Source organism: Castor canadensis, chromosome 7 (assembly GCF_047511655.1).
Source record: "Castor canadensis chromosome 7, mCasCan1.hap1v2, whole genome shotgun sequence".
Lineage (NCBI taxonomy): Eukaryota > Metazoa > Chordata > Mammalia > Rodentia > Castoridae > Castor > Castor canadensis.
Genome location: NC_133392.1, coordinates 35,298,337 through 35,424,069, shown reverse-complemented (window position 1 = coordinate 35,424,069; position 125,733 = coordinate 35,298,337). Strand labels below are relative to the sequence as shown.

The 125,733-nt window shown below is 35.3% G+C and overlaps 1 long non-coding RNA gene and 1 pseudogene across 1 annotated transcript; one reads left to right on the top strand and one right to left on the bottom strand.

The window, feature by feature from the left end:
- Window positions 1-22,527: 22,527 nt before the first annotated feature.
- LOC141424619 (uncharacterized) lies at window positions 22,528-122,963 on the bottom strand. The gene is made up of 3 exons (XR_012449493.1): window positions 122,781-122,963; window positions 119,300-119,429; window positions 22,528-22,648 (listed from the first exon to the last, which is right to left on the bottom strand). It is a non-coding gene; the product is annotated as an uncharacterized lncRNA (long non-coding RNA).
- On the top strand, window positions 71,869-105,094 carry LOC141424654 (cytochrome P450 2C18-like; annotated as a pseudogene).
- Window positions 122,964-125,733: the final 2,770 nt, after the last annotated feature.

Sequence of the window (125,733 nt, the reverse complement as noted above, 5' to 3'; positions counted from 1 at the left end):
ACCATCCCTCAAAAGAAGAACAGTAATTCAATAGATGACTTAGTGGAAAATGAGAGAAATGAATACCTAGTTGAAAACCACAGTGGAATGATCATAAGTATGTCCAGTGAACATAATGAGGACCTTAAGTAGGCACCAAAAGAGGATTTCAAAAGGGAACTCAAAGAGCAAGGTAGAGAGGAGCTTAATCCTTAACTCAACTAGCAAAAACGCTTTGTCTTCCTTATTATACTTATGTCTTTTCTTCAACAAATCAGTGACAAGGGCAGAATAGGACCTGCCTGGAACTGAGGGGAGGAGTGGGGTAAGGTGAGGGAGGGGACCAGGGTGGAGAAATGATCCAAATAATGTGTGCACCTATGAATAAATACACACAAAAAAGAGAACTTTAATGAGAACATACACAGTGGAATATTATCTAGTCATTAAGCATGAAATTCTGTCATTTTCAACAACATGGGTGGATCTAGAGGATATTATGTGAAGTGGAATATGTCAGACACAGAAAGGCAAGCACAGCATGAACTTATTCATAAGTAGATTATAAAAATGTTGTTCTTACAAAAGTCAAGAGTGATTTTCAGAGACTGGAAAGAGGTCAGGGTAGGGAGAGATCGGTCAGTAGATACGATAACCTTTTATTGTTTGATAGAAGGAATAAGTTCTCAAGTCTATACCACACCAGCATAATCATAATAAATAGTAAAACATTGTATATGTGAATATAGTTGGAAGAGAGGATTATGAATACATTCACTGTGAGAAAAATTGAGTATCTACATACAAATGAATGAAACTAGACATGTATCTCTTACCAGTTAGAAATGCCAACACAGAATGGATTGTCAACATAAATGTAGGACCAAAGCCTATTAAACTACTGACAGAAAAAACAGAAGAATTGGTGATTGCGTTGCATGCTTGAAATCCCAGCATCTGTGAGGCAGGGACTGAAGGATCATGAGCTAAAGGCCAACTGAGGCTTCATACAGAGCCCTCATCTCAGAAAGAAAAACAAAGGAAAAAGCTAAATAAGTGGAAGATGCCTCAGATTTTTTTGTTGGATGACCTCAAACGCACAGAAACCCAAACTAAAATTGACAAATGGGAACACATGAAACTTAAAACCTTCTGCACAGCAAAGGAAACACTTTACAAAATGAGTAGACAACGTACTAATGAAAGAAAATATTTGCAAAGCATACACGACTAGGGGTTTATATCTAGATTATATAACTAACTAAAAACTTGATAGCAATAAGCGAAAGGACTCTATTGAAAAACGAGTTAAGTATCTGAACAGACATTCATCAAAACAAGACTAATGGCTAACACATATATAAAATTGCTCAATATAATTAATGATCAGGAAATGCCGATGAAAACACCATGATGTATCATGTCACCCTAAATGGAATTGTTATTATCAAAATGCTAAAAAATAACAAATGATGATGAAATTATTAAGAAAGAGTAATCTTTTTTTTTTTTTTTGCAACTGACATCCATTTGCATTGTCACCCATGGTGCTAAAAGGTGCTGGCAATTTCTTTTTATTTTATTTTATGTTTTTTGTTGTTCATTTATTCACATGTGTATACATTCTTTGGCTCATTTCTCCCTCCTACTACTGCCCCGACCCTCGCCCCTGTCCCCTCTCCCTTCCAAGCAGAATCTATTCTGCACTTTCCTCCAGTTCCATAGAGTAGAAATAAGCAATAATAAGAAAGACATAGTGTTTTTGCTAGTTGATATAAGGACAGCTATACAGAGAGATTCCTAGCATTGCTTTCATTTAGAAATGTGTTACAACCCAGGTTGATTTATCTCTAACTGATCTTTACACTGGTTGCTGATCCCCTTCTCATGTTGACCTCTGTCACTTTAAGGTTTCTGTATTGATTCCTCTGGAGTGGGGGCATCAAACACTTTCATGTTTTGGGTTTTCAATCTAACCCCGTACCTCCCATATATGTTCTCCCCTTGTCTTGTAACCCAAGTCCTACAACATTACTGTATTTGCCATAGATCTAAAGACCATACATGAGAGAGAACATACAATTTTTGGTCTTCTGAGTCTGGCTAAGCTCGCTTAGAAAGATGTTCTCCAGTTCTATCCGTTTACTTGCAAATGATAAGATTTCATTTTTCTTCATGGCTGAGTAAAATTCCATTGTGTATAAATACCATATTTTCTTGATCCATTCATCAGTAGTGGGGCATTGTGATTGTTTCCATAACTTGGCTCTTGTGAATAGTGCTGCAATAAACATAGGTGTGCAGGTACCTTTAGAGTAACCTGTGTCACATTCCTTTGGGTATATCCCCAGGGATGGGATTGCTGGATCATATGGCAGATTTATGTTTAGATATTTTTAAAGCCTCCAAATTTTTTTCCAGAGTGGTTGCACCAGCTTGCATTTCCACCAGCAATGTACTGGGGTTCCTTTTCCCCCACATTCTCGCTAACACATGTTGGTGGTGGTGTTTTTGATGATGGCTATTCTAACAGGGTGAGGTGGAATCTTAGTGTGGTTTTGATTTGCATTTTCTTCACAGCTAGAGATGGTGAGTAATTTATCATGTGTTTTTTTGCCATTTGAATTTCTTCTTTTGAGAAAGTTCTATGTAGTTCAATTGCCCATTTCTTAATTGGTTCATTGATTTTGGGAGAATTTATTTTCTTAAGTTCTCTGTGTATTCTGGTTATCAGTCCTTTGTCTGATGTATAACTAGCAAATATTTTCTCCCCCTCTGTGGGTGGTCTCTTTAGTTTAGAGAGCACTTCTTTTGATAAACAGAAGCTGTTTAGTTTTATGAGGTCCCATTTATCTATCTTCTCCTTCTTCGACGCCCATGATTCTCAAGTTTGGTCTTTCGATGGAGTTGGTGAGTTCTTGCATTTTCTTTTCACAGGTCTTGAGTTGTTTAATTAATAGTTCTTCGGTTTTTCCTTTAATTACCATTTCACCTTCAAGTTGTGAGATTCTGTCTTCTGTTTGTTCTATTCTGCTGGATTGGCCTTCCGTTTTGTTTTGCAGTTCTGTTTCGTTCTTTTTTCTGAGGTTTTCCATATCCTGGGTGGTTTCCTCTTTAATGTTGTCTATTTTTGTCCTGAGTTCATTTATCTGTTTATTCATCGTGTTCTCTCTTTCACTTTGGTGTTTATACAGTGCTTCTATGGTTTCCTTTATTTCTTCTTTTGCTTTTTCAAATTCTCTATTTTTATTGTCTTGGAATTTCTTGCGTGTCTCCTGTACATTTTGGTTGACCCTATCCAGTATCATCTCTATAAAATTCTCATTGAGTACCTGTAGTATGTCTTCTTTTAAATTATTCTTGTGGGCTACATTGGGTCCTTTGGCATAGTTTATCTTCATTTTGTTGGAGTCTGGATCTGAGTATCTGTTTTCTTCATTCCCCTCTGGTTCCTGTAATAATTTTTTGCTGTGGGGAAACTGGTTTCCCTGTTTTTTCTGTCTTCCTGTCATTATTTTTGGTGTTGTTACTGTCCCTGTACTGTGTGTAATTAAGTATTTTCTAGCTTGTAATAATAACAATGGTAATATTTAGAATGGAAGGGTGAGTGGAGATGGAAAGCAAGAAGTTAAAGAAAAGGGAAAAACAAATAAACAGACAAGAAGGAGAAAACAGAACATGGAATCAGACAAGAAAGTTTCAAAGGTATAAACAGGGAGCATTAGTGTACTAATCGACAGTAAGCTAAACAGGCATTAGAGAGACAGAGAGAGGATTAAAAATAAAAAATAAAAAAATAAAGATAAGAATAAAAATAAAAAAATAAGTAAATGAAAGAAATATATATATATATAAATAAATAAAATAAAATGAAAAATAGAAAATTAAAAAAAAAAACAAAAAACCAAAAAACCCCCAAGTTCAAATGCAATGAAGTTTCAGTCTTAATAATTTGGGTGTCCATCTCAGTCTCCAATCCTAGAGATGGTGCTTCAGATGTTGTTCTGTAGTTGTCTCATCAAAGGGGACGCATAAAGTAGAACAAAACCACACACACACACACACACACACACACACACACACACACACCCAAAACCCCACCAAGTGTTCCAAGTTCAAATGCAATACAGTTTCAGTAAGTTTTTCAGCATGCAGGTATAATTCGGTTGTTCTCTCATCAAAGGTAGGGAGAAAAAGAGAAAGAAAAAAAAGAGTCTGGAGACAGTTCTGAGAGTGTTATCTGTGACTGTGGCTTTCCTGCCCACTACTGTCAGCCTGCTGTTGCTGGAGGCGTTATTTATGCAGATCTGTGGGGTGAGCTTAGCACTCACCTGGCCCTGCAGGCTTTGTTTACTCAGAGTTCTCCTGTGTGTGAGCCTCTGCTACAAGCTTTCCCCTTTCCAAGCAAACTTGGGAAGGTGACACTACACCCTCATTCTCAGGCCTCCGTGTTTACTTACAGTTCATGTGGGAAGTGGGTCTTCCCCCCTCTCCTGTGGAGTTTTCCTCCCACTGCACTTTTACAAGCTTTCCTCTCCTGATTACTGGGCAGTGCTCCTGCTCCTGCCAGCCACCATGTTTGTTTACAGTTCATGTGGGAAGTGGGTCTTCCCCCTCTCCTGTGGAGTTTTCCTCCCTCTGCCACTCTCACAAGCTTTCCCATTCCTGGTTGTTGGGCGTGTGCCTCTGCTCCCACCAGAGCCTCTCTAGCCCGCCCAGCTTGTTTATTTACAGTCCCAGGAAGGATTCCCTTCCCCCAATCTTTGGCGCTCAGTTCACCCCACCCTCTTTCCCTCATGTCTTTATTGTTCTTATTGCTTATTAGTCAGTTTCTCTTTTTTCCCTGGGTGGAGGTCTGTCTGTCCAGGGGGCTATGCTGCTCTGGCCCAGGCTTGTCTGTGGGAGTACCGTGGTACCGCCAAGGTCACCTTGTCTGCATCTTCCCAAGCTGTCTGGGTGTGGGCAACTGACGGCCTGGGGGCCCTCATTGTTTCTCCATTTAACGTGAAGTGGAGATTCTCTGCGCTAGCTGGTGGTGTGGAGGGGTCAAAGTTTTGCCTCTTCTTGGTGATTTAGCCTTCAAAGTGTGTCTCCAGCGTCTCTCCAAGATTTCACTATAGGAGGCTCGCTTTCTGCTTCCTCCCTCGAACCGCCATCTTGGAATCCCAGCATTGCTCTTTTTTGCTGAGTATTGCCTTGGCTATTCGTGCTCTCTTGTGTTTCCAAATGAACTTCAGGATAGATGTTTCAATCTCTGTGATGAAAGTCATTGGGTTTTGTTGGGAATTGTATTAAACATATAGATTGCTTTTGGTAATATACCCATTTTTACCATGTTGATTCTTCCAATCCATGAGCATAGGAGATCTTTCCTTCTTCTGTAGTCGTCCTCGATCTCTGAGAAAGCGTAATCTTATAATTGTTGGTAGGAGTATAAATTAGTATAGGCATTGTATAAAACAGTATGGAAGTTCCTCAAAAAATTAAAAATGCAACTTATGTTCTACTCATCTTACAGCTGGCTATATCTCATATGGAAATGAAATCCCTATGTTGAAATACAACAGTAGGCCTTGTCAATTGCAATACTGTCCATGATAGTAAGAATGTGGAGTCAACCTGACTCTTCATCAAAGGACAAATGTGTACAGAAATTATGTCATATATTCACAATGCAAAACTCTTTAGCTATAAAAGTAACAAATTCTGTCATTTTAATAACATGTATGGGCCTAGAAGACATTAAGTGGTATAGGTCAGTCAAAGAAAGGCAAGCACAGGATGACCTGTGCTTTCTTTCATAAGTGAAATATAAAAGTGGGAAAGGGGTACAGGGAAAATCTGGTTCATGAATACAATATTATGATTAGACAGAACTAAGTTCTGGTATTCTATATGATTCAGCAGTTTGAACATAATTAACAGTAATGCATTATATACATGAAAACAGTTACATGGACGAGATTGGGTGCATTCATGGTAGTATGGCCTTAGATGATGAAAGCCGTTAGAAGGGAGGATTTTGAATGTGTTTGTCATGGGCAAATAATAAAACTTTATAGTGATAAATTGGATAATTACCCTGAGATGATAACTACCCAATGTTTAAGTAAAACAAAACTTCACATTGTACCTCATAAATATGTGCACATTTTATCTGTCAATCAAAAACTAGAAACATAGATTAGGTTCTTTTAGTAAAGTGGTATAAAGAGTGGCATTTTGATTTTTTTATATTTATATTCTTATCTAATGTGTATCTAGTTTTGTCTGTGGAATCTGGACATGAAGTGTCCAGATTCATATTGAGTCATATTGATATGGTGAGGCCACTACAAAAAATATCCTTAAGGATTTCATAAGGTGATTTCTAAGATCTATCCCAAATCAATTGTTTTTTTTTCCCTAAATTGAAGAGTAAAAGGGCCATCTGAGATGTACTCTAAAAAGGTCACTAAGGTAGAGAGAGGACACAAGATTCTTGGAAAGTGGGATTGTTCACTCTGTGTGTGTGTTTGTGTTTGTGTATGTGTGCTCACATGTGCTTATAAATAATTACCATTATATAAATTATGTAACTATTTTAAAATTTATTCTTCTTACATGATCTGAAAATCTCTGAGGTGGTGTATGCTACTGGTAATTGCATTTTGGGGGGAAGAAGTAGTCTTTGAATTTTGGTTTCCCAATGTTGTAAAGACTACAAAGGTTCTAAATTTTCTGGACTCTCGTTTTTATTTATCCTTTGGAAAATCATTGTATCAGTAACTGTTAAGTTTTAAGGACTTGTTTATGATTTAAATGATGGTGTGTGGATATGTTGTAGTGTCTGGCAATCTCTGCAGACTCTGGTCAGAAGACACTTAGATTCTTGCATTCCATCTGGAAACCATTCATGCATGATATTTAGATGGGGTGAGGGAGAAAAGGAATTTTTTTATGGGTGAGGTAAAGAACTGCAAGCACGGCAGTGAGAGGGAAGAGGTCAAGCAGGAGGGAGCAAGAGAAGTTGCTGCTGGAAAATATCTGGGCCATTTGTGTGCATTGGGCTAGGGTTATGGATAGATTGACTTACTCTGTGCATGCACTTAAGCTAGGTCTTAGGTATTGTATTATATGCACAGTGTGTGATCAAATTTTATGCCAGTAGGAAAGGTCATATTGTATCTGAGTCCCAATAAGTTTTACTTTATGTAGATTGTCTCGGATACATAATAATTAGTATTTGTGTAATATCTTTGAATTTAAATTACTTCCAATATAGATTTCTCTAGTCCTAAAATCAGTGTTGGAGTCTTTACCTTGTCTTAGGAAACTGGGAAAATCCCTTCAGTCACAAGTCTCATTTTTCTTATACATTATGGATAAGAACATACCTTCCCATCCGATGAGACAAATGTGAGATACAAATAATAAAATATTCAGAAAAGTACTATAAAAATTTCATAGACTCTAATAAAAAGGAGCTATTTTTGAATCAAGAAAAACAATTATTTTTTAGGGGGTTTAGACTCAAAATTTCATGCTTGCACAGAAGACATTCCACCACTTGAATTAAGCCTCTTGTCCACTTTTCTTTGGTTATTTTGAAGATGGGGTTTTCATAAGCTAGGTGCCTGAACTGTCCTTGAATTGTGATAGTCCCAATTTCAACCTCCCAGTTAGCTAGGATTATAGCCATGGACCACCAGTGCCATCTAATTTGTCAATAGGAAAATCTTATGCATTTCATTTAGAAATCTAACCAGGACTCAAGAGAAGACAGTTTTAATGTTGGGAAAACCTGATATCCACACAGAGAAGAATGACACCAGACCATTTATAACTTACTAGTTACAAATGTCAACTCATAATGGATTGGCTATTAAATGGAGGAATGAAACTGTGAAAATACTTAAAGAAAACAAAGCTGAGTTAAGGGTGGTGTTGCAGGTCTAAAATCCCACCACTTGGGAGGCAGAGACATGAGAATCATGAGCTCAAAGCTAACATGGGCTTTAGAGTGATATTCCCAGTTTCAAATGAATGAATAAGTAAATAAATAAAATAGGCAAATGGTTCTGAACCTTGGCTTCAGCATATGATCCACTCATCTTACTTTTGGATTTATCCTCAAAGGAAATGAAATTACTGTGTTGAAAAGCCAATCAATGGTTGAATATATAAAGAAAACATGTCATACATATAATATATGCATATATAATGGATAATGGATAATGGATATATAATGGATAGGGAAATCCAAGATGGCAAATAGCTGAGGGAAGCAGAAACCCTGAGTTGCATGATTTCAGAAAAATATTTCACATTCCTGATAGCTAGACATGGCTAATTCTGATTTACTTTTTTTAGCCAACTAAATCATTGTCAAAACATAGGGTCCACATAAAGTTCCACAGTTGACCCTTAAAACTGCTTTTTATTGCACATAACAGCCTGGGAAGTCCTAGCACATACAGGGACCACCCCAGCTGCCAGTCTGCCTTGAAGAAAGCCACCAGTGGTTTTTCCCTTTTTTTTTCTTGGAAAAAAGTAGAGGACTGTGAAACAAAATGAACGATTCTGTGATGTACCGGACACCTTTCACCTTGACACAGCCTACCAGCATCTAACTCTGCCAGAACGAATCTGCAGTCCACATAGGTGAGTCAGAGATCAACCACCCTTGAGGGGACCACAAAGTCCAAAAGAGTTGGTGGGCACAAATCTGAACACCATAGACAAAGAACATAACTCAACTCTGCCTGACAGGGGTGGGGTAAACCTCTGAGTTGACCTCTTAGAGCAGGGGCAGGGTGAAACTCGAACCTGGCCTTCCAGAATGGGGGTGGGATGAAATGCAGAGCCAAACCCCCACAGCAGGGATGAGGAGGAGCATTGAGTTTTACTCCTGGAATTGGGTGTGAGGTAGTGCTAAGTTGCCCTACCTTCTTGGTGGAAGGGCTGACCTGCCAGAGCCAAAACATCAGTGGAGAGACACAGCTAACACCTGGGGAAGTCAGAAACATATTTGACCACCTTGGAGAATCTAGCAGTGAGTTGAATAGCCAGCAATTACGACTGCTCACAAACTAGCCTCCTGGTGGTAGCACATGGGAGATCCCTACTGCACAAGATGGCCCACCAAAACAAGGAAAATCTGAGCTCAAACACTCTGAGCCGACTCCCTGAAAGTTGTCAACAAGGAGTGGTAACATTCATCACCAAACACCCCAACATACCAAACTTGAGAAGAGACAGAGACACTGAGAATGCCCCTGTCAAAAGCACCAGCAACTGAATTTGAAGTCAAAGGAGTAAGTCCAGAGCTTTCAGCAAACTGATTCTCCCCAGTTTTTATTTAGTATTTTTAATTTTATCACTAAAATTTTTCTTATCTTTATTCTTACTCTCTTCATTTTTTCTCCTTTGTTTGTACTCCAATCCAGTGTTACCTCTCCTTCTTCCTTTCTGTCCAAGTATCAATCTGCTTAACCCTACTTGCCCCACATTTCTTTCTCTTCTCCAACTATTTTTTCAGCCTTTTCTGCCATTCTCTAGTCTTTTCTCCACCCTGTTTGCTTCCCCTTACGTTTCACTCCACTACCTTACTTCATCCACTCTCACCACTCTCTGAATGGTCTACTATACCAACATTACACATTATACACATTCATCCTAGCTCTCTACAATCCCTAACAAAAACACCCTCCTCCACAACAATCACCCTCCCTCACAACAACCAAATTACACTTTAACACACAGTAGGGCCCCATTCCCCTATAGCCATCATCTTCCCATCCCCCCTAATGTATTTCCCTCTTTCTGCCCCCTCCTGTACCACCAACTTTTCAATTGCCAAAGTATCTCTCTCTTTCCAAACAACCATTATACCCCCAATACTCACTGTTTATAGATATTATCACCAAGGGGTTCACTGTATATTATGTAAAAAACTGGTCTGGTTTTCAATCTGTGAATTTATTACTGCTAAATTATATCTCCGGGTCAGGAACAGAAGTAGCACCAAAACCTAGCTAAGGAATAAGACAGTCAAAGCATAGTAATTAAGTCACATGAAAAATAACAGGTGAATAAAACCACCAAGTAGCCAACCAGTAACACAGGAGCATGGCAAAAAATAGAAACATGGGAAGAGGGGAATACCATCCCTCAAAAGAAGAACAGTAATTCAATAGATGACTTAGTGGAAAATGAGAGAAATGAATACCTAGTTGAAAACCACAGTGGAATGATCATAAGTATGTCCAGTGAACATAATGAGGACCTTAAGTAGGCACCAAAAGAGGATTTCAAAAGGGAACTCAAAGAGCAAGGTAGAGAGGAGCTTAATCCTTAACTCAACTAGCAAAAACGCTTTGTCTTCCTTATTATACTTATGTCTTTTCTTCAACAAATCAGTGACAAGGGCAGAATGGGACCTGCCTGGAACTGAGGGGAGGAGTGGGGTAAGGTGAGGGAGGGGACCAGGGTGGAGAAATGATCCAAATAATGTATGCACATATGAATAAATGCACAAAAAAAGAGAACTTTAATGAGAACATACACAGTGGAATATTGTCTAGCCATTAAGCATGAAATTCTGTCATTTTCAACAACATGGGTGGATCTAGAGGATATTATATGGAGTGGAATAAGTCACAAACAGAAAGGCAAGCACAGCATGAACTTATTCATAAGTAGAATATAAAAATTTTGTTCTTACAAAAGTTGAGAGTGATTTTCAGAGACTGGAAAGAGGTCAGGGTAGGGAGAGATCAGTCAGTAGATACGATAACCTTTTATTGTTTGATATAAGGAATAAGTTCTCAAGTCTATACCACACCAGCATAATCATAATAAATAGTAAAACATTGTATATGTGAATATAGTTGGAAGAGAGGATTATGAATACATTCACTGTGAGAAAAATTGAGTATCTACATACAAATGAATGAAACTAGACATGTATCTCTTACCAGTTAGAAATGCCAACACAGAATGGATTGTCAACATAAATGTAGGACCAAAGCCTATGAAACTACTGACAGAAAAAACAGAAGAATTGATGATTGCTTTGCATGCTTGAAATCCCAGCATCTGTGAGGCAGGGACTGAAGGATCATGAGCTAAAGGCCAACTGAGGCTTCATACAGAGCCCTCGTCTCAGAAAGAAAAACAAAGGAAAAAGCTAAATGAGTGGAAGATGCCTCAGATTTTTTTGTTGGATGACCTCAAATGCACAGAAACCCAAACTAAAATTGACAAATGGGAACACATGAAACTTAAAACCTTCTGCACAGCAAAGGAAAGACTTAACAAAATGAGTAGACAATGTACTAATGAAAGAAAATATTTGCAAGGCATACACGACTAGGGGTTTATATCCAGATTATATAACTAACTAAAAACTTGATAGCAATAAGCAAAAGGACTCTATTGAATAACGAGTTAAGTATCTGACCAGACATTCATCAAAACAAGACTAATGGCTACCACATATATAAAATTGCTCAATATAATTAATGATCAGGAAATGCCGATGAAAACACCATGATGTATCATGTCACCCTAGCTGGAATTGTTATTATCAAAATGCTAAAAAATAACAAATGCTGATGAAATTATTGAGAAAGAGTAATCTTTTTTTTTTTTTTGCAAACTGACATCCATTTGAATTGTCAGCCATGGTGCTAAAAGGTGCTGGCAATTTCTTTTTATTTTACTTTGTTTTGTATTGTTCATTTATTCACATGTGTATACATTCGTGGCTCATTTCTCCCTCCTACTACTGCCCCCACCCTCACCCCTGTGCCCCCTCCCTTCCAAGCAGAATCTATTCTGCACTTTCCTCCAGTTCCATAGAGTAGAAATAAGCAATAATAAGAAAGACATGGCACTTTTGTTAGTTGAGATAAGGACAGCTATACAGAGAGATTCCTAGCATTGCTTTCATTTAGAAATGTGTTAAAACCCAGGTTGATTCATCTCTAACTGATCTTTACACTGGTTCCTGATCCCCTTCTCATGTTGACCTCTGTCACTTTAAGGTTTCTGTATTGATTCCTCTGGAGTGGGGGCATCAAACACTTTCATGTTTTGGGTTTTCTATCTAACCCCGTACCTCCCATATATGTTCTCCCCTTGTCTTGTAACCCAAGTCCTACAAATTATTGTATTTGCCCTAGGGAGAACATATGATTTTTAGTCTTCTGAGTCTGGCTAACCTCGCTCAGAAAGATGTTCTCCAGTTCCATCCGTTTACTTGCAAATGATAAGATTTCATTTTTCTTCATGGCTGAGTAAAATTCCATTGTGTATAAATACCATATTTTCTTGATCCATTCATCAGTAGTGGGGCATCGTGATTGTTTGCATAACTTGGCTGTTGTGAATAGTGCTGCAATAAACATAGGTGTGCAGGTACCTTTAGAGTAACCTGCGTCACATTCCTTTGGGTATATCCCCAGGGGTGGGATTGCTGGATCATATGGCAGATTTATGTTTAGATATTTTAAAGTCTCCAAATTTTTTTCCAGAGGGGTTGCACCAGCTTGCATTTCCACCAGCAATGTACTGGGGTTCCTTTTCCCCCACATCCTCGCTAACACATGTTGTTGGTGGTGTTTTTGATGATGGCTATTCTAACAGGGGTGAAGTGGAATCTTAGTGTGGTTTTGATTTGCATTTTCTTCATGGCTAGAGATGGTGAGTAATTTATCATTTGTTTTTTTGCCATTTGAATTTCTTCTTTTGAGAAAGTTCTATGTAGTTCAATTGCCCATTTCTTTATTGGTTCATTGATTTTGGGAGAATTTATTTTCTTAAGTTCTCTGTGTATTCTGGTTATCAGTCCTTTGTCTGATGTATAGCTAGCAACTATTTTCTACCACTCTGTGGGTGGTCTCTTTAGTTTAGAGACCATTTCTTTTGTTGTGCAGAAGCTGTTTAATTTTATGAAGTCCCATTTGTCCCTCCTTTCCCTTAGTTGCTGGGCTGCTGGGGTCTATTGAGGAAGTCCTTGCCTATGCCTATTAGTTCCAGAGTCTTTCCTGCTCCTTCCTGTACTAACTTGAGAGTTTCTGGTCTAATATTAATGTCCTTGATCCATTTTGAGTTGATACTAGTGTAGGGTGATAGACACAGATCTAGTTTTTGTTTCTTGTAGTTGGATAACCACTTTTCCCAGCAGCATTTGTTGAAGAGGCTGTCTTTTCTCCATCATATATTTTTGGCCCCTCTGTCAAAAATAAGGTGGGTATAGTTGTGTGGATTTATATCTGGTTCCTCTATTCTGTTCCACTGGTCTTCTTGTCTGTTTTTGTGCCAGTACCATGCTGTTTTTATTGCTATTGCTTTGTAATATAGTTAGAATTCGGGTATTGTGATACCTCCAGCATTGCTCTTTTTTGCTGAGTATTGCCTTGGCTATTAGCGCTCTGTTGTGTTTCCAAATGAACTTCAGGATAGATTTTTCAATCTCTGTGATGAAAGTCATTGGATTTTGATGGGAATTGTATTAAAATATAGATTACTTTTGGTAATATACCCATTTTTACCATGTTGATTCCTCCAATCCATGAGCATGGGAGATCTTTCCATCTTCTGTAGTCGTCCTCGATCTCTGAGAAAGAGTAATCTTATAATTGTTGGTAGGAGTATAAATTAGTATAGGCATTATATAAAACAGTATGGAAGTTCCTCAAAAAAGTAAAAATGCAACTTATGTTCTACTCATCTTACAGCTGGCTATATCTCATATGGAAATGAAATCCCTATGTTGAAATACAGCAGTAGACCATGTCCATTGCAATACTGTCCATGATAGTAAGAATGTGGAGTCAACCTGACTCTTCATCAAAGGACAAATGTGTACAGAAATTATGTCATATATTTACAATGCAAAACTCATTAGCTATAAAAGTAACAAATTCTGTCATTTTAATAACATGTATGGGCCTAGAAGACATTAAGTGGTATAGGTCAGTCAAAGAAAGGCAAGCACAGGATGACCTGTGCTTTCTTTCATAAGTGAAATATAAAAGTGGGAAAGGGGTACAGGGAAAATCTGGTTCATGAATACAATATTATGATTAGACAGAACTAAGTTCTGGTATTCTATATGATTCAGCAGTTTGAACATAATTAACAGTAATGCATTATATACATGAAAACAGTTACATGGACGAGATTGGGTGCATTCATGGTAGTATGGCCTTAGATGATGAAAGCCGTTAGAAGGGAGGGTTTTGAATGTGTTTGTCATGGGCAAATAATAAAACTTTATAGTGATAAATTGGATAATTACCCTGAGATGATAACTACCCAATGTTTAAGTAAAACAAAACTTCACATTGTACCTCATAAATATGTGCACATTTTATCTGTCAATCAAAAACTAGAAACATAGATTAGGTTCTTTTAGTAAAGTGGTATAAAGAGTGGCATTTTGATTTTTTTATATTTATATTCTTATCTAATGTGTATCTAGTTTTGTCTGTGGAATCCGGACATGAAGTGTCCAGATTCATATTGAGTCATATTGATATGGTGAGGCCACTACCACTGTAATCTCACATAAATAGCAACTGTTTGTTAGTCTTATTTCTCACAGTTGTAGAACCTTGGAAGGAAGTTGTTGATTCTCAAACCTTCCCGGCCAAGCTCCTCTGAGACTGATCCTGCCTGCTGCTGGATGGAACAGTGCATAGTAGTGTAGAACACTGAGCAACATTGGGAATACTGTGTGGGGCTCCACAAGTGCATGGTCCCTTCTGGGGTCTTCTCCTTTAGGTTGCAGCTATATAGGCACTTATTGCTTATGTTCTTAAATTATAATGGGCGATACGTTTCCTTTTCTCTCAGGTTCAAATTCCAGTTCTACAATTTACCAACTGGACAGAGAGTTATTTGTTTTCAGTGTAAATCTACCAAAAATATTGCTATTAAAAGTGTTTTTTGAAGAGTAAACCAGCTGTATGGTTTACTGGGGCAGAATAGCCACTAAGATATTTCTTTGTTTATTCTTGTGTAATTGATTATAGCCTTTGGTGTACTGATGTAACTATGTTATGAAATTAAGCTACTGAAATATTTCAAAAGCTTATTGAGATTCATGTTTTAGTGTTTTTGTTAGCAGCATAGAAAATTCTAGAATTATTGCAGGTAACAAAACTTTGCAATTTTTCATGATTGTTATTGAACTTAATTGTTGATACCCATAATTCACTTTACTCTTCATATTTACGTGAACTATCATGGGTCTTGGGATGTATACTCGGGAAGTTTTCCTTTTAATTGTCCATCCAGTCTTTGTAGGAAATGAGGCAGTGAAGTTGAGCCTATCTGGTAGTAAACAGGGCTCCTGTTTTTATATTTCCCCAAGCTGAATTGGTCACCTTTCCTTTGCTGCAATTTTCTTTTCCCCCAGTACTAGGCAAAGTATTTATGTGATTATACCTTACACTCTAGGCTTAAAAAGTTCTATATCATAATTCTTTGTATGTATATGTGATATCAAACTCAGAAATAATATCTACACTTTTACTATGAGAGGAAGGCATGATACATTCAGAATTCTGACATCATTTGTCATAGCATTTGTGCTTTGTTGAATACATGTAGAAATTTTATTCCTTTTGCTTATGAAAATTATTTAAAAACTACTATCACACAGTTAAAAATTATTTGAACACACAAGGTTTTACTTGTCTTTTCTGGGGTGCCTCTTCTGTGTGGAGACCATTTTCTTTGTTGTGAAGAAGTTTTTACCTTTGTGTAGTCCCATTTGCCAGTTGTTTCTCTTTCTTGCTGATCCAGTGGAGTTTTAGAGTTTTATTCAGGAAGTCATTGCTTATGCATATATAGTCATGTGTATTCCCTATCCTTTACTATAGTAGTTTCAAAGTTTCACGCATTTTATTAAGCTCCTTTACTCATTGTGAGTTGATATTTTTAAAGGGTGAAAGACAGAGATCTAGTTTCACACGTCTTCATGGAAATATCCAGATATGCCAGCATCATTAGTTGAAGAGGCTATCTTTTCTCCTTTGTATTTTTTGGACTTCTTTTTCAAACATCAGGGAGCTGTACATGCATGGATTTCTGTCTAGGTCCTCTATTCTGTTCCATTTGTCTTGGTACATGGTTTTGTGCCAGTACCATGCTGTTTTTATTGCTATAGCCCTTTAAAATGGTTTGAAGGCAGGTATTGTGATACCTCCAGCTTGATCTTTTTCTTGAGTATTACCTCATTTATTTGAAGTGTTTTGCACTTCCATATGAACTTTAGGGTTGCTCCTTCAATCACAGTAAGGAATGTCATTGGAATTTTTATGGGAATTGCATTGAACATATGGTTTGCTTTTGGTAATATGGCCATTTTCGTGATATTAATCCTCCTGATCCATGAGCATGGGAAAATTTCCATACTCTGATGCCTTCTTGAATTTTTTCTTTAGTAATTTTTAGTTTTTGTTGTTAAAAGTTTAGCACTTCCTTTGTTAAATTTATTTTTACAGATTTTCTTGAGATTGCAATAAAGGAGATCATTTTCCTGAATCTTTATCCATCTATCCACTGCTTATATAATGGAAAGCTAGTGATGTTTTATAATGGTTTTGTATCTGTTCCTTGCTGAAAATGTTTATGATATCTATGAGTTTATTGGTAGATTTTATAGGGTATTTTAGGTGTATGATTATATCATCTGCATATAGGGCTAATTTTACTTCTTCCCTCTTTTGAATTCCTTCCACCTGTCTTATTGTTCTGTCTCAGAATTCCAAAATTATTTTGAATATGACTAGAGAGAGTGGGGACCCTTTTCTAATTCTTGACTTGACAGGAAATGGTTTCAGTTTTTCCCCATTTACTATAAAGTTGACTATAGGTTTGTCACATATACACTTTAATAATGTTGCAGTAAGTTACTTCTATTCCTAGTTTCATCAGAGCTTTAATCAAGAAAGGATGTAGAATTTTGTCAAATGCTTTTACTGTATGAATTGAGATGATCATGTGATTTTTGTCTTGCTTCTGTTTAAGTGCTGTATTACATTATTGAATTGCGTATTTTGAAGCATCCCTGCAACCGTGGAATGACACCTACTAGATCATGGTGCATGATCTTTTTGATAGGTTGTTAAAATCAATGTGCTAGTTTTTAATTGGGAATATTTGAGTCTGTGAACATATATTGGCCTAAAGATATTAATCTAAATATTTTTGTTGTTTTTGTGTCCTTGTTTGGTTTGGTGATGAGTTTAACACTGGCTTCAGAAAATGAGTTTGGTAGTGTTCCTTTTACTTTTCTTGGAAAAGTTTGAAGAGTGAGATATTAGGTCTTCTTTAAAGGTCTGGAAGAATTCAGCAATGAATCCATCAGGTCCTGAACTTTTCTTTTTTTGGGAGACTATTGTTTCTTCAGTTATGTTACCTGCTATAGATCTGTTTAGGTGGATTATTTTCACTTGCTTCAATTTTGCTGGCTATATGCATCTAGAAATTTATTCATTTGTTAAGATTTTCCAATTCATTTAAGTATAGGTTTTGAAGCATTTCTTAATGATCATCTGGATTTTATTGCAATTCATTGTGATAGCCTCTTTTTCCCCTCTAGTTTTATGAATTTGTGTCTTTTTCCTCTTCCTTTTATTTAGATTCAGTAAAACTTTATCAATCTTATGCTTTTTTTTCAAAGAATCAACTTTTTAAAATTTTGTCGACAGTATAAGTTTTGTCTAAATTTAATTTTTTGGATCATTATTATTAATATTTCTCTCCTTCTGCTGCTTTTCCTTTTAGCTTGTTCTTATTTTTCTAGGAGTTTGAGATGCAACATTAGGACATTCATTTGAGACCTCTCAGTAATTTTAATGTAGGAAGTCATAGTTATAAATTTTCCTCTTATCACTGTCTGTTATGTATTCATAGGTTCTCATAGGTTGCATATTCATTTTCATGAGTTTCCAAGAACATTTTGACATCCTCCTTTATTTCTTCAATGACTCACTGGTCTCGTATCATATTATTCAGTGTCCATGTGATTGAACATTTTTTTCTGTTTCTTTTATTATTGAATTCTATCTTTATTCTGTTGGGTTCAGGCATTATGCAGGGGGGCTTGGTGTCTTAAAGTATGATATATTTTGAAGAAAGTCACATGAGCTACTGCAAAGTAGGTATATTGTGCTGCTCCCGGATGAAATACTCTGTAGATTTCTGTTAAGTCAATCTGGTTGATGGTGTCTTTTAATTCTGAAGTTTATTTTTGGTGGTGCAGTTGTTTTGTCTGGATGACCAAACTATTGGTGACAGTGGAATATTGAAGTCTCCCACTATCGCTGTTTTGCACTCTATCTATGCTTTTAAATACAGTAGTGTTTTTTCTATTAAGTTGGGTGAGCCAACATTGGGCAATATAGGTTAACAATTGTTATTTCCTCTTGAGGTATTGTTCCTTTTATTAGTAGGAAGTTCCCTTCTTTGTTTCTCCTGACTAATTTAGATTTGAAGTCTACTTTACCACCCCATATAAGTATATAAGGACTATTTGTTTGGAAAATCTTTTTGTACTCTTTTGCCATAAGCCAATGTTTGATTTTGTTGGTGAGATACACTTTTGTAAACAAGAAATTGTTTGAGTTACTATTCAGTTCAGCTTGCCAATCTGTGTTTTGGCAGGGAAGTTGAAGTCATTAAAATTTAGTGTTAATATTGACAGGTATGTGAAAATTCATGCCATTTTTTTCCTTTGAGTGTGTGTGTGTGAATTTTTTGGCTACTATACAGTAGTTTATCTGCTCATCTTCTGAGATTTCATTATTCCCATGCTTTCATGACTATGTCTAACTTTATCTTCTGTTTGCAAGATTCCTTTGAGTGTCTTCTTGAGTGCTGGCTGTGTAGTAATATACAGTTTGATTTTCTGTTTATTTCAAATTTTTACTTCTCCTTCCATTAGGAATGATAGTTTTGCTGGGTAGAGTAAACTATGTTTGAAATTATTTTCTTTCAATGTTTGAAATTCCTCATTCCATGCCCTTCTTTCTTTTTAAGATGTTTGTTTTGAAGTCTGCCATTATTCTGATGTGTTTAGCATTACAAGTGTACTGATATTTCTTGCTTGCTGTTTTCAATATTCTTGCATTTTCCTCTGTCCTTAATGTCTTGACTATAATATGTTGTGTAGCACTTCTATTTTTGTCATGTCTTTTGGTGTCCAAGATGGCTTCTCTATCTAGATAGTCATTGCTTTCTTGAAATTTGGGAATTTTTCTGCTGCTATTTTACAGAATATATTTCTTTTCCTTTGGATTCCACCTCTTCTCCTTCTTCAGTATGTTACACTTTTCTTTGTTTTTGTCATTTTTCATTTATTTTTCTGTATTCCTATCAAACTATTTTTTATTTTTTAATTTTTGTTATTGTTTTACTTGGTTACAATGTGACATTTGTAAAAGTTCTTATAATATATTATAGTTGAATTCACCCCCTCCATAATTCTCCTTTATATCCTCTCCCCCAATTGTTGAAATAGTTTCAAAAGGTCACATTTTCAATTGACATATATGTGTACATATTTCCACTATACTCAACATAATACACACTTTCCTTCTGTTCTCCCAACTCCTACTCTTACCAACAACCTAGACAGGATGCATTTTGCCTTCCTATTCTCCATTTGTGTAAACAAAATGACATTTTTAAAGATAGTTAAACAGGGAGGTTTATTGTGACATTGCCATGTACATATGGTCTTTTAATGAAGTCACAGAGTTCTTGCATATCGTTTTCAAATTTCTGCATTCTTTTCTGTATGAATTCACATGTTTTTTCTATTTTATTAACTTGTCCTGAAGTCCTGAAGTTCTGTCTTCCACTTGTACTACTCTGGTGGAGTGGTTTTCAACTGCATTTTTTTCATTGACTTAAGGAGATTTTATTTCCAGAGCTTCCATCTGGACTTTTTATATTTAGATTTTCCATATCCTTACCTAATTCCCCTTTCACATCTTGTATTATCTTTATTACACACTCCCTGTTGATAGGAAGTAGGCTCTTGATTGAGGTGTGGGATCTCCAGGTGTTTGAGGTAACTGCTGTGGGTCAGTTGTGTGTTCTCCCAACGTAGCTAGCATGTTAGAAAGCACTCTGTTGTACTAACTTGTTAACAGTGCCTATACTTTTCTCCAATCTGAGAGTTCAATGACTGTTTGTTTTGGGTTGGAGGCTCAGACACTGTGCTTTAGGTTAGCCTGCTAACTCCCAGCTCTTGTGATTGATAAGTGGAGAGGTTGGCCTCCATAGCAATCATGTGCCCAGTACCCAGTGGAAATGTCTGCAAGTGTTCCCGCTGAGCTGGTGTGGGTACATTCTCTTAGATCTTTTAACATACTGGTTTTTGTCTGGTTGAAGGCTATAGATTCAGCTCATTTGGTTACAAGGTTTCTCCAATGAGTTTGAATGTGTTATTTTCCACAAACTGAATGGTTTACTTCCTGCCTCTCTAAGGAAAGGGACTTGCTAGGCTAGACAGCAGGGCTTTGTCCTTCACCTGCCAGGCATGTCGTCAGGAATCTTTTGCTTGGCTGGTATGTGTAGCACAGTCAGCTTCCCACAATCTGAGATGGCCAGAGCAATAACACTCAGGACTGAAAGCAACTAGCTTACCTGAATAGTTTGTGCGTTCATCTCTGTGGTGTGATTGGGTGTATGTGAGTGGTGGATGACTGTCTTTTATTTCTGTGGTTTTAACTACTGACATATTCTAGGCACTTAGCCCTGCATGTATATGTTGGAACATCTGGGGTTTATAGGGTGTTCACAAGTGAGGTCCAGTTGGTGTTTACTATGAAAACATGTTAGTCAATGCCTGTGATTTATTTGCTGCTGGGACAGAGACAACAAGCACAACACTGAGATATGCTCTCCTGCTCCTGAGGAAGCATCCAGATGTCACAGGTATGACCACTAATCATGAGCAAAGCGAACTTCAGGAACATATTGGGAAAATGCCACTATTTTCCTACCTATGATTTGCTTGCAGAAGCGTCACTCTTTGACATTCTGTGCCAGAAACTGTAGTCTGGAGGCAGTGGAAAAGGAATAAAAGGGTGAAACTTAACTCAGCAGCAAGGATTATATTATAATGTAATCATAACAGGATGGAATTTTGTGAAAGAAGAAAAGTGAGTTATTTCCCTATAAGTGTGGTAACAACATGAGGTTGAAAAGGGAGACTTTTCAGATGATCAGGATTAAACAAATAATCATAGTAATTTTCAGAAAAATATGCCATGCTATGTAAGAAGGACCATGATTCAGAATAACACCAAAGTTGGCAAGAGTAGTGAATATCTTGCAAAGGTGCATTTCCAATCTTGAACAGTTTTCAAAAATTTTATGCCCCCTTTCCCCATTTTATATGCAAATCTCTGAAATCAAGTTAGCAGAAGTCATGGGCTCCAGGAGATATCTCCTTTGGGGAGTGTAAGAGTGTCAGGGAGGCTTCTGGACAGCAGGCTTGGAATACTTCAGAATGGTACAGGTTTATGATGTACATGTGAAGGGAGAACCAAGAACACAAGGGAAGCAATCAAGAACATGATGTTTCCAAATACATAGGCATTTATTACTGGGAGTTTCAAACATCTGCCTGAGCATTTGGAAAAAGTTCTAATGTTAGGAATGAAGAATTATGAATTGATTCCGAGAAATAGGGTAAGTCCAGAAATGTAACAACAATGAAACATAAACACAAGATTTTTACCAGACAATAATATTAAGAAGATAGACTGATATAAATAATGGATCAATCAATATTGCTACAATAAAATTTTACCACAATATTGTCTATAAATGTAGTGAAATGAAGCATGTATGTGTTTCTGTTCATGTGTACATCTTTCTATGTGTGCATTTATGTACTATGTACTAGAAGATAGATAAAAATTTTCTTCTCTCTATATCAAAAAATCACTATAATTTGTCCAAAAATAGGAACAGAGAGTTATCTAGATACATAAATACAAATATCAAAGGTTGTGAATGAACTATTCAGTGGACATCTTTGGGATGTGAGAATATGATGGGAACAACGTTGCAAATTGCTCACAAAAACATACACATATACATACATATATTTATATTTATAAATATTCTATAATTTATTTTTAAATCTCATGCATTGTTTTGATATTCATTTAAGATTTTGTTCCAATATTTAGCCTTCAATTACTCTATTTTATTGACTTAATTATTTTGTTTATTGTGAATATTTAGTTTTATTTATAGGTATGATGTATTCTAATTTATAATTATGTGCTAATAATATATCATAATGCCTAGTTTATAAGAGAGTGATATGTACATATTTTATGTTGATTCTCCTCAGATATCCAAATATACTTCTAGTCATGTAATTTATAAATGTATTTTATTGTTAGTATAACTCCATCATATTTCACGTAGCACTGAATTGCTGTGACAAACGTGCCACTTTTCTCATTTTCCATCATTTCTTTTTCTTGTCTTAGCAGCTAAAGTCCAGAGATTTGACTTGTGATTGGTAGATTCAACTGGATCCTTGCATGCAGGTCAGGAGCCACATGCCCTGTATAGATGTTGTGTTGCATGACATCCAAAGACACATTGATCTTGTCGGCGGTAGTCTTCCCCATTCTGTGACCTGTGACATGAAATTAAGAAATTACATCATTCACGAGTTAACTTTCTTCCTTCTATGCTACACCTTAGTGGCTTCCTAGTCTCCCAATTCACACTATGGTTTCAACCATCTACCAATCTAAGCACAAGAATCTTACATATGTCTGTGTAATGGGCATTGTGCCATTTTCAGTTTAGAGCTATAAACTTTATAACAGGCTTGGTATCTGACAATTTAGTTCTTCCAAATTTGTACATCCTCTTTAATATTATTCTGCCTAATTATAGATGCTTACATTTCTAAATAAATACTAAAATTTTAGCTAGCCAATTTCCCAAAAGACAATTCCAGAGTATCTTTTGAAGTCAGAGTAAATCTCTAGATAATATTGGAAAATAACTGATATTTTGACACGTTGATTCTTGATTTCATGGATGTGTTTTTGATCTGTATGACTTGGACTGTCTTTTATTTTGTCAAAAATATTTTGTTTTCATTGTAATGGTTTATATGTTTTTAGTTTTTTCCTAGTTGTGTTAGTCACTTTCATCAGTATAACAAAATACCTGAGACAATTTAATTAATGTTGGAAAGATTTCTTATAGCTCATTTTATGAGGTTCCAATCCTTGGTTACTTGGCTCTGTTGCTTCTGGACCTTCACAGCATGAAGTAGAACATCATGACAGGGAGAGTGTGGTGGAGCAAGGTACTTTACCTCATAGTTTGATGGAAGAGAGGCAGATGACAGGTCTTACAGAACATATAACCTTCAAACCCTTGTGCTCCTTGATCTGCTTCCTCTCACTAGGCCCTTCCTCCTGGTTTCCACCACTTCCCATAATGCCATTAAATTATGATTCAGTCAATGGTTTAGTATACTGGTAAAGTCAGAACCCTCATGACTCAATTATTCCTCCAATGCCCCACCTTTGAACATTGAATTGAGAACAAACCATCATCACATAACCTTCTGGGAACATTTCATATTCAAACCACAAGACTGAATAATGAATATATTATAATTCATGAAATTTATGAAATGTTAATAATATATAACTTTACAATGCCTTTGCTATTATTTATTCTTGAAATAAGAAAAAATTTCATTTATCATGCTGATGAACTTCTGCCTAGTGACTTCAGTGAATTACAAGTCATTGATAATAAATCATCGGTGGATTCACTTGGAATTGCAAGGTGTATTATTCTGCTTTCTGGATTAATATTTTATTTCTCAATTTGTAGTTCTTATGTTCTTAATTTCTCATTCTTGTATAATTGTACTCCCTAGGATTTCCACAGCAATATTGAACAGAAATGGTGATAGAGGCATCCTTGTTTCATTTCTGATCTGCAGGAAGGAATGATGGTTTAATATTTCACTGTTGAAAATGATTATTTAATTAGATTTTGGCAGCTATTCTATATCAAGTTAGGGAAGTTTGCTCTGCTTTCTTATTTTTATTTGTATTATGGGTATGGGTGTGCATACAATTTTATCAAATTTAATCTCTGTATCTGTGAGTATGATTTAGATATATTGCTGAGTATTCTTCATTTAGTATACTTGTCAAAAGAATATAAACACATTTGGATTTGTCCTACACATAGGTCTTGTCTTCTCATTTAAATTCATAAGAGACTTAGTCAATATATTTTTCTCCTTCATAATTGTCATGTTATATTCTAGATATCAAAAGATACTGGCCACATAAAATTATCTGTGAAATATTGTCTGATGAGTATCTGTTTGTATTGTCTTCTCACACTCTCTCATCTTCTTTGTGTGGCCAGCTAGTTGTAACTTTGAGATACCAAATAATATTTGGTAAAGTACCAAATATTATATTCTGGATTTCCTTTTCATGCTAATGTTTCGGTATAGATTTTATCTTCAGCTAAAATTCATTTTAATGTGAATTGCTTAAGTTTTACTGCCTTTCCATCCTGATTATAATTTTTCTGTCAAGTTGTATTAAGTGAATATAATTTAAGTTATTTTCTTTCAACTGTACTATCTAGCTTGTAAATGTAGAAAATTTAATTTGGTAAATCTATCTACACTTCCTTGTGGCAGGTCAGTTAAGACACCAGAATGAAGTTGAATATCAGAATACTTGCCTGTTGCAGTGCTTTAAGCAGCACCACGATAAGTGAATGCAGAAGGTACTTTTGGACCTTCAAACACAGCAGTTGATTTAGAGAATGGGTGATCATAAGGATTAAGTGATAGGGAGTTTTATTGATGCAGCTGTCCACAGCCGCACTCTACAGGAAATCCTTTCCTTTCCTGTCATTTCTCCCTTTATCTTGTCAGTAATCCTTTTTCTGGGACCACCTTTAGTGTCCAGTACTATCATTAATACCATGTCCTGTGAAAATGGAGACAAAGAATGAGGTGATGGATGCACTAACCAGAAGAAACAGAGGAGACTAGCTTCTAAGAGTCCTATCACAGTAGACTCTTTTTATATTTTACTAATGTGGTAAAATGCACACCTGTTTCCTGTCTGCATTTTTTCTTAATTATTCATTTATTCACATGTGCATACATTGTTTGGGTCATTTCTCCCCCCTTACTCCTCCCACCTCCCCGTCTCACTTCCAGGCAGAACTTGTTCTGCCTTTATCTCTAATTTTGTTGAAGAAAAGACATAAGCATAATAAGCAAGACAAAGCATTTTTGCTATTTGAGTTAAGGATAGCTATACAGAAATATTCCAAGCATTGCTTTTGTGTACACATGTGTTACAACCCATGTTGATTCATCTCTTACTGATCTTTACACTGGTTCCTGAACCCCTTTCTCATGTTAACCTCTGTTGCTTTAAGGTTTCTGTATTAGTCCCTTGGCAGTGGGGACATCAAATGCTTTCTTGTTTTGGGTTTTCTACCTATTCCTGTATCTCCTCTATGCACTCTCCCCTTGTCATGTGATCCAAGTCCAACCACATTGCTGCATTTGCCCTATATCTAAAGTCCACAAACGAGGGAGAACATATGATTTTTGGTCTTCTGAACCTGGCTAACCTCACTCAGAATGATGTTCTCCAGTTCCATCAATTTACCTGCAGATGATAAGATTTCATTCTTCTTCATGGCTAAGTAAAATTCCATTGCATACAAGTACCACTTTTTCATGATCTATTTATCAGTAGTGGGACATCTTGGTTGTTTCCATAACTTGGCTATTGTGAATAGTGCTGCAATAAACATGGGTGTGCAGGTGTATGGAGTGTCCTGTGTCGCTTTCATTTGGGTATGTCCCCAGGAGTGAGATTGCTGGATCATATGGCAGGTCTATGTTTAGATTTGTAAGAAGGCTCCAAATTTTTTACAAGAGTGGTTGCCCCAGCTTGCACTCCCATCAGCAGTGTACCAGGGTTCCTTTTTTCCAACATCCTCGCCAACACATGTTGTTGTTGGTGTTTTGGATGATGGCTATTCTAACAGGGGTGAGGTGGAATCTTAGTGTGGTTTTGATTTGCATTTCCTTTATGGCTAGAGATGATAAGCATTTTTCATGTGGTTTTTGGCCATTTGAATTTCTTGTTTTGAGAAAGTTCTGTTTAGTTGAGTTGCCTATTTCTTAATTGGTTCATTGATTTAGGAGAGTTTAGTTTCTTAAGTTCCCTATAGATTCTGCTTATCAGTCCCTTGTCTGATGTATAGCTGGCAAATATTTTCTCCCACTCTGTGGGTGGTCTCTTCAGTGTAGAGACCATTTCTTTTGTTGTGCAGAAGATTTTTAATTTTATGAAGTCCCATTTGTCCATCCTTTCTTTAGTTGCTGGGCTGCTGGGGTTCTGTTGAGGAAGTCTTTGCCTATACCTAATAGTTCCAGAGTGTTTCCTGCTCTACTCTGTAGTAACTTCAGAGTTTCAGGTCTGATATTTAGGTCCTTGGTCCATTTTGAGTTGATATTAGTACAGTGTGATAGAAATGGATCTAGTTTCAGTTTCTTGCAGACGGTTAACACTTCCCAGCAATACTTGTTGAAGAGAGTGTCTTTTCTCCATCATATATTTTTGGCACCATTGTCAAAAATGAGGTGGGTATAGTTCTGTGGATTCATATCCGAGTCCTCTATTTTGTTCCACTGGTCTTCATGTCTGTTTTTGTGCCAGTACCATGCTATTTTTATTGCTATTGCTTTGTAATATAGTTTGAAGTCAGGTATTGTGATACCTCCAGCATTGCTCTTTTTGCTGAGTATTGCCTTGGCTATTCGCATTCTCTTGTGTTTCCAAATGAACTTTAGTGTAGATTTTTCAATCTCTGTGATGAATGTCATTGGGATTTTGATGGAAATTGCATTAAACATGTAGATTGTTTTTGATAGTATAGTCATTTTTGCTATGTTGATTCTACCAAGTTATGAGCACGGAGATCTTTCCATCTTCTGTAGTCTTCCTTGATCTCTTTCTTCAGGAGTTTGCAATTCTCCTTGTAGAGGTTATTCACATCCTTTGTTAAATTTACTCGTAGGTATTTGATTTTTTTTGAGGCTATTGTGAATTGAATTGTTTCCATGTATTCCTTCTCAGTTTGTTCATTATTGGTGTATAGAAAAGTTAATGAATTTTGTAAGTTGATTTTCTGTCCTGCCACCTTGCTGTAGCTGTTTATGGTATCTAAGAGTATTTGGGTAGAATTTTTTGGGTCTTTAAGGTATAGGATCACATCATCTGCAAATAAGGATATTTGGGCAGTTTCTTTACCTATTTGTATTCCTTTTATTTCTTCTTCTTGCCTAATTGCTCTGGCTAAAAGTTCCAGTACTACATTGAATGGGAGTGGAGATAATGGGCACCCTTGTCTCCTTCCTGATTTTAGGGGGAATGGTTTCAGTTTTTCACCATTAAGTATGATGTTGGCTGTAGGTCTGTCATATATAGCCCTTACAATGTTGAAGTACATTCCTTCTATTCCTAGTTTTCTTAAAGCTTTTATCATGAAGTGGTGTTGGATCTTGTCAAAGGCATTTTCTCCATCTATTGAGATGATCAAGTGGTTACATCAAAAGGAAATAACAATTATCAACCTATATGCACCCAATGTCAATGCACTCAATGTCATCAAACATAATCTGAAAGACCTGAACACATATATAAACTCCAACACAGAGGTAGTGGGAGACCTTAATACCCCACCCCATAACTAATAGATAGATTATCGAAACAAAAAATCAATAAAGAAATCCTAGAACTAAATCACACCATAGATCAAATGGACTTAGCTGATGTCTGCAGAATAGTTCATCCAACTTCTGCACAATATACATTCTTCTCAGCAGCCCATGGAACCTTATCCAAAATTGATCATACATTAGGGCACAAAGCAAGCTTCAACCAATATAAGAAAACAGAAATAATCCTATGCATTCTATTTGATCACAATGCATTAAAACTAGAAATCAACAACAAAAACATCAGTAAAAACCATGCAAACAATTAGAAGCTGAACAACACATTGCTCAATGATCAATTGGTCATTGATGAAATAAAAGAGGAAATTAAAAGTTTCCTGGTAGGTAATGAAAATGAAAACATGACCTATCGGAACCTATGGGACACAGCAAAGGCAGTCCTAAGAGGAAAGTTTATAGCCATGAGTGCGTATATTAAAAGGACAGAAAGATCTCAAATCAATGACCTAATACTACAGCTCAAACTCCTAGAAAAACAGAACAAGCAAATCCCAAAACAAGCAGAAGGAAAGAAAAAATTGAAATAAGGGCTGAAATCAATGAAATAGAAACAAAAAAACCCATACAAAGAATAATTGAAACAAAAAGCTGACTCTTTGAAAAAATATAAAAGATTGACAGATCCCTGGCAAAACTGACTAAAATGAGGAGAGAAAAAACCCAAATGAGTAAAATCATAAATGCAAAAGGAGAGATAACAACAAACCATGGAAATCCAGGAAATCATCAGAGTACTTTGAGAGCCTATACTCTAATAAATTTGAAAATTTTGAAGATTTTTAGAAACTTACAACCACCCAAAACTGAACCAAGAGGATATTAATCACCTGAATACATCTATAACACAAAATGAAATTGAAGCAGCAATCAAGAGTCTTCCAAAAAAGAAAAATTCAGGACCGGATGGATTCACTACTGAATTCTATCAGACATTTAAAGAAGAACTAATAGCAACTCTCCTTAAACTGTTGTTCCATGAAATAGAAAGGGAAGGAACAGTACCTGACTCTTGTTATGAAGCCAATATTACTCTCATCCCCAAACCATACAAAGACACCTCCAAAAAGGAGAACTATAGGCCAATTTTCTTAATGAATATCAATGCAAAAATTCTTAATAAAATAATGACAAACCAAATACAACAACACATCAGAAAGATCATACACTATGACCAAGTTGGCTTCATCCCTGGGAGCAGGGATTGTTCAACATACAAAAAAACCCACTTGATCTTGTCTGCATTTTAAATGAATCATGTCACTGACTTCAGCTTCCTTGGTTATTGAAGAACAACCTGCTCTTGCTCATACTGAAGATTCTTTATGTGATGGGTGTCTATCACTTGCTGGTTTTCAACTCTCTCTGTGTGTATTTATTTTTAGCCCTTTTATTAAATATGGTTTGGTATGAATCTACTTGGCTGTATCCTTTTCATAGTTTATTGAACTTCCTACATGTATAGATTCATGATTTTCCTTAAATTTGAAAATTTTCAGACAATATTTCTTCAAATATTTTCTGTCTCTTTCTTCTTTCTCTAACCCTCTGAGACATCTATAAAGGTATGTTGATAGGTGTCTGTAGACTTTTCTGGCTCTATGCATTTTTGTATCTGAATATATTCTGTAGGCCTCTTAGGTTGTATTCATTCTACTTTTCTTTCTACTCTTCAGGTTATAAATTTTATGTTCTTTCTTTGTTTTGGCTGTTTACTTCCTCCTCTTATTTAAGTCTAATATGAATTTTTTTATCAATTGTATTTTAGCTCCCAAATATTTTTCCCTTTTAAGAATTATTTTCTAAAATTGATCATCTTGACTTTTTCATAATTTGTTCTTTTTTATTTCTTGGTTACATGGTTTCCTGCAGCTCTCTAAGGATGCCGAAGACACATGTCATATGGTTATATCTAGGAAATTTGATATCTTGATTTCCTCAGTAGTGATTTCTATTATTTGCTTTTAAAGCTATTAAGGATCATAATACTGGTTTCTTTTTTATACGTGCAATTAATTTTCTTGTTGAGACTTGGATATTTATTATACCTTAATCTTTTAACTTAAGAAATAAGATTAGTTTTATTGTTCTAGCAATTACCACTGTTATTTGATGAAGGCTGTAGTAATCCACTTATCTGTTGACTTTCCAAAATAATTTTTGCAGATGTATTTCTTGTCATTTGTGATCAATTACATTTCTGTTCTGTTCTGTTTGTACTAGTTCATTGAAATTATTCATATTTTCTTTTTTTTTCCTTCTGGCAGTACTCAGGGCCTCACACTTGTTAGGCAGGCAATCTACCACTTCAGCCACTATGCCAGCCCTATATCGTGTTAGATTTTTTTCCAATAGGTTTTCAGAACTATTGGCCTAGGATGGCTCCTGATAACAATCTTCCTGATCTCTGCCTCCTGAGCAACTAGGATTACAGATGTGAACCACAATTGCCTGGCTAGATATTTTCTAATAATTCTGGACTCAATAAGAAAACAACAGATAAGCAGTAAGCCTTTTTTTATTAAATCTTTTGTTTTATGCCATTGTGGAAGTACTATATTCCATCAAGATGAAAGAATGGACAACATCTTTGGCATCTGGTAAATAATCAAATGCCACAACTTTGATCTATGAAAGACAAGGTTCTGATTGCCCTTGTGGGTCCAGAAAACTGTCCAGCAACACAGTATGCTATCCAGCAACACAGAATACTGTTCCCAAACATTTTACCATTTTGGCCTCTATGTGAGAGGACTAATGTACTGAAATTTATGAGATACTTTCTACTTTAAGCAGTTACCAGGATGCTTCAAGGGTTTGCCCAAACTTCAGTGTCCTAAAATAATTTTTTCAAACTTTCACCAATTATTTATAGTCTTCATTGTATAGGTTATTCACTGCTTTTGATGAATATATTCCTAGATATTTTATTTTTTGAAGCTATTGTAAATGGCATTCTTTTTCTAAATTCTTTGTCTGTTCATTGTGATATATAGGAAAGCTATTGATTTTGTATATTGATTTTGTATCCTGTTTCTTTGCTGAAAGTGTTTTTGGTGTCTCAGAGTGTTTGGTGGAGTTTTTAAGGACTGCTCAGTATAAGATTTTATCATCTGCATATAGGGATAATATTACTTCTTCTTTTCCTGTTTAAGTTTTTTTTTCCTCCACCTGTCTTATTGCTCTGTCTAGGAATTCCAAAACTATTTTGAATATGAATGGTAAGTTGGACACCCTTGTCTCATTACTGCATTTCTAGGAAATGTTCTACCTTTTCCTAATTTAGTATGATGTTGGCTGTAGGTTTGTCACATGGCCTTATTAGGTTGAAATATGTTTCTTTTATTCCTAGTTGCATCAGCACTTTTATCAAGGAAGTTGTGGAAAAAAAGTAAGGATATTGAATTTTTTCAAAGGCTTTTTCTGCCTCTGTTGAGATGATCACATGATTTTTGTACTTAGTACTGTTTATGTGCTATATCCTACTTATTTATTTGCATATGTTGAACAAATTCTGCATCCTGGAATGAAACTGACTAGGTCATGGGGTATGATCATTTTAATATTTTGTTGTACTCGGTTTGCTAGTATTTTATTGAGAATACTTGCATCTCTGTTAATTAGAAAAATTGGTATAGAATTCTCTTTTTTTGTCGTATCCTTCTTGGATTTTGAGATCAGTGCAATACTGGCTTTACAGAATGGATTTTGTCATTTTCCTATCCTTTCTGTATCATGGAAAAGTTTGAGGGGTATTCATATTAGTTATGTAAAGTCTGGTAGAATTCAGCAGTGTATCCATCAGGTCTAGAGGGTTTTTTTTGGGGGGTAGGACTCTTTATTGCTGCTTCAATTTCCTTGCAGGTTATGAATCGATTTAGGTGGATTATATTATCTTGGTTCAATTTTGTTTTGTCAAAAGCATCTAGAAATTTATCCTTTCCTCCTAGGTTTTCCAATTTATTTGAATATGGATTTTCAAAGTGTTCCCTTATGACACTCTGAACTTCATTGCTATTTGCTTGTGATAGTCTCTTTTTCATCACCAATTTTTGTTAATTTGGGTCTTTTCCTTTCCTTCTACTCTTATTTACCTTTTTTATTTTGTGGTACTGCGGTTCCACAGGGCCTATTCCTTGAGCCACTTCACCAGCCCCCTTTTTATGTGATGGGTCTTTTGAGATAGGATTGCACCAACTATTTTCCTAGACTGGCTTCAAGCTAGGATCCTCCTGATCTCTGCCTCCTGAGTATCTAGGATTACAGGCATGAGCCATAGGTGCTCAGCCTTTTTGTTTGTTTGTTTTGTCTTTTTGAAGTAACAACTTTTTCTTTGGTTCATTCTTTGTATAGTTTTTCTGATTTGTATTTCATTGATTTCAGTCCTTATTATTTCTCCTCTTCTGATCTTGTGTTAGCTTTTTCTCTTTTTTTCTAGGAGCTAGAGACGCAGCTTTAGGTCATTTATTAGAGATTTCTCTATTTTTTAATGTAGGAACTTATAGGTATAAACTTTCTCCTTAGGACTGTCTTTGCCATATGCAATAGGTTCTGGTAGGTTGGTTTTTTAGTTCATTTTCATAAGATTTCAGAAACTTTTTGATATTCTTTCTTATTCATTTGATGACTCATTTATCATCCAACAATATATAAGTCTCCATATTTTCTGCAGTTTATATTGTTCCTGAGTTCTAGTTTTACTTAACTGTGGTCAGACAGGACACAGGGGACTATTACAATTTTATTAATAATTTTTAAAATTTGCCCTGTGCAATAAAATGTCCATTTTGAGAAAGTTCTGTCAGCTGCTATGAGCAACATGTATTGTGCTGCTGCTATATGAAATACTCTGTAGATGTCTGTTAAGTCCTTTTGTTCTGTTGTTGCATTTAATTTGGAAGTATCTTTGTTAAGTTTTTTCTTTTGAGGGCTTATCTATTGAAGACAGTGGGAAATCAAAATCTCCCATGATAATTGTGTAGAATATATCTGTGCTTATCATTGCAGGAGTAGTGTTTGTATAAAAAAGTTGGGTTTGATGGCATTAGATGCACATAAGTTAACAACTGTTCTATCCTTTTAATGTTCCTTTTACTACTATAAAGTGACCTTCGTGTCTCTTTTGACCAATTTGGGCTTGAAATATCTCTTAGCAGATATAAGTATAGCTACTTCTGTCTGGTTTTTTTAAAGTTTTATCAAATGTTTATTTGCATTTACCATTACCTTAAAATTAATAATGCAATATTCCAAAAATCATTGAATTTCTTTAATTAGGTGAATTATAATCTCAAAAAACTGTTTAAATTGACAGGCAAAAGAAAATAAGGAAATATGAGACTGTGTCAATGTTGGAAAACAGAATACAAGGAGTACAAATGTCCTTTGGTAGGTAGAAAACTTTCACAATTTCTTTTCTTTATTTTAATTTTCCTTTATTTATTTATTTTTTTATTGTTGTGTTGGGTGGAAGGACATTGAAGAATTTATAAAGGTTCTTATAATGTATAAAAAATATCACACTTGAATTCACCCCCTCCACTGCTGGCTTTCATCTTCCCTCCCCAATTTTGGAACCATTTCAACAGATAACATTTTTGCCTTTACATACATTTGTATACATTATTGTCATCACATTCATCCTCCCACCATTTTCTTCTTCCTTCCTCCAGTGCCAACCCATCCCCCACCCCTACTCGTGTTCTGCCCTCCTGTCCTCTGATTTTGTAGAGGAAATACATAAAAGATAATAAGAAAAACGTGGCATTTTGGCTAGTTTGTGTATAGATAGCTATACAGGGAGATTCCTTGTGTTGTTTCCATGCATATTGTATTACAACCAAAATTGTTTCAAATCTACCAGTCCTCTTCATTAGTCCTTAGTCCTCTTGCCATAGTGGCCTTCGCCAGTTTAAGATTACTCTATTTATTCCTATACAGTGAATGAAATGACATTCAAGATTTTAGTCACTTTCCTTTGCCCTATTCATCCCGTGTGCTGTCTCCTCTTAGTGTGTGACCTGTGCCCAACAATATTACTGTATTTGTTTTAGGTCTACAATGTGCACATGAGGGAGAACATGCAACTTTTGGCCTTCTCAGACTAACTTCACTTAAAATTATGTCCTCCAGCTCTATCCATTTACCTGCGAATGACAAAATTTCATTCTTCTTTTTTGTCTGGGTAAAATTCCATTGTATATAAATACCACATTTTCTTAATCCTTTCATCCATAGTGGGGCATCTTGTGTATTTGCATAGCTTAGCTATTGTGAATAGTGCTAAAATAAACATGGGTGTGCATGTGCCTTTGTAGTTACCTGACTCACATTCCTTCAGGTATATCTATAAGAGTAGTATTGCTGGATCTTATGACAGGTCTATTTTTAATATTTTAAGGAGCATCTATATTGTTTTCCATAGTGGTTCTACTGATTTACAGTCCCACCAGCAGTGTATGAGGGTTCATTTTTCCCTGCATCATCGCCAACATTTGTAGTTGCTGGTGTTCTTGATGATACCTATTCTAACAGGAGTGGGGTGCAATCTTAGTGTGGTTTCGATTGCATTTCCTTTATGGCCAGGAATGGTGAGCATTTTTTCATGCATTATTTTAGCTATTTGGACTTCTTTGAAAAAGTTCTGTTTGGTTCAGTTGCCCATTTCTTTTTTGGGTCACTGATTTTGGTTTTTTGAGCTCCCTATATACTGTTTATCAGTCCTTGTCTGATGTACAGTTAGCAAACATTTTCTCCCATTCTGTGGGAGACCTCTTCAATTTAGAGGCCATTTCTTTTGTTGTACAGAAACTTTTAATTTCATCTTGTCCCATTGTCAATCCCTTCTCATGGTTGATGAGCCACTTGGGTTCTGCTGAGGAAGTCCTTGCCTATGCCTATTGCTTCCATTGTATTCCCCACTCTTTCCTCTACTAGCTTCAGTATTCCAGGTCTGATATTAAGGTCTTTTATTCACTTTGAGTTGTTAGTAGAAGAGGGTGATAAGCATGGATCTAGTTTCAATTTTCTTCAGGCAGATATCCAGTTTTCGTAGCAACATTTGTTGAAGTGGCTTTCTTTTCTCCATCAGATATTTTTGGAAGATGCATGGATTCATATCTGGGTCCTGTCTTCTTTTCTACTGGTCTTCATATCTGTTTTTGTGCCAGTACTATGCTGTTTTTATTACTATGGCTCTGTAGTATAGTTTGAAGTCAGGTATTGTGATAACTTCAGCATTGCTCCTTTTGCTCAGTATTGCCTTGGCTATTTGCAGTTTTTTGTGTTTCCAAATGAACTTTAGAGTAGAGTTTTCAAACTCTAAGATGAATGTGATTGGGGTTTTCATGGGAATTGCATTGAACACGTAGATTGCTTTGAGTAGTATAGCCATTTTTACTATGTTGATTCTGCCAATCCATGAGCATGAAAGATCTTTCCACCTTCTGCAGTCTTCTTTGATCTGTTTCTTGAGTGGTTTATAGTTCTCCTTGTAGAGGTCATTCACATCCTTAGTTGAGTTTATTCCTAGGCATTTGATTTTTGTTAAGGCTACTAAAAATGGAATTGGTTTTCTATATTCTTTCTCAATCTGCTCCTTGTTGGTGTGTAGAAAGTCTACTGACTTTTGTAAGTTAATTTTGTTAATTTTGTATTCTGCTTCTTTGCTGAAGCAGCATATGGTGTCTAGGAGTTTTTGGGTCTTTAAGGCATAAGATCATGATATCTTTGAATAAGGGTAGTTTGACTAAATCTTGTCTGTTTGTATTCCTTTTTTCTTCTTCTTTTTGCCTTATTGTTCTGGCTAGGACTTCTAGGACTATGTTGAATAAAAGTGGGGAGTGTGGGCATCCTTATCTCATTACTGACTTTAAGAGAAATGGATTCAGTTTTTCCCCATTAAGTATGACATTGGCTATAGGTTTGTCATATATAGCCTTTATAATGTTGAAGTGCATTCCTTCTATTCCTTTTTTCATCAGGGCTTTTATCATGAAATGGTGTTGCATCTTATTGATGGTTTTTCCTGTCTATGCAGATGATCTAGTGGTTTTTTCTTTGCTTCTGTTAATGTGTTGCATTACATTTAAAGATTTGCATATCTTGCACCTTCCCTGCATCCCTTGGAAGAAGCTGACTTGGTTATGGTGTATGATCTTTCCTCAAGGTTGTTGGATTCAGTTTGCTATTATTTTGTTGAGGATTTTTACATCAATGTTCATTAAGGAGATTGGCCCTTAGTTCTCCTTTTTGATGTGTCCTTGTCCAGTTTGGGGATTATGGCTTCACGAAATGAGTTAGGCAGTGTTCCTTCCCCTTCTGTTTTGTAGAAAAATTTGTGAGGTGTTGATATTAGTAAAGGTCTGATGGAATTCATCAGAGAGTCTGTCAGGTCCGGAACTTTTCTTTTGTTGGGAGACTATTGCTGCTTCAATTTTCTTGTGTTATAGATCATTTTAGGTGATTAATATGCTCGTGGCTCAGTTTTGGATGGTCATATACATAGAAATTTGTCCATTTCTTCTAGATTTTCCAATTTATTGGAATATAGGTTCTCAAAGTAGTCACTCATAATTCCCTGGATTTCTGTGGTATTTGTTGTTATCTCCACTTTTTCCTTTCTGATTTTACTAATTTTGGTGTTCTCCTTCCTCATTTTAGTCAGATTTGCCAGGAGTTTTTCTATACATTTACTTGCAAAGTGATCTTCACCCTTCTCATCGGAAAGCAATGTTTGTTTTTGTCAGAGAGATGTATTTCTTTTTTTTTCTTTCTTTCTTTTTTGGCAGTGCTTATGTTTGAAGTTAGGAACTCATGCTTTGAGCCAATCTGTCAGCCCAAGATGCATTCCTTGTAGGCAAAGAGTTCAAGTCTGGCTTTTCAATCCAGATTGCCAATCTATGGCTTTTGATAGGGGAGTTTAGACCATTAACATTCAGTGTTAACATTGAGAAGTATGTTTTATTCCATGCCATTTTTGTTGCTTGTGTGTGCGTGTGTGTGTGTGATTGATTTTTTTCCCTCTTCTCCACAGTTGCTTATGTGTGTACCTCATGAGATTTGTTTATTCCTGTACTTTCTTGACTATGTTTATCTTCATCTTCTGTGTAATATTCTTTTGAGCATCTTCAGGAGTGCTCATTTAGTCGTCCTCAATTGCTTAAGTTTCTTTTCATAATGGAGGCTTTTTGTTTCTCCCTCAATTGTGAATAGTAGATTTGTTATTATTCACAACGGAATATATATTTCAAATTTTTTTTCAATTCTTGAAATACTTCATCCCACGCACTCCTTGCTTTTAAGGTTTGTCTACAAAAATCTGATGTTATTCTGAGGTGTTCAGCTTTACAGGTGATTTGACAAATCTCCCTTAATATTTTCAATATTCTTTGGCTGTCCTCTGTGCATAATTACTTTTAAAATAATTTTAATATTTTAAAATTATTGTTGTACTGGATGTAAATTGTGACATTTACCCAAGATTTACAATATGCCACCTCCATCATTCTCCTACATAACCCATACTCCCATTTACATAAATATTTACACAGTATTTGCACCATGTTAATCCTCTTACACCCTTGCTATGAAACCTCCCCCCTCCCACTGGTACCAACTGACCAGACAGGACCTGCTCTGTTCTCCTTTTCTCTGTTTGTTAAAAAAAACATGACATTTTTGTTTGATTAAGACAGCTATGCAGGGAGTTTCATGTGACCTATTCATATATATATATATATCTCTCTATATATCACATTCCTTCCTCCACTGTGTTTTCTCCTTTCTACCAATTATTCTTTCCTATACATGCATGTACACAGTGTGCAAATTCAATGCTCCAATGCACTTTCTCCACTTCATCCTCCCTCCCAATGTTTTTAACACCCTCCCCCAGGAAAGACCTATTCAAAAATGTCTTCTTTTTTGAAGGTAGCAACACAGGGAGTTTCCTTGTGACATTTCCATATATCCATATGTTATATATATATTATGTTATATATAATATAACCAGATTATTAGATCTGAATTAATTTTCTCTTTCTACATTAGTACATTTTTTATGCTTTCTTTAGTAGGTTTAAAAATTCTATATTCATTCTTGTATAGAAAGTACATCAACCATATTCATCTTTTTTACCTTCCTTCTTTTACACTTCCCCTCTTGTGTGACCTGTTTTTCGTAATATTGTTGTATTTGTATTAGGTCTATATTCCACATATGAGAGAACACATGCAGCTTTGGGCCTTTTGAATCTGGCCAGCTTCACTTAAGATGTTTTCCAGTTTCATCTATTTCCCTGCAAAGGACAAAATTTCATTCTTTTTGTGGCTGAATGAAATTCCATTGTATATAAATACCACATTTTCTTCATCCATTCAATTGTGGGGCATCTTAGCTGTTTCCACAGCTTAGCTACTGTGAATAATACTACAATAAACATTAGTGTGTAGGTGTCTTTGTTGTAACCTGACTAACAATCCTCTAATTATATCCTTAGGAATGGTATTGCTGGATCATATGGCTATAATATTTTTGTGTATTGAGGAGCCTCTTATTCCATAGTGGATGTACTAATTTACATTCTCACCAGCAGTGTATGTGGGTTTTGTTTTCTCAGATTCTCGCCAACATTTGTTGTTGTTTTTTTTCTTGATGATGGCCCTTCCTACAGAACTGAGGAGGAATCTTAACTATGGTTTCAACTTGGATTTCCTTTATTGCCAGTGATGTTGAGCAGTCCTTCATGAGTTTCTTTTGTGCACTAGGACTTCTTCCTTTGTAAAAATTCTGTTTATTTCGTTTGCCCATTTCCTCACTGGGTCATTGATTTCTGGGGAGCTTAGTTTTTGAGATCCCCATGTAGTCTGGTTATTAATCTTTTGTCAGACTTACAGCTTGCAAAGACTTTTCACTCATTATGTGGGTTGCATCTTCAATTTAGAATCCATTTCTTTATTGTGCAAAAGCTTTTTAATTTCTTTGTTCCCATTTGTCAATGCTTTCTCTTACTTGCTGAGCCACATGAGTTCCACTGAGTAATTCATTGCCTATGCCTATTAATTCCAGTGTGTTCCCTTCACTTTCCTGCACTAGCTTCAAAGTTTCAGATCTTATATTAAGGTCCTCAAGTATCAATTGAGTTGATACTTGAACAGGGCAAAAGATACAATCTAGTTTCAGTTTTGTGTATTCACATATCCAGTTTTCCCAGCAAAATTTGTTGAGTAGGCTGTTTTTCTCCATTGTATATTTTGGGCACCTTGTCAAAAATTAAGGGGGTGTATCAGGGAGAAATCATATCTGGGGTTTCTATTCTGTTCTACCTGTATTCATGTCTGTTTGTGTACCAGTACCATGCTGTTTTTATTGCTATGGCTCTGTAATATATCTTGAAGTCAGTATTGTGATACCTCCAGCTTTGCTCTTTTTTGTTCAGTATTATCATGGGTATTTGTGTTTTTTTGGGCTTCCAAATGAACTTTAGACTTGAACTTTTTCAGTATCTGTGATGATTGTCAGTGGAATTTCATGAGGATTGCATTGAACTTGTAGACTACTTGTGGAAATATAGCCATCTTCACAATATTGATTCTGCCAATCCATGATCATGAGAAATCTTTCTATCTTCTGTTGTCTTCTTTGATTTCTTTCTTCAGTAGTTTATAGTTTTCCATGTAGAGGTCTTTCACATCCTTTGTTAAGTGTATTTCTAGGCTGTAGTAAATGGAATTATTTTCCAAAATTCTTTCTCATTTTGTTCATTATTGGTATATAGAAAGGCTACTAATTTTTATAAATTGAATTTGTATCCTGCTACTTTGCTGAAACTGTTTATGGTGTCCAGAAGTTTTTTGATGGAGTGTTTTGGGTCTTCTGTGTATAACATCATATCATCTACAAATATGGATAGTTTGGCTACTACCTTTCAAATTGTATTCATTTTATATCTTCTTCCTATCTTATTGCTATGGATAGTAGTTCTAATACAATGTTGAATAAGAGTGGAGACATTGGCCAGCTTTGTCTTGTTCTGGACTTTAGATGTAATGGTTTCAGTTTTTCCCCCTTTAGTATAATGTTGTCTATAGGCTTGTTACATTCAGTCTTTATTATATTATGGTACATTACTTTTATTACAAGTTTCATCAAATCTTTTATTAGGTAAAGATGTCAAATTTCATTCTACAGCTATTGAGTTGATCAAGTGGTTTTTGTCTTTGCTTCTGTTAATATGATGTACTACATTTAATGATTTGTGTATGTTGAACTATCCCTGCATCTCTGTTATGAAAAAACCAACTTGATCATGGTGTATGATCTTTTTGATATTCTGTTGAATTCACTTTACCAATATTTTATTGAGTTTTTTGCATCTACGTTCATTAAACAGATTGCCTGTGATTTTCTCTCTTTTTTACTTTTTTTGGGCCCTTTTCAAGTTTTGAGATGAGTGTAATATGGGCTTCATAGTGTGAGTTAGACAGTGTTCCTTCCCTTTCTATTTTCTGGAAAAGTTTGAACACTGTTTCTATTAATTCTTGTTTTAAGAGCTAGTAGATTTCATCAGTGAATCTGTCAGTTCCTGGACTTTTCTTTTTGGGAGACTTTTTATTGCTTCTTAGAATTCATTGCTTGTCATAGATCTGTTCAGGTAATTAATTTCCTCTTGGTTCAACTTTGGATGGTCATATGACTCTAGAAATTTGACCATTTCTCCTAGATTTTTCCAATTTATTTGAATACAGGTTTTCAAAGTCGTTCCTGATGACTTGTATTTTCATGGTGTTTTTTGTTATCTCTCCCTTTCCATTTCTAATTTTACTCATTATTTTTTTCTATACCTTTTAGTCAGATATGCTAAAGGTTTGTCAATCTTGTTTATCTTTTCAAAGAACCAGCTTTTTTTTCATTAATTCTTTGTATGGCTTTTTGGACTCTATTTCACTGATTTGAGCCCTTATATTTTATTATTTCTCTCTTTTTGATAGTTTTGGGTTTAGCTTGTTTTCTTTTTCTGGGAGTTTGAGATGTAGCATAATGTTATTTGATTTCATTCAGTGTTTTTAATATATGAACTTACGGCTATAAACTTTCCCCTTAGGACAGGATGGGTTCTAATAGGTTGTGCTTTAATTCTCATTAAATTCCAGGAACATTTTTATTTCTTCCTTTATTTGCTGATGACCCACTGCAGATGGAGCAATGTGTGGCCAGTCTCCAGTTGTTTATTTTTTGCTGCTTCATTATTTGTTTAGTTCTAGATTTATTGCATTGTGGTCAGACAGTATGCATGGGATTATTTTAAGTTTCTTATATTGTTAAGACTTGCTTTTTGACCTAAACTGTGATCTATTTTGGAGAAAGCTCCAGGAGTTGCTGAGAAGAGTGTATATTATGCTGTTGCAGGATGGAATACTCTGTACATGTCTGTCAGGTCCATTTGATCTATGGTGTCATTCAATTCTAGAGTTTATCTGTTGACTTTTTGTTTTCATAACCTATTTATTTGTGACAGAGCAATATACAAGTCTCCTACCATCACTGTGTTGTGGGTCTATATGTAGTTTTAAGTTCAGTAGTGTATGTTTAATGAAGTTGCATACACTGTCATTGGGTTTATGTAAGTTAATGATTGTTTCCTCTTGTGTATTATTCCTTTTACTTATTTATGTATTTTTGTTGTTGTTTCTGTGCTGGGGTTTGAACTCAGGGCCTACCCTTTGAGCTACTCCACAAGCCCTTTTCAGTGAAGGGATTTTCAAGATAGGGTCTCACAAGCTATTTGCCTGGGCTGGCTTTGATCCATGATCCTCCCAATCTCTTCTGCTCTCCTTCCCAGCCCTCCATTCCAGGAATAGTTTCAAGTATCATTTTTGCATTTAGATACATGTGTACATAGTATTTGTACCATATTCACCCTCCCGAGAACCTTTTGAGGAGTTATATTTCCCTACCTTTTCTGATTTCTCAACCCTCTATGTTGAGATTTGCTTATCTGTTTTCAATCTGTTGGTTGGTGGTTCTAGTATGTGAATTCTTTCCCTTGGCTTAATTTCCACATTCTCACAGTACTAGTCATTGACTATGCAGTTGTTTCATTTCTGTACAATGTCCTGGGGGCAGAAGTCAGCATGAATAAATTTACAAACTCAATATTAAACCATGTAGTAAAAATAGTATTTTTGGTGAAGGAGTTAAGACATAAAACTAATGGGGACAGGGGAGAACAGGTGTGAGTTGTGGATGCATCAGATAAATAAGAGCATAGTGTGTACAGATGTTGTTTAGTTGTTATAGAGAAGGGTGCTAGTGTGTACAGATGTTGTTTAGTTGTTATAGAGAAGGGTACTATTGCCAGGGTTGTAGGATAGAATGGATGGAAGTAATATAAGAAGTTTGTAGAACAAACCTCCAGTGAAGTGGATTATAATGAAGACATCAAGAAATTGAGGAAAAAGTAAGAAGAATGGAAAAAAGGCATGAGAAGCTTTTAATAAGTAAGGAGAAATTTTGGAATAAAAGAGGCATAGACAGCTGAATCTTTTAGAACAAGAAAAAACCTTAAAATCTGAATTACGCTTTGTTGACTAGAAAGACGGGTGTGTTCTGTGCTCACCCAATACCCTAAATACACCCCACCAATTGCTGTTCTTCAGGTTTTTGTCTACATTTTCCCTGATGTTTTTACTGATGTGTCACCTTAGGGTAGGTGCTATATTGCACATGTGTACCCTTCCCACCCAACTGTTTGAGGTCAGAAACTGGAGACTGGAGTCTGTATTTAGAGAGACAATGTTGAATGGCCAGCAGAACCTCTGCTCCTCTGTGGTGAAGTTCTAAGTCCCTTTAGTCAGAACCTTTCTCTCATTTCCTGCCCTTCCTTTGGATAGAGATGCAGGGCTTAGCAGCAACCAGAGGTACACTTCAACTTGCTGGAATCATATGGTAGCCTATGCACAGGGTGTTTCACCAATAGCTCTTCTTCCAGGGAAGAGGGGGTGGGAAGCAGTCAGATTTAGCTCTCTTAGCTACAAGCCTTCTCAGAAAGGATTGAGGGAGTTATTATTTCTCTTAAACTGAGATCTAGCCTGCTAGCCTGCTTGCTCACTGCCCCTCCTTTGTATAGAGATAAACTGGGTTGAGCATTAGGCAGCAGCATGCCTGTCTTGCACTGAAAGTCTAGGAGATTTCTCTCAGTCTATTTGGCCAAAAGCAATCTCTTGGAGGAAGAGCAGGAATAGTTAGATTTCCAAGAGCTGAGCTGTTCTGTTCAGCAGCCTTCAAGACTTAAAAGTGGTTAGCTTACTTGAATGGTTTGTAGGCTCATCTCTCCCAATATCAGAGGGAAACCAGGTCAGCAGTCAGTGATTGTCCCTTTACTCTTCCATCTGAGAGTCCTAATGCTTCTGCCAGGCTCTCAGCATTGAGTGTCAGTGTTTAGGACTTCGGGTAGTCCTCATGAAGTAGAAGATATTCAGGTCCAGGCAAGAGAAGAAAGAGAAAAATGAAGAAAAAGGAAGAAGAAAGAAAAAAATAACCCACCAATAAAAGTCAAGTAGTGATGGTGACATGGTATGGAGTGGGTTCTTAGTGGTTCCCAAATGACTGGGATGCAGTTGAGCTTTAAAATGCTTCCTTAGATGTTGGTTTTTATACACATGGTCTATCTATATATTGTGATCGCTTTTCTTTTTTAGCAAATCAACTAGACCAATTACCATTGCCACCCAGATCCTGAGGTCTTATTATTTCAGGTTTCTGGATCCTAGGTCACTTGCAGGCTGTCAGGAATCAACCATCGTGCCCCTCCCTTACTCATTTACTTGTTTATTTAATTAATTTATGGGCAATACTGGAGCTTGAATTCAGAATATTGTGCTTAATTGAGAAGTGACTTATCATTTGAGCAGCACCCCTATCCTATCTACTTTAAGTATTTTTCAGATAGAGTCTCATGCTTATTGGACACCATCCTCATATTTAAATTTTACACATAGCTGTAACAAAAGGTGCATGCCACTACATCCAGCTTTCATTTGTTGAGATAGAGTTTTATGAACCTTTTTTGCCTGGCTTGATCTCAATCATAATTTCCCTTACACCACAATGATACATATCTTTGCCTCCCAAGTAGCTGGAATTATAGCCATTAACCATATCCAGAAAGAACATAGCTTTAAAATAAAAATTAAATTTAAATTCACATTATATGCCTTTTAAACATTCTTCATTGGAAACTGGAAATTTACTAGGCAACAGTGTAAGCAAACAGGCAGTCTTGTACACCAAAATAAATTCAGCTCCTCAGTGAGACATGTCCAGATGTCTTATTAAAATTGTGTTTTCCCCACCTTTACAACTACCCCAAACACTCATCTTCTAATATCCTTTCTGTTTCTTTTAGAAATTAGTTGTTTATTTAGTTGGGTTTTCTCATAAAGGTGGAAGGTAGATGGTATTGATATTTGTTCCCATTGCTACTATAACAAAATACCATTTTAAAGTTAGCTGTATAAAACTATAAAAGATTATCTTACAATTCTATATTTCAAAAGTCCAATATCAGTTTCCTTGGGAAATGAAATATTGGCTGGAGTGGTTCCTTCTGGAGCCACTAGGAGGTAATTCTTTTATCTGAGTATTTCCCATTAGTAGTGGTGTCACACATTCCTTAGCTTGTGAAATTTTTCTTTCCATTTATGCAGCATTTTCTTGGGTTAGCACAGAATCTACTATTGACTTCTATCCTCATATTTTCCTCTCATGAGGGCCTCTGTGACTGTATTAGGCTTATCAGGTTAATCTAGTAAAATCTGTACTAGTCATGATCCTTAGGATAATCACATCACATGTTTCATGCTGTTTCTTACATTCAGTGTCCCTTTTAGCATGTAAAGTGACATATTTATTGTGTCAGAGTTTCCAAATGCTTGTGCATGGACAAATTTAGTGGGGTATGAGTTCATTATTCTACCAATTACAGTATTATCATACCCACTTTACCATCAAATACTGAGATGATGTTTTCTTTAGTATCTTGTTTATAGTCATACAGCATTTAGGCATGTCATCTGACTAAAATGTAGTGTTCACTAAACACTGTGTGAATACCTTTTACCTGGTTAATTTTTAATGCTGATTTTCCTCCATTACCATACTTGTTCTGTGGTAAACATTTGTTGACTACCCAGGTATGGTTTCTGTTGACCACATCATAACCACCATGCTATGGTGTGGTCTAGATAACCATGAGTCCTCTGTACCACACTAGATCACTATGAAGCAAATTGATCCTGCATGGGTTGTATAATTCTTAAATTGCAATAGGTATGAAGACCTTTATGGCAGAATCCCTTGTCAACAAGAGTGCAGGTCTCACTGTTCCTTGATGTACTTTGGAGATGATAGATATTGTCCTGATGTTTCAGTTGTCCACAGTTGTCTTTCTTTTAGTAAGAAATTTTATCCAGTAAATGAAAAGCTTTCTCTGACAAAAGACAAGCAACTTACCAGGCAATTCAGCAGCCCAGATCTATCAAATTGTTATGTATTTCACAAGTTTCATACTTAGAGAGAACAACAGAAAATGCAGAAGTGTCTGTGGGCATGGACATGTCCACATGTGGCATGAAGAATTTATCAGCACTGTTGTAAAATATAATGAAAAGAGGTGATATTAACTCTTACATGAAAGATACTGGCTCTGGAATATGAATACTATTCCATCAAAATGCAAGTATAAGACCAAAATGGCAGTTATATTGGGAGCAACTGACAAAAGAATTAGGGTCTCCACAGTAAGCTGTAGGGGCTGTGTAGAGAGGGGGGCAATTTCTTTGTAGGACATTGGCTGAAGGTCAATGTCCTAGTGGCATCTGTGTATGCGAGACTGGGATTCATATTAAGGGTTCATGTGCTGGAAAGAATATTAAAAACATAATTAGTAGATCCTATAGAATCCAGAGGGAAGCTGAACTGTCAAGTGCTCATTCAAATACCTCAAATAGCAAAATCCCTCATACATTTTTGGAGGGGTGCAGTACTGGGGTTGAACTCAGAATCATGTGCACTGTATATGACTTCAACCACAGTCCCACCCCTAAACTTCCCTGTCTCAAACCAACACAGCTGAAGAATTGTGCTCACCTGACAGGACACTATGAAGAAGTCTAGGCTAACAGAGCCTGTATCTAATAAGAAAACCAAATTGATTCATTTTGGAACATATGCTGAAGTACTTAAGTGCAAATAAATATATTGACGTAGAAGACCAATGTATTTAGAAAGAAGGAAGAGTAGTTTCTGAGCCTCATAGGTTTTTCCTGACAAGACAGACAACGTCTTGCAGCAAGAGGTTGAAGGTTCTGAAGCAAATGACGCAATGAGGTGCTGTAGTCCTACACAAAGTGATTCAAACATTATGAACAGCGGGAAGGAAGCTTTTATTCTCAGTAGCTGATCTTGTCCCGGAACTGAAAGCTCATGATCATTTTAAGAGGAATTTGGAAACAACACGATTCCAGGCACAAGTTCTAGATAGGCAATAACAATCACTAGTGAATATCTAATGAGCTTGTAGAAGTGAATCTTGAGCATTTGATGATATTGGCATAGCATTTGTTACTGAGAATTTTCTCCCAATGTTTGGATACAGACTCACTTGAGACACCAGTATCCTTCCCATTTTTCTCAGATCTTTGCTTTATCCTCTAAACTCCTTGTTCTCTTTCACATTTCCCTCACCTGTTTCTGGTGAATATAAGAGGAGAGTTTCTTCCAGAATATGTCTGCTAGTCCCCAGTACCTCAAAGAACCTTGGATACTGCCGTCTGGTCAATTTCTAGCAAGGTGCTCTTGTCTTCTTTTCTTTTCATCAGAGCCTGAGTTCTTCCAATGACACCACAACTCCATCCACAAAATGGCAGTCACATCCTGGGTCAACCTGATACGACTCTGAGTATATAATACTATCACAAAGAAAGCCTACCCCAAACACTGGTTATTTCCATTTGTATAGTAACATTTATGATAGATATTTATTTTTACTTCAAAATAAATTTTCATGTTGGCTGTTTTACTGTTGTTGACTTGAATCTTATTTTGTTATTTTCAGGCCAGTTTAATTAAATAATCATACTCATTCAATCGTATTGATTTGCTAATATAGGTTGAAATTTAAATTTTATACATTCATATGATGATCTTTGATCATATTCATTCCCCATCACCCTCTCTTTTCCCCATCCCATTTCACTGGTTCTTACCCTCATGTGTTCCCCCTTTTATGTTCATGTCTTTTTTCAAGGTACAGATTCCACATGCGTTAAAAATATGTGATATCTACCTTTGTGAATTGTTCTTGCTTTTCTAACATGATGATCCTTAGTTCCATCTGTTTTCCCAGAAAGTAACATAATTCCATTCCTGTTTAGGGGTGAATAATACTACATTATGTAAATGTACCACATTTTCTTTATATGCCCTAGGCTGATCCATAATTTGGGCTTTTGTGAAAAGTTCCTCAATATGCATTAATTTGTATGTGTCTCGCTGGTATGCAGATTTACATTAGTTTATGTTTATGCCCAAGAGTCATACAGCAGGATCACATGTTAGTTGCCTTTTTAATTTTTGAGGAAATACCATGCTGATTTACATAGTGAGTATAATAATTTATATTCTCACCAACAGTGTATAAAAGTTCTTCCCCCCCACATTCTCAGTAGAATTTGTTACTGCCTATTTCTTTGATGATATGGTGGAATGAGAATGTCGTTTTGACTTGTGTTTTCCTTAGGATATTGAACCTTGCTTCATGTGTTTATCAGCCATTTGTTCTTTTGAAAACTGTCTGTTCTATTTACTTGTGTATTTCATAATTGGATTATTTGTTGTTTTGGCTTTTCATATTTGACCTTTCTAAATATTCTTGGTATCTGTATATTATCTCTTCATTCAGATAATTATTTCTCTTCCTGTGCAGAAGCTTTTTAATTTGATTCAATGCAATTTTTCTATTCTACCTCTTAATCTTGGCAATTCATGAAGTTTTTGCCTATGCATCTATAATTAATTATTTTCCTGTAGACATTTCAAAGATTGAGGTATTACATTAAGGTCTTTGATTCTCTTTGATTGGATTTTTATGCTGGGTGAAACATAGGAATACTGATTCAGTATCCTGCTTGTGGATATCTAGTTTTGAGCACTGTTATTGAAAAGGCTATCATTTCTCCAACTTATTTTTGGTTCTGCTGTCTACAATCCTTAGCCTGTAAATGCATAAACTTATTCATGGGTCCTCTGTCCTTTTCTTTTTCCATTGGTTTCCACCATGCAGTTTTTGCTTCTATGGTTTTGAAGTGTAATTTGAACACAGGAATTGTGAAACCTCCAGCATTCCTTTTTTTTTTCCAGTACTGGAGTTTTGCCTCTTTGCCTTGTGCTTGCTATGCACGAATACATACAAGTTGAGCCATGCCTTCAACCATCAGCATTGCTCATTTTTCTCTGGATTGTTTTGGGTAGTCAGCCTATTTTATACTTCATTATGAGTTCTTTGTTTGTTTTTTCTGTGTCTATGAAGAGTGTCATTGGACTCTTGATGGGCATTACATTGAATCTACAGACTGATTTTGGTAATATGGTTGTTTTCACAATTTTATTCTACTGATCCATAAACATAGGAGAAAAACTGTTGTGAATGAGATTGTTCTCCTGATGTATTTCTCAGAATATTTGCTTTTGTTATATACAAGTGGTATGGGCTTTTGGTAATTTTGTAGCCTGCCAGTTTTCTGCAAGTATTTATCAGATTTAACAATTTTTTATCTGTAAGGTCATATCTTCTACAAATAGGGAGATTTTGACTTTTTGCTTCCCTATTTTTATCCCTTTTATTTCTTCTTGCTTTATTGTTCTAGCTAATACTTCAAGCACCATACTGAATAAGAGTTGATATATTGGACATGCTTTTTTTTGATTTTAGATAAAAACTTTCAGGTTTTCCTTATTTAGTAAAGCATTGACTAAAGTTTTAGTTTATATTGACTTCATGGTATTGTGGTATTTTCCATCTATTCCTAGTTTCTTCAGAGCTTTTATTATGAAGGGATGTTGAATTTTGTCAAAGGTTTTTTTGTTATCTATTGAAAAGATAATGTAATTTTTGCCTTTAATTCTATTTATGTGCTGTAATATATTTATTGACTTGCATATGCTAAATCATACTTACATTTCTGGAATGAAATCAACTTAGTCATGGTATGTGACCTGTTGTTTTAAATTTTAACTTTGAGTTAACATACATTAATAATATGAGGGATTTCCTTGTGATAATTCCATACAAGTTTGCAGTGCACCTTGAACAATTTCTTAATGTATTGTAGTCTTCACTTGGTAAATATTTCATTGATAATTTTTCATCTATGCTCATCAGGGAATTTAATCAAAGTAGATTATATGCATGCATGAAAATATCATAAAGATACACTTTTGTAAAATTAATATTCAATAACAAATACATGAAAAAGAAATTAGCATGTAATTTTCTTTTTTCTGTCTTCCTGTTTTGAAATCAGGTCAATACTGGCTTCACAGAATGGGTTTGGTAGCTTTCCTTCCCTTTCTATTTTATGAAATAGCTTTAGGAACATTGTCATTAATCTTCCTAAAAGGTCTGATAGAATTCAGTGTTGACTTGATTTCTGTTCTAGTGCTTTTATTTGTTATGTGAGTCTTTATATTACTGCATCAATCTCTTTGCTTGTTATAGATATGTTAAATTTGCATTCTTCTGGAGTCATGGTAGGTCATATGTACCCAGAAATTGAGCCATTTCTTCTAGATTTTCCAGTTTAATGGAGTATTTTAAAATACTCTGTAATATCCTCAGGATTTCATTGCTATCAGTTGTAGCATCCTCTTCTTCTCTAATTTATTATCATTTCATGTCTCTTCTTTTCTTTTTTTTGGTTATTTTGGCTAAGTTTCTGGTAATCTTATCTTTTTAAAGAATCAACTCTTTGTTTAACTGATTCCTTATATTTTTTGATGTTACTGTTTTGAACTCAGGGCATCATTCTTGCTGGACATATGCTCTACCACCTGAGCCATGCCTCCAACACGTTTTTGCTTTAGTTATTTGCAGATAACATCCTGCACTTTGTTCCCAGGTCCAGCCTCAGATCATTTTCTTCCTACTATGGTCTAACACATAGTTGGGAATATAGGTATGTAACCACCAAGCCCAGATTGTTTGTTCAGATGGAGTCTCACTACTATTTTTTGCCAGAGCTGGCCTTGAATCTCTATCTGCCTAAGTAGCTTGGATTATAGGCAGGTGAATCCCTGTCACCCTTTACATTGGTCTTTTATTTTCTTTTTCTGTAAGTTCTGCCATGTTTGCATATATTTATATTTACCTCATTGGGATTTTCTTTGTTTTTCTTTTTCTAAGACTTTGAGGTGTACTAGAAGGTTATTTATTTGAGATTCTTCTGAATTCTTAATGTAAGCATTCATACCTATAAACTTCCCTCTTAGAACTTGACTGTATTCTGAAGGTTATGTTTTTGTTTTCATTTTATTCTAGGAATTTTCCAAATTTATTCCCTGATTTCTTCAATGTCCACTGATCATTCAAAAGCATATTATTCAATCACCATGTGTATGCATATTTTATGTATTTTCTCTTGCTATTGATTTCTAGTTTTATTCTTCTATGATTTGATAAGGTTCATGAAATTATTTCAGTTTTGCCTTTATATGTATTAAAACTTGTTTTCTGGACTAAATTGTACTCTATTTTGAGAATGTTCCATGGAATGATGAGAGGAATGTGTTTTCTGCATAATAAATATTCTGTATATATGTGGGAATTTGCCAAATCTATGATGAGGTTAAATTCTTAAATTTCTTTTCTTTCCTTTTTTTATGTAGTACTGAAGTTTATAGTCAGGGACTTGTTCTTGGTAGGTGGAGACTCTACCACTTGGGGCACAAGCACAAGTCTTCAATTTTTATTTGTTTTCCTGTCTGGGTGATCTATCTATTCATGGAAGTGGGCATTGAAGTTACTCGCTGTTGTTTTATCTGGACCTTTTCTCCCATAAGTGCAGTAGAGAGTAAAATAATTAATCTATTTGTTCACTTAATTATTTATATTACAGCACTGGGGATTGAGTCCACGGCTTTAACTATAATAGGCAAACACTTTGCCACTGAACTATCTGGTCTAGTAATATTTAATTTATGAGACTAGGTGTATTAATGTTCAGTGTATTTATATTTAGAATAAGTATATATTTTTGATGGATTTTTTATTAATATATAGCAACCTTATTTATATTTTCTGAGCAATTTTGACTTGATATCTCCTTTGTCCAATATAAGTTTATCTATTCAAGTTTGATTTCATCTTCTACTTGTTTGGTATATTGATTTCCATTCTTCCTCTTTTAATTCTATGTTTGTCACTGAGATATGCTTTTTACAGACAACAGAAGCTCTTGAACCCCTATCTACTCTGGCCTATTTGAACACTAATTGGTAACATTTTATACATTGATTCATTTGAAATGTGAAGGTGCATTATTCTACTTCTGGTGTTGTTTGTTTTTCTTTTTGGTAGCTTATTTTCCCATTTGTATGTGCTTAGTTTCTCTTATGATCTTGGTAGGATTCCTGGAATGATATTCGAGCAATTTGGTTCAAGAGGTCATCCTTATTACATTTCCACTCTGCAAGAACAGTGAAAGTTTACCATTGTGTTGTTAAAATGATGGTTTTAGTAGATTATTGAAGTTATTTATCAAATTAGTGACGTTTTTCCTCTTGCCTTATTTTTATTTGAATTTTGATCATAAATTCATGCATAATATTATCACATTGATATTTTGCATTTATGGGAATTATTTGTATATATGTGCATATATGTAACAAGTATATTCATTTCTCTATATGTATCTATTACATATAAATTATTGGATTTTATTTGCTGTATATTATTCATGGATGATGTATCTATTATCATAAGAGATTTCAGTCTCAAATGTTTTTCTCTTCAAAGTTCTCTTGTAAGTTTTTTTTAATACTGAGACAGTCATGATTCCAAAAATATGTAAAAAATATTTCCTTATGCACATTTGATTTCTTCTGATTCACAACTGGATATTATAAGAGCACAGTTGAAAACTCGTTTTAGTTTGTTGGTCTGAAATGACTTTTGTGCTGCTCTTCTAGATGTGGGTCAAGACATCAATTTTTGTCTTATCTGCTTCAGATACTTTCTAAAGCATGGTACCTGCATTCATACGCACATTCTGGTTGCCATGTTATGTTCTGTTCTATTTCAGTGGATACCAGGGCATATTGTAATTAAATTAAAAATAATATAACTGAAAATTGCGTTTTCCTAAGAATGACTTGGAAAAACAATTGTAAAAATGATCAATGACTTCAAAGAAGAAACAAAAAAGTTAGTATTTGACCTCAAAGAGGACTTGAATAAACAATTAAATAAGCTCAAAGATAATAAAAACAAACATGAATGAAATTGAGAAAACTATACAAGATATGAAACAGGAAATAAACAAAAACATGGCAAATCTGAAAAATAATAAATCCTAAATAAACAACTCAATATCCCAAATAAATATCTGATTTGAAAGCTTGGTGAACAGAGTGGAACAAGTTGAAAATAAGAGTACCAGGAACAAAAGACAAAGTATAGGATTTAGACCAAACAGTAAAAGACCATGAAAAAATGCTAATACCAACGGAACATGCACAATATCTGGAACACCATGAAAAGATCAAACCTACAAATCATGGGTGTGGAAAAAGGAGAGGATATACAAACTAAAGGCACTGACAGCCTGTTCAATATAATAATAGCTGAGAACTTCCGTAACCTCTAGAAAAAGAGAGTCACCCAGGTGCAGGAAGATTACAGAACACTAAACCATCAGTATCAAAAAAGAAAAACCCCCAGACACATCATAATTAAAGCACTCAACATACAGAACAAGGAAAGAATTCTGAAAGCTGAAAAACAGAGAAGGCAAGTCACATATAAAGGCAAACCTATTAGAATAACAGCAGATTTCTCGACTCAAACTTTACATGCAAGATGGTCATGGTTAGACATAACTCAGGCTCTGAAAGAAAGCAATTGTCAACTTAGACTAGTCTACCCAGCAAAACTCTCCCTCCTATTTGAGGGAGAAATTAAAACCTTCCACAATAAGGATAAACTAAAGAAATTTGCAACTATGAAGCACTACAGAAAACACTTAAAGGATTTTTACATATGAAAGATACATATAAAAGAAGATTTTTACATATAAAAGAAGAAAGTAGATTGAGACAAGAATACTCAAGAAAGAATAAACCATTTTGTGCAACTAACAAATAAACAGGGAATAGGTAAAACCAAACAACATGGCCATAATTAGGGTAATAACAAATGCTGGTGAGGATATGATGAAACAGGGACCTTTTTACACTGCTGGTGGTAAGGCAAGTTAGTACAACCACTATGGAAAGCAGTATGAAGATTCCTTAAAAATCTAGAGCTAGAACTGCCATATGATCCAGTGATACCTCTCCTGGGCATCTACCCAAGACAACATAACACGGGATACAGTAGGGATAACTGTATACCAATGTTCATTGCAGCACTATTTGCAATAACCAAGTTCTGGAAACAACCCTGATGCCCTAAAACTGATGAATGGATCGAGAAATTATGGTATATATACACAAAGGAGTATTACTCAGCCATAAGGAATAATGATATGTGGTTTGCAGGTAAATGGATGCAATTGGAGGACATCTGGTTAAGTGAACTTATCATGGATCAGAAACAAAAGCCATATGTTTTCTCTCATTTGTGGAAAATAGATCCAATGATAAATGTATACACAAGAACAAGCATGATCTTATACAAACTCAGAAGAAGAACAAGTTTGTAATAGTGGAACTACTCTATGGAACTCAGGGAAAGAAGGAAAGGAAAAGAGAATGATATAGCATTAGTAATATGGTATAAGATAAGATGTGAATTTAAAGGATATAAGAATGTGTAATGAAAGACGTTGAAGAATTGGGGGCAGGAGGTAAAGAGTTAAGGGAGAGCAACTGAAGGGATTAAACAGCTCAAAGTAAAGCATACCCACAGTGGGCATACATTAAGACACAACTTTGAATGTCAACTTGAACATTAATAACAAAAACAAGTAAGCTATGTAAAATTGGCATAGTGTGGGGGGGTACTATAAGGAGTGAGAACTTGAAGGAAGATTAAAGTGATGACATATAGTTGATGGACTTCATGTACCTGTATGAAACAAAACTAAAAACCTCTTGCAATTGCTTTGGGTGGGGTGGGGAGGAGACTGAGGGGAGAGACGAAGGGAGGTGGGAAGTACATAATTTAAAATATAAGTCTGATCAAAATTAACACTATGAATGCCTCTATATAATGAACATATCCTAATAAAAATTTACAATAAAAAAGTAATAATAGCAGAAAGTGAAGATCACATCTACTGTGAGCCATGTATAGAAATTACCCATAATAGAAAAATCCACAGAGATAGAAAGCAACTTAAAGTTTTCCAATGATGATGTGGAGGAAGGGGCAGTGGCCATTTAATATATAGAATATGTCGTTGTTAAATGTTGAAAAAGTTTTGAAACAAATGAGAGTGATTCTACAATATTGTGAATGCAACTAATACCATTAACATATACACAAAGCATGGTTATTTGCATGGTACATGACTTTCAACTCAATATTAAATGTCATCACTCACTGAACTGATCAACCTATTTAAGGCAATCCCTGTCAAAATCTCCACGGCCTTAATGAAAGACACTGACAAACACCTACTTAGTACCGCGGCCTAGGACACACACACTGCAGTAATTGGAGCTGAGTGTGGAACTCACATCCCCTGCATCTTGCCCTCTTCCCTTCAAGTCAGGCAATCACTTCAACCTGGTTCACTACTCTCGTGACTGTGCAGTATGGTTCATTATTTAGTGATTGCTCTTAATCACTGATATTAAAAATAAACACAAATTTAGTTAATGATTAGCGCAACAGATAATTAAAATGGAGGTCAGAATAGTTCGTTTTTATAACCTTTACAACTTTAGTGACCCTAGGTTTTGATGAGGTAATTGTTCAGAATAAAATAGGCAGTTTTTGCAGCCTGATTAATATAGGTCTAGACTCTAAACGGACCACAACAGTTTATTTATGATAATGTAAGCTCGATTGTCTTTTCTAATATTTGTATCTTCCTTTTCCCTGAAAGATAAGTGTCACTGCTCTGCTTCTTCTTCCTTGTGCTGCCTGGACATTTTCTTTTACACAATGCAATATGGGAGGTCATTTGAAGATAAAAGGGATCTCTGAAATCAAGTAGTCTAAATGTTGTTTTGGTTTAAGGAATGAGTAATTGATGGTGCACTAAAATATAGTAGATGTACTGTGCACCAGTGAAAAATTTGCCTCAGAATTGTGATTTGTCATCCTATAGTTCTGTGACATCTCAATTCCTATTGTGCAGGATTCTGTTCCAAGTCCAAATGTGCAGGAGGGTATCAGGCTTAAACCCTGGGATTCACAGAATATTTCTCAGCTGGCTGAAAATGTGGATTAGAGTTTGTTTTATAATTAGTTCTAAAACATATTTTATTAGAGTAGTTCTACATTCACAGAAAAACTAAAGTACACAATTCCTGTATGAATCTTTCTGACAGTTCACACAGCCTCTCCCACATTCAACAATCCTCACCACTGATACAACTGGTTCATTCACACTGACATATCATTCAAAATTCAGAGCACACAGGGATTACTCTTTGTAGTACATATTCTACAGATTTTCAGTAATGTGCAATTTTCATGTACACACCATTGCAGAATCATGACATTATCTTAAAAATTATCTTGCTCTACATAATCATCATTCTCCCAAGCCCTGCCTAAAAATGATATTTTTTGTTTCCCCAGATTGTTGCATTTTCCAGGAGGGTATATATTTGAATCATATGGTATGTAGTATTTTCAGTTTGGTTTCTTTTACTTAATAAGCTTCCTCCATGTTTTTATGACTTGTATAGGTCATTGTCTTTAACAGTAAATAACATTGCATTGTGTGGCAATGTACCACAGCTTGTTTACACATAAACCTATTAAGAGATTTTTGCTTGCTTCCAACTTCTGGCTGTGATGAAGACAGGTGTCTTAAATGTCTATGTGCAATAATTTTGCGGACATAAGTGTTTTACTTATTCAAATCAATGCAAAGGAGCAGAACTGGTAATCAAATAGGAAGCGTATTCTCATATATTAAGAAACTGGTACAATATTGTCCAATATATTAGTATCATTCTCTCTCCCCAACAGCAATGACTTCCATTCCTCAGTGTATCATACATATACTTGCCTACATTTGGTTTCATCAGTGCTTTGATTTTAGTCACTTGATTTTATTTTATTTATTTTTTTTTCTTTCATTTTTCTTTTATTATTCATATGTGCATACAAGGATTGGTTCATTTCTCCCCCCTGCCCCCACTCCCTCCCTTACCACCCACTCCACCCTCTCCCTCTCCCCCTCCTCAATACTCAGCAGAAACTATTTTGCCCTTATTTCTAATTTTGTTGTAGAGAGAGTATAAGTAATAATAGGAAGGAACAAGGGTTTTTGCTGGTTGAGATAAGGATAGCTATACAGGGCATTGACTCACATTGATTTCCTGTGTGTGGGTGTTACCTTCTAGGTTAATTCTTTTTGATCTAACCTTTTCTCTAGTACCTGTTCACCTTTTCCTATTGGCCTCGGTTGCTTTTAAGGTATCTGCTTTAGTTTCTCTGCAATAAGGGCAAAAAATGCTAGCTAGTTTTTTAGGTGTCTTACCTATCCTCATCCCTCCCTTGTGTGCTCTCGCTTTTATCATGTGCTCATAGTCCAATCCCCTTGTTGTGTTTGCCCTTGATCTAATGTCCACATATGAGGGAGAACATATGATTTTTGGTCTTTTGAGCCAGGCTAACCTCACTCAGAATGATGTTCTCCAATTCCATCCATTTACCAGCGAATGATAACATTTCGTTCTTCTTCATGGCTGCATAAAATTCCATTGTGTATAGATATCACATTTTCTTAATCCATTCGTCAATGGTGGGACATCTTGGCTGTTTCCATAACTTGGCTATTGTGAATAGTGGCGCAATAAACATGGATGTGCAGGTGCCTCTGGAGTAACAGTCTTTTGGGTATATCCACAAGAGTGGTATTGCTGGATCAAATGGTAGATCGATGTCCAGCTTTGTAAGTAGCCTCCAAATTTTTTTCCACAGTGGTTGTACTAGCCTACATTCCCACCAACAGTGTAAGAGGGTTCCTTTTTCCCAGCATCCTCGCCAACACCTGTTGTTGGTGGTGTTGCTGATGATGGCTATTCTAACAGGGGTGAGGTGGAATCTTAGCGTGGTTTTAATTTGCATTTCCTTTATTGCTAGAGATGGTGAGCATTTTTTCATGTGTTTTCTGGTCATTTGAATTTCTTCTTTTGAGAAAGTTCTGTTTAGTTCACATGCCCATTTCTTTATTGGTTCATTAGTTTTGGGAGAATTTAGTTTTTTAAGTTCCCTGTATATTCTGGTTATCAGTCCTTTGTCTGATGTATAGTTGGCAAATATTTTCTCCCACTCTGTGGGTGTTCTCTTCAGTTTAGACACCATTTCTTTTGATGAACAGAAGCTTTTTAGTTTTATGAGGTCCCATTTATCTATGCTATCTCTTAGTTGCTGTGCTGCTGGGATTTCATTGAGAAAGTTCTTACCTATACCTACTATCTCCAGAGTATTTCCTACTCTTTCTTGTATCAGCTTAAGAGTTTGGGGTCTGATATTAAGATCCTTGATCCATTTTGAGTTAATCTTGGTATAGGGTGATATACATGGATCTAATTTCAGTTTTTTGCAGACTGCTAACCAGTTTTCCCAGCAGGTTTTGTTGAAGAGCCTGCTGTTTCTCCATCGTATATTTTTAGCTCCTTTGTCAAAGATAAGTTGCTTATAGTTGTGTGGCTTCATATCTGGGTCCTCTATTCTGTTCCACTGGTCTTCATGTCTGTTTTTGTGCCAGTACCATGCTGTTTTTATTGTTATTGCTTTGTAATATAGTTTGAAGTCAGGTATCGTGATACCTCCTGCATTGTTCTTTTGACTGAGTATTGCCTTGGCTATTCGTGGCCTCTTGTGTTTCCATATAAATTTAACAGTAGATTTTTCAATCTCTTTAATGAATGTCATTGGAATTTTGATGGGAATTGCATTAAACATGTAGATTACTTTGGGGAGTATCGACATTTTTAGTATGTTGATTCTACCAATCCATGAGCATGGGAGATCTCTCCACTTTCTATAGTCTTCCTCAATCTCTTTCTTCAGAAGTGTATAGTTTTCCTTGTAGAGGTCTTTCACATCTTTTGTTAGGTTTACACCTAGGTATTTGATTTTTTTTGAGGGTATTGTAAATGGAATTGTTTTCATATATTCTTTTTCAGTTTGTTCATTATTAGTGTATAGAAATGCTAATGATTTTTCTATGTTGATTTTATATCCTGCTACCTTGCTATAGCTATTGATGATGTCTAGAAGCTTCTGAGTAGAGTTTTTTGGGTCTTTAAGGTATAGGATCATGTCGTCTGCAAATAGGGATATTTTGACAGTTTCTTTACCTATTTGTATTCCTTTTATTCCTTCTTCTTGCCTAATTGCTCTGGCTAGGAATTCCAGTACTATGTTGAATAGGAGTGGAGATAGTGGACATCCTTGTCTGGTTCCTGATTTTAGAGGGAATGGTTTTAATTTTTCTCTGTTAAGTATAATGCTGGCTGTAGGTTTGTCATATATAGCTTTTATAATGTTGAGGAACTTTCCTTCTATTCCTAGTTTTCTTAGAGCTTTTATCATGAAATGATGTTGGATCTTATCAGAGGCTTTTTCTGCATCTATTGAGATGATCAAGTGGTTTTTGTCTTTGCTTCTGTTAATGTGGTTTATTACGTTTATTGATTTTCGTATGTTGAACCACCCCTGCATCCTGGGATGAAGCCTACTTGGTCGTGGTGAATAATCTTTTTGATGTGTTGCTGAATTCAGTTTGCCATTATTTTGTTGAGGATTTTTGCATCAATGTTCATTAAGGAGATTGGCCTATAGTTCTCCTTTTTGGAGGTGTCTTTGCCTGGTTTTGGGATAAGTGTAATACTGGCTTCATAAAATGTGTTTGGCAGTTTTCCTTCCCTTTCTATTTTGTGGAACAGTTTAAGGAGGGTTGGTATCAGTTCTTCTTTAAAGGTCTGATAGAATTCAGCAGTGAATCCATCAGGTCCTGGACTTTTCTTTTTGGGGAGACTCTTGATTGCTGCTTCAATTTCATTTTGTGTTATAGGTCTATTCAGGTGATTAATTTCCTCTTGGTTCAGTTTTGGATGATCATATGTGTCTAGAAATCTGTCCATTTCTTTAAGATTTTCAAATTTATTTGAATATAGGTTCTCAAAGTAGTCTCTGATGATTTCCTGGATTTCCATGGTGTTTGTTGTTATCTCCCCTTTTGCATTCCTAATTCTACTAATTTGGGTTTTTTCTCTCCTCATTTTAGTCAGGTTTGCCAGGGGTCTATCGATCTTGTTTATTTTTTCAAAGAACCAACTTTTTGTTTCATTAATTCTTTGTATGGTTTTTTTGGTCTCTAGTTCGTTGATTTCAGCTCTTATTTTTATTATTTCTCTCCTTCTATTTGTTTTGGGATTTGCTTGTTCTTGTTTTTCTAGGAGTTTGAGATGTATCATTAGGTCGTTGATTTGGGATCTTTCAGTCTTTTTAATATATGTACTCATGGCTATAAACTTTCCTCTCAAGACTGCCTTAGCTGTGTCCCATAGGTTCCGGTAGGTTGTGTTTTCATTTTCATTGACTTCCAGGAACTTTTTAATTTCCTCTTTTATTGCATCGATGATCCACTCTTCATTAAGTAATGAGTTATTTAGTTTCCAGCTGTTTGCATGTTTTTTGTCTTTACTTTTGTTGTTGAGTTCTACTTTTACTGCATTGTGGTCAGATAGTATGCACGGTATTATTTCTATTTTCTTATATTTGCTGAGACTTGCTTTGTGCCCTAGGATATGATCTATTTTGGAGAAGGTTCCATGGGCTGCTGAGAAGAATGTATATTGTGTAGAGGTTGGATGAAATGTTCTGTAGACATCTACTAGGTCCATTTGATCTATTGCATATTTTAGATCTTGGATTTCTTTATTGATTTTTTGTTTGGATGACCTATCTATTGATGATAATGTGGTGTTAAAGTCTCCCACAACCACTGTGTTGGCGTTTATATATGCTTTTAGGTCTTTCAGGGTATGTTTGATGAAACTGGGTGCGTTGACATTGGGTGTGTACAGATTGATGATTATTATTTCCTTTTGGTCTATTTCCCCTTTTATTAGTATGGAATGTCCTTCTTTATCTCGTTTGATCAATGTAGGTTTGAAGTCTACTTTGTCAGAGATAAGTATTGCTACTCCTGCCTGTTTTCAGGGGCCATTGGCTTGGTAAATCTTCTTCCCGCCTTTCATCCTAAGCATATGCTTATTTCTGTCGGTGAGATGAGTCTCCTGTAAGCAACAAATTGTTGGATCTTCTTTTTTAATCCATTTTGTCAAACGCTGTCTTTTGATGGGTGAATTAAGTCCATGAACATAAGTGTTAGTACTGATAGGTATGTGGTGATTCCTGCCATTTAGTTGTCTTAGGTATTTGAAGGTTTGATTGTGTGTACCTAACTTGATGTTACTCTCTACTGTCTTGCTTTTTCTATTCCTGTGGTTTGGTGCTGCCTGCCTTTTCATGGTTAAGTTGGGTGTCACTTTCTGTGTGCAGGATCCCTTGCAGAATCTTTTGTAATGGTGGCTTTGTGGTCACATATTGTTTTAGTGTCTGCTTATCATGGAAGACTTTTATTGCTCCATCTATTTTGAATGATAGCTTTGCTGGGTAGAGTATCCTGGGGTTGAAGTTATTTTCATTCAGTGCCCGGAAGATCTCACCCCACGCTCTTCTTGCTTTTAATGTTTCTGTTGAGAAGTCTGCTGTGATTTTGATGGGTTTAACTTTGTATGTTACTTGTTTTTTCTCTCTTACAGCCTTCAATATTCTTTCCTTAGTTTCTGAACTTGTTGTTTTAATGATGATATGTTGTGTGGTAGTTCTATTATGATCTGGTCTGTTTGGTGTCCTGGAGGCCTCTTGCATTTGTATGGGAATATCTTTCTCTAGATTTGTGAAATTTTCCGTTACTATTTTGTTGAATATATTACGCATTCCCTTTGCTTGCACCTCTTCTCCTTCTTTGAAGCCCATGATTCTCAAATTTGGCCTTTTGACGGAGTCAGTGAGTTCTTGCATTTTCTTTTCACAGGTCTTGAGTTGTTTAATTAATAGTTCTTCAGTTTTTCCTTTAATTACCATTTCATCTTCAAGTTCTGAGATTCTGTCTTCTGTTTGTTCTATTCTACTGGATTGGCCTTCCATTTTGTTTTGCAGTTCTGTTTCATTCTTTTTTCTGAGGTTTTCCATATCCTGGCAGTTTTCTTCTTTATTGTTGTCTATTTTTGTCCTGAGTTCATTTATCCATTTATTCATTGTGTTCTCTCTTTTACTTTGGTGTTTATACAGTGCTTCTATGGTTTCCTTTATTTCTTCTTTTGCTTTTTCAAATTCTCTGTTTTTATTGTCTTGGAATTTCTTGAGTGTCTCCTGTACATTTTGGTTGACCCTATCCAGTATCAACTCTATAAAATTCTCATTGAGTACTTGTAGTATGTCTTCTTTTAAATTATTCTTGTGGGCTTCATTGGGTCCTTTGGCATAGTTTATCTTCATTTTGTTGGAGTCTGGATCTGACTTTCTGTTCTCTTCATTCCCCTCTGGTTCCTGTACTAATTTTTTGCTGTGGGGAAACTGATTTCCCTGTTTTTTCTGTCTTCCCGTCATTGTCCTTGGTGTTGTTACTGTCCCTGTACTGTGTGTAATTAAGTATTTTCTAGCTTGTAATAATAACAATGGTAATATTGAGAATGGAAGAGTGAGCTGAGATGGAAAGCAAGAAGTTAAAGAAAAGGGGAAAACAAATATACAGACAAGAGGGAGAAAGCAGAACAAGGTATCAGACAAGAGAGTTTCAAAGGTATAAACAGGGAGTGTTAGTGTACTAATCGACAGTAAGCTGAACAGACATTAGAGAGACAGAGAGAGGATTGAAAATCAAAACTAAAAAAATAAAAAATAAGTATATGAAAGTAATATCTATGTATAAAAATGAATTAAAATAAAATGGAAAATAGAAAATTAAAAAAAAAAACCAAAAAACTTCCAAGTTTATATGCAATGCAGTTTCAGTCTTAATAATTTGGGTGTCCGTCTCAATCTCCAGTCCTGGAGTTGGTGCCTCAGATGTTGTTCTGTAGTTGTCTCATCAAAGGGTATGCATAAAGTAGAACAAAACTACACACTCACACACACACAAAACAAACAAACAAACAAACAAAAAGCCCCACCAAGTGTCCCCAGTTCAAATGCAATACAGTTTCAGTAAGTTTTTCGGCTTGCAGGTGTAATTCGGTTGTTCTCTCATCAAAGGTAGGGAGAAAAAGAAAAAAAGCATCTGGAGACAGTTCTGAGGGTGGTATCTGCAACTGTGGCTTGCCTTCCTGCTGCTCTCAGCCTGTAGCTGGCGGCGTTATTTATGCAGATCTCTGGGGTGAGCTAGCACTCACCTGGTCCCACAGGCTTTGTTTGGTTAGAGTTCTCCTGTGTGGGAGCCTCTGCTACAGGCTTTCCCCTTTCCAAGCACTGGGAAAGGTGACACTGCCCTGCGTTGTCAGGCCTGCGTGTTTATTTACAGTTCATGTGGGAAGTGGGTCTTCCCCCCTCTCCTCTGAAGTTTTCCTCTCACTGCCACTTTCAGAAGCTTTCCTGCTCCTGCTTACTGGGCGGTGCTGCTGCTCCTGCCGGCCGCCATGTTTATTTACAGTTCGCGTGGGAAGTGGGTCTTCCACCCTCTCACAAGCTTCCCTGCTCCTGGTTGCTGGGCGCGCACCCTGCTCCCGCCAGAGGCTCTCCGGCCCGCCCGGCTTGTTTATTTACAGTCCCAGGAAGGATTCCCTTCCCCCAATCTTCAGCGCTCAGGGTGTCCCACCCTCTTTGCAGCGTGTCTTAACTGTTCTTATTGCTTATTACTCAGTTTCTCTTTTTTCCCGGGTGGAGGTCGGTCTGTCCAGGGGGCTATGCTGCTCTGGCCCAGGCTTGTCTGTGGGGCTACCGCGGTACCGCGAAGCTCACCTGGTCCGCGTCTTCCCACGCTGTATGGGCGCCGGCCACTGGCGGCCCCGGGGGCCCTCCTCGTTTCTCCTTTTAACGTGAAGTAGAGATTCTCTGCCCCGGCTGGAGATGTGGAGGGGTCAAAGTTATGCCTTTTCTCAGTGATTATGCCTGCAAAGTGTGTCTCCAGCGTCTCTCCAAGGTTTCACTATAGGAGGGTTGCTTTCTGCTTCCTACCTCTAGGCACCATCTTGGAATCTCCAGTCACTTGATTTTAATAATTTTTAATAGAGTTGACCAACTTCTTATTGTTTAACTTATGCATTATTTTAAAGGTTAGGATTGCAGTCCTTTATCAAGTATGTTATTTGAAATATTTCTTCTAGTCTTTAGCTTTCCTGCCCATTCCCTTGGTTCTGTCATTTGCAGACTAGAAGTTTTTTTATTATTTTAATGCAGTCAGCTTATTTCATGAATACTAATATTTTGCTGTTTTTAAGAATGATTGCAAGACTAAGTGATCTAGTTTTTCTTGATTGTTATCTTCTCAGAATTTATAATTTTGTCCTTTACATTTATCTCTCTGAGCTATTTAAAGTTATCCTTTGTGAAGGGCATAAGGTCTACATATAGACTCATCTTTTTACATGTGAATGTCTAGTTGTTCCCAATACATTTGTTGAAAAGACTCTCCTTCCTTCATTGAATTGCTTTGGTCCTTTCATCAAGGATCAATTAAGCATACATTTGTAAATATATTATAGGCTCTCTATCCTCTTTTATTTTTCTTTTTGTGTAGTATTTCCTCAATATTATAGATTCTTCATAACATGGTTTATGTTGACTGGACCCCAGACTCAGTCTCCTGACTTTGTTCACATTTATTGACTATTTGTAGTTGTTATGGGTTTTTTTGGTTTATTTTTTTCAATAAGTTTAAAATCAGACTATGAATATCTAAAATAGAATTTCCTTGAATGTTTGTTGGGGATTAATTGAATCTGACCTCAAATCATAAGACTAATGTTGTGTGTACCCAACTCTCAGTGAATCCTTCATCAAATTAAGTGTGTGCATTAATTTGATTTTTGGTTCACATATATGGTATACTCTAAAAGATTGACACTGGTTTATATTGGATTAAAGAAACTTAGGTGCTCACTGTTGATCAATGACTCTCTTCCCAAAGACATGGGTATCTTTATCTGATACTCTTTCCATCTCAGATTCTGCTTGATATGAAAATAACATAATGGAAAACTCTTAAAAAGGGGAGCATTAATGAGGATGGTCATTAAGAAAGAGTAGGTAGGAGGATGGAAGTTTTAAGATCAACTCCCAGGGAAAAACGTGAGATTCTACCAGAAAATTAACTAAATAAAAAAGGGCTGCAATGAAAATGAGCTCAAGTAATAGATCATATGCCTAGAAAGCTCAAGACATCAAAAAATATTGTTCTGGATATTTGGTTGTATCCATTTTGTCATTATTATAAATATTGCTGCTTTGATCATTCCTATACAGACTCTTTTGTTCTTCTAAAGTATTGCATTTCTGATCAATACATAATAATGCTTGCTATGTATGTCTTCAGTTTCATTGACTGCTGATAAGAATTGTCCAGATGGTTTAACAAATGCACAGTGTTTTTGCACTTTTGGTGAGCTAACCCAAGACATGTTCATGCTAGACAAACACTTTAACACTCAGCTGCATCACCAGCCCCTATTCAAAACTTTTCTATGAATTATTGTTTCATTTTTTGCCTATATTTAGCACAGTGATTCTATTTACATTCCAAACAATTGATGGCTATTTGATAACATCTCAATGTTTTAATTTCCATCTCTCAGATAATAAAGAAGTAAAATTATGCTATGGTAGTATATTTTTTCTCTATAACTCTTGTACATTGACTATGATCCAATTTTGTTAGACATGTATGTATATACACAATATACATACACACACTTCAAAATTAACAATCAAATGAAAACAATGCAGTATTTTGTTTTCAAGCTGTTTGAGAGCAAATTACTGACCTGATGTCCAAATGTAATATATGTGCACATGTATTTCCTAATACGTGGCCATTCATGTACATACCTGTAAAAATCTTTAAAATCAAGCAGTAATATTGATTCATAGTTGGCATCAAATCTCATTTTCATGTGTGTTTCACACAAAAATCAGAGTAATATCTTTTCTTCCCTGTTTGACTCCAGTGCAGGATCCATCTTGTAGCTTTTCTTATTTATTTTGTAATATTTAGTTTGAAAAAAATTCTGATTATTTGTATGAATTTCATGATCTTGCCACACCTGAAAAACTCATTCCAGCTGTTTGTGTAATGTAGGGCACACTGTAAGTGTCTTTTACTCCTTTGTGATTAGATCAGGTAATGCATCTAAACCAGGAATATTCCAGAAGAATGGTGCTATTCTTCCCATTACAATCTGGTAGATGACAATTTTAACCATTTTGTTATCTATATGTGTTTTGAGATTTCAATTTTGAGATTTTCCAGAGCTTGCGATTTCAACAGTAAAAGAAATGTCTCAGAAACAACAGTGTGACAGTAACCAGAATTTGTTTAGAAAAACCTCAAACATTCTAAGAGAAATTATTTACAATCTAAAAAGTTAAGCTTAGGCATCTTTCAAATAAATGGAAGCAAGATACCAGAAAATTATCTTTCATTCACCTTTTTTCAGGAAAATATGTATTCTTCCACAGGAAATCATAAAATGAGTACCGAGAAAAACTGATTTCAGAATGCTGGATCAAACATCAGGGTCAAAGGAAGAACTTCAGATGATGTTGAGGGTAGATCCTAAGAGGAGGAGCTAGTTCCAAAGGAACTGGAGCCTAGGAGTAGGTGAAATGTTTTTGGAGGATTTTTGAAGATAAAATTGGTAGGTAACATGTGATTGCACCAGTATTGATTTTCTGAATATGAGGGGTAAAATATCTCAACTCTTCAAGAGAATTAAGCACATGGGAACAGAGACGTTTACTGTACCTATGTGCACAAAAATGTGGCAAGAATGAAAAATTACCATGTAGGCTAGTGGACTACAGGGAACTCATGGCAATATGAAAAGAGACTGGGAAAGGATGGAAAACCACCCAGGATGATGTTTTTCTGGAATCAGACCTCCCCATCACTCATTTCTCATGACCCAAATCAATTGCCATGTGTCCAGGCCCAAAAGAAACTTCTCCTTACTGTTATCATGATGGTACATAAAAAATAATAGAAATGAAGTGTCCCTTGATAATTTGACATTATTTTGGTGACTTACACATTTGTCTTTAGGAAACTGTGGATAAGCTCACCAAATAAAATTTTTCATTTAAACACACTAGGGAATACAATTGAATGAGCACAGACTATGTAATGTATAAGAAATATTAGTAAAGTAAAAATCATAATATAGTCAATATGTAACAAAAGTAAAACAATTCTTTTGAAAATTAATTTTAATTGGAAATAAATATGTGCAATCCAAAATTATTGAGGAATTATCAGAGATTTTGGGTGCTTGCCATTTTGAGGGTTTTACACCAAGGGTCATGTCATACTTAAATAAGAGTTGACTGTCACTTTCTGAACAGGAGTGAGGAAGAACCCAGGGTGAGATAGACAAAATAGAACATAAGTATATTACATGGAAGATATTAGAAATGGAAATGTAAAGGCCCAGTAGATACTAATATAAATAACTATAAACCAACATATTGGGCTGCCTAGGAGAAATAGTTTCCTGTACACATAGAACTTATAAAAATTGACCAATAAAGGCATAAATTGCCTAAACACTCCAATAATGAGCAGTGAGATTGAGAGAGTAAAAAAGTATATCCTGACAAAGTCTAGAAAATGATGACTTTACTTTTGATTCTATGAGACTTTTAAAGTTTTAAAAGTACAGATTAATGGATTTCTCTGTGACATTTCCATACCTGAATATATCATTATTTGATTGAATCTGGCCTGCCTTATAACATCTCTTCCCCGTTCCACTGTTCCTCTTTAGTTCCCTTTATCATCAATCTTATGCGCTCTTCATCTTTCAAATCAGCATTTGTAAATGATTTTCTTACATATGTGGGAGAAAACAAGCAATACTGTCTTCCTAGTCTGGTTATTTTGCTTAACATGGTGACCTTAAGCTCCGTTCATTTTCTTGAATAGAACATTTTTTTTTGTTCTTCCTTTTGCCTTGATAATCAATTGGAGTTATATACCATATTTCCCTTATTTAATCCCCTTTTGACAAGCACCTAAACTGATTACACATCTTGGCCATTGTCAATATCAATGAAATAAACATGGGTGTTCAGAGATTCTCTCTTCCATACTAACTTCATATATTTCAACAATATACCCAGGACTGGTGAGTTTGATCACATGGCAGTTCTTTTTCAGATTTTTGAGGAAACTTCATATGTTTTTGCATTCCTACCTTTAGCCCTTCGGGTCTCCTTTTACTTGATATTCTCACCAGAAGTTGCTATGTGTTTTTTGTTTGGTTGGTTTTTCTGGTTTTGTTTTGTTTTTGCTTTTGAATAATTGTCATTTAAACTGGGTGGGATAAGATCTCAAAATGGTTTTTCCTGCTGTCTAAACATATTGACTATTTTTTCCATATATTTATTGGCAATTTATATTTCTTATTTTTAAAGATAGCTGTTCAAATCCATTTACCTGCTTGTTAACTGGACTGCTTTTAACTTCTTGCTAACCTTTTTCAGGTCTTTTTATATTTGGGATATTGATACTCTGTCAGAGGAATAGATGGTGAAGAAATCACTGTCTCTGTTGATATCTTCAAGTATTTACCCTACATTTCTTTTTTCCTAGTAGTTTCAGAGAATTATGCTTTATTGTCTTTTACTAAATTTACAGTGATTTTTTTTTAATATGGTGAGAGACAGAGACTTAGCTCGAATCTTCCACATGTGGCTATCTACTTTCCCTAGCAGGAACTGCTGAACAGGCTGCCTTTTATTCAAGGTACATTTTTGGCACCTTTGTTAAGAATCAAATGGCTGTAAGCATATGGATTTATTTCTGCATCCATTACTCTGTTCCATTTGTCTATGCGTTGTTTTTGTGACAATATCATGCTGTTTTGATTCTATGGTTGTAGAGTATATTTTGAGATCAAGTATTGAGATGTCTCCAGAATTTCTCTGTTTGCTCAGATTTGCTTTCACTATTCTGGGTCTTTTGTGATTGCATATTCATCTTAGCATCACATTTTCTATTTTTATAAAGAATGACATCAACATGTTGATGGGGATTACCTTGAATGTGTAGATTTCTTTTGTTAATATGGGCATTTAAAATATTAATTTTCTAATTCATGAACTTGGGATTTCTTTTCATCTGATGTCTTCTACAATTCCTTTGCTCTGTTTTGTATAATTTTCATTTAAAAAATTTTCTCCTTGGTTATATATGTTTTGTGCATTTTATTTTATTTTAATTCATGCATGCAGTACTGGGGATTGATCCCAGGGCCTAGATCATGCAAGCACCCTACCACTTGGACCATACCCTGTGCACTTTTGTTTGTATTAGGTTTTGGAGAAGTGATCTTGCTAATGTTTCTTGGATCTGTCTCAAACTCATAGTCCTCCTGCTTGTATATCCTGAGTAGTTAAGAATATAAGTGTATACCACCATGCTCAGTTTCTTTTTGGTGTTATTGTGAGTGGGGTTATTTTCCTCATATTTTTGCAGCAAATTTGCTATTGATGTACAGAGAAGCTATTGACTTTGGTAAATTGATTTCCTGTCCTGGTACTTTGACAAATTTGTTAGTTCTAATAATCTTTCTGTGGGGTCTTTAGAGTATTTTAAGTATAAAATAAAATCACCTGAAAACAAGAACAACATTATTTCTTTCTTTCTTAATTGTATTCTTTTATTTTATTCCTCATGCCTAATTCTGGCTAATATTTCAAGTATTATTTTGAGTAAGAGTGGTCACCTCTCTTATTCACAATTTTAGAGGAAATGCATTTATTGTTCTCTCCATTTGGTATGGTGCCAGCTGTTTGTAGCTTGGTTGAATGTAGCCTTTTATGTTGAATTATGACCCTCTTGAACATAAGTTTTTTCAAGGTTTTATCATGACCGGCTGTTGAGATATGAAAGACTTTTCTGCTTGTATCAAGCTGATAATGTGATTTTTGCTCTTAATTCTATTTATGTGTTGTTTTAAATGTATTGGTTTGGATATGTTGAACTATTTTTGAATCCCTGGGATGAAAGCAACGTAACCTTGTCATGTGATATTTTTAATGAATTGTTGAAATCTATTTGAACATATTTTACTGGGAATTTTACCATCTATACTCATCAAGTATATTGTTATATTGTTTTGGTGCTGTCCTTATTAGCTGAATGCCATGTGATTAGAATGTTGAATGTTGCTATGTCAATGCTCATACATCAACTGTATCTAATGAACCACACTGATGAGAGCTGCTGATTATAGGAGAGACTGTGTGGGTGTGGGAACATTCATATTGGAATTGTGTACTTCACATTTAGTTTGTCTGTGAACTTCAACATTCTCTAAAATATAATTTCTATTAATTATTAAGAAATAAATTCAAATCCCTGACTATAGACAAGATGAGGTTTGCATTACACTGTAAATATCAAAGGATTAATGCTGAAATTCTCCAAAGTATTTGGACTGAGATTAGAGTTTGGTGTAGTGATAGGTGAGAGGAAAGCAAACTACAAGTTGGAGAACCAGGATTTTGAGAGAAGGCTTCATACTGATGCACTGGTGACAGTTTATTTCAGTGTATGACCAAGCATTCATTCCTTAAAAAAAAGGTTTAGATTTCTTGATCTCAAATATCCCTTTTACCTTTAAATTACCTCTTATTCTTCAGGGTATAAAAGCAATAGCAGTAAAAACAGCATGGTACTGGCATAAAAACAGACATGAAGACCAGTGGAGCAGAATAGAGGACCTGAATATGAATCCACACAAGTATACCCACCTCATTTTTGACAAAGGTGCCAAAACTATACAATGGAAAAAAGACAGACTCTTCAACAAATGTTGCTGGGAAAAGTGGTTATCAATCTGCAAGAAACTGAAACTAGATCATGTCTATCACCCTGTACTAGTATTAACTCAAAATAGATCAAGGACCTTAATATCAGACCCGAAACTCTGAAGTTAGTAAAGGAAGGAGCAGTAAACACTCTGGCACTAATAAGTATAGGCAATGACTCTCTCAATAGAACTCCAGAATCGTAGCAACTAAGAGAAAGAATGGACAAATGGGACTTCATAAAATTAAAAAATCTTCTGCACAACAAAAGAAATGCTCTATGAACTAAAGAGACCACCCACAGAGTGGAAGAAAATATTTGCTAGGTATACATCAGACAAAGGACTGGTAACCAGAATATAGAGGGAACTTAAGAAAACTGTCTCCCCAAATCAATGAACCAATTAAGAAATGGGCAACTGAACTAAATAAAGAAGAAATTCAAATGGCCAAAAAACACATTAAAAATGTTCATCATCTCTAGCTATAAAGGAAATGCAAATCAAAACCACACTAAGAATCCACCTCACCCCTGTTAGAATAGCCATCATCAAATACACCACCAGCAATATGTGTTGGCGAGGATGTGGGGAAAAAGGAGCCCTCGTACACTGCCGGGGCAACCACTCTGGAAAAAAATTTGGAGGCTTCTTAAAAATCTAAATGTAGATCTGCCATATGATCCGGCAATCCTACTCCAGGGGATATACCCAAAGGATTGCGACACAGATTACTCCAAAAGCATCTGCACACCCATGTTTATTGCAGTGCTATTCACATAGCCAAGTTATGGAAACAACCACGATGCCCCACTACTGATGAACTGATCAAGAAAATGGTATTTATACACAATGGACTTTTACTCAGCCATGAAGAAAAATGAAATCTTATCATTTGCAAGTAAACAGATGGAACTGAAGAACATTCTGAGTGAGATTAGCCAATCAGATGACCAAAAATCATATGTTCTCCCTCACATGTGGTCTTTAGATCTAGGGCACATACAGCAATGTTGTGGGACTTAGGTTACATGACAAGGGGAAAACATATACAGGCAGTCCATGGTTAGATAGAAAACCCAAAACATGAAAGCATTTGATGTCCCCGCTCCAGAGGAATCAATACAGAAACCTTAAAGTGACAGAGGTCAACACGAGAAGGGGATCAGGAACCAGTGTAAAGATCAGTTAGAGATGAATCAACCTGGGTTGTAACACATTTCTAAATGAAAGCAATGCTAGGAATCTCTCTGTATAGCTGTCCTTCTCTCAACTAGCAAAAATGCTATGTCTTTCTTATTATTGCTTATTTCTACTCTTCAATGGAACTGGAGAAAAGCGCATAACAGGTTCTGCCTGGAAGGGAGGGGGTTGGGGTGGAGAAGGTGGGAGTGGGGACAGGAGGGAGAAATGACCCAAACAATGTATGCACGTGAATAAATGAATAAATAAAAAACAAGCTGTTGTGGTACTTTTGGAGCTTAGAGCTATATGGGTCAGGTACAAATTATGGCTTGTTTTGTTCAGGATAATGGACTCAAAGACTTGGGATCACTCTAGTTCTAAAGGTTAGAAAAGCAAACTTTTCTAACCTTTGGTTTACTGAAGCGGTGCTGTAATTATTGACCATATTCATGTTTATTTTGAATGTAACTGATTAAGAACTATCAACCAGTACTAAACCATAGTGCACAGTCAGAAAAGTTTAGTGAAACTGTTAGAACTGTAAATCTTCCTTGAGGTGAATGTGAGTTACAGCCTCAGATCTAACAACTGTGGTCTGTGATTTTATTTTAGTTTCTGAAAACTACATGTTTATTCAGACATCTTTTAGTGGATGTTTAATGGAATGGTTGAATGTGACATTGTCTGTGTTTTTAAAATTATTTAAAACTTGAAATATAATTTTGACTATGTAAGGATTTAATCTTGAAGATTGTACCAGTGCTGGGAAAGATTGATTTCTGTATCATATACAAGCCTTGCTGTACATAGAATCATTTCTGTTTGTTTGCTATTGTACTAAATATATGATATATTCACACACATAAATAAATACAAACATGCTAAGTTATTGCCACATTACCAACTGGTGGCCTTTCATATTTTATTTAATTTTTAAATTTTTATTTATTTACATATTATTCCTTTTTTATAGCTGTGTTGTGTTGGGGTACATTAGGGTATTTAGAAAAGTTCTTATACTATATCAAATATATTATGCTTGAATGAACTCCCTCCACTATTCTCCTTTATACCCTTTCTCCCCATTCCTTGAGTAGTTTCAACACATACTATTTTTTCATTTACATACTTATGTACACAGTATAAGCATTGTTCTTAGCCAAGTAACGAATCTCTATGTTCCAGCTTCTCAGTCCTAATATAGGAAAAAGGAAGAGAACATTTTATTTTTATCTCTACCATTGCGTCAATGTTCATTCCAAGGAGACCTTGACATAGACTAAAGTGCATCTAGCTGAGTGCTCAGTTAGTTGTCAACAAGTCACAGGTAAACTGGTAAAGGGTATATAAAAATTTGGGTTTTGAGCTTGCATGCATCATAGCAACAAGAGAAGGCCCCACTGGATCCAGGATTATTCTCGGGGTTCAGTGTGTTCTTTTTCTCCTTTCACTATGGAGACAGAGCCCTGGAAGAGACAAACTCCCTTCAGGACCCACTTCTCTCCCAATTATTGAAAATATCCTCCAGATAAATTTTAAAGACATGAACAAATCCTTAACCAATGTAAGCATGCCTTATTATCCTCCATAGGCTTGCAATTGGAAGTAAATTGATTCCTTGTTTTAAATAAAATATATTGTTTAAGGTACACATAGATTGTGAAACTAAATACTTCCTGTAAGCTTTGACGTACTTGTTACCTTTTTCAGTTTGTCCTAGTGTGAAATTATGAAATGAAATTATGCATTTTCTGAGTAGAGAAATATTTAGCTGCTTGTACAAGAAAATCAAAACTACAAGGTGACAAATATCGTGAATGCTTCTTCTCTTCTTTGTCTTTTACACATATACATTCACTAACTCATGCAACATTTTAGCCATAGATTTTTGTTCAGCTTTCTTTTTTTCATGTCTGTGCCACTGAGTCAGGACCTACATGGGAAGCTATTTACAGGTTACACTGAAGCACCTATCTGTGTATTTATTTAAAGGTAGCTTTGGCATGAGGTAATTCCTTCTGTGCTTATCCAGTAATTTATACAGAAAGGTTCACGTTAAAATGTTTTATTTGTTAGTCATGGCACAATATAAACGATTTTCAAATTCTCTGACCTCATTTTTGTTTCTTTGAAAAATAGCCCAAAAACCCACTCTGACTGTGTTTATGTTAGGTTTATTTGCAATCTGTGTATCAATTTCATGGGCCACTGTGTAGCATATGATAGGGCACACAGATGTGACGGCTATCACATAAACTTCACAAATGTTTGAAGGTATGCTGATAAACATAAAAAATACAACTATAACATATCTTTGAATAAGGCAAAATGTTTGTACTAAATATGAATTCTTTTATTAATATTTGCAATTCTCACCTACTTTCAGTTTTCAAAATTCTGTGGCCCTGTGTTCACTATGTATTTGGGAATGAAGGAAGCCTTGGTTGATTACAGGGAGGAGTTTTCTGGAAGAGGTGAATAGAAATGCCTGAAAAAAATTAATAAAGGCCTTTGTAAATGTGCATGTGTGTGCAGGTGTGTGCTGGGCAATAGTCATGGAGATGAGGAAGATGGAAAACAAAGACTTGAAAAGTTGCTCAGGCAGAGCTTGGCCATATCTGTTGTAGAAAGCAAAAAGCACCTTCTTCATTGCCTAGCATGTCCCTCTTACTTTATGATCCCCTTTTTTAGGAATTGTTTCCAGTAATGGGAAATACTGGAAAGAGATGAGGCACTTCTCCCTCATGACTCTGAAGAATTTTGGGATGGGGAAGAGGAGCATTGAGGACTGCGTTCAAGAGGAAGCTCACTGCCTTGTGGAGGAGTTGAGAAAACCAATAGTGGGTGATATTTCGTGTCATGATTTCAATAGACTGATCTTTTCTCTAATATGGTCCCTGGGTTTATTGCAGAGGTGACTTGAGCTTTCAATTTGCATCCTGGCTGTGAGCTCCTGGGGGGAAGGGAAGATTTGAAGGACAGACCTTACAGATTGTTTAATATCCATGCTGTATGTGTGCAGACATGACTGCGCCTCCAGTGGGGGTATAACATTCTTTTAATTTCACTCTGTTGCTAAATTTCTTTCTTTTTGTACAACTAAAAAGCTTGAATATAGGTTTTGAGCTTACTTTCTGAAGAGTAATGAGCTGTGTTTTTCTTATCACAAGTGTGGTTCACCTGTTACTGATCGTTTCACCAGAGAATTTGTGGTTATAGTGGCAGTGACTCCACCATCCACCTAAGTGGCAAGTTCTAAGTGATATATGCTTTCACTTAAATGAACAATTGTTGTATAACTGTTTTCACAGACATGTCTCACATTTTCTGGTAGGTTCATAAATATAATAGAAATGGTGCTCTGTACTGGTCTTTTTTGTTGTTATTATTTGTTTAACTGGATCTTTCTCTTTTTTATTTTCTTTTGGGCAGCATTCTGGTTAGCTCAGCGTCTTACAACTTGAAGCAATGGGCCAGCCCTTTTTAGCTGTATTTAATAAATTTCTCCTCAATTATTGTTTTCTCTAAACTCATCACAAATACTTAGCATTATTTATTTCTTATTCCCCAATATTTCAAAGATTCATCTACATGTCTTAGATTAATATGTACTCTAGTAAAAATCTATAAAATAGAGAAATTGTAATTTATAAATTGATTCATTTACCTAGATTTCAACTCTTAATGGTAACTCTAATCTGATATTTCCTAAATGTGATCTGGGTTTATATTCAGAGTTGCCTATCTGACCTGTTTATTGGAATTGGATTAGAAATTTATGAAGATTGTTTTTCTCCCACTGGCAGCTCAATTTACCTAAGAAGTATTTGACAAAATAAACCTAATTATCACCTCAGATAATCATAATTAATATTTTTTATTTGTTGTTGTTATTGTTGGTACCCGGAGTTTCAACACAGGACCTTGTACTTGGGAGGCCAAGGCTCTAACACTGTAGCCATACCCCGGCCCTAACAGTTTGAATTCTAAATGATCTATTTTTAAAATTCTTTGCAAATCAATTGAAAAGCTAGAGATCCTTTATTTCCTTTGACTCATACACACACACACACAGACACAAGCATACACAATCACCAAAGCTTCCAACTCCATGACTAAAATAAAACTTTTTCTATTTTTCTCTTTTTTATTCTTGTGCTTGGTGGGAATACATTGTGACATTTTCACAGTTTCTTACAATGTATTAAATATATCATACTTGAATTCACCTCCTCTCCAGGTTTCTTTTTTCTCCCCTCCTCCAATTCTAAAAGTTTATATCCCATAATGACTAAAGGAAACTGATCCACAAACAGCTCACTCAACAGACTTTTCATTCTTCAAAAATCCTTCATGTTTATCCAGAATACTTTCAATTCAAGGTACTTTTAGGTTTGGCAGATGTTAATTTGAAAGTTCTTTGGATAAAAAGTTTATGGACCAATTTATTATACAAATTTCATTGTATAAATTACCAACAGAAATGAAAAAAAATTCTTCAGTTCTATCACCTGTAAAGTAATAGATTTTTCCTAAGAGATGAACAAAAACTTTAAATTATTAAGACATACCATTCTCTACATGGCTAAATATGGTTCTTCTTTAGTACTATTGTTTGCACTCAGGGCTTCACACTCGCTAGGCAGGTGCTCTACCACTTGAGCTATGCCTCCAGTACTTCAGGCTTAATATGACAATATCACAGTATCCATGAAATAACTTTGTCTATATGGGTTAATATGAAGTTTAAGTGGAGACAATGGACATTCACTTCTTTAACATTGTGGACATTCACTTCCAAAGAAAGAAAATTCCTTTTTGCTTTTCTATCTTTTTCTAAAGATCAAAATGGGAAATAATCAGACTACACTTAATAGTTTACTATATTTGTTTGTCTTATATGTGAATATATTTGAAATTTAGAACTCTCAATTTATTTCTGCTTCCTCCTTTTAATTCAGAAAAATCCTCTCCCAATACCCAGACAGCTGTGATTTTCTGCTCTAACACTTTTTATTAGGTTAAAACATCTTTCTTTTTCTTCCACAACAGCAGACAGCTGGGATTAAAGGTTTGGAAGTAAATGCAGTGGATGTGAACTGACTATATTTAACTCTATTATTTAGCTAGATTATGATGGCCAACTCAGATTTAAGGTAAATGTGATATGTTGATTGAATATATGCTGAATATTTTACTGTTAGGGGAATGGGTATGAAATGTACTGCCTTAATTTCTTAAAGAATCCTACTGCTAAAAATGAAAGCATGTTTTATGTGCATTTTAATAGCTTGTAAGTTGTTTTATTCTCCAATTCTACAGGTTCACCTTGCGATCCCACCTTTATCCTGAGCTGCTCCCAGCAATGGGATCTGTTCTATTATCTTCCATAATCTCTTTAACTATAAAGATCAGAATTTTCTTATCTTTATGAAAAGATTCATTGAAAACCTCAGTATATTGAGCTCTCGATGGATTCAGGTGTGGCCCAAATCCTTTTTTCCTGACAAATCTAAGGCATTTTTGGTACAAAACTTTGTGTAAAAAATTCTATATGGACGAAGAGATGACATGAATGTTTAGACAACAGAGTGCTGGCAAAAACAGCCTTTAAAATTATTTATTTTACATTTAGGAAAAGAAATGTGAAGATATTTATCTGGCTTTCAACCTCTTAGCTATCTGTTCATGGTTTCCTCTTAAATTCCTACGTGCTTTTGTTACCTATATAAAGGTACTGATTAGACACAAAGAGTATTCAGGAATTTTTTCCCAAATCTTGTCTCTCAAACAACACTTAGATACTTCATCATAGGACTTTTCAGGTATATTTTAATTTGGGAAGACAATATATTCTTCTACGAAAAAATGAAAGTTGCTAGGACTCACTGAGTAGGTTGGGACTTTTGATCTTCAATTAGCACTCTTGTTGAGAATATTGCTCAGTTAGGAAAGATTTGTAATGTTTGAAACATAAAAAAGTGCAATTTTACTTGTTCTGTATTGGCATACTCTCAACTCTTCCTAAATAATATTTGTGTGATAAGAAAGAATTCTTTTAACTATTCTGGATCACAAATGTTTTTCAAGGTATCTCAAGCACTTCCTACTTCCATCACACTCATTCTGTTTTATATCTGAAACTGACCCATAGAAATAAAAGCAAGGACTTCAGCTGGGCATAGTAGCACACATCTTAGAATTCTGGATGTAGAGGCAAAAGGACTACAAGTTCCAGGCCAGTGTAAACCCAGAACAGCTTGGGCTTCATAACAAGACCATGCCTCAAACAAACAAAAAAACATACATACATACATACATTCAAACAGTAAGGGCTGGCTTTATACTCTAGATAAGAGTACTCCAGGTCCTTAATCTTTGTTCTCATCTACCAATTATAGTCTGCAATTTTTTACTTTTCAACTTGAATGTAAGTATAGAAAATGAGTGAATTGATGAAAATATTTTTGGAGAAAAATGATGCTCTTTGACTACTCATGGAATATTTTCATCTTTGAGGTTCTTGCCAAAATTTTCACCCAGAGACCTTCCTATGGGCATAGAATAACTTTATAGACTTGAAATACATTATACCTCAATAGAGACACCATAATTTATTATGAACAATGATTTCTAGCCAGTGATAGCTATATGGGTCATTCATCTTCGTTAATTATTTGCGTCATAATAGACTGCTTAAAATATTTCTAAAATACATTGTTTGGGTCATTTCTCCCTCTTGCCCACACCCCACCTTCTCCACGCAACCCCCTCCCTTCCAGGCAGAACCTGTTATGCGCTTTTCTCCAGTTCCATTGAAGAGTAGAAATAAGCAATAATAAGAAAGACATAGCATTTTTGCTAGTTGAGAGAAGGACAGCTATACAGAGAGATTCCTAGCATTGCTTTCATTTAGAAATGTGTTACAACCCAGGTTGATTCATCTCTAACTGATCTTTACACTGGTTCCTGATCCCCTTCTCGTGTTGACCTCTGTCACTTTAAGGTTTCTGTATTGATTCCTCTGGAGTGGGGACATCAAATGCTTTCATGTTTTGGGTTTTCTATCTAACCCCATACCTCCCGTGTATGTTCTCCCCTTGTCATGTAACCCAAGTCCTACAACACTGCTGTATTTGCCCTAGATCTAAAGACCACATATTAGGGAGAATATATGATTTTTGGTCTTCTGAGTCTGGCTAACTTTGCTCAGAATGATGTTCTCCAGTTCCCTCCATTTACTTGCAAATGATAAGATTTCATTTTCTTCATGGCTGAGTAAAATTCCATTGTGTATAAATACCACATTTTCTTGATCCATTTGTCAGTAGTTGGTTGTTTCCATAACTTGGCTATTGTGAATAGTGCTGCAATAAACATGGATGTGCAGGTGCTTTTGGAGTAACCTGTATGACTGCACCATTTTTTACCTACCAACAATGTATGGATGTCCCTATTTTTCCAAATAATTGTCAATTTTTTTGTGTTCATTAAATCCAATCCAGTGAATATGAAGTGAAATATCATTTCAGACTTGATTTTCATTTCCTCAGTGACCAATGATAATGAACATCTTTTCATATGCTGTTTTCCAACTCTTTACCTTCTTCAGAAAAATACTGGTCAAGTCTTTTTCCTGTTTTAAATTGGTTTGTTTGTTCAGATGTGAAAGTTGTTTATGTGTTCTTGGTATCAAAACCTTCCCTATGAATAACTTGAAGTTTTTTTTTTATTATTTGGGTTGTCATTGTACCCTCTTAATTATGTCATTGAATGCACAAACATTTTGATTTTGATGAAGTATTTTTTGTAGCTTTGGTAACAAATCTATGAGTCTATTACCAAATTTGAAGTCATAAAGATTAACATTATAGTAAGTCTTCTAAATTAATCATTTTTCATGTTGTTATTCAGTTGTTTCAGCATCATTTGTTAAAAAGACTCTAGGTTCAAAGGTTTTGGAACTCTTGTTGAAAGTGACACCACCATATTTGACTAGATATAGTTCTGGATTTCACCATTTTTTGTTGGTATTTTGTTATCATTTGTTTGTTTGTTTTGATTACTGTGACTTACTGTAAATTTTGACATTAGAAAGTTAATATTCCAGTTCAATCACATATGAGCTTGAGAACTGGTATTCACATTTATACAAAAAAGTTAATGTAATTTTAGGGTGGCTATTAAATCTTTGGATTACTTTGGAGAGCAATGTCAATCTTAACAATATCAAGTGTTCTGATCTTTGAACATGAGAAAGTTTTTTATTTTCTTAGATGGTCTTTATTTCTTTACAACATTTAATAGTTTTCAGTGTATGGGACTTTCACCTTTTTGTATTCTCTTAAGCATTTCTCCCTCCTGGTTGCTATTGTTAATGTAGTAATTTCTTGCTTTCCTTTTCATAGTGCTCATTTCTGTTGTAAAGACATGAGTGAATTCACATTAATTATATATCCTGAAATTGTACGAAAATCACTTATTAGTCTCAGGTGTTTCTTTGTGGTTTGTGTAGGAGTCCCTGTATGTTGATTCATGTTATCTTCAAATAAATATGATCTTACCTTTTCCTTTTCTATTGTAGGTGTTTTATTTCTTTTTGTCATCTAATTTTTCTGGTCAGGACTTCTAGTACTATGTACTATATAGTGAAAAAGTGGATGTTCTTATTTTACTTATTTGCATTTTCTCCTAAGTTTGGGATATACTTTGGGATCTTACCAGAAATATGCTACCATTTTGTTTTTTTCTTTGATGGCACTTGGGCTTGATCTCAAGGCATCAAGCTTTGTAGACAGGCACTCTTACCCCTTGAGACACATTGCCAGCCCTTTCTTGTGATGTCTTTTTTTCAGATATGGTCTGGTGAACTATCTGCCCAGGGCTGGCTTTGAACCAAAATACTCCTGATCTCTGCCTCCTTGATTTTTCTATTGAACCACATTTGTAATTCTGGTATAAATCCTATTTGATCATGGTTTACAGTTCTTTGAAATATTTTTAATTATGTGGAATTTTCCATATGATTTTGTTACTTTTTGAAGTTCCCTATATATTCTATATATACTTCTCAGAACAACATATTCAAATGTACAAGAAACATGAAAAATGTTCATCATAGTCAGTTATCATGGACATGCAATTAAAAAGCAGAGTGAGTTATTACCTCTCCCCAACTGTCTTGGCTCTCATCAAGAACACACACACACAGACACACGCACACACACAAACACAAACAAATGTTTGTGAGGATTATGATTAATGATATTAATTCATAAAATAGAATGAGATCCTATCATAATCACTAAAGTGGATGGAAGTGGAGGATATTATGTTACAAGAAATAAGTCAGATGCAGAAAGTGATGCTACATTTTGACTCTTATTTGGACATTAAATAAATGTCTATAGAAATGTGTAGTAGTTATTCCTAGAGGTGGGAAGGATCCAGGGGCAGGAGAGTATAGTATTGAATACTAAGCACCCAATTCAGTTCTAATTTTCTTCAGAACAGCAGGGAGACTTTATTTCACAAGCATCTATTTCACGTTTTATGGATATCTTAAAGAGAGGAACTCAAAGCAAACAAACAACAAGTAGCTAAGGATGTGCAGATAATTTTCAAAGAACCCATACTTGGTTTCTTTGTTTGCTCTTTGATTTTTCTACTTCATTATACATTGATCTCTGCTGTCTTCTGCTGGCTACATTTAGTTTGCAGTTTTCCACTTCCTGATCCCTAAATTGTTAAGTTGCATGGTTTATTTAGGTGCTTTCTTCTCTTTTAATGTATATTTCAAAAATTTAAAAATAATTTTTAAAATTTGCAGTTTTAAAATATGATTTTATTATATTTGTGCATGTCATTATTTTGTTATGTTGTGTAGTGATTTTCATTATGTCTCAATATATTCTAGTTTTTCTAGATTTCTTATTTAACATGTTACTTATTCAAGGGTGCGTTTGACATCTAAATTCCCTTTTGATATTAATTTCTAGTTTCATTCCAAAGTGTTCAGAAAAGTCATTTTTTATTATTTTCATATTTTAAACTTTACTGAGAATTATGCATGACCTAACATGTAGTTAGTTTATCCAGAAGAAAGTTCTATGAGGATTTTAGTAGTATTTTCTGCTGTTGTTGACTGAGTATTCTGCATGTGCCAGTTAAGTATAATGAATATCTAGTCTTTAAGACTTGTATTTCCTTTTTGATTTTTTTTTTGTGTGAAGCTTATCCATTATCAAAAGTTGAGTATTTCAGTTTCCATCTTGTATTGGAGAACTGTCTATCTGATTCTTTGAGTATCAGTGAGTTTTTCATTTATGTTGGGGTTGTCTTGATGAATGTATATATGTTTATCATGTTAAATCTTTTCATGAATTCACCTTTTTTCTAATATAAAATATATTTTCTTTCTTTAACAATGTTACTTGAAATCTACTTTGTATTATATTAGTATAGCTATCCTATTGATTTTACATATTTATTTGCATAAAAAATAAATTTCCACTTTTCATTTTTAATATAATGTGTCTTTGAGAATAAAGTGTCTTTTAGATTGCATAAAGTTTGTCAGAATCATGCTTTTAATATCTCTATTTCAAATTAAAATATTTAATCCTGGTATGATTCATTAATAATATTAGAGTTCATTCTACTCCAGTGTTCCCTTCCAAAGTCTTATGTTTAATGCCTCATATTTATTTGATCAATTTTATTCTATTGTATCTTTCTGATTACCTCTTGACTTTTTTCTCTATGTATTTTAAAGATATTTTCTTAATTTTTTTCCCTTCATAACTACTTTCCAAAATTCATTTTCACAAATATTTGTGAAGTTGTTCTTTTGAATTCTTTGTATTTGGTTTTTTTTTTCTTTCAACACTCTGAAAATATTTAAGACACTTACAAAAAAGTTTTATGTAATATGTTTGATATCTGACCTCATCATGGATAATTTCTGTTAACCTAGTTTTTTTGCAATTAGAGAATCACATTACAGATTTTTTGGATATTGTGTAATTTTTGTTGTTGTTAAGTAGACATTTAATATATTGTTATCTGTTAACTCAAGAAGATGCTTTACTTTTCCAGAAATTACTGTTGTTATTTGAATAAGACTGTAGAGATCCATTTGTCTACTGTTTATTCCAAGTTATCTTTGCTAAAACCATTTTTCTTGTCACATGTGATTAATTCAATCTGTCTTCTTTTACATTTGCAGCCAGTCAATTACCAGAAAGATATTTCCTGTTACCCTGAATCCAGTAAGGAACAAAAAATCTAGTTATCCTGTTTCCTTATGTGCCACTGTGGAAGTACCTTGATTTCACGAGGCTGAGACAATGGCTAATGTCTTTACCAGTCCGTGAGCAATCAAAAACAGAACCTCAGCTTTATGAGAAAATGGTCACAGTTGCCCAGGCTGGGATCATCCACCTATACACTAGCATGGTACATAGTATTAAAAACTGCCAGCCACATTGCTTGGGTATAAAAAATGCTAAGTTCTATGTGAGATGCCAAATATACTGGAATGTATGTGGTGCTTTCTTCATCTTGTTCTCTTAAGGATGCCACAGGTGTTGCCTAAAATCTCAAGGTAATTTCTTCAGGTTAATATGCAAAAGTCAGTGGTTGTTTTGGTCAAGAAACAGTTCCTGAAATTCTTGAAATACCATCTTTGTGACATTACATCGTCAATGCTAATGTAAAATTATTAGTGATTCATTTAATCCATGGAATTAATTTTTTACATATTTAAGATTTCTTTCATTTCCTTCAACATTGTTAAGCTCAGCTTAACTATGATATGGTTTGTCCCTATGAACACAAAATATCCACATTCACTCAAACAGATGAAAATATTAACATTGGCTTATGAGTGTACCACTTAGAGTAATTTTAAATATACTTAAGACTTAAGAGAAACTGGAAAAACTAAGAAAACTACATGAAGGCAAAATTTTCAATCAAAATGACTATGTTTGTCTGGAATTTACCCAGATTGAGATAGTCCAATTTATTTTAGTGGTTTTGATTGCATAATGTTACACATAATGCAGATCACATGAAGATTATAAAAGCATCATCAATTTGATTCTGGCCTAGTGACTAGTTATAACATAATATATTCTTTTGTGTATTAACAAATAATGTATATAGTATTGTATATTAATGAAATATTTAATATATTCAATATTTAAAACATAAAATAAGTGACATTTAGTGGTCACACCACTTTCTCAGTTTTAAACCTTAACATTGGAATCTGCATTATCCTTACTCTGTCCTTTATCCCATTTGGGCTGTTAATGCCTCAACAACCTGTTTTCAAAATTCAGAGTATTTTTACTTCACACATTTCTATTGATTCCTCCACTTGGTCCTAGAGTTCCTTCCATTCAGACTATAATAGTGCTGAGTGATCCTCTCTTTGTGAAACCATTCTTACTCCTATTAAGCTTTGTGTTTTATAGATATATATATGATATATGATAGATAGATAGATAGATAGATACATAGATACATAGACACATAGATACAAAGGTGGGTTGATATAATTTCATCTTCATCTTAACAAAGTAGTGAGTGGCAAATTGTCAACATGGGCTTAGAGCAATTAGATGCTAGGTCCCTAAGATCCTTATTTGTACACATATAAGAATAAATATACTTATTGATGGCTTAATCAGTGTCTGTATTTACCTCTAATACAAGGACACTCCTTATGGGCCATCGTAGGGATAACACAATGGCTCCCAATCATGAAGGTCAAAAACCTGAGAGTACCTTACATTTTTCTATACCATATTTAGAATACAAGTTTCATTTTCATGATTGAATCTGCATATCTCTAGATAATGAATGCATGCAACCTTCTTCATGTCTGTGTTTGAGTGATAATAAGGAAATAGAAAATAGAAATAGAATTCTGTTTAAGATTTTGTGAAGCAAGTTCCTGCATCAGACACCTAAGTACAAAGAGTCTCATGGATAGCATTTTTAGGAAAGTAAGAAATAGGGAGCAGGAAATGAAGTTTGGGTCAACTGATCCACAATATCTTTGATGTCATGTTAGCTTCTCTTCATACTGAGATCACTATCTAAGTTCTATGTTGGCTAAATTTATAACATTGTAAGTTGTTTTTTAAAAATTTTATTTATTTTATTCATACATGCATACAATGTTTGGGTCATTTCTCCCCACTTCCCCCCACCCACATCCCCTTCCTCTCCTCCCTATCCCCTCACTTCTGAGCAGAAACTGTTTTGCCCTTATCTCTAATTTTGTTGAAGAGAGAGTATAAACAATAATAAGGAGGACCAAGGGTTTTTGCTAGTTGAGATAAGGATAACTGTACAGGGAGATTCCTAGCATAACTTCCATGTACATGTGTGTTACATTCTAAGTTGATTCTTCTCCAACTAACCTTTTCTTTAGTTCCTGGTCCCCTCCTCCTATTGGCCTCTGTTGCTGTAAAGTTTCTGCATTAGTTCCTTTGCATCAAATGCTTTCTTGTTTTTTGGGTTTCTTACCAATCCTCATACCTCCCTTGTGTGCTCTCGCCTTATCATGTGATCAAAGTCCAGACCTCTTGTTGTGTTTATTTTTGATCTAAAGTCCCCATATGAGGTAGAACATATGATTTTTGGACTTCTGGGCCTGGCTAACCTCGCTCAGGATGATGTTCTCCAGTTCCATCCATTTACTTGCGAATGATATGATTTCATTCTTCTTCATGCCTGCATAAAATTCCATGTATAAATACAATATTTTCTTAATCCATTCGTCAGTAATGGGGCATCTTGGCTGTTTCCATAACTTGGCTATAATGAATAGTGCTGCAATAAACATGAGTGTACAAGTGCCTCTGGAGTAACCTGTGTCACATTCTTTTGGGTATATGCCCAAGAGTGGTATTACTAGATCATATGGCAGATCTATGTTTAGATTTTTAAGAAGCCTTCAAATTTTTTTCCAGAATTGTTGCCCCAGCTTGCATTCCCACCAGCAGTGTACAAGGGTTCTTTTTCCCCCACATACTCACCAACACCTGTTTTTGGTGGTGTTTCTAATGATGGCTATTCCAACAGGGGTGAGGTGGAAACAGTGTGGTTTTGATTTGCATTTCCTTTATGGCTAGAGGTGGTGATCATTTTTTCATTGGCCATTTGAATTTCTTCTTTTGAGAAAGTTCTGTTTAGTTCACTTTGTGATTTCTTTATTGGTTCATTAATTTTGGGAGAGTTTAGTTCTTGGAGTTCCCCATATAGTCTGATTATCAGTCCTTTGGGTGATGTGTAGCTGGCACCCACTCTGTGGGTGGGATTTTCAGTTTAGAGAGCATTAATTTTGTTGAGCAGAAGCTTTTAGTTTTATGAAGTCCCATTTGTCTATACTTTCTATTAGTTGCTGAGCTGCTGGGGTTCCATTGAGGAAGTCCTTGTCTGTACCTATTACTTCCAAAGCATTTCCTTCTCTTTCCTGTATCAACATTAGAGTTTGGGGTCTGATATTAAGGTCTTTGATCCATTTTGAGTTGTTAATAGTACAGGGTGATAAACATGGATCTAGTTTCAGTTTTTTGCAGACTGCTAACTAGTTTTCCCAACAGTATTTGTTGAAGAGGCTGTCTTTTCTCCATCATATATTTTTAGCGCTTTTGTCAAAAATAAGTTGATTATAGTTGTATAGATTCATATTCAGGTCATCTATTCTGTTCCACTGGTCTTCATGTCTGTTTTTGTGCCAGTACCATGCTGTTTTTATTGCTATTGCTTTGTAATATAGTTTGAAATCCGGTATTGTGATACCTCCAGCATTGTTCTTTTTGCTCAGTATTACCTTGGCTATTCATGGTCTCTTGTGTTTCCAAATGATCTTTAGGGTAGATTTTTCAATGTCTGAGATGAGTGTCATTGGGCTTTTGATGGGAATTGCAATAAACATGTAGATTGCTTTTGGGAGTATAGCCACTTTTACTATGTTGATTCTACCAATCCATGAGCATGGGAGATCTCTCTACCTTCTATAGTCTTCCTCAATATCTTTGTTCAGGAGTTTATAATTTTCCTTGTAGAGGTCATTCCCATCCTTTGTAAAGTTTACTCCTAGGTATTTGACTTGTTTTGAGGCTATTGTAAATGGAATTGTTTTCATGTATTCTTTCTCAGTTTGTTCATTATTAGTGTATAGAAAAGCTAATGATTTCTCTATGTTTATTTTATATCCTGCTATCTTGGTATAGCTGTTGATGGTGGCTAGGAGTTTTAGAGTAGAGTTTTTTGGGTCTTTAAGGTATAGGATCATATCGTCTGCAAATAGGGATATTTTGAAAGTTTCTTTACCTATTTACATTCCTTTTATTCCTTTTTCTTGCCTAATTGCTCTGGCTAGGAATTCCAGTACTATGTTGAATAGGAATGAGGATAATGGTCATCCTTATCTTGTTCTTGATTTTAGAGGGAATGGTTTCAGGTTTTCAGCATTAAGTATAATGTTGGCTAAAGGTTTGTTATGTATAGCTTTTAAAATGTTGAGGTAATTTCCTTCTATTCCTAGTTTTCTTAAAGCTTTTATCATGAAGTGGTGTTGGATCTTGTTGAAGGATTTTTCTGTATCTATTGAGATGATCAAGTGGTTTTTGTCTTTGCTTCTGTTAATGTGGTTTATTACATTTATTGATTTTCATATGTTGAACCACCCCTGCATTCCTGGGATGAAGCCAGCTTGGTTGTGGTGAATGATTTTTTTGATGTGTTGTTGAATTCGGTTTGCCATTATTTTATTGAGGATTTTTGAATCAATGTTCATTAAGGAGATTGGCCTATAGTTCTTGTTTTTGGCGGTGTCTTGGCCTGGTTTTGGGATGAGTGTAATATGGCTTCATAAAATGTGTTTGGCAATTTTTTTCCCTTTTAATTTCATGGAAAATGTTAAGGAGGGTTGGTATTAGTTCTCCTTTAAATGTCTAGTAGAATTCAGCAGAGAATCCATCAGGTCCTGGGCTTTTCTTTTTTGGGAGACTATTGCTGCTTCTATTTCATTTTGTGTTATAGATCTATTCAAGTGATTAATGTCCTCTTGGTTAAATTTTGGATGGTCATAAGTATCTAGATATCTGTCCATTTCTTCAAGATTTTCAAATTTATTAGAATATAGGTTCTCAAAGTAGTCTCTGATGATTTCCTGGCCTTCTTTGGTGTTTCTTATTATCTCCCCTTTTGCATTCTTGATTTTACTGATTCAGGTTTTTTGTCTCCTCATTTTAGTCAGATTTCCCAGGGGTCCGTCAATCTGTTTATTTTTTCAAAGAAGCAACTTTTTGTTTCATTAATTCTTTGCATTTTTTTTGTTTCTATTTCATTGACTTCAGCTCTTATTTTTATTTTTATTTTTATTATTTCTCTCCTGTTTGTTTTGGGATTTGTTTGTTCTTGTTTTTGTAAGAGTTTCAGACATAGCATTAGATCATTGATTTGAAATCTTTCTGTCTTTTAAATATATGCACTCATGGCTATAAACTTTCCTCTCAGGACTGCCTTTGCTGTGTCCCATATGTTTCCATAGGTTGTTTTTTCATTTTCGTTAAAATTCAGGAACCTTTTAATTTCTTCTTTCATTTCATCGATGACTCATTGGTCATTGAGCAATGTGTTGTTCAATCTCCAGATGCTCGCATGTTTTTGTTATTATTTTTGTTGTTGATTTCTAGTTTTAATGGATTGTGATCTGATAGAATGCATGATATTATTTCTATTTTCTTATATTTGCTGATCTTGCTTTGTGCCCTAGGATATGATTGATTTTGGAGGTTTCTGTGGGCTGCTGAGAAAATGTATATGTGTGGAAGTTGGATGAAATGTTCTGTAGACATCAAGTAGGTCCATTTACTATGTGATATGTTGTAGATCTTGAATTTCTTTATTGAAAGACCTATCTATTGGTGATAGGGGGATAGTAAAGTCTCCCACTACCACTGTTTTGGAGTTTATATATGTTTTTAGGTCCTTCAGGATATGTTGATAAAATTGGGTTCATTGATGTTGGGTGCATATAATTTGATAATTTTTATTTCCTTTTGGTGTATTTCCCTTTTTATTAGTATGGAATGTCCTTCTTTATCTTGTTTGATCAATGTGGGTTTGAAGTCTACTTTGTCTGAGACAAGTATTGCTACTCCTGCCTGTTTTTGGGGACCATTGGCTTGGTAAATCTTCTTCCAGCCTTTCACCCTAAGCCTGTGTTTATTTCTATTGATGAGATGGGTCTCCTGTAAGCAACAAATTGTTGGATCTTTCTTTTTAATCCAGTTTGTCAAATGGTGTCTTTTGATGGGGGAATTAAGTCCATTAACATTGGGTGTTAGTATTGATAGGTATATGGTGATTCCTGTCATTTAGTTTGAGGGTTTTATTGTGTGTAGCTAAATTGATATTACTCTCTATTTTCTTGCCTTTTCTTCTCCTGTGGTTTGGTACTGCCTGTCCTTTCATGGTTCTGTTGGCTTTCACTTTCTGTGTGCAGAATCCCTTGAAGAATCTTTTGTGTGGTCATATGTTGTTTTAGTTTCTGCTTATCATGGAAGACTTATTGCTCCATCTATTTTGAATGATAGTTTTGCTGGATAGATTATCCTAGGGTTGAAGTTTTTTCATTCAGTGCCCTGAATACCTCACCCCATGCTCTTCTTGCTTTTAATGTTTCTGTTGAGAAGTCTGATGTGATTTTGATGGGTTTACCTTTGTAAGTTATTTGTTTTTTCTCTCTTAGAGCCTTCAATATTCTTTCTCTATACTCTGTGCTTGTTGTTTAATGATAATATGTCGTGGGGTAGTTCTATTTTGGTCAAGTCTGTTTGGTGTCCCGTAGGCTTCCTGTACCTGAATGGGCATAGTTTTCTCTAGATTTGGGAAATTTTCTGTTATTATTTTGTTGAATATATTACGAATTCCTTTTGTTTGCACCTCTTTTCCTTCTTCAATGCCCATGATTCTCAAGTTTGGTCTTTTGATGGAGTCGTTGAATTCTTGCATGCTCCTTTCACAGGTCTTGAGTTGTCTAACTAGTAGTTCTTCAGTTTTTCCTTTAATTAACATTTCATCTTTGAGTACTGAGATTCTGTCTTCTGCTTGGTCTTGTCTGCTGGAGTGGCATTCCACTTTGTTTTGCATTTCTGTTTTGTTCTTTTTTCTGAGGTTTTCCATATCATGGGTCACTTTCTCTTTAATGTTGTCTATTTTCATCATGAGTTCACTTATCTCTTTATTTATGGTGCTCTTTGTTTCACTTTGTTGTTTATACAGTGCTTCTATAGTTTCTTTTATTTGTTTTTGTGCTTTCTCAAATTCTCTATTTTTGTTGTCTTGGAATTTCTTGAGTGTCTCCTGTACATTTTGGTTGACCACACCCAGTATCATCTGTATAAAATTCTCATTGATTACTTGTAGAATTTCTTCTTTCGGGTTGTTCTTATGGTTTTCATTGAGTTCTTTGGCATAGTTTATCTTTGTTTAGTTGGAGTCTGGATCTGGGCATCTGTTTTCTTGATTTCCCTCTGGTTCTGTACTAATTTATTATTGTGGGGACAATAGTTTCCATCCTTTTTCTGTCTTCCCATCATTCCACTTGCTGCTGTTACTGTCCCTATACTATGTGTAATTTAGTGTTACCTACCTTGTAATAGTAAAAATAATGATATCTGGAATGGAAGGGTAAGAGGAGAAAGAAAGCAAAGAAGGTAAAGAAAAAAGAAAAAAAATACAGAGCCAAAGAAATCAACAAGGAGAGATAATGCACTAATCAACAGTGAGCTAAACAGACATTAGAGAGACAGAGAAAGATAAAATGAAGAGAGAAAAAGAAAGAGAGGAAAAAATATCCCAGGTTCAAATGCAATAAAGTTTCAGTCTTAATAGTTCTGGTGTTACTCCTTCAGCCACCAGTCCTAGTGTTGGTGTTTGAGTAGTAGTTTTGTTGTTGTCTCATCAAAGGAAAAACAAAACAAAAGAAAATGAAACAAAACAAAAAAATAATAATAAAAAGAAAAGAAGAAAAAAATAATTAAAAAAATAGAAAAGGTCTGTAAAACTGTAGAAGAATAAATGTTTCAGGTCCAGAAACCATGCTGTTTCAGTCTTAGTAGTTGTGGTGTTGCTCCTTCAGCATCCAGTCCTGGTGTTGGTATTTAGTCAGTAGCAGTGTGGTTGTTTCACTTGGTGGTTTGGTCTGGAGACAGCTTTGTGAGCCTCTATCTGCTCTGTTTGAGGTTGTATCTCACCTGCCACCTACTGTCAGCTGGCTGCAGCTGCAGGCTTTATTTATGCAGGCGCAGGGCTGAGCTGTCACACTTGCCTAGTCCAGTTGGCTTTATTTACTTAGGGTTCTCCTGGGTACATATCCCTTCTCTTTTCTCCAGTGTGAAGTCCTGCCAGGGTGCTCTATCACTTGAGCTATGCCTCCAGCCTCTCTGTGTACGTTTTACATACTTGCATAATTGCATTGCTTATGCAATCCAAAATTTATTTCATTCAGTCAATAAATTCTCAAGATTTAGTCACTTAGGGAATTTGGATCTAGTTCATTTTATATTGTATGCTATTCCTTTGATTGTACTTTGTGCAACCATTCCCTGACTGTACAATACTTTCTTTGCCACTTTTTCAACCTATGTCACAAATAATCACTTCAGTTGTTCTTAGAATATGTGAACAAATGTTTTGATGATGATGTTAAACATCTTTAAATTTTTTATTGTGTTAAAATATGTATGGAACTTACATTTCAACTGTTTTATGTATAAATTCTGTTTCATATAATACATGTGATATATGTGTAAACATGACCACTTTCACTCTAGAACATTTTCCTCATTCCAAAAACAAACCCCTATATATCCAGAAGGCACTGTTCCCATCCTAGCCCTTGTATACCACTGATACACTTTCTATCTATATGAGATTATCTATTCTGGATATTTCCTGTAACTGGAATTATACAATACGTGGCCTTCAAAAAAAAAAAGTCTTGCCAGCCTATTTACAGTTGCAGGCCTTGTTTATTTAGAATTCTCATGGGGAAGTGATCATCCCCCACACTCTGTGCAAAGCATGCAACATGTCAACTACTGTTGGAAACCTTCCCCTCTCTAAGCTCTCTGGGTGGGGCTGCTAAACACGCCTTCTCCAGCAGACTTGTTCATTCACAGCTCGGGTGGGGAACTGCTCCCTGCCACTCTCTGGCATAGTGTGCCAGAGGTCAGACACTTTTACAAGCCTTCCCCACTCCACACTTGCTGTGGGGCATCACCACAGCCACCTTCCCCCCAGGCTTGTTTATTTACAGTATATGTGGGGAAGTGCCCCTCACCCTTTCTCTGGAGCTCAGGGCGCCCCGCCATCTTTGGTACATGCCTTTTTTCAGTTGCTTGTTTATTATTCAGTATTTTTTGTTGTTGCTATTTTTATTTTTTATGGGACAGGGGTGGGTCTGTCCAGGGGGCTATGATGTTTTATCCTAGGTGTGGCTGTGGGAGTACCACTGCTGCTTATTTGATCACCTGTTGGTCTGTGTCTCCCAAGCAGGTTAGGAGCCAGTGCTTGGTGGCATGGGAGCTCTCCTGTTTTCTCTGTATATCATGGCGTGGGGAAGCTATGTGCGGGCTGGGGTGCAGAGGTGTCAGAGTTTTGCCTCTTCTTGTTGGCTTTTCCTGCCAGTTGTGTCTCCAGCATCTCGGCAAGACTTTTACTTTAAGGAACACATGCTAGCTACTTCCTCCCTCTAGTTGCCATCTTGGATCCCCCTATAAGTTGGTTTTGATTCATTGTAATTACATACACCAGTAAATAATTTATAATTGCATGAAATTATTCCTAGGAAAATCACAATAAAGAGTTGGAGTTCACTTATGAAAAGTTGCTGATCTCTGTATCTGATATATTTGTTGTGGGACAAAGTCCACAAGCATGATGCTGAGATATGCTCTGCTACTCCTAGTGAAGCACCCACATGTCACAGATATGACCACAGAAATTTGGCAGAAAATTTCGGAGAGATGTTAGTTAGGCACTTCTAGTGGCCCTCATATTGCCTGCCTTAAAGGAGGTTTAGTATTAATTATTTAATCATTTATTTTTATTTTTCTTTCTTGGTGATTCTAGAATTTGAACTCAGGGTTTGTTCAGCAAGAAAACTGCCACTCTAGCCATGTCCTATTTTTTTGCATCATGTTTTTTAAATACCGTATCTTGCACATTTTGCAAAGGCTGGTCTTATTCCATTAACTTCCTACCTCTACCTCTAAGTACCTGGAATTGCAAGTATATGCCACTACATTCAGCTGGTATACTGAGATAGGGTTTTGCTAACATTTCATTTGAGCTGCTTTCAAAGTGTGATCCTAGTAAATTCACCTACAAATTAGAGGGGTGGGTCACCCATCAAATCTGACCAATTTTTACTATTTACTCATCTGTGCCACAAATTATAATTTGGAAGATTACTGAGAGAAGACAGCATGGCATTATGTAAAAGAATAACATACTGGTATATTTTCTTACTGTTATGGAAGGTAATTTGTGGCAGGCACAGCAACATAAATGGCATGGGATTACATACTGGCTTTAATGTATAAAAGGGCACTTTAAACAGTAGCTATATATTCTGTAGGATACCTTTCTTCATTCTGACAATTCTGCTGCTGAGGCAGTTAAATGTAAACTCTTCTTCCTGAAGCATAAATGGAAATCATTTTGTTTAATGCAGCTTCCCAGATAATTGCCACTCTAGGAAGGATTTTAGACAATTGGAATGATTAAAAAGCGATTTCCATTTAGGAAGAAGATAATCTAAAGGAATTTTGTTATTTCAGAATTCTGTTTCCATAAAACTCCTAGTTAACAAGCAAAGGAATTTTTTGATGGGAAGTAAATAATTGTGCAGTTTTTGAACATTACCATACAAATATTGTCCTAAAAAGTTCTAGCTTTACAGTACATAAGAAGCATACCTACTTTGCATCTTGTGTCAGGATTTTACAGAAATGACAGTAATATACTTAGAAGTGGAAAACAGTCTTTTTAAGATAGGAGGAGAGTTGAGTACTATATTCCAACAAATTTTCACCAAATTTCTGAAACATAACAGAAGACTGATGTGTGACAACTCATGGAACAAAGAGGAGAATCCTATAACCTGAACGAGAAATTGAAGAAGATTTTTCAAGAAATAAAATTGATCTGTATCCTTGTTTGGAAATTAAAGATGTCAAAGTGAAAAGAGAGTAGGTTTAAAAAGCAGGTTCCCTCCACATTCCCATTCATCATATGACTCATTTTTCCCCACAGGAAAAGAAAGGCTTTCTCTGGAGTGAAACTGAGTCCATGAAACCCTGTATTCAGGGAGCTTGGGTGGTAGAAAGAGTAAGATATTGAGAGAGTTGATCCCTTGAATTTTGGGTCATCTCCTTCCTCCTTATTGCTTGTTGAATTCAGCAGTCAGATTTCCCAGAGGTTTAAGTACTGTAAGGACCACTATAACCTATCATTTTAATAGAAATTTCTCTCCAAGCACCCATTACAATGACTGAAATAAAAGTACCCAATCATGATGTATGGTCATGGAATTTCAGAGCAGTAGGTTTGAAGACTAAATCACAAGTACTTTCAAGTAGAAATACCAAGCAATGAATAAATATTAACATTCATACTCCACCAGAATTCTTGAGAGTAACTATTTCCTTATATAGTGAGAAAAAAAGTGTAGGAAGAGAGTGTTTTTATAACCTCATATTTTCTATAATTTTCCCTATCTATATATTTACAAATATAAGAGAATATGCTCCATCAAGCTATTTGAAATCAAGTCAGAATAAATCATAGTTCAAAAATCAGAACTCTGGTGAGAGGAAGACAATCTCAGAGATATAATAAGATGAAATTTATTATTTCCAACATAAAATGGTATAATGGTATATTAAACTGCTTATTAAATACCCACTTTAGAATGGAGCAAGTGCATAATGAAGTTATGAGAGAGATACCAGGAATAAAATGAGTGCTTCATATTCTGAGGTTTTCAGAAATGAAGCATTTATTTTTGGGAGTCTGAAATAGTTCCCTGAGTGTTTGGAAATTATTGTAACTAGAGAAATAAAAACTTATGCACTTATCTATAGAAACAGATATGGAGAAATAAATTTAAATCTAAGAGAGTACCAACAATGTAACATAATCACAGCTTTGTTACTAGGGAATATGTTTACATACTAACAGTGATGTAAAAATCATATATACATATAAAACCAAAAATTTTGGTCTAATATACTCTGGTAAATGTAGCAAGGGAAATCTTTTGCATGTGTACATATTATTTATATGTAGATGTGTTGATATATGGGAGGGTGTGTTAGTTTTTGTCACTGTGGCAAAGTAAATGAGAAAATAAACTTAAGGAAAAAATATTTATTTGGGCTCATCGTTTCATCAGTTTCAGTCAGTGACCAGTTAGATCTCCAGTTGTGGGCTTGAGGTGAGGCAGAATATCATGGTAGTGGGATTATGTGGTGGGGATGGAGGCCACTGCTCACTTCATGGCCACCAGCAATTAGAGACAGAGAGGAAACCAGCAAGATATAGTCCCCAGCAAGGGACCGTGATTCCTCAAACCTTAATAGCTCCAGCATTGCTTCAATGTCCAAGCCCCAAATTTTCTCTGAGACTCAAAGTGTATCTTAGCTGTGAGTCCATATAAAAATAAAATGAAATTTACTATTTCCAACATATAATGGTATATGGTTAGCCTTACAACTACACAAGTTAAGAATGATTAAATAGCAAGGAAACATCAGACCAAAACAAGACCAAAATCAAACAGAGCAAACATTAAACTGTGTAATTCCATTTACAGTTGAGCATATACTGGAATGACATGAGTTCCAAAGGGCTTAGGTAAGTAGCCCTTTCATGTATCCATGGATCTGCAAGTAATGTATTGTGCATGCCTACAAAACCAGCATCATGTAGTTGATACCAAGGTTTGGGCTATGGCTGAAGTATCCTATGGGCAACTGAGCAATTGAGCATGGTGAAAGGAATCCTGAGGAAACAACTTCCTAGGCTGCCCTATATAAGCATGGTACTAGAAGAGTACTCTTTTCTCAAGGAAGATCATTTTAAATGAGTTTACAATTTAAAACCCTTGAGCTGGTAATGGATGAGGTCATCCTGATTTCTTTGGTTTTCTTGAGGCATCGTTCTTATTGTGCTGGTATAAAGCAGTCAACTTCTTTTCTTTTTTTTTTTTTATTATTCATATGTGCATACAAGGCTTGGGTCATTTCTCCCCCCTGCCCCCACCCCCTCCCTTACCACCCACTCCGCCCACTCCCTCTCCCCCCAACCCCCTCAATACCCAGGAGAAACTATTTTGCCCTTATTTCTAATTTTGTTGTAGAGATAGTATAAGCAATAATAGGAAGGAACAAGGGTTTTTGCTGGTTGAGATATGGATAGCTATACAGGGCATTGACTCACATTGATTTCCTGTGCGGGTGTGTTACCTTCTAGGTTAATTCTTTTTGATCTAACCTTTTCTCTAGTTCCTGGTCCCCTTTTCCTATTGGCCTCAGTTGCTTTTAAGGTATCTGCTTTAGTTTCTCTGCGTTAAGGGCAACAAATGCTAGCTAAATTTTAGATGTCTTACCTATCCTCACCACTCCCTTGTGTGCTCTCGCTTTTATCATGTGCTCAAAGTCCAATCCCATTGTTGTGTTTGCCCTTGATCTAATGTCCACCTATGAGGGAGAATTTACGATTTTTGGTCTTTTGGGCCAGGCTAATCTCACTCAGAATGATGTTCTCCAATTCCATCCATTTACCAGCTAATGATAACATTTCATTCTTCTTCATGGCTGCATAAAATTCCATTGTGTATAGATACCACATTTTCTTAATCCATTCGTCAGTGGTGGGGCATCTTGGCTGTTTCCATAACTTGGCTATTGTGAATAGCACCGCAATAAACATGCATGTGCAGGTGCCTCTGGAGTCACCTGTGTCACAATCTTTTGGGTATATCCCCAAGAGTGGTATTGCTGGATCAAATGGTAGATCAATGTCTAGCTTTTTAAGTAGCCTCCAAATTTTTTTCCAGAGTGGTTGTACTAGCTTACATTCCCACCAACAGTGTAAGAGGGTTCCTTTTTCCCCACATCCTCGCCAACACCTGTTTTTGGTGGTGTTGCTAATGATGACTATTCTAACAGGGGTAAGGTGGTATCTTAGCGTGGTTTTAATTTGCATTTCCTTTATTGCTAGAGATGGTGAGCATTTTTTCATATGTTTTTTGGCCACTTGAATTTCTTTGTTTGAGAAAGTTCTGTTTAGTTCACTTGCCCATTTCTTTATTGGTTCATTAGTTTTGGAAGAATTTAGTTTTTTAAGTTCCCTATATATTCTGGTTATCAGTCCTTTGTCTGATGTATAGTTGGCAAATATTTCTCCTACTCTGTGGGTGTTCTCTTCAGTTTAGAGACCATTTCTTTTGATGAACAGAAGCTTTTTAGTTTTATGAGGTCCCATTTATCTATGGTATCTCTTAGTTGCTGTGCTGCTGGGGTTTCGTTGAGAAAGTTCTTACCTATACCTACTAACTCCAGAGTATTTCCTACTCTTTCCTGTACCAACTTTAGCGTTTGTGGTCTGATATTAAGATCCTTGATCCATTTTGAGTTAATCTTGGTATAGGGTGATATACATGGATCTAGTTTCAGTTTTTTGCAGACTGCTAATCAGTTTTCCCAGCAGTTTTTGTTGAAGAGGCTGCCGTTTCTCCATCATATATTTTTAGCTTCTTTGTCAAAGACAAGTTGGTTATAGTTGTGTGGCTTCATATCTCGGTCCTCTATTCTGTTCCACTGGTCTTCATGTCTGCTTTTGTGCCAGTACCATGCTGTTTTTATTGTTATTGCTTTGTAATATAGTTTGAAGTCAGGTATTGTGATACCTCCTGCATTGTTCGTTTGACTGAGTATTGCCTTGGCTATTCGTGGCCTCTTGTGTTTCAATATAAATGTCACGGTAGATTTCTCAATCTCTTTAATGAATGTCATTGGAATTTTGATGGGAATTGAATTAAACATGTAGATTACTTTTGGGAGTACAGACATTTTTACTATGTTGATTCTACCAATCCATGAGCATGGGAGATCTCTCCACTTTCTATAGTCTTCCTCAATCTCTTTCTTCAGATGTGTATAGTTTTCCTTGTAGAGGCCTTTCACATCTTTTGTTAGGTTTACACCTAGGTATTTGATTTTATTTTGAGGCTATTGTAAATGGAATTGTTTTCATACCTTCTTTTTCAGTTTGCTCATTGTTAGTGTATAGAAATGCTAATGATTTTTCTATGTTGATTTTATATCCTGCTACCTTGCTATAGCTATTGATGACATGCAGAAGCTTCTGAGTAGAGTTTTTTTGGGTCTTTAAGGTATAGGATCATGTTGTCTGCAAATAGGGATATTTTCATGTATTCTTTTTCAGTTTGCTCATTATTAGTGTATAGAAATGCTAATGATTTTTCTATGTCATCTGCAAATAGTGGTATTTTGACAGTTTCTTTACCTATTTGTATTCCTTTTATTCCTTCTTCTTGCCTAATTGTTCTGGGTAGGAATTCCAGTACTATGTTGAGTAGGAGTGGAGATAGTGGGCATCCTTGTCTGGTTCCTGATTTTAGAGGGAATGGTTTCAGTTTTTCTCCAGTAAGTATAATGCTGGCTATAGGTTTGTCATGTACAGCTTTCATAATGTTGAGGTACTTTCCTTCTATTCTTAGTTTTCTTAGAGCTTTTATCATGAAATGGTGTTGGATCTTATCAAAGGCTTTTTCTGCATCTATTGAGATGATCAAGTGGTTTTTGTCTTTGCTTCTGTTAATGTGGTTTATTACATTTATTGATTTTCATATGTTGAACCACCCCTGCATCCCTGGGATGAAGCTTACTAGGTCGTGGTGAATAATCTTTTTGATGTGTTGTTGAATTCAGTTTGCCATTATTTTGTTGAGGATTTTTGCATCAATGTTCATTAAGGAGATTGGCCTATAGTTCTCCTTTTTTGGAGGTGTCTTTGCCTGGTTTTGGGATAAATGTAATACTGGCTTCATAAAATGTGTTTGGCAGTTTTTCTTCCCTTTCTATTTTGTGGAACAGTTTAAGGAGGGTTGGTATCAGTTCTTCTTTAAACGTCTGATAGAATTCAGCAGAGAATCCATCTGGTCCTGGACTTTTCTCTTTGGGGAGACTCTTGATTGCTGCTTCAATTTCATTTTGTGTTATAGGTCTATTCAGGTGATTAATTTCCTCTTGGTTCAGTTTTGGATGATCATATGTATCTAGAAATCTGTCCATTTCTTTAAGATTTTAAATTTTATTTGAATATAGGTTCTCAAAGTAGTCTCTGATGATTTCCTGGACTTCCATGGTGTTAGTGGTTATCTATCCTTTTGCATTCCTGATTCTACTAATTTGGGTTTTTTCTCTCCTCATTTTAGTCAGGTTTGCCAGGGGTCTATCGATCTTGTTTATTTTTTCAAAGAACCAACATTTTGTTTCATTAATTCTTTGTATGGTTTTTTTGTTTTCTATTTCCTTGATTTCAGCTCTTATTTTTATTATTTCTCTCCTTCTATTTGTTTTGGAATTTGCTTGTTCTTGTTTTTCTAGGAGTTTGAGATGTATCATTAGGTCATTGATTTGGGATCCTTCAGTCTTTTTAATAGATGTACTCATGGCTATAATCTTTCCTTTCAGGACTGTTTTAGCTGTGTCCCATAGGTTCCGGTAGGTTGTGTTTTCATTTTCATTGACTTCCAGGAACTTTTTAATTTCCTCTTTTATTTCATTGATGACCCATTCTTCATTAAGTAATGAGTTATTTAGTTTCCAGTTGTTTGAATGTTTTTTGCCTTTACTTTTTTTGTTGAGTTCTACTTTTACTGCATTGTGATCAGATAGTATGCACGGTATAATTTCTATTTTCTTATATTTGCTGAGGCTTGCTTTGTGCCCTAGGATATGATCTATTTTGGAGAAGGTTCCATGGGCTGCTGAGAATAATGTGTATTGTGTAGAAGTTGGATGAAATGTTCTGTAGACATCAAGTAGGTCCATTTGATCTATTGCGTATTTTAGATCTTGGATTTCTTTATTGATTTTTTGTTTGGATGACCTATCTATTGATGATAATGGGGTGTTAAAGTGTCCCAGAACCACTGTGTTGGTATTTATATATGCTTTTAGGTCTTTCAGGGTATGTTTGATGAAATTGGGTGCATTTTCATTGGGTGCATACAGATTGATGATTATTATTTCCTTTTGGTCTATTTCCCCTTTTATTAGTATGGAATGTCCTTCTTTATCTCGTTTGATCAATGTAGGTTTGAAGTCTACTTTGTCAGAGATAAGTATTGCTACTCCTGCCTGTTTTCGGGGACCATCAGCTTGGTAAATCTTCCAGCCTTTCATCAAAATCCTATGCTTATTTCTGTCAGTGTGATGGGTATCCTGTAAGCAACAAATTGTTGCATCTTCCTTTTTAATCCATTACATCAAGTGGTGCCTTTTGATGGGTGAATTAAGTACGTTAACATTAAGCGTTAGTACTGATAGGTATGTGGTGATTCCTGTCATTTAGTTGTCTTAGTTGTTTGAAGGTTTGATTCTGTGTATCTAAGTTGAGGTTACTCTCTACTGTCTTGCTTTTTCTTTTCCTGTGGTTTGGTACTGCCTGTTTTTTCATGGTTAAGTTGGGTTTCACTTTCTGTGTGCAGAATCCCTTGCAGAATCCTTTGTAGTTGTGGCTTTGTGGTCACATATTGTTTTAGTTTCTGCTTATCATGGAAGACTTTTATTGCTCCATCTATTTTGAATGATAGTTTTGCTGCGTAGAGTATCCTGGGGTTGAAGTTATTTTCATTCAGTGCCTGGAAGATCTCACCCCACGCTCTTCTTGCTTTTAATTTTCTGTTGAGAAGTCTGCTGTGATTTTCATGAATTTACCTTTGTATGTTACTTGTTTTTTCTCTCTCACAGCCTTCAATATTCTTTCCTTCGTTTCTGAAGTTGTTTTAATGATCATATGTTGTGTGGTAGTTCTATTATGATCTGGTCTGTTTGGTGTCCTGGAGGCTTCTTGCATCTGTATGGGAATATCTTTCTCTAGATTTGGGAAATTTTCTGTTATTATTTTGTTGAATATATTACGCATTCCCTTCACTTGCACCTCTTCTCCTTCTTCGATGCCCATGATTCTCAAGTTTGTTCTTTTGATGGAGTCGGTGAGTTCTTGCATTTTCTTTTCACAGGTCTTGAGTTGTTTAATTAATAGTTCTTCGGTTTTTCCTTTAATTACCATTTTGTCTTCAAATTCTGAGATTTTGTCTTCTGTTTGTTCTATCCTGCTGGATTGGCCTTCCATTTTGTTTTGCAGTTCTGTTTCATTCTTTTTTTTTGAGGTTTTCCATATCCTGGGTGGTTTCCTCTTTAATGTTGTCTGTTTTTATCCTGAGTTCATGTATCCATTTATTCATCGTGTTCTCTCTTTCACTTTGGTGTTTATACAGTGCTTCTATGGTTTCCTTTATTTCTTCTTTTGCTTTTTCAAATTCTCTATTTTTGTTTTCTCGGAATTTCTTGAGTGTCTCCTGTACGTTTTGGTTGACCCTATCCAGTATCATCTCTATAAAATTCTCATTGAGTACTTGTAGTATGTCTTCTTTTAAATTATTCTTGTGGGTTTCATTGGATCCTTTGGCATAGTTTCTCTTCATTTTGTTGGAGTCTGGATCTGAGTTTCTGTTTTCTTCATTCCCCTCTGGTTCCTGTAATAATTTTTTGCTGTGGGGAAACTGGTTTCCCTGTTTTTCCTATCTTCCCATCATTGTCTTTTGTGTTGTTACTGTCCCTGTACTGTGTGTAATTAAGTATTTTCTAGCTTGTAATAATAACAGTGGTAATATTGAGAATGGAAGGTGAGCTGAGATGGAAAGCAAGAAGTTAAAGAAAAGGGGAAAATAAATACACAGACAATAAGAAGAAAGCAGAACAAGGTTTCAGACAAGAAAGTTTCAAAGATATAAACAGGGAGCATTAGTGTACTAATCGACAGTAAGCTGAACAGACATGAGAAAGACAGAGAGTGGATTGAAAATCAAAAAAAAAAGATGAGAATAAAAATAAAAATTAGTAAATGAAAGAAATATCTATATATAAAAATGAATTAAAATAAAATGGAAAATAGAAAATTAAAAAAAAAAACACCAAAAAGCCAAAAAACCAAAAAACCTCCAAGTTCAAATGCAGTGAAGTTTCAGTCTTAATAATTTGGGTGTCCATCTCAGTCTTCAATCCTGGAGATGGTGCCTCAAATGTTGTTCTGTAGTTGCTCATCAAAGGGGACGCATAAAGTAGAACAAAACTACACACACACACACACACACACACACACACAAACCCACCAAGTGTCCCAAGTTCAAATGCAATAGAGTTTCAGTTAGTTTTTCTACTTGCAGGTGTAATTCGGTTGTTATCTCATCAAAGGTAGGGAGAAAAAGAAAAAAAAAGAGTCTGGAGACACTTCTGAGAATGGTGTCCGCAGCTGTGCCATGCCTGCCCTCTGCTGTCAGCCTGCTGTTGCTGGTGTCATTATTTATGCAGATCTCTGGGGTGAGCTTAGCACTCACCTGGCCCCGCAGGCTTTGTTTGTTCAGAGTTCTACTGTGTGGGAGCCTCTGCTACAAGCTTTCCCCTTTCCAAGCACTGGGAAAGGTGACACTGCACCAGCATTGTCAGGCCTGCATGCTTATTTACAGTTCATGTGGGAGGTGGGTCCTCCCCCCCTCTCCTGTGGAGTTTTCCTCCCACCGCCACTTTCACAAGCTTTCCTGCTCCTGATTACTGGGCAGTGCTGCTGCTCCTGCCAGTCGCCATGTTTGTTTACAGTTCACATGGGAAGTGGGTCTTCCCTCCTCTCCTGTGGAGTTTTCCTGCCTCTGCCACTCTCACCAGCTTTCCCACTCTTGGTTGCTGGGTGCGCGCCCTGCCCCCACTCCCACCAGAGCCTCTCCGGCCATCTGGCTTGTTTATTTACAGTCCAAGGAAGGATTCCCTTCCCCCTATCTTTGGCACTCAGTGCACCCCACCCTCTTTCCTGCATGTCTTATTTGTTCTTATTGCTTATTACTCAGTTTCTCTTTTTTAACTGGATGGAGTTTAGTCTGTCCAGGGGGCTACGCTGCTCTGGCCCAGGCTTGTCTGTTGGAGTACTCAGGTACCGTGAAGCTCACCTGGTCTGTGTCTTCCCAAGCCTTCTGGGCACGGGCGACTGGTGGCCCGGGAGCCCTCCTGGTTTCTCCGTTTAATGTGTAGTGGAGATTCTCTGCACTGGCTGGAAGTGTGGAGGGGTCAAAGTTATGCTTCTTCTCCATGATTATCCCTGCTAAGTGTGTCTCCAGCGTCTCTCCAAGATTTCACTATAGGAGGCTTTCTTTCTGTTTCCTCCCTTTAGCTGCCATCTTGGAATCTCCTCAAGTTCTTTTCATTGATGATTATCACTTCAGAAGCCATGGTGTCATTAGACACTATTCTACAGGCAAACTTCTCATCAAAATGCAAGAGAATTTTTTTCAAATCTTTTTTACTGATCTCCTGGTTCTTAGTAAACATGGCTATAAACAACCAGCAACATCCATGCAACAGCCCTAATATTTGGCTACAGAAATTTCCCCCACCAGATGATTAGTCTTTAACCTTTAAACTCAGCCTCACACAAAATATTAAAACGTGGACAAAAATGTAGATATGTTCTTGTCAGAAGGTAATGTGCATGGCCTCAACTCTAATTCCCAATGGAGTCTTCATTTCCATATGAAACCTCATAAGTCCATTTTTATTGAGAAATTTTGATGAGCATTGTGGTCTTCTGAGCTCCCTCCAGAATCACTCATTAAGCTCCGTTTACAGAATTTTTGGGTTAATCAATCCCAAAACTCTAATATTGTCCACATTTTTTCATAGAAAGTTCCAAATGTTTCTGAACTACAAGCTCAACAATGTTACATCCTCCAGTAGTGATTTTCTGAGTTAGTTTTCATCACTGTAACAAATAAACTGACAAAAGCAACTTAAAGGAGGAAAGCGTTTATTTTGGCCTGTGGTTTCAGAGGTTTTAGCCTCATGGCCAAGCTGGTTCCATTGGTTTGGTTTGGTCTATAAAGAGGTAGCATTTCAAGGTGAGAGTGTGTGGTGGAAGATGGTGCACATATCAAAGTAGTCAGGAAAAAGACAGAGAAGAGCCCAGGACAAGATATCCACCCAAAGACTTAATCCCAGTGACCTATTTTCTCCAACTGGGTCCAGCCTTTGAAACATTCCATCACCTCTCCTTACTTCCTTCAAATTATGAATCCATAAGTGGATTAATTCATTGATTGTATCCGAGCCTTCATGATCATGTCACCTCTCAGATACTGGATCCACCACCTGGAACCAAGGTTTCAACACATAGCCATTTTGGGAGACACTCTATATCTAACCCATAACAGATGGGTATAGAGATGAAAATTCTCAGTTCCCATTACAAGTCAGTAAATATTGTCTAACATATGTACAAAGAAGCAGCAGAGTTATTATTGAGAAATATGAATATAAGTTTCAGAAGCAGCTGCTAACCAGTAAGAAGTGTCCACATTTGAAAATAGGAAAATGATGAGAGTCTCACTGCAAATTACCTTTCACCTAAAAAACACACACACGTGTATGTATAGATTCATTATAATTTAATCAAACCACATGTATTATTTTGATGAAAATTTAGTATTTCATTTCTATTTATCTTTCTGCAAGGACAGAAAATTTCCACTTATGTTCTTTTCATTTTTAAATATTCCATTCCTTACATTTATGTTATCAATCATTGGTGCTAAATTATAAGGATAGTTTTATGTATCACAATGCCCATTTAGCACAAAGTGTTGTATACATATATTATGCCAACTTTCTTTACATGTGTAAGTGTACACCTTCTCATATGAGTAACATTTATAGTGTGTTGAGACACCTTCATCATTCTCCATGTAACTCTTAATCATGCCATTTTACTCCTATTCCTTTATTACTTGTGTCTTATCAACTAAAGTACAGGAAAAGAATTGAATGTGTCTTTGGCATACACTGGAGCCCCTCTATGCAGGATAGGAGCCAAATGCATACACAGATGCTGTGTTGCATGAGATGCAGAGATACATTGATCTCATCCCTAACAATCTGCCCCATGCAGTGACCTGTGACATAAAATTCACAAATGATATCATTCCTAAGGTAAGCCTGTTTTTCTATGCTGCACCTCAATGCTCTTAGTGTTCCTGAATTCACAGTATAATTCCAATCTCTGCCAATACAAGAAGAGAGAAGAGGAAAATCTTTGCTATGGCACCTTGATTAACTTTGTGTTATTTCCAGTTTGAAGCTAAACATCTTTATCACAGTTCTCAGTATCTGGCACTGTGAGTCTTCTAAATTTGTTCTGCTTCTTTAAATAGTTTTTTCTACTCATATGTGTTTATAGTTCTAAATGTGTCATAAATACTCACTTTGCTAATGTCAAAAATATTCACTGGGATTTTTGTCAGAGTACCAGTACATCTGTAGATGAGTTTGGAAAGAATTGATATCTTGACCTGTTGATTCTTTGAATTAATAAATAAGAATATGCTTATTCACTTATGCTTTGCTTTATCATCTCTGTAAAGTTTTGTTTTTAATGAAGATTCTTGCCATTTTTTTAGGTTTTCCTAGAAAATGAACTTTTTGTACTTGTTATAAATATTCATAATGACTTTAACATTTTACCCTTGGTTTATAAAAACATAATTGACTCAATAAATCCATTTTCCTTATATTTAGGAACCTTGTGAAATTTGCTACTAGTTTCTAATGATGTATGTGTAAATGTTGGAATTTCAAGATGAATTTTCTTGCTATTTGTCTTAACATAATTTTATTTCTTGTCTTCCAGTTTGTATGCCCTTAACTTCTTCTTACTGCCACATTTCACCTGTCAGGATTCCCAGGATAGTGTTGAATAGATTTGTGACAGTGAGTAATCTTTTTTAATTTCTGATCTCAATGAAGTCATAGGGATTTTCTGTCTCACTGTCAAGGAGAATACTTTATATGGAGTTAAGTAAATGTCAGATTAGGTAAATTTGACCTCTTCTCTTAAATTTCTTGAATTTTAGCTCAAAAAGTGAATACAATTTTATCAGATATATTCTTTAAATATATATGTGTGGTGAAAAATGCTCAGTCAATATACATATTGCAATTTTATAACTACATTTGGATTTGATATACTACTTATTATTACTGATTTATCCTTATTCTTGAGAGATTTTCCTTGATAATTATTTTTCTCAAAATTTCCCTGTCAGATATTTAATATTCAAACAGTATTGGGTGCATAAAATCAACTTAGAAATGTTCCATAAGGTGATGATTATCTTTTTCCACTGTGGGTTTATTTCTCTCTGTTGGATAGTGAGAATAATGTAAAACGTCTGTCTCAGATTTAGAATTGCATATGATTTATTGAAACTGAAATGACATGAACTGGATTTGTGCACTTGTGTCCTTTCTGAAGAAAATTGACCAACATTATGTAGCAAAATTGCTAATCTTTTGCTACATGTTTTATTGATTTAACTCTTGTAGTTACATCTTGGCCATTTCAACTTTTTTCTTGGTGGTGATACTAGTGTTTAACTCTGGCCCTTGCACTTGCTAGACATATACTCTATCATTTGAGCAATGCTTCTCACTTGTAATTTTTTGTTTTTTAGTTATTTTTCAGATAGAGTCACACTTTTTGCCAAGATAAACTTGGACTAAAATCCTCTTCCTATTGTTTCTCAGGTAGATTGGACGATAGGCATGACCAGCATGCAAAGTTTATTTCTTGAGATAGGATCTTATCAAGTTTTTGCCTGGGTTGACTCAGAATCCGAATTCTCCACCTCCCTAGTAGCTAAGATTACAGGCATAAGCTACTATGACTGGATGCTTAAATTTTATTTATTGTGTGGACTGATAATGATGCTTAATTATTTGCAATGTATTTCCAATTGTTTCAATAGTTTCTGCTGAAAATATTTGCTCTACCTTAAGGATAAATTTTCCTCAATCCCTTGCTTAAGTCATTGAAGGAATAATTTCATGAAATAAATTTGTCAAGATTTTATATGTTAAACTTAGGAAATAGGATGTTTCCTTGCATGTATATTCTTATTAAAATGAATCCAAATAAAATCAACACATGTATGCAACTGCTTTAGTAGCTCTCTGTGTATCTATGTAGCAGCCCATATTTAGTGTGTAGATCTCAATGAATCACAAAAGTGAGACTGACCTATGTTGATCAGGGAGTGTCCTGCTTAATCAGAACCATATATCTTGGATAATGTCTCTCCATACCTGATTAATGTGTGCTGATTCTCTAATCATGGGACCTCACTTACTGACACACTGATTTTTTATTATTTGCTTCATATTTGTCACCGTGTCTACCTTGATTAGAAAGTAGGAATTGCTCTTCAAGAATTCAGTTATACCCAAAGGAAAAATAAAAACAATAATTGGAAAGTTGTGATTCCGTGTGATCTGAGCCTCAATGAAAATGTAATTTTCAGGAAATAAAGTGACAGTATGACAATTTTTGCTTAAGAGTATCACAAAGAGTGAAAAGAGGAAATGAAATTTGACCTGTGTCTTAATTGTTGGTTTAAGAAAAGTGCTTCTGAGCCAAAATGAATAGCACAACATAACACTTGAAATTTATGTTGTGCTGCATATTGATGAAAAGTTTGTATACTTGGAATATAAATAGAATGTTGTGATGAACAGGGAAAAATTTATGGAATATTATAGAAACAGACAACACAATCAATGTAGATATGTTTCTAGAACATAGATGGAAATTGAAATTTCAAAAAAACATTTATAATGTGAAAATAGTTAATGTAATCACATGAAGCTGGTGCTCAACAAGCATTTTGAATGATATATTTGTTGAGGTCACATGGTAATATGTCATTACAGGAGAATCAGCCTGCCCATCATTTGACTATTTGTCTATCTAGCTGTCATTTCATCTCTCCAAATAGAGTTCCAAAAATGTTATGAATAATTAATCATCCTCTCTTGACTCATTTCCAAACTAGTACTCAGTCTCAGTATCATACTAAGAGTAACTATATTCTTTATTTTTATTTTTAAGAAAGTGAATTTCTTAATCCGCATGGAACTGTTTATAAACCTGACCACCATTTATAGAAGTTTAATCTAAAATCTGTGGTTGTCCCAAAATACCTCAACACCATCTGAGTTGCAGTGGATTAAGTTCTGTGCCATCCTCATGCAAGCTCTGCTTCCTTCTTATCTGAAAAAGAACACTATGTGGATACTGCTCTACTGTCATCTAATATTTCTTCTCTGGGGCATTGTTCACCTCTTTTACCTATCAGGGATGCCTTACCTCATATCTCTTCCTCCTTATTGATCCGAGAAACATCAATCCTTTCTTCTAGAGTTTCCAGGGTCACTACACAAATATAAGTGCTATTCCTGATTATCTGTAACAGTTGTATAAATACATATCTAATGTTGAGTTATTAATATATAATCACTGCAATACAGTGATGTGATTAGCATGTCAAATTATAGATTCACTTATCTTCTGCACAGCCACAATAATAAACATAATAAATATTTTTGCGATTAGACTTTCTTTTTGGGTATAATTCAGTAAAGATGTGAAAGAAAATAGAATCCCAAAGGATATATTGGTCCATGCAATTATAAACACAGAAGATGTAAAAGGGAATATGGTAGAAAGCCTCCTTAGCTGAGTGTCACCCAGTGATTCTAGAGTTATGGATTTTAAACAGAGAAACAATGTCCAGATGAAGCTCTAACATGTAGGGAAATATTGAAATAAACAGTCATGGGAAAGAATTAACATCAACGTTAGAATGCATGTCCATGCATTCCATGCTTTGATATTACTATGAAGACAATATAAACATTTGAAATAATATATTTACTTCATTTTTCAATCTTAAAAGAGAGTAAAAATTTTTTTTTCATAGTGCTTATCATGTTTTCTAGTATATCCTTCTCTCGCAAATGAGAAAAAAAATATTCTTGGCAGGTAGAAAATCTGAAAAATGGATAAATTTCTAGAAGTGTATGACCTACTAAAATTGAAACAGGGTGATATAAACCACCTCAACAGATCATTAGAAAGAAAGAAATTGAAGCACTAATATTCTCCAACCAAAGAAAAGCCCAGGACTGGATGGATTTTTATGAAAATTCTACGATACCTTTAAAGAAGAACTAGCATCAATGCTCCTCAAAATGAAATAGATAGGGGAAGGAATGCTACCAAACTCATGGTATTACCATGAGTTGATGGTATTAACATGAAACCAGTATTACACTTATACCAAAACAAGATAGGACTTGAAAAAAGAAAATTACATACTAATTTGCCAGATGAACATAGACTCAAAAATTCTTAATGAAATACTGACAAGTCAAAGTCAATAATACATTAGGAAGATTATATACCATCAATGAGTTGGTTTCATTCCAATTACAAGTATAGTTCAAAATATGAAAATCAATGAATATAATTATCACATAAAGAGAATAAAGGACAAAAATCACTTAGCTTCCTCAAAACATGCAAAAATGCTCTTGATATTATTCAATATCTCTTCATTAAAGTCCTGTACAAATTAGGAATATAAGGAATATATCTCAATTTAGTAATGACTATATATGATAAACCTATAGCCAACAACATACTAAGTAGGGAAAAACTGGAACAGTTTTCATAAAAGTCAACTTTTATTCAGTATAATGATTTATTTCTTAGCTAGAACAATGAGGAAGGAGAAAGACACAAAGGGGATACTAACAAAAAAAGAAAAATTCAAATTATCCCTATTTGTAGCTGATATGATACTATGCTAAACTTAAAAATCCCTAAAAACTGTACCACAAACACTCTAAGATCTGATGAACACTTTAGGTGAAGTAGCAGAATAAAATATCACATACAAAAATCAGTAGCTTTCTTATATGCTAATAACAGCATTCTGAGAAAAGAATCAGGAAAAAAATCTCATTAACAATTGCCTCAAAAATACATAGGAATAAACTTTGGTTATTGTTCATTCACTTCATTTGCCCATTTTTGATTGGTGTTAATTTACAGAGTACTTTATATTCTCTGGATATTAATACTCTGGTAGGTGAATATCTGGCAAATATTTTTTCTCATTCTGTAGACTTGCTTTTCACTCTGCTTATGGTTTCTTTTGCTTTGTAGAAACTTTCATTTTGATAAAATCCCTGTTGTCAATTGTTGCTCTTATTTCCAAAGATCTTGGAGTCCTATTCACAAACCCTGGCCTATGTCTCTACCTTGAAGTGTATTCCCTATGTTTCCTTATGTATTTCAGGTATTCAGGATTTAGATTAAGGTCTTTGGTACATTTTGAGTTGATTTTTCTTTTTTGTCTTTTTTATTTGTTATGTCATTTATTGAATAGATGATAATAATTATAAATTACTGCAGTTGCTTTTTTCATTTTTATTAGAATACACAAGGGTTTATCTTTTACATTTCCATACATGTTTACAATGCATTTGGGTTAGATTCATCCCCAACATAATTCTTTCTAACCCTCTTAGCTCCTACTCAAAACAATCAAACACAAGTTCTATTGTTTTATATTCATACAAGTACATAAAGTACATTGATCTTATTCTCCTTCCTTCACCCTCCCCAGTTACCCTCCCACACCCCCCATTAGTACATATGCAACAACTGTACCTGATTTTCATACCTTTCAGTTTTCAAGTGAATATTACTTTTTATTATGTTTTTTATTGATATACTTGTTATAGAAGCAAGAATCATAGTGACAATGCCAATTAGGTTTATATTGTACATTAGTTAGGTTACTCCCATTGTCTCTCCTCATCAGCCCTCTCCCTGCCTGACTTAAAGCAATTGCAAGAGGTTTCCTTGTTCAATTTCATATAAGTATATGAAGTCCATTAGCAATATACCCTCACCTTAATCTCCTTCATTCACTCTCCCACCTTCCACTAGTACCCTCCCCTACACACTGTACCTATCTTACATTCCTGTTTTTCATTATTTATATTTAAGTTTATGTTCAAAGAGGTTCTTCAATGCATCCCTGCTGTGGATACACTTTTCTTTGGTCTGTTTAACCCCTTTCATTACTCTCTCTTGCCTGTTTACCTCCCATCCCCTATTTTTCAACAGCTTTCAATACACTCCCTTACTGCATCCCCAACCTTCACAGATGTTATGTTTTGCTATATTGTTGATGCTGCTCTATCATTCTCTTTTCTTTATTCCTTTCCCAATTTCCATAGAGCAGTTCCACTATTGCAAACATGTTTTACATATGAGTTTGTATATGATCATGCCTGTTTTTGTGTATAAATTTATCATTTGGATCTATCTTCCACATATGAGAGATAAACATGTGGCCTGTGTCTTTCTTAACCTGGCTTACATCACTTAACATGATGTTGACTAATTGCATCCATTTACCTTTAAATCCCATGATGTCATTAGTACTTATGGCTGAGTAAAACTCCATTATGTATATATGCCACATCTTCTTGATCTGTTCATCAATTGTAGGGCATCTGGGTTGTATCCAAAGCTTGGCTATTGTGAATAGTGCTACAATGAACATTGATGTACAGGTGTCTCTATTGTATACTGCCTTACCTTCCTTTGGGTAGATGGACAGAAGCAGTATCACTGGATTATATGGCATTTCTATCTTTAGCTTTTTGTGGAATCTCCATACTGCTTCCCATACCATAGTTGTTGTACTAATTTGCATTCCAGCCCACAGTGTATAAGGATTCGTGTTTCACCACATCCTCACCAGCATATGTTTTTGTTATCGCCCTTGAATATGGCCATTCTAACAGGAGTGATATGAAATCTAAGTGCAGTTTTGATTTGCATCTCTTTTTAACCAAGAAAGTTGAACATTTCTTCATGTTTTTATTGGTTATTTGCACCTCTTCTTTTGAGAATTTCCTGTTTAATTCATGTGCCCATTTCTTCATTGGGGTGTTGATTCTTTGGGGATTGAGTCTTTTGACTTCCCTGTAGATTGTGGATATTCGTACCTTATCAGATGACTAGCTGACAAAGATTTGCTCTCATTCTATGGGCTATCTGTTTATTCTAGTGACTGTTTCTTTTGCTGTGCAGAAGTTCATTTTTTTGATGCAGACCTATTTGTTCATTCTTTTTCTTAGATGCTGAGCCTTTTGAATTTTACTTAGGAAGTTTTTCCATAAGGGCATATTTCCCAGTGTATTTCTTATTACTTCCTGGAATTCTTTCAAAGTGTAAGGTCTTATATTAATATCTTTGATTCACTTTGACTTGATTTTGGTACAGTGTCAATGACAGGGATATGGTCTCAGTCTTGTACATGAAAATAACCAGTTTTCCCACTAACAATTGTTAAAGATGGTGTCTTTTCTCCACAATGTGTTCTGGGCTTCTCTGTTGACAATTATTTGTCTGTAGATGCATGGGTTTATGTCCAGTGGTTTCCTGCCTGTTTTTGTGTCAATACCATGCTGTTTTTGTTGTTATGGCTCTTTGGTATATTCGAAGTCACACATTGTAATACCTTCAGCATTGACTTTTTTCTCAGAATTGCTTTGTCTATTGAAGGTTTTTTGTGTTTCAATGTGTATTTCAGGATAGATTTTTCTATTTCTGTGCAGAAATTCATTGTTATTTTGATAGGGACTGTGTTGAATAGAAAGATTGCTTTTGGTAGTATGACAATTTTCACAATGTTGATTCCACCTATTCATGAGCATGGGCTATTTTTCCATCTTTTGATGTCTTCGCCAGCTACTTTTTTCATTGGTTTAGAGTTTCCATTGAAAAAGTCTTTGGTTTCCATCATTAAATTTATTCCAAGGTGCTCTATTGTTTTTGAGGCTGTTGTAAATGGGATTAGAACAATTTGAACAGGTTTCATTGTTATATTTTTACACAGAAATACAAAATACATGTGCATATTCATCTTCATTTACCTTCTTCTTACACCCTTCCCTCTTCCACTGATATCCATCCCAGATGGGACCTGTTTTACCTTCTTGTCCTCCATTTTTTAAGTTTATGAGGGGAATTTGTGAGGGGAGTTGACTTGGTATTTCACACATGTATATATCATCCTTTAATGAGATTAACTTCCTTATTATTTTTGTAGTCCTACTCTCCTATTTTTGAACAGCTTGCAGTGTATTGCCCTATATCATTTTCATACACATATGCAATGTGTTTTACTCTGTAATTTTCTCTTTTCTTCACCCGCATCAGAACTTCCTACAGAAAGCCTAATACAGTCATGTTCTGTCTGCCTCTACCTTTCTCTTTCTGACTCTGTGTGTGTATGTATTTATAATTATGTAACATGCTTTTAAAGAACTAATAGTTCCTCAAGTACTCCATCAAATACAAAAGGAAAGAATGCTACCAAAATCATTCTATGAAGCCAATATTACACAAATATTACTAAAACACAAGGGCCACAACAAAACCAATATATGCCAATATCCTTGGTGAGTGTAGATAGAAAAATTCTCTAAAACATACTTTCAAACTGTGTTTAGCAACATATTAAAACATACACCATGAACAAGTTAGTCTCATTCCTACAATACAAAGAGTTCATATATGCAAATGAATAAATGTAATAGAAGGTTCAAACAGAACCAATCATAAAAATAACCTGATCATCTCAATTTACACAGAAAAAATCTTTGGCACTGTCCTTTCATGATAACAGTTCTAAATAATCTAAGAATGGAAGAAATGTACCTCAACATAAGAAAGTCTTTATATGACACACTTATAGAGAACATCATACTAAATGGATGAAAACCAAAAGTTATTTCCTCTAAAGTGAGGAATAAGACAAAACTGTCTTCTCTCCTTACTACTATTCAAGATAGTACTGGAAATCCTAGACAGTCCAAAAAGACATGAGAAATTTAAAAAAAGGATTCAGAGTAGGAAGGAATAAGTGAAATTTTTCTTATTTTCAGATGACCTGCTTGTATAGCAAAAAGACACTGAAGACTCCAGAAAATTCTCTTAGAACTCATCAATTTCAGCAAAGTAGGGAGATATGAAATATTTTGCTTTATTCCAACAATGAACAAGCTGAGAGTAAACTAGGAATGTAATTCTATTCACAATGGCTTCTTTAAATTAAGTATCTATTTATAAATCTAACTAAGGAAGTGAAAGAAATCAACAATGAAGACTGCAAAATTATGCAAGTAGAAAGTGAATAAGACACCATAAGTTGGATTTTCCATATTCATAGATTGGCAGAAATATTATTGTGCAAATAAATATGCTGCCAAAAGTAATCTATAGTCAGTGAAACTCCCACAAAAAATTGCAACGTCATTGTTCACAGAATAGAAAATTCCATCTTAAAATTTATAGAGAACTATGAAAGATCCTGAATAATAAAATTAATCCAGACCAAAAGGAGAAATACTGAAGATATCATAACACCAGACTTCAAATTATACTACAGAGCTATAGTAACAAAATCACCATGGTGGTATCACAAAAACAGGCATGAAGACTAACAAAACAGACTAGAAGATCCAGGAATGATTCCATTCAGTTCTAGCTATACGTTTTTTGACCAAAGGGTCAAAAACATACCACTAGAGAAAAGACAGCTTCTTCAACATATGGTGCTGGACAAATTGGTTATCTATACACAGACGACTGCAACTAGAGCCTATTTCTCTCTTGTAACAAAAATCAACTCAAAATGGAGCAAAGAACATTATGTAATATGTGAAATTTTGAAACTAATGTGCAAAGCATACAGAAAAGACTGGAGTCTATAAGCATAGGCAATTGTCTTCTGAGATGTCTTTAATTGTTCAAAAAGTAGAAGCATGAATTGACAAATTGAATTTCATCAAAGGAAAAGTATACCACACAGACTGGGAAAAAAAACCTTTGCTAGCTTTCATTAGATAAAATGTTCATTAGATAAAGCATTTTATCCAATTAATTGGATAATTTATTATTATCCAATTAATAAATGATCAAATGAATTGAACAGATGATTCTTGGATAAAGAGTTATGAATAGCTAATTAATCCATGAAGAAATGTTTACCATCCTTAGCCAAAAAGAAACATCAACGCAATTCCATCTCACCCTTGTCAGAATGATAATCATGAAGAAAATGAATAAGAACAATGCTGGTGAGTATCTAGGGAAAATGAATCCTCATACAATGCTGGCGTGAATGAAAGCTACTGCAGCTATTACAGAAGTCAGTATAGAATTCATAAAGAGAATGAAATTAAGTTGTTTAAAGGAGAAATAATCTCACTGGAGATCGTCATGTTGAGATATACAAGCCAATGGAAGAAAACTAAATATCACATTTTTATATACACAATCTAGACCTAAAATGATGGCAAGGATAATGATAATAATAATAACTATGGGGTGCGAGCTTAAAATGCAGAATGTTGAAAGGGAGAAGCAGAGAAAAAATGATAAGGAAAGGAGTGGATAGACTATGTCACATATAATATATATATATATATGTATATGAAGGTAGCATTTTAAACCCACCAATTAGTGTTTGAAAAAGGGAAGAGAGTAGGGACAAAGCAAATATAATAAAGGAGGTGAACTTTCTCAAAGATCACTGATTATATCTATTGAATTATCACAATGAAGTCCACTTTAATGTTAATGTGTGGTATTTAAAATTTTCATGGACATAATATTTTCTTCAGAATCATGATGAATTTGAAATTTTGTGAAAGTTAAGATGTCAGAAAAACCTACAATTAATCCTAAAGAGTAAAAATATCTTCACAAAGACCACTTCAACTGGCACTTTTATAGTGTAGCTGGAAAGTGACTAAGAACTTAGAATAAGGAACAAATGGACAACTGAGTAAAATGGGAAAACTAAGCTAACTCCAAATTATTAAGACAGGTTGTTGACAATTTGCCTGAGCAAATAGAGGTATTAAATTTGCCAAGGCTAAGGTTTATGACTGAGAAAATGATATGAATTAGAATTGTCAAAAAGGTTTAGTTTTATATGTCTAGCTATGGGATCATTAATATGAAAAATGTTTCCAGGGTGCTTAGTGCAGATTCATGCACATTATAGTTACTTAAAGATTTTTCTAAGCATTGCTGACCAAACTGTTTAAATACCTTTACTCAGTACAGAACTACTCCATGAATCACAAAATGCTCAAGCAAACAAATATCTGAGGTGATGTAAACATTTTCCTTACTCCAATTTTACCAGGAAATAATCAATAAAGCTATGAGAATTATTAACGTCCAGCAAGTTTTTATGTTCTTTTACTTTCACCAAAATACAACTTTTTCTGTAAGTAACACTTTTAGTGTTATGACTCCTTGGAAGATAATCAATGAGAGCAGGGAAAATATTGCATATCTACAAGAGAAAACAATGATTTATTAAATAAACATATAATGAACATATGTGTATAGATAAAAAATATTTAGACACACATATGTGTATAACTTATAGACCTTATTAGAAATTAAAGCTAGAAATATGAATGAAATATAGTGTGAAACTTGAGAAGAAAACGTTTATTGCACATATAAAGCTGTTGGGGTTCAAAGATACCATTAAATGCAATTATGTAAGAGCATTTAGGTGACTTGTCTTTGATCACACCATTATTATTTATGGAGTGTGTGGGACATGCAATTATGCGCAGAGAAATTTAGGATTTTTTTTGTTTCATACACCATAAAACCCAGAAATTTATTATTACTTATTCACTTACCTTGTCAACTAGGATCACAGTTAAAGAATCAAATACCCTGAGCCTTTTCAGTGATTATTGGTAGCTTTCATTGTCCCAATATTCTACTTTCTTGAGGATTTTTCTACTCTTAAGTTAAGACTTTTCTCCTCAGTAACTGGATGAAAATGAGCAGATGATTTATAAACAATCCTGTGGCTAATGGAAATCTTCATAAAAGATCTGGGTTTTCATAGAGTGATTGGGCATTGCCCTAGAAATTCACAAAATATTTTTTAAAAATATTCCTTTTGAGGGAGAACATATGACTTTTGGTCTTTTGGCCCATGCTAACCTTATTATTTAATGAGAAAACCAATACACAGTGAGCCAATAGGCTTGAGCAGGCCCAATATCTGCAGTTTTGTTTTACAGGGTAAAAAATAAAGAGATTAGATATCTTTCACAGATATGCACTCCATGATTTTTTAGGTGGAAATGTGGTGTCCATTCATTCACTTCAATTTTGAGTCCAACACTCATTAGAAAAGAAGACCACAAATGTTTTGCAGGAAGAAATGATCTTGGATTCACCTGTATCCATGGTGTGCCCCCAATCTTTACATTCTCATTTAATTTTTTAATCATGTTAAGAAAATTCTTAGCTTTATAATCAAAACAATTCTTCAAAATAATGGAGCAGATCAGATTGTAGTGAGCACAGCTCGGGATAAAGGTGGAATTACAGGGTGGGTGAGCCTGAAAATTTGTAAATAATGTTAAAAGACATTTAAATATACACATGAAACACTTTGCCTTTTTAACAGATAAAGATACTATAGAAAATTTAAGTATTATTTTACCCTCAAATTCCTCTAACAGCCAAATATCCAGAATGAATTAAATCAAAACATCACTTTTTACCATGAACCTGACTTTCCAGTTCCAACATAGCTAGTTAAATAATGTACATTAATAGTCATTGCCTCAACTACACACTTTTCATTCTAGCTCCCTGCTATGCTGGAAGAGAAATGATACTTTGAAAACATAATAATTCAAATATTTACTCTAAAATTACACCTATGTCCAAAGCCTGTAAAGGTCATAGCACTGACATGATTAGGGAGAGAAAAGTAGATACCTGGAGACTTTTTATAGATAATGAACACTTGAAAGAGTCTTGAGTTTAAATAGAGACATTGTGCATGAGTTCAAGTATTAAAATTGTCAAATTAGAAAACAGGATGCATCTATGTTGCATGAAAAGAAAAATTAATATCAAGATAATAGAAAGTGCAATATAGATTTTTGTGTATTAACCAAAGAAATTTTAATTTCAAATTTCCAGTTTAGGAAAGCAAATTCATGAAAGATAAATGGAGATATTTTGTCATTTCTGTGTTGGCAACAATGAAATAGAAATTGAAAGTCCACTATTTCCAATCAAACTGCAAAATTAATTCATTTGAACATAGCTGAACCTTCAGGATTTTGTAATATTGCTCTATGTAGTCTTCGGTAGAATCACATGTTCTAATTCATTTGAAGAATTGTTTCTCAAGGAAGCCATTCCATCATTTTTCAGATAAAGAAATCAACTTAAAGGATATAATTTTTTATTTGGCTATCTTTACTTTGAAATTGTTATGATCAAATAAGCAACATATTTTATATCTATGGAGCCCCAAATATAAATCTGTAGGCCCTGAATAATTGAAGGGTTATTTGAAATTAAACTGTTTGGAATAAATGCTTGGACATTGAGAAATATGAATCCCAATACAGTTGGTTGACTGTATGCAAGGCTGCCTAAATTTTGAACCTCTCTAACCTATCAGAAAGAATTTTATTTTCGTCAAGGAGGTTGGGGATAATTTGGAATGCCCTTGGAATTTTATGTGTGTCTGTGTGTTTCATAAGTAAATTATGCTTTTACTCTTTAATTTATTTGCAAGAGAAAATTTTAAAACAAAATCAATTTGAATACAAGAGGATAACCTGATTCACTATAACAAACACTTGATAAAGTGTGGCAGTGGGAAGAAAAAAATTACCATATATTTTCTAGTATAAAATACAATGAACATTGGGGAAAATAATAGGAAAACTTAATACAGAGCCAAAAACCTTAAGAAAGACTAAATAAAGAGTTACTAATAATAGTTGACATGTGTGAAGTGAATCCTGTATTTTTATTTTTTTATTTTGTAAATTTATGGTATAGCATGTATTCACTCAAAACATATAAAAAAGCAATAAGTGTTGTAAAGAAAGAAATAATGAATGATAAATTTTAAAATATTGAGCTTTGTTTATAGAAAAATTGATACAATTGATAAAAATTATATGAAGAGATATAAAAGCAATTAAAATCCTATATTATGCTATGACTTGTGAAAACTATAGGTATGGGCATTGAAGAATTCATGAGACATGTGAGTGTAGCTGGGCATACCAATACAGTTCTATTAAATGAAAGCAAATGTCATCTGGTTTGGGCTCCACAATAGCTGAGGGTGTCACTGACAGCATGCTCACTTAGCAAGTATTCTCTACTGTAATGATTGGAATAGGTAACCCACACTTTGCTAAGGGGAATGCACTGAATTGTTCCTTAACTCTTCAAAAATTAAATCCAAAACCTAGGTTCATGATTTCTACTTTGAAAACAAAAAGAAAAAGTTTGGTACAGAATATGATCAAGAGAACTTTTATACTCATATCCACCTGACTAGATTACTGTTAAAGTCAGTGATATAAAGTGGTACTCACAATTGGTTTTCTTAAACAACTCCACAGGACAATGAGGTTCTTCTTAAACACAGTCTTCAATGCTCCTCTTCCCCATCCCATAGTTCCTCAGTCATGAGAGAGAATCAACATCCATTGCTAAAAATGATTCCTAAGTGAAGAGGAGCAAAACTAAGGATGGGAATCCCAATTGTGAAGTGGGAACTGACAAATAAGAGTCACAGAGATAGCAAAGCACTGCCTAAGAGACATTGAAGCCTCTTTTTTCCATCCTCCCCTTCTCCATGTTAACTGCCCAGTACACTCATGTGTGCCACATCAGCATGTACACTTACTAAGGACTTCATTAGTTCTTTCAGCTACTGGGAAACTACCTCTTGCAGCAAACTCCTTTCCTTGATAAATCAGCGCTTCATTCACTGCTTCATACCTATGCAACCCACAGTGGGCTTCATGCCCAAATAGAGAGTGAAAACAGGGACATAGACTTTTGAGAACTTAAAAAAATGAAGGAAAATAAAAACACTAGGGAAAGAATTCATCATTTGTTTCATAGTGGTAGTATGATTAAGACCAATACTATCATTGTATTTTTTGTTTCTTTATTGCGGCACACACAGCTTAAAATATTTTTAGATGTGTTCATAATATGATAGTGATTATTGTAGATTTCACTCATAGATGTCCTTTAATGTGCCAGGAAATGGTATAGACAGTTGGTACACAAATAACAATTAATCCTTACATCATAACCTTTATCAGGTTTTTCATGTTTGACAAAGAAGCAGCTGAGGTCATAGTTTTCTAAATTCATTCAAGCAGCCAATAAAAACTGCAGAAAGGACTCAAATTTGTAACTCAGCTTATTCAATATTTGGTGCTTATGAAATTTATCATCCTCCCCCTGCATACCTTCTCAATAATCATATACCTTCTTCAGGATCCCCTGTAAAGTTCTTACTATGGACAGACTAATATCCCTGTGAGGGCAATAGCAATCTTTTCTTGAGTCACTGCACGCAATTCTGCTTACAAGCAGTTTTGGGTTTACTGGTAAAACAAACACAAATAATGGGCACAACAAACACAAACCCAGAGCATGAAGCTATCTCTTACTCTACACAGCATACTTTGCTCTAGTCCAACAATTTGGGCAGAATCCATGTTTATTTGGTACCATCAATTTTGCCCTAAATAATTGCTTCTTTCTATCATTCCTTTTGCTATTCCATATCCATAGGTGTTTTGTGACATCAAGCATCATTTGGTTTTTCAGAGAAGTTCAATTGTTATTCTGAATAAAAATGCATAGCCAGTAAAATGAATAATGTATATTTAATAAAATACCTAATCACGATGCTTCCCTAAAATTGCCCTTCAGAGAACAGTAAAGGCCATTTCTATAAATCAAAGATAGAAACAAATATCAATAACTTTTGCAATATTGTGATTTGGAAGAAATATGGAATGATTTAAATATTTTTATACTCACAAAATAACAGTACTTCATTCCTTGATTACTGACAAGGACAAACTGGATAAATTATCTGCACATCAAAGAGTCAATGACTATTTTGTTGTATGACAATCTATTATAGCACTGTGCTTCTAATAGTAGATTTATACATTAAAACAGTGTTCAATTTATTACTTTATACACATCAACATTTAAGGAATATAGAGTACATACACTGGTTAGGTACTTGCTGATGTATTTAACGTCAATATGGAGGAAATTTTCAGAGAGGAGTTGGACCAGGAGGCAGCTTCTCTCTATCAATGATAGAGATAAAAACTTATGTTCTTTACTCTTGACTCTCCTTCTGGATTGCACATGGGAGATTGTGGTTTAGATGTACTGGGTCATGAACAAATATTTCTAATTTGAACAAATGCAGATGTTTACAACATTATTGAGAAAGAGTAAATTGAGTGACCTGATACAAGAAAATTACACAAAGTTCTGCATTCCCAGGATTGGGTTGGGAATTTATTACATTGAGGATATTCTACATGATCTAGGAACTGTATATTTAAATTTTTTTCTTTGCTATGTGAAAGAATTTGAGATGTGTTCTCAATAATGGGAGCCTTTCAAATATTTAGTAAATAGCCTTTAAGAATTATGATAAATTATATAAAATATCCATTATGATTCATAATCAAATATATAGAAAGTTATTAGCTAATTAAAATTGCATGTCTTTCACCATTTTATAACTAAGACATGGAAGACAGATATTATTGGTACTTTGTATTTTTCCATGTGGATAGAAAACTCAGGAGAACTACCAGTGTCATACAGCTTATGGGTGAAACTTCTGGGATAAAGTTAAATATTTTCATAGCCACTTGATAAAGGATTTTCTTTATTGGCCACCATGTATTGTAAATCAATGACAGACTTACTTCCTTGTTTCCAATATGTATAATTTTTGTTTCCTTTTCTTGTTATTGCATTAGTTAGGACTCTCATTATGATGTAAATGGAAGTAGTAGGAGACATCTCGCCTTATTCCTTATCTTAGCCATAAAGTGTCAAGGTTTTCAACATTAGTACAGATGTGAGCTCCAAGTTTTAATTCAATGAGATTTAATTTCGCCTTAACCATGAAAAATAAAAATTATTCACATGGATGGGGTTTTTCTGTGATGTTTTGATACAGGTGCACATTATGAAATCTTAAATCAGGTTGCACATATCTAATTCCTCAAGCATTTTTCATTTTTTATAGGAAAGCATACAAAATCCTTTCTTCTAACTTTTTAAAATTTGCATTCCAGTACTATTATCAGTATTTACCTTACTATGCAATAGCACACCAGAAATTTCTGGTCCATTCTAACTATAAGTTACTATTCTCCTGATCACCACCTACTGAGTAGCAATGATTACAGGTGTGAACCATTGTGTCCAGCAACACAATATGCCAATTGTAATGGGAGACTACATTTTTTAGTCATCATCTGTTATGTCAATGGTTTACTAAACACATCTACATTGCTAATAGCAACTCTTATACAAAGGTGAGTTCAGTAAACATATCATTGTATTTGTATTACATTGGAGAGTACAGTTATTTATGAATTCTTCCTAAAAAAATTGAGTTACTATCAAGATACTAGTTACACAACAATCAATACTTATTTTACAGGAATTTTTATAACTAATGAACATTTTTAGAACTACCATTTCACTTTTGATTCTCTCAATTACTTATTTTAGGGATGAATAAACTGGGTTTCATGCTCTCTGTGCCTTGGCCAAGGCCAAACAGAATGAAGGTTGTAGAGCTGAGGCTGGAACCCATGGGTCCTGAATTTTACAAGCTTCGTTCAAAATAAAATGTTCAGTTTAGCAAGTTCAATGTCCCCAAATGCATAATCTTTTGTACTATTCTGTGACCACCTCTAATCAGTAACTATTAAAATATATATTGACTTTATAATTGCACATCTGTTAATTAAAATAGGGTTCATAAAATGGATTCAAAGAACTTACCATAAGCTTTCATGTTGATGAATTCTTTATCCAGAACAAAAAGCAGTAATTTTCTCCCTGATTCACAGAGCTCTGACAATGAATCAATAAATTCAAACAGGAGCCCTCCTCACTGCCCTGCTGTCAAAGCAAACAGGCTTTGACTCTAAGGCATAGGAACCCATGTCACTGCCACAGCTGTCAATTGGCCCAACTCTGACATGAGATATGGGAACAATAACACTAGGGGGCATCACCTGACACATCTTCTGTTGCTTCTGCTTGCTAAGGATTTTAATGACCATCTGGGGGCCCAGGATAACTGAAAGAGATTGTTTTTTTCTTATCATTGTATCTAACTTAGTAGAGCAGAAAGGTTCCACCTACCTTGCTTGTAATACTGGGCTGGTCTTCCATGATGGGATGGAAACTTCACTCCAGATCTTGTTGCCACCGATTCCCAATTTCTGTACTAATTTCCTCCCCACTTACTCGAGCTGTGGTACTGAATGCCGGGCTAGCACAGTTCATGCCTTCTTCAGTATTTCATTCAATATATACAACTTCAAGTAAGGTAATCATCAGCATGGAGATTCTGCTCATCTACTCAAAGTTACCCCTGAAGCTGAACACTTTCTCTTCATAGCCCACATCTCATCTATCACTCCAGGATAGCCACACTTAGGTATATTCTTTTCAATCTGAAATTCATTCCGGATTGAGTGTGTGTTCAAACTTTTAATTCTTTTATTAATTTTTTATGACATGGTTGGTGTTTTTTGTGTCATACTTAAGAAACATTTTTAAAGAGGGAAAAAAGATAGTGGTACAGTAACAGCCTCCAGTGATAATTTCTAAAGACATGTTAATTTAAAGTTATTTGTACACAAATCTACTTTTGAAAGACCTAAGAAAGCCAGATAGAAGACTGCATTGCCAAATTTCAGTATAATAAAAGAAAAGACATATTAAAGAAGGTAAGAAGAAAAGACGTCTTTGCATAAATATTCCTCAACTCCAAGCCAGGCATCAAGAAGAGAAATCTCTCTTGCTTGGGGAAAAAGAAGGAACTGTTTCCAGGTGTTTTACTTGAAACCAGTAGCAGGCTGACCATGATGAAATCTCTTGGTGGGGAGAGCTCCATGACTCCTGTTCTTTGGGTTGCACTTGCATATGAAGCCACTTAAATGATATCAGCCTAGCCTCTAAGGAACTGACACTATTAACCATCTTCTGTATCTGGAAAATGGGAGGAGAACAAGAATCCACTTACTGGAGATCAGGGCAAGAATTAGTCTTGGGTCTATATTTTGGGTCCAGTTCAGGGGAATCTAGTAACAGGCAGAAAATAAAAGTTGCTATATTTAGGCCAGAGATTGCAGACAGACCCTCTACACCTGACACTGCACTAGTTACAGACCTATGTTCAATGGTGCATGGAAGTTCCATCTTTGTAAGTACTTGTGACTGTGAGAAAAAGATGTGACCAACTTAGTGTCAGCTTTGGGTCCAAGGAACTTTCTTCACAACCTTGGGCAGCATAGAATGGAATACGTCTCTACTCACTGGGTTTAGTTCCCAAGTAGCACATGGTCCTTGTCTTGCCAGGATGGTAAACTCCAACAGGGGACAGATCCCAGTGGCTGCTGTCTCTGGACTAACGCTTAAGGATAATGCCTCTGGAATAGCCAGAGCACCAGGTATCAACACAAGACTCCTAACTCTTGGACTTCTTTTCCAGCCAGGATCACTTGTATCTTGTTGCAGTAGTCTTGAGTTTCAAGTCCACCTTCTTAATAGGCAGTACATAGCAATGTGTGGTTTGATCCTACATCAGTGCTGTGCTGTTCTCAACAGATGTGGGTTTAGGTTATGACATACCCGTGTGGTGCTGGTTGTTATAGGAGTACCCACAGTATTCCTCCTTTAAGTTCAGCTACATGATAACTGAGACTAAGGTAAGTACTAGTTTGTAAATGACACAAATTAGTATAATTATTATTTCAAGAATTTTTCTTTAAGATTTTCAAATTTATTTGAATATAGGTTCTTGAAGTAGTCTCTGATGATTTCCTGGACTTCCACGGTGTTTGTTGTTATCTCCCCTTTCGCATTCCTGATTCTGCTAATTTGGGCTTTTTCTCTCCTCATTTTAGTCAGGTTTGCCAGGGGTCTATCGATCTTGTTTATTTTTTCAAAGAAGAACTTTTTGTTTCATTAATTCTTTGTATGGTTTTTTTGGTTTCTATTTTGTTGATTTCAGCTCTTATTTTTATTATTTCTCTCCTTCTATTTGTTTTGGGATTTGCTTGTTCTTGTTTTTCTAGGAGTTTGAGATGTATCATTAGGTCATTGATTTGGGATATTTCAGTCTTTTTAATATATGCACTCATGGCTATAAACTTTCCTCTCAGGACTGCCTTTGCTGTGTCCCATAGGTTTCAGTAGGTTGTGTTTTCATTTTCATTGAGTTCCAGGAACTTTTTAATTTCCTCTTTTATTTCATCAATGATCCATTGTTCATTAAGTAATGAGTTATTTAGTTTCCAGCTGTTTGCATGTTTTTTGTCTTTACTTTTGTTGTTGAGTTCTACTTTTACTGCATTGTGATCAGATAGTATGCACAGTATAATTTCTATTTTCTTATATTTGCTGAGGCTTGCTTTGTGCCCTAGGATATGGTCCATTTTGGAGAAGGTTCCATGGGCTGCTGAGAATAATGTATATTGTGTAGAAGTTGGATGAAATGTTCTGTAGACATCAAGTAGGTCCATTTGATCTATTGTATATTTTAGATCTTGGATTATCATGATACCTGACTTCAAACTATATTACAAAGCAATAACGATAAAAACAGCATGGTACTGGCACAGAACAGACATGAAGACCAGTGGAACAGAATAGAGGACCGAGATATGAAGCCACACAACTATAGCCAACTTGTCTTTGACAAAGGAGTTAAAAATATATGATG